This window comes from Brachypodium distachyon, chromosome 4, assembly GCF_000005505.3.
Source record: "Brachypodium distachyon strain Bd21 chromosome 4, Brachypodium_distachyon_v3.0, whole genome shotgun sequence".
Lineage (NCBI taxonomy): Eukaryota > Viridiplantae > Streptophyta > Magnoliopsida > Poales > Poaceae > Brachypodium > Brachypodium distachyon.
Window position 1 is genome coordinate 39642058 of NC_016134.3, and position 129596 is coordinate 39771653.

Below are 129596 nucleotides of genomic sequence, written 5' to 3' on the forward strand. Positions count from 1 at the left end.
AGTGGAAGGAGCTCTACTTCGGTGTGGAACTTCAAGGAGACAAGGTGAGCCTTTGGTGGCGCTCCGGGTGGCACATCAGTCATCAGCCCCCCAGCACCTCTCCGAACGGTGACGAACTCTCCCCCAAGAGAGTGAACATCAGGTTACATCTTCGTTTCTACGAGATTCGGTTATTTCTACCCTTGCTCTTTTCACTTGTGGTTACTTGTTGTGTTTACTTTTGTGATAGCCTTCGTGCTTGAAGTTCTTGCTCATCATATATGGTTGTTCACATAGTTGCATTAGGCTCACTATGCAACTCGTTTGGTATCCATACTTTCATTTCATTTGATAGAAATGAAATGAAATCCAATTTTCGATAGGATTTCATTTGGTTGAATTTGAATTCGGGTTCAAAAATCATGTTTGTCTACCACATGGATTTGCATAGTGAGAAACATTTATACAAAAATGATGCTTTTAGAGAGGAATTGAGTTTAGTTATAGCGTGATTTCATGAAATTTGAGGTGGGCAATTCCGTGCCAACCAAACAAGTTAGTTTGTAGAATTCGAAATGAATTTCAGAATTCTAGGCCAAAATGAAGGGTGCCAAACGAGCTGTTACTGTTTCAAAGAGGCAAATTCTGTAGCCCATGAACTAGCTAATCTGGCAAAATATGAGCCAATTAGATCTTTGTTTAGGTCTCCCCTAGCTAGCATAGTACCGGATGTAACCTTTGTTTCACATCAATAAAGAGGTCTTAAAGCATCTCCACTCGCCCCCCCCCCCCCCATATTGGGGGCCTGCCGCGTCTCAGCTGGGCCCCCGATAATTTTTTCAAAGCAAATTTAAACTAGGCGACATTTCATCAAATTAGGTGACATTTTATAAAGTTCGATGACATTTCATTAAACTTGCGATAATTTACATAATAAAAAAACTAGTTGTCTAGATGGTTAATCCAGCCGCCGCCATCGTCGTCGCCATCACTGTCGAAGTTGAAGCCGAAGTCATCCTCGTTGAAGTCGAGGACGATGACTCCCGGCTCCTGCTTCACCGGCGCTAGTGCAAGCTTCGCCGCTTCCTTCGCCGCCTCATCGGCCAGCCAGGCCTCGACTTCGGCCTCGGAGGCATAGCCGAGGAGGCAGCGCGGCTCCGCCGCCTGCCGCTCCGCCTGCTCCCTGCTGGCCCGCTCGGCGGCGTGCGGACCTGGCGTACTCCTTCGGGTCGGAGTCGCCGCGGTGCTCGATGGCGGTGCTCTCGTCTCCGGAGGAGGCGCCCACTCCTTCGGCTTCGACCGGACGAGACGAAGGAGGCCGTCCGTCGGCGACGCGGCCCGCCGTGCTCGGGCCGAGGAGGAACCCGACTCATCTTTGATGAGCTGGGGCGTGCGCGCCGCTGAGGAGGAAGACGAGGAGCCAAAGCCACCCCCCAGGTAGCGGTGGCGTCCGGCCGGTGGAGGAGGGAGGGCCGCGCCTCCGTCGAGCCGCAGCTGGTTGCCGGTGGCGATGTGCGCGAGGACGTCATCGATGGAGCGCCCTGCCAGAAGGCGTGCCGACCGCCGATGTGGTTCTACACCGTCGGGTATGGCACATCGCGAGCGGCGCACTGGTGCTACGCAGCGAAGAGACCTGCGCTGGCGGTGCCGGTCTCGCGGTCTCCCTCCGCCGACGCCTAATGCGCTGGCGTCAGGGCATGGACGAAATGGTCCCAGATGCTCTCTCGCCGGTGCGCACCCGTCGGCACCGGCGGGATGGGATTACCGCCCCAGCGGAGCTGCCAGCCGTGGGGGAGGCGGCAGTCCGACGGCGAGAGTTAGCCGGTCCGCCGAATCGCCTCGACCTCGTCAAGGCCGAGCTAGCGGCGCTCGTCCTAGTTGCCGGCCATGGCAAGGAGGTTGAGGGAGAGGAGAGAAGGCGAGGGAGGAGATGTCCGAGCTCTCTCGCCGACGCTACCTTTTATAGGCGACGAAGTAACCCGCCGGGGGTGTGAACGCGGCGGGAAGCGGCGCTGGGAATGCGCGGGGCACACCGCGTGGAAGCCGACGAGACAGGGCGGCGGTTTAACCCGGCAACCATCATAACTGGCGTGGGCAGTCGAGGCGAAGCCGGTGGGCGATTAATGGCGAAGCCGGTGAGGGCGATAAATGACGCTGACAAGATGGGCCCACGCCATAAAACGCTTCGTGGCGCCCCGCTCAGCTCCCCGTAGGTTGGGTTCGGCCTGTGGGCGCCGGCTGATTTATTGGGCCGCGCCGTCTAAATTTTGGGAATAGTGGGTCCGGCTGGGTCTGTTTTTGGGCGCCGGCGCCCAAATTTGGTTTGGGGACCTTTAGGGCCGTCGGTTGGAGATGCTCTTAGAGCAAGAATAATAATGAGCGATAAGCTAGCTATAAGAATTTAAATATAATACTAGTACAGTGCCCGTGCATTGCGACGGTCTTCGAATTTCTTTTGGTTTCACATCAAACATAATATATGCAAAAAATTACATGTATTGAAAAAGCAACAACATAATCTTATAACCTAAGTCTCGTTATCATGGAATATATAGATCTGTGCCAAACTACTAATTTTCATAAGAAAATAAGATCAAATTTATTCTGTAAAATTGTCCTTGACGAATAAAAGAGTGATGCCAGTGCTTTTCTCCTATCTGTTCGTTGTGTAGTTTGTGAACCCGACATCGAATTCGACAAATCGGGGAGAAATCTAGATCGGCTGATTGGAATCGGAGTTCGACGATGTCGAAGAATTCGGTAATTATGAGTCAATCATACAGTGTCCATGCGTTGCCACGGCTTCTTAATTGCTTTCGCTTTCACATGTTATCACAATGCACACGAAAATTCACGTTTATGAAAAAAATACATAATTTAATGTTACCTCACATGGCATCTCGCTCAGGAAAAGTGTGGAAGCAACATTCTCGGAATTATTGGAGGCGTAGTTTTGCGAGTCCGTCGGTCCCAGCTCTTTTGACTTGAAGCCTAATGGCCGCCTACTTCTTTTGCTGGAAGACTCCCCGGCCACTTCTCTGAATGCCTCTCGTTGCGGCCACCGAACACCGTTCCGTTAAAAAACCAGCAGAAATGGCGATTGATCCAGCGCAGGAGAAGTGTTCGGTGAAATGACACTAATTCAAGGGTACATATTATGGCATTTCATCAATAGCAAACCATGATTTAGTTCCAAAGCAGAGCTATTTATAGTCCAGAGCAACTTGTATTTGACCTATCGGTACATCTCACTGCTTTTGCATAATCAGTTCCCATGTATTTCTCAACAATGCCTGCTTGATCACCCAAAATGTTCGGTATCTCTTGAACTATTCATGATGATTCACTAAGCACCCATAAAATTTGTTGTTTGATTCAAAACTTGCCAGTACCTTTAGAACGCCATTGAAAGCAGAAGCTCTGATTTTACCAGGTTCTGCCGTGATGCTTCTTTATGCATAGAACATTGAACACAAATTAGTTGAAACTGAGCTAAGTTAAATAAGAAAAATGATAAGTGCATATGGCCTTTGAATTACTAACTAAAATGGCTTGTGGCTTCTTTTGTGCGAGTGCATAGATGTGCACACCTCCTTATGGAGGTGCTCTACTCTTGATGATCTCAATCAGTTAATCCACTTTATCATCTTGTTCTATGGTTGCATATCAATGTATCTTCACCAATACTAAACTGCCACTTCACCAATACTAAACTGCCACTCACAAGATATCCAAGTCATCAATAATTTAATGGTACAGGAATTGAATGGTTGCTAATTTGGGGCTTGGGGCTTGCTAGACTTGGAAATGAAAACCCAGTTGTTAAATCACTTACTCGATTTGCATGCGCAGTGGCAGTGCTTGAACATAATGATTTGGGAGTAGAAACGTCTGCACAGATGGAACATCCAACAGCAAAAATTCAGAAAGCGAGAGTTACTTATGAGTTAGAGAGGGGCTAACTCATGTTCCCAGTATAGGGGATGCTGATCAGCGAGTAGCTTCTGACAATGAAATAGACAGAATGTGTTTAGTTGACTGAAGGTCTTACTCAAGATATATCTGCATTACTTTTGGGTCCAGTAGATACTGTCCCTTTCCTTTGCCAGGGAGAAGTTATCCTATGCGATTAGATTGCCCTTCTGTTTGGGACTTCGCTCCAGCATTTGCCGTGCTTGCCAAATTTCATCAAGATGTATACAGACACTTCCTGATATGTTGAACTATTCAACACCCTTCCTGGATCAAACTTTTTCCCAGGTTGCACATGTCTCATATAGTCGAGCTCGTCAAGAACGTCTTCGGTGCCGCCGCCGCAGCTCCGCCAGCGCGGGGTTGTGGATCTCCAGGGCTCTGGCGTTGCTGGAGCACGGCATGCGCGTAGAGCAGCTCCGTCTTGAGGGCCTCGGTGTTGGGGCCCGGCCGTAGCCTCGTCCTAGCCGGATCTCGCCGGATCTGCGCGGCGAGCGGAGGGGAGGCAGTGGCGCCGGTCGGGGGCGGATCTCGCCGGATCCCATGCGGCGGCGGCTCACGTGAGAGCACCATCAAATTTGGCGAAGTAAGAGAAGTGAGGAGAGATTTGGGTGGCGATTTTGGGGGAGAGCATCGGAAACGCAGGGACGAAGGTGGCTCCTCGATGTTTTTTTTTTCTTTTACACGGACCGTGCATCGGAGGTGGTGTTGTTTTACGGTGCGCGGTTTTCTTGGCGTGAGTGATGGACGAAAGCAAACGACTTTTTTACAGTGCGCGGTCTTTTTTGCGTGAGCGACGGACGAAAACCAACGTATCAAAACGTCAAATTAAATATTAACGTGTTTCATGAGCACGCATGTATATAGCGATTATGATATGTTTATTTTTATGGCCTGTATTTGGTCTCTTTTTCTCTTTTTCACGTGTCTTATCTCTATATTTCTTCTTGTCCTGCTTTCCTATTACTCCTACTCTGTATTTTATTTCTCAAATCTTTTCTCCTAATTTCTCGCTCTTCCTCTGACTATCCTCTCCATCCACCTTGAGTGCAAACTTTTTCTTTTCCCGTCCCGATTCATCCCGCCACCAAACATCACGCCGCCATGCGAGGCCGCTCGCTTGTGCGCACTGCCTCCGCCCGTAGATTCCCGCCGCCCATCCACTCCCGCACGCCGTCTACTCCCACTTGCCGCCAGGTACGCCTGTGCGCCGCCCACACATCGCGTCCGGACACTGGTCGCCGCGCGCCACTGCCCGTCCGGAGGGCCACCGATGGCTCGTGCCGACACGGTGCCTGCTGACTTGCGCGAGGCCACCGCCATCCCGGCCTTAGGCTCATCTCATCGCCGTCCAAGTCCCGCGGGGAGCCACCGGCACGCACGAGCCGGTGGAGGCGGCGGTCGGAGCATGCGACGGAGCTGCGGATCCGTAGCCCCCTTCCGCACACGGACGCCGCCGATGCGCACGAGCTGGTGGAGGCGACAAGAGCGGCGGCGGGCGAGATACGAAAGCCGGTGGCGAGATCCGAATCGGGCAGGGGTGTGTTTTTTTTGGGGGGGGGGGTATGTGTTTTTTCGGTGAAGTGACGTACCGCGACGACTGTACCATCACCACCAACTCCAATGTAATGTATTGGTATAGATTAGGTACTACTCGCTCCATTTCTAAATTCTTGTCGTTGTTTTAGTACAAATTTGAACTAAAACAACGACAAGAATTTAGAAACAGAGGGAGTAATACTTATTTGTGCAAGTTGGAGGGGAGAGAAGAGAAAGCATGCTGTAAACTGCTGAGGTGGACCATTGGAATGCCCATGCCGGCCGAGAAGTAACATAGAATACTAGAATAGTAACATACATGTGATGTCATACATTGTGTCATTTATTAAGTTGTAAACTCATCTTGTTTTGATTTGTGTGATGTTATGGTAACATATCTACTTTTCACAAACCTCTCTCTCCTCATTAATAACATGACACATCATCAAAATTGTTTAGTTGGCACTTTAGTTACCATCTTTGTTATTCTCACTATGATAACTATTGTTCTTGCTCCTATGCGTTAAAAAAAAAGTTAACTACTAGGTTATTTGTGGGACTAAAATGTGGGCCATGTCAACTATTGTTCTTGCTCCTATGCGTTAAAAAAAAAGCTGACGTATTCGGCTATTCCCCTCCTCCATTTTTATCGCCGCCGCCTGCCGACCGGGTCACCACCGCATAGCCTCACCGGCAGCGCGAGGTGCACGTCTGGGCAGCACATCTGGCGTTCGACTACACCTGCCGCCTTATCATCCTGAGGAGTAGCCCGTTCCGATGTTGGCTGTGCGGTGCGGCGGCGGTGTTGGAGCCGGCACCCAGCTGACGGCCCAGAGAACAACGGCAGCTCGGAGCGGACATGACCGCGGCATCGTGCTTTCCGCGGGAACTGGGGTCAGGGAGCTTACTCTTAGGGTTTCTTTCTCGCGGTGCTCTCATCCCCACCGGATCGGTGCTTCATTCCCTTGGCCAGTTGTAAGTACTTCCTTTGGGTAGCTCAGTTCCCCAATTCCACTGTTTATTGTCGTGTATAAACTCTTAAGCCACTGCCTCTGCAGCGTTGCTCCCCTGTTCCTTCTCCTGATACGGAGGAGCGGTGCGTCAGTAACAAGAGAAAGAACGAGGCTTGGGAGGCGTTGAAGGCGGAGATCGCTGACATGTTCCGTCCCCTGCTACGCAACTTAGCTGAGATTTGTTCTCTCAGACGTGCTTACGATCTTGAGGACTATCAGATCGGCATGCTCTTCGGTGCGTTTGAATTGAATAATCCTGGTACATGTTCATAGTCTAATTGCCAAACCTGAGCAGAACCCCTCACACTACTGGATGTCTGTCTATTTGTAGGTGCATTTCTTGGATGCGTTGGCTGTTACCAACTGTGGAAGACCGCGCCTTCTGTTTTTGTTGATACCACACTTGCCTTTGTGTTTTATAAACTTAGTGTTGTATCCTCAGAGCTACATAGACGCCGCGAGTCAAATAGCTTGATCACCCGGCTTAAATTTGGTACCTATTTGTATTCGTTTAACTTGCTTTTCAGTTATACTATAAGCTATTAGCAACAAGATTTATATGATTCACAAAGTAATAAAGGTAGCAGAGGAGATTTTGCAACAAATTAGTTATGTGATGCAATATTCCTGTATGAAATGGTGATTTTTTTGATGAGATGAACAGCTAATACACATTTCTCAAGGAACTGACAATAGCAACATTCTTGTGTTTAGTCATAATTTGAATTCTCAGTTGCCTTCTTTTATGTTTTTGATGGTTTAATCTCATGTTTTCAATAGTCCCTCTTTTTCATTTTTTTGGATCACCTTTCCAATGTAGGGACCATACTTATCATGGTAATGAAGGACATCAAGAAGAACTACGTCCGCCTGGATGTTATTAGGTCAGTATGCATTCTATAACTTTCATGAATCATTTAGTAGTAGAATGCGACAGTTTAATCTGGAATTATGGCACACCTTTTCAAGATGATGGCTTGCAAATTTTAGTAGCAAAAGTGGAAAACTTATCCTCCAGTTCATATACATCAGACATGACATCACAAGTCTTGTTTCTTTAATGAGTTTTTTACATTCAAGAATTTAGATTACTTCTTAAGCTGATATACTAACACTGCAAACTGATAGGAGTTATATTTCAGGAGTTATGGTTGTATATATAGGTCATCCATATATACAACAGTGGCTAATGCTTTTTGAGAACCTTGTGCTGAAAATGTGATCTTTGGTGAGACATTGTAGCCCTAGATTAAAAATCATCCGTAAAAAATTACTGATTGCTTTGTTATTCTCTGTAACTCTCCTTCTTAATATATTGAAAGCAGCGCTGTCTGCCTTTCGTCAAAAAAAATTATCAAGTTCATATCTAAGATGAGAAGAGTAAAGCTTACATAAGAGGCGAGCCATGGAAGAGAGATGGAGATACAGTTTTTCTTGCGCTGATTAGATTTTGCTGTTTGGATGCCACTTTGTTGCGCTGCCCCAGTTTAAGTTTATTCTTGAGAGAATCGTTAGGGACTGAGGTTGTCTTACACTAATTGTTGGGTGAAGTAAATCAAATTGCAGCGGAATTACACTCATTAAACAACAAAGAGAAGTGTGCGGGCTGTTAGTATGAACTATTGAATGCTTTCTTCAATCTGCCTAATGTGCAAATTATGAAGTATTGAATGCTTTCTTCAATCTGTAACAGCATCTTGTGCAGTCATTAAGTCGCCATTCCTTGTTGGTTGGTATCAATCAGATGTGTCTCTACTGGAATTCTTGCCATGCCTAATATTGTAATATATAATGTACTGGATGTTATTTGCACTTTTGCAGTGCCAAGGTCTTGATAAGTGTAATCCTTACACCAGAGGATAGCACTTTCAAGTTTCTAATGTATCTCATGTATTAAATATATGGATATTTATAATCATCAGCTTCCAATGGCCTGCCATGTTTTACAGGAATTCTATTTAGCTCACAGATTCCTGTCATGTATTTCATCTACTGTACCATAATACAAATGTGATATAAGCTTTAGTCAACTATGGGAAGCTCTGATCCTCTGATCTGCCAATTAATTTTAAAACCAATACACCATCGAAAACACTTGTAATAGATGAGGCCTCTTCAGGAATTAAGTACCGTAATAATAGAACTGTCCGTTTATTTGATTGATCGAACAACACTTGAATTTGTATCATGCGCCTTCAGAGATGCTTCATTCAACCACTAATTAGATGTTATTTCATGACACAGGATGCCAGTTCTCTTCCTCTACATATGTGCGTTCCTATTCGATGTTGCTGGCGTGAAGAAGTACGGAAGGCGTTCTCTGATTTCTTTGGTTAATCTGTTGAAAACCAGAGGTGGAATTCAAGAAATTTATAGGATTATGCGGTACCCTGGCTATATATCTCCATATGATGATTCTGCAGACTGGTTACGAGACTCGTCCTGATGTGAATGCATGAGAGTAGAGCTCTTTTCGGTCTTGGATGGGCAGATATTAGATCCAATTCCTTCAGATTTTAAAGGACTTTTGTTCCGTTTCCCTTCCATAGGAATACAAAGGGATTGGGTATTTGGGTGTAGTCCCGTTCCACTTGAGTAATCCCTGTTTTGGGATAGAATATGGGGGGCCCAGTTTGCAGCACCAGGCTTGAGTTTAGAAGTCTTTGTGAACCATGGTTATGCCATATGTGTAGTATCCAACTTCTCTTATATTTTTGTTGATTTTTGTTGTGGTTATTATGTAGTACCTCCGTTCCTAAATGTAAGATGTTCCACTAAGTCAAAGAACAGTTTTTTTTCCGAGTAAGACAGTGAAAGAACAAAACCTTGGTTTTTTTTCCTTTCTTTACTTTTAGCAATCCTGAGCATCTATCTAATTGAATGGCAGAGAGCGAACACCTTTTCCTGATTTCATCAAAAACTCTGAGTCTTACAACCAAAGTCCCATTTTGGTACAGAAAGTCGCATGCTAGCTCTACGTGTGCACCGTCGCCGGGTTGAGTCCCATTCTTTTACCCCCTAATGACGTGTGTACTAATGACGTGTGTACGGTTAATAACCTGACAATGTATGGTTAATAACCTACGAAAATACACGGGTCTTTGTCTTGTTGACTTTGGTCCAGAAAGTTGGGCTGCAACAAGGGAATTGGCCCAGCCGACCAGCATCGCTCGCCTCTTTCGCGATGCATGCAGAACACGCGTTCGCACATCGCCCTCACAGTTTTGACTTTGTGAGATGGATAAAGTCTCACAGACGCCTCGCTGTTAACACGTATGTCACTTATTACTGAACAGTTTTGACTTTGTGAGATGGACAAAGTCATCACAGACGCCTCGCTGTTAACGCGTATGTCACTTATCACTAAAAAGACATATCGCCAGTTAATTAAATCTTGGAAGTCTGTTAGGCTAATTTCACCATAATGAGCCAAACCTCCTGAACTAAGCTTAGTTCACAACAAACTGGAATTCTCCAATCGAAAAGATGGTAAGTCAACAGTTTATAGGGGGAGTGAAGTAGTAGTGTGCTTTTCAACAAGTCGAAGGAAAATGAAATAAAATAAGGAAGAGAAGAATGAACTGGCGAGAGATGGATTTCGTCTGATCGGGGAAGAGCTGAGCGCTGGAAGGGTGCCGGGCCGCGGCCCGCTATGGTTTCCTTTTCTGTGTGCCGATGGGAGCAATTGTACTTGGGATCCACCACAGGTGTACGTACCTGTCTCTATTTTCTCTTCTTAATGTTTTTAGGTGTTGGACTCCTCTTGGAAACGGCTTGGAATCGATCGCCACGTTACGATTTCACAAGTGCGTAATCAAATCCCACGCCCAACTGTCGATCCTCTCCGCCGCATCCACACGAGGGGAAATTCGCTAGCTCTCGCGCACGCAGGCCATGGCGCCGGCCTTCTCGTCGACATCTGGGTTGTCGTCGGCTCTCACGGTCAGGGTCGCCGCCGTGCGCGTTGCCTACTCTCCCCCGCGCGCCGCGCTCAGGGCACGCCTCCCCGCCGCGCCGCCATCGGCACCCCCCCTGATGAGCATAGCCCGATGTTCCCTTAATCCAGGCATACAGACACGTGCTAATTAACTCTGTGCGTGTGCTGTGCTTTCCGTTCGCAGCGCTGCGCCCGTTACGACGGCGAGTTCGTCGTAGCCGCCCGCAAACTAGTGGACGGCCCGGCGCCGGCGACCGCGGCGCTCAAGGCCATGATCGCCGGCCTGTTCCGGCCCCTCTTTGACAACTTCCATCAGCTCCGCTCCCTCAAGACCGTCTTCGACACCGAAGACTACCACATCGGGATGCCCTTCGGTGAATATTAATTTTGTGTATCTGAATCTGTGGATATTAATCTCATCGAGCATGCATGTCATCTAGCTAATCTGGTGTTGTTAATTTGTTCAAAAGGTGCGCTTCTAGCGTGCATCGCATGCCACAAGCTGTGGAAGATGGACCCGTCGACCTTTCTTGACGCTGCCCTCGGCTACGCCTTCTACAGGCTCAGCGTCCTGTCGTCGCAGGTCCGGAGGCAGGGATTCTCCAATGACTTCATCAGCCGGATCAAATTCAGTCAGTCCATCATCAATCCCTCTTGATCTCATGCATGATCCCTGATCGATAAAGTAACGAGACCAGACTATATACTATGAGCACTGACCCGTGATTAACGCTTTCTTGATTTCTCTCCAGTAATTGTCCTCATAATGGCTTTCAAGGATATCGATAAAAAGATCGTCACCCTGGATTGCATCAGGTATGTGGTGTTATGAAAACTTGCCATGCATGCATGGTAGAAATTCACTGCCTAATTGTAACATGTTAATGATTGTTGTATGAAGGCCGTGTGTCTTTGTTGGCTAACATTGGTAACGATTGTTGGCGCAGGGCTCCAGTTTGGTTCCTTTACCTCACAACGTTCGTCTTTGATGTGAAGGGTTTGAAGAAACACGCGAGAAGTATATTCTATCAAAAATATATGAGCAGCTTCAAACCAAGGAAGGCAGACTCTGTGTACGATTGGTCGTACAGTTCAATCGTAGAAAGGAGCCACTCTGGTTTTCTTAACTCCTTCTTTATTTGAATCGTAGAATATGTTATCGAGATGGGTTGTGAGTTCTACAACTTGATCTTAGTCTCGTCTTGATCGTCATCAGTTTATGAAAATATCACTAGTCTTGTTAGTCTATCCTGAAAATTATTGACATTTTCAGTTAACAATTTCTCATTCCATTTCCAGTCTTGCGTTTAGTCATCCAGTCATCGGTTCAGTTTTCTCTTGGACATTCCATCCTTGTTTTCTCGCCTCCTGAAATGTAGGGAAATTCTGTGGGAATTGTATCGTTTGGAGTTCCTGCATTCCAAACCTGAATTGCTTTGCTTTTCTTCTGCCATGTGGGACCCTGCATGCCTTTTATTATAGCAAATACTTCTCTCGTGTTGTTGCTAGTTGAAATCGCTCTCTATGCGAGCTTTGAAATATAAAGTGAATAATGAGATAGAAATGTCACTTGCCGTGGACGCTAATGCTCTTTTTTTGCAAGTTGTGTTTTGCTGCTCTTTTCAGGATACTTGAAAGAAATGAGGGCTCGATGTGAAGACCACCATTTTGTTTGCACATGGCATCTGCCTACGAGGCCCAGAAAATGTAAATGCACAACTGAAATGAAATGAAAGAGAGTTAAAACTTGGCTGAAATGGGTGCGAGTGTGAGGTGCGGACGCATGTTGTGACTGATATAAACAGACACATGTCATGTTTTGTATGGTAGAAAAACTGACTGTTGACAAAGGGAAGAACAGCTAGATGCTAATTAGACTTTCTCACTTGGGAACCATTCCATAAACAGAAATAAATCTGAAACACATCCTGTATGTGAGAGAGAAAGAAAAAAATAACGGTCATCCAGCACAAATCTTGCCGCATAACACTGCTTTATCAGTCAAGGGAACGAGAAATACATTCACCTTAGGGTTTCCACTTTCCACAACATAACGTGCATAACATTGTATCCTGTCGAGACGTTTGTTCTAGAATAGCATTGCCATTCAGTAGAGTAGAAACTGAAAACGACAGACAGATTCATTGCATCTGACAGAAGAACAATCAGTTTACCTAAATGTTTCTACTTGAAGAAGCATGAGACAAGGATAATGAGAAGTCCCTGAAGCTCACTAAGAACTTTGTACACTTTCATGGCGTTATCTGACACTCGGACCAAGAAAAGCATAGTCTTGTATTCTTTCGTCGCAAGGAACCCAACTGCTAGGGCGAAGCAAAGGAGTAGAAGAGATTGAATTGCCTTCCACATCTCATCTGAAATGAAAAAATATTATTAGCAAACATTACAAACAGCACCAATCTCATTACTAGAATTTGAAACCCACCAGTAGACTTAAAATGCCCTGCCCTCTGTAGGACTACACAAAGTAGAGCAACCTTCGTTAGTCTCCTCAGATTGATTGTACACTTGTCCCCTGTCGTAAACAAGAAATTCACAAGACATCATAAGAGATTCCGACATCATAATCAGTGAAATAGTTGGAACAAAATCAGTCAATTGTGTGCATCAAGGTGGCCGGCCCATGGTTGTTCTAGGCTCATAATGGGCATTTGGAAATTTCAAATTTAGGCTAAAAATTGGCAATTGAATAAACTGAGATTTAACTAATTCTTAGTCGACTAAGAGTTTTACAAAACCGATGGGTTGATCTTGGCATTGTTCGACAAAGAATTTGCTAGATCTAAGTTGTTCATGCTAGGCATCAGACCTTGGTCACACGACCAAAAAAGGAAAAACAAAGAAGTACTCCCTCCGTTCCATAATTCTTGTCGAAATATTACATGTATCCAGACACTTTTTAGGAATAGATACATCTATTTTTGGGCAAATTTGAGACAAGAATTATGGAACGGAGAGAGTAATAGATAACCATAGGCCTATAAAAAAGTAAAACAAACCCAAACACAGATACCGGAAAACGATCCGACGACTAGTTCTCATTGGATGCACATTTCTAAGACTAAAGTTGCACATCTTGGAAATGTGCAACTTGAGTCATCTGAGGTTTAACTAATTCTTCTTGAGGGAGGTTTAACTAATTCTTAGTCGGCAAAACATGAAACAGATGGGTTCATCTTGGCGTTAGAGACTAAGAATCTGTTAGATCTAAGTGGATGATCACAAACATCATATCTTGGTTCCATGAACAATAAAAATGATGGGTAATATAAATCAGCGATGCTAGGAGAAGGATTTTCTTCCTGCTGCCATAAAATAAAATGAAAATGAAAAAAAGAAAACAGGCAAAATAATTATAGGCCTAGAAGAAGTAAAACAAAACCCACACTGCCACACATAGATATCCGAGCATGACCAGTGACTAATTCTCAGTTGAATAATTCTTAATTGACTGAGATTTAGCGAAAAATAACAAAATAATGCTATACTATAATTTCTTCTACAAAATGGCACGGATTTTCTGCCATGAACCAATAACAAATTATCCAAACCTTGGAATCACTATAAGATACAAAGATAAAGGAAATCACTCTAACCTTACAAAATTATCTTAACTTTCCTGAACCCCAACAAAGACAGAGAGATACTCCCTCCGTTCCATAAAGATTGGCACGGATTTGCACTAGTCTAGTTCAAATCCATGCCAACCTTTATGGAACGGAGGGAGTAATAAATATTATTCAACTGATGACGAGAGACAACTTATTACACAAATTCGGTGAAGGCTCTCACGGGAACTCAAAAGGAACAGGAGATAAGTGGTATAGTCAGAATACGCATCAGCATTCAGCAAGCATAATAAATCCCTAGTAACAAAACCAGGTTGGAGAATCAACGACAGAGCTGAGAGCAACATGCGTGATCGTCGTACCTGTAGCCGTTGGCGAACTGAGAAGGGCCCTAGCGGCATAACCACAATGGTTGTGGGGCGAGGCGCCGCATCCGAAGGGGTACGCGCAGGGCTTGACGTGCGGATGTGAGTAGTTGCAGACGAAACTCGCGGACGTGCTGCGCACCCGGGCCTTCTCCGACGAAGAGGGGGCGAGTAGGGTACGAAGGTCGTGGAGATGGGGAGCGGAGAAGCGGATGGCAGTGGTGGCCTTCCACGGCGCCGCCGACGAGCGAGCGGCGCCGTGGATGAAGCCGGCGGCCGCCTTAATCGTCGGAGAGAGCTCGTGGGGTGGGATGGTTGTTGTCGATTTTCCTAATTTTTGCCACAAAGGGAGAAAGGAGAGGGCTTGGGGGTATTTATTATACTCCGTATGTTCTCTGATGCTTTTTAGTGGGCCGTATCTCTGATGTAAAGGCCGGGTCGGCACAAAACTAACTTGAATTGACTGGCCCGTGGCCCAACATGTGCCGTGACCCCCCTTTTTTTAGATTTTCTACGTTCTGACCCAACCCAGCATTTTTAGGTTTTTATCCCTCTAAATTCTGGCCCAACCCAGCATTTTTTCTCTGTTGGCCTATCATCTCTTCTCCTTTTGGTCCAGTCCAACCATTTTTTTTTCAATTTTTCTCTAATTCCGCCCAAATGCCAAGCGTAAAATCTCCGAGAAGTGTAAAAGCATCCAAACGTTTTTGTAAATTTTGAGTGAAAGTTGTAGTCGTTTAAGCCAAGCTGCTAACAGGAGTGCTTCGTGATAAGGATCAACGTGATCCAAAAGGGTTTTTAGGCCCAATCTTTCACGGCGATCGACGAACAAGCAGATCAGCAACCGAGCGAAATCAATCTGAAGTAATCTAGATCAAATCCCTTCAATTCCTCACGTTGGAACTGATTAGAATCAACTCCACCGCAGGGCATAACATCAGATCTTCAAGATCAGCAAGCAAACACGACGATATGAGCCCCCAAACATTGGGACTTTTCTGGTATATTCTTAATCTTGAAAATTCAACTCCCCTACAACGACGGCTACCAAAAACTCTTTATAGGGTGAATCTAACCCTAATCGGGTGTGCCAGGGCCCACGCCACAACTACGGCCCAAAGGCTGACTCAAAGTGGTTTTGGACAGGCCCAAAAACCATCAAACAAAAACAAAGTAAAACACTTCAGACTTTAAGGAAATAAAAGACTCGAACAACTCAAATCCTAAATCGAACCAAACTTCAAAACTGGTGGTGTTCTAAAATTGGGCTTCACCTCTTCCTTAGCGGAAACTTCAACGCAAAAAGATCCAAACTTCAGAATATATGGAGTTGGTGAAATAGTAGGGGTAGTCGATATCCTCCCCTCATCATCCCCCCCCCCCCCAACTTGGGAGGAAACCGTCCTCGGTTTCGACTTTGCGTGTTGGATCTTCTTCGTCTTCACAGCAAACGTAGCCACCTTAATATCTTTGTCACACATAGGCTGCAGCACATGACGCTTCCCTTGATGCCACAAACAATAAACATTGGATCTCCCTTGATGCGTGGTACGTTTGTCAAATTGCCACAAACGGCCTAGCAGCACATGACAAGCATACGTAGGCAAAACATCGCAGACCACCGTGTCTTCATAAGTACCCACCGAAAATTTCAGGTGCACCTTATGTGTCACCTTCAGCTTCCCTGAATTGTACAACCACTCAACACAATGTGGGTGTGGGTGTTTCCATGTGGGCAATGAAAGAGAATCCATCAAACTCTTGCTAACAATATTGGTGTAGCTGGCACCATCAATAATCATCTTGCAAGCGGTGTTCTGGACTGTGCATTGGGTTTGAAATATATTCCGGCGCTGTCCTTGTCCTTCTATGCGATCTTCGGGTACACGCTGCACCATCAAGTTAGTGCAATTAGGAGCAGCATCCTCGGGATACACATCAAAGTTATCATGATCTTCTGACTCCACAGTAGATGGCACATTAACCTTGTCATCATCACTAGCAGAAACATAGCCATCTTGTGTAAGCATCACCCTTCTTGTGTTAGGGCAATCACGTCTCATGTGTCCTCGGCCTCCACAAGTAAAACACTCAATGGAAGAGGTGGAGTGTGTACTAGGTGCAGCTTTGGACACTCCAGATTTTAGCGCCTCATTGGGAGAAACATGATTGGAGCGTGACGAAGGTGTCGGCTTAGCACTAGAACCAGCAGCCTCGGTCTGTGCATGACGCCATGAATTTGCAGGAGCTACAGCTTGACGTCGCTTGAATTGTTGCTCGCACGCTCAGCTTGATGCACAAGATCCTGAATATCATAATAGCTAACCATCTCCACACGATCTTGCACCTCAATATTCAGGCCATTAAAGAATCGAGACATTGTCGCCTCCATGTCCTCCCTTGGTCCTGTACAGATCATCAGCACCTCCATCTCTTTGTAGTACTCATCCACAGATTTTGTGCCTTGAGTGAGCTGCTGCAATTTATTGTACATATCTCTCTTGTATTGTTCAGGAACAAAGCGGTGTCGCATGAGGTTTTTCATACCTCTCCACGACGTTGGGCGAGTATGCATACGAAGAGTCTGATTCCATCAAATCAGCACATAACCGGTGAATTCAACCGCCGCAAGTTGAAGTCTCCTTTCCTCACTATAATGATAGGAAGCAAAAATTTGATCCATACGCATCTCCGAAAGCGAATCATGTGCCCCCGTATGGGTTTTGATGATTCATGACAAATTGGTTAAGGGACTAATGTGCAAATTGAGTGTTTCATATGCTTAGTCCCATGGATGAAGAGTTCCAACCGACGTTGGTGATCCCTCAAAATTGAAGATAGAAAGAAGGCTTGAAGCATCAAGGCTTATGGGTAGGTTAAGGATGTTTCCTAGAATTTCTGTGAAGAATTGTCTTCACTTTGAGTATAGGACAAGCCGTACTATTAAGAGGGGTTCCAAGCGGTAAGCTGGTTGTGAAGAATTCATTTTCCTCATGCTCAACTTAGGATAAAAATGGTGTGTCTTCGTTCTGAAGAAAGTTGAGTCTAGGATGCTTCGAGATTCACTGTCTTCATGTGTGAAGAAGAGCTCGAATGTTCCTGGATCAGTTTCTTCAGACTGAACACTTGCTTTGTTTTCAAAAGGAGTTTGAATTCAAAAATGTTTGAAAAAACGTGGTGTTTGCTTTTTGGTCTGACAAGTCAAATATTTGTTACGATGACCGTTGGCACTTGAAGAAAAATGTCTTCGGTGGAAGACAGAGACCGTAGGTGTCTCGAGACCGGTGGTGTCTCAATTCTTCAGTGGGGTCCAACTGTCGGTAACGGCTAGTTTTTCCGGCCCGGCTATATAAGCGGCCGACCCCCTCTACCATTCGGTGGAGATCTCAAAAACGATTTTGTGAAGAAAAATCTTAGAGCTAAGCTGAGCTGAAGAAAATGATTTCTCCCTCCTAGCCGAACGTTGAAGAACTTGTTACTCTTGGTGTTTTGCAGCACCTAGACGGCTAGGCGTCGTTGAAGAGCAATCAAAGTGTGATTTGCCTCAAACAGTCTGTGAAGGCCTGAAGATCGCCTCTGCGAAGAAAGATCTATCACGAGTAACCGGGCGAGACTTTGGTCTTAGCTCAGGAGGATTGGGTGGACTTGTGTGTCCGCGAATCTTATGTGATTCAACCCCCTCAACGGAAACGTAGAATTGTGCCAACAATCTGAACTTCGGGAAACAAATCATCGTGTCTCTGTGTCCGGGTGATACCTTTCCTTACCTATTTATCTTCAGTCTTCATTAACTGTTTGCTTCAGTTTAAACTGTTCTGAACTGTCTTCAGTTACTATTTTTCTTCACTGTATTCCGCTGCTGTAACTCTGCAAAGACTTAGAATTGCTTTCTGTCTTCACTTGTTTCATCATGTTTGAAGAATTTTTTTTAATTTGAAGTAAAATTTGATAATCTTCAATTCACAACCCGCCCCCCCCCCCCCTCTTTTGAAGACATACTCGATCTTTCATTTGGTATCAGAACAAGGCTTCCTTATTCTGGTTTAACCACCTGAGGAAGAAGTATGTCTAAGGAAGGGAAGTTACCTGTTCTTAGCAGTACCAATTATGCTTTTTGGAAGAATAGAATTGACTCACATCATATCTAATGACCCTTGTGCTTGGGAAGCAGTCATAAACGGTTTTGTTATTCCTCAGGGTCCTATCTCTAGATACGATACTCTCTCTCTGAAGAAGTATCAAGCGAACGCCAAAGCCTGTAATATCATCTTCTCCACGGTCAGTGATGCTGAGTTCAACAAGATTAGCAATCTTACTGATGCAAAGAAGATTTGAGATCGTCTCGTTGAAGTCCATGAAGGAACAATCACTGTCAAAGATTCTAGAGCTACTTGCCTCATCAGTCAGTTTGACAGACTTATGTTTGAGCCAAATGAGACTGTTTCTTCACTGTATGATCGCATGAGCACCATTGTGAATGAGCTGAACACTCTTGATGACCACAATATCACCAACTTGATGCAAAACAGAAGTTTTTTTCAAGCACTTCCCATGGAATACACCACTTATCACGGGAGTGCTTCGTGATAAGGATCAACGTGATCCAAAAGGGTTTTTAGGCCCAATCTTTCACGGCGATCAACGAACAAGCAGATCAGCAACTGAGCAAAATCAATTTGAAGTTATCTAGATCAGATGCCTTCAATTCCTCACGTTGGAACTGATTAGAATCAACTCGACCACAGGGCATAACATCGTATCTTCAAGATCAGCAAGCAAACACGACGATATGCGCCCCCAAACATTGGGACTTTTCTGGTCTATTCTTAATCTCGAAAATTCAACTCTCCTACAACGACGGCTACCAAAAACCCTTTATAGCGTGACTCTAACCCTAATCGGGTGGGCCAAGGCCCACGCCACAACTAAGGTCCAAAAGCTGACTCAAAGTGGTTTTGGACAGGCCCAAAAACCATCAAACAAAAACAAAGTAGTAAAACACTTCAGACTTTAAGGAAATAAAAGACTCGAACAACTCAAATCCTAAACCGAACCAAACGTCAAAACTGTTGGTGTTCTAAAATTGAGCTTCACCTCTTCCTTAACGGAAACTTCAACAAAAAAATCCAAACTTCAGAATACATGGAGTTGGCGAAACGGTAGGGATAGTCAACATCCTCTCCTCTTCACTTCGCCCTTAGTTCAGGGCCTGGTGCTGCTATCTCAGTGTGCCTTGCAGTGTGCCCCCACGGGCTGTCCTCCGTGGTCTGCCCCAAGCCCAAGTCAAAGTCATCCCGCTCGCTGCTGTCAGAAGCGCCACTCTGCACCACGCGCGGGCGCAACACGGTCGACAGCGACAGGGATCGCGGCGGCGCCGGTCGGGCGGTGGGCGGGAGACAGACGCGCACAGGGGCAGCGGCACGCGTCGGCGCCGCGCAAACCCGCGCGCCCGCAGCGAGAAGAGACAAGCGTGCGCTTGCGGCGGCGGGCGGCCTCATCTCGTCACGTACGTGCTGCGGTTAGGTTGTGTCGATCCGCTCGATCTGATGATGTTGATGCGTAATTTTGTTGGTCGATCGCGCCAGAAGGAACTCGTATATATACGTACAAAGAGAAGAAGAGACCTGTCCTCCAATTCCGGTCCGAGTCCTATGTATGCTCGGTCACGGCCGTTTGATTGGCCCGTCCCGTCCGCCGGTATCAAATTCATCGATCCAGCGGTCCGCCAACCGTGTGATCTACCGAGTACTCCCTCAGATTATGCAACTTAGTCCTTATTTTCTCTCAGATCATTGCTCGGTCTCCCTCATCTCTCAGATTAAGTTCATAAAATTTGTCGTTGTTTGTACATAATTTCATTCGTTCCATTGAAGGTTCGTAGATTTCTCATTGATATCTCGTTGAAATTTCATAAACATATCATTGAAATCCATGATTTTGTTTTGTACCTATCGAATTTCAAACAAAACTCATTGAAATCTCATTGAAAATTCATAGACACACCATTGAAAGTTCAGACGTGCAGTTAAAATCTCATTAGCACAACTGAAAATCCAAACGTGCAATTAAAGTCCTTGAAATTTCACAGATGGATCATTGAAAATCCAAACGTGCAATTATTTCAGTGAACTTTCATCGACGAGTCGTTTGAAATTTCCTTAGCATCAATCATTCATATTCTTGATCCTTGTGCCAAGGTTGTTACTTCTGCAGCATACCACCTCTTTCTCTTTTTGCTCCACCTCAGCTAAAAGGTAAGAAAGAGACTCTAAGTACTGCTTGGTCCCTTTAGTGGAGATGCTCTACATTATGGAGAGTTGAAACAAAGAGGGGACGTAGACGGCGAAACCAATGTCTTCAAAAGAGTTGTCCGGTGATTTTTTTTTAAAGGAAAGTAGTTTACTGGTTTTGTTATATGTAAGTTTTCTACTTTTAGTTAGACATAAATTGATTTCTCAGCCGTTAGATATGCTTTAAGATTTGAAATAGATGATGAAAAAAGAAAAGTAAAATGAGATCTAGTCCAACGACTCTGATTTGTTAACTTAGATTTAAGTTTTTTCTTAAAAACAGGCAACTTCAATATAGACATGTTTTAGTATATAAATACGTCCACTTTTAGACAAATTCGAGTCAGTTAATATGGGACAGAGGAAGTATCTATGTGCAGCATGGTTTTGCATAATTTATGCTATTTCTTCGGTGAAGCCGATCAAGTCCCAGCTGTACAGACATGCTCTTATGTTTTGGAACCAAGATATTTTTGAACGGTGACAGTATATGTGGGTATTTGAGGTGCTTGCTTTTTTACCGTAAAATTAGGTCGACCTTTTTCTTGCTGTCTTAGAGCAAGATTAATATTTATAGCCTGTTGCTGGCTGTAAGCATTGACATGTCATCTTTAAGTAGTATAATATATAGCATGTATAATAAGTTGGTTATAAGAAAAACTACTTTATTAATAGCAGATCCACATTACAATCTCACAGGGTGCCTAAGAGCACGTGTTGCAGCTAGTTACTAGTTAACAACTCACTTCTCTTCTGTCTCCTCTTCTTTTTCCTCCAACTAAACATCAAAATAATATTTTAATTTTTGTAGCCAGTTTATAACCCACTGTTATTCTTGCTCTTAGCCAAGTCACCGGCACCACCCCTTGGCTCTTTGGTCACAAGAACACTTCCATCGACTGCTCATCAATCAATCAGCAGTCGGAGTTCAGGACTAAAACCATCCCTTTTCACACACTCCGGGTCGATAGGTTCTTGGGAGACCGTTTACCCCCGTAGGGGGCGTAGGTCGATCGTTTCCTTCCATCCTCGGACGATCCTCTTGTCACGTCAGCTAAAGCCTCTCTTCTCTCACAGGGAAAAAAACGAAACTCCAGGCTCCAGCACCCCCCTCTGCTGTACTGTCCGTCTCGGGTCATCTCGAGCAGGTCTCGAGTTCTTCGCCGCGTGGCCACTGCACTCCTAGCTAGGCTCCTATAGCTACCTCTAGCTCCATGTACACAGTACACACGGTATCTCCTCTCCGCTGCGCCTTGCACGGCGGGCCCTACCGTCGGGCTCCAGATCCAGAGGCCGGCGCCGATACAAATCCAGCGGGCGATGCTCTCCACTCTTGAGTCCCCTCACTCCAATCCAGGCACCACTTGACCAAGACTCCGTGAAGAAAATTAAAGACAAGTAGAGCTGCAGGGAGGACCGGATGGATCGGAGGAGCCACTCCCAGTCCCAGTACGTGATGGGCGGCTTCCGCTTGTTCCTCTCGACGGAGCCGCGGCGGCGAGACGCGGTAGACGCGGGCGTCTTCGTCACGGCGAGGGCGGGCGTGCGCGTGTACGTCGGCGTGCGCGTCTGTACGGGGTTCCGGGTCGGCCTGAGCTACAAGCTGACGACGGGCTGGGAGGTTGCCGTGGCGTTGCTCCTGTACGCGCTCTACCCGCTGGCGCTCGCGGCCCTCGTTGAGGCCGCGCTCTTCCTGCCGCGGTACTACTACCCACGCGGGCTGCCGCTGCCGCTGATCGGCGACGAGGAAAGCGCCCTCCTCCTACCGCCGCCGCCGCCGCCGCCTGAGGAGGCCGCGAGGGACGTCGTCGGGCTGGCTCCGTCTCTGTCGCTGTCGGCATGCCATCTCCTCGTGTAGTGATGGTGCGTGTTGTCTACTGTCTTGTCTAGGACTACTAGTAGTATTGTGTTAGCTTTTGTGTGCTTGATCCTGTACGGCACCCTTAACTCTAAGCATCCAATGGTTAGTTAATGGTGTCGTTCTAGATCGTCCTCACTAGTAACGGCGTCGAAGCGGTTCGCGTCCTTTGATTTCTTCACTGTTGAAAACAGTTGTCGTCCTAAGCATTGTGGATCTTTGGTGAGTTCGTACGTTATTAGTCGTTAAGAACCACGCGCACATTCATCTCTGCCTCTACACACTGTACATACCAGCCAGTTTCTAGGTGTAAAATCTCCAACAAGTGTAAGCATCCAAATTGCTATCCAAACTTTTTTCTTTTGTAAATTTGGAGCGAAGTTGCAGTCGTTTAAGCCAAACTGCTCACGCGAGTGCTTCGTGCGTCGTTCATGGCTTCAGGCTGCTGTCTCAGCGCGGAGGCCAGACCCATCGCGAGCCGATTGGCTTCAGGCTGCTGTCTTCCGATTGCAGGAGGGATTTTTTAATAAGACTATGAGCATCCCAAGTTAGATGATCTATTTGGCAAAAATTACACCCTCAAACTTATTTTTTTTTCCGAAAAAAAGATGGGCCTCCGCATCGATAGATGCACCAGGCCATGTTTCTTTCGTTCGGGTTTATAAGGTCTCTGTTGAAATTCGTGTCAAACATTGACCAACAATTATACAAATAATATTTAATATATGTATAAAAAAGTTATACCGTTAATAAGAGCTTTTCAATATAAATCCAACAATATCTCTTTTCTGCCAAAATAATGTCATAGTACTAATGTAATTTTTAATCAAAATTCAGCATTAAATTCCACATAGGCCTTGAAAACCGGGACGGAGGAAGTAACATACGCATGAACAAGCCTAAGTACAAGGCTTTCGTTCTGCAAGACACGTGGTACACGCTTTCATTACACCAGCCCATGTATTTCCATCTAATGTACAAATATTCGCAGGATAAAATTAACTTTGTACTTGTACCAATTGCATCACCGAATTAGACTAAAAGAAACTAATGACCTCCTATTTGTCAAACGGATGTACTTCTATTTTAGGTATCCACATGGATAGTCAGGGGAAAAGGCTCCAAAATATCTATCCGTGTCACAGGAACTTCCTGTCTCACAAAATCAGTTGATAAGCTAGCTCTGGAAACTCACTGTTCCACGTACTGGCAGCACATCGCGGCAGCATATGCAGTATTTCTGAGATGATCATCAGTATGTTAAAAGCTGCTAAGCAGACGAACTGTCTGTCTGTCTGCTACCACCTGTATGGATAACAACATTGGCTTTAGAAGAATAGTCAATAACACATCAAAAACTTTTCATAGCAAAATGAGGACGCCAATATATTATTATAGTATTAAACAGAGGGAAAGAAACAAAACAGAAACAAACATGATTTTTAGTAACTAAATGAGCATGATTTTTTTGAAGTTAAATTGTACGAACTGCGCGACTGCAGTCTGACAGTGTATAGATATATAATTTTTACAAAGTGAGACATCAAAGTGCGACCTTCGAGGATCGAACTCTGGTGGGCTGCCAGCACACCTGGCTAGCTGACCACCCAAGCTATGCTTGGTTCTCCTAAATGAGCATGATGGGATGGCAAGTTTGTTAGTCTGATGTGAACTACTCCTACATGGGTAATTGATCAATCATCTGTTGGCAGCGTGTAAACGCTTATAACACCAGGGTATTGGTACACAAAGGGGGAAGAATCAAGAATAGGTTTTTTTTTTTAAAGTATGCACACAAGTTAGTACCAATACTGGTACTAATGCAGACCAGTGTCACAAAGGCAAACACAAGCTACTCCCTCTTGTTCGGTATACAAGGCTCATCTCCAAAATCCTGAAATTTTGATATATAAGGTTGTTATTTTCTCCCACCAACTCTCATCTCAAACCAACCAATGCATGTCCTGGCATCCTGCTAAGTTTTTTACCAGCCAATGCATGATGGCGAGGGGTAGTGAATATACTCCATCCGTCCCATATTAAGTGACGAAATATTACATGTATCTAGACGTTTTTTGGGAATAGATAGATTCATATTTGGGCAAATTTGAGTCACTTAATATGGGACAGAGGGGGTATGAGATTTACTGCTTGGTCCAACACTTTATTAGGACCTCCTTGGTTATAGTGTTTTTTAAGAGAAGCCTTGTACATTATAGTATACAATCATCCACAGCTTACTAGTTACTCCCTCCTTTCCTAAATGTAAATATAAGAAGTCCTACCTTTGTCCTAAGTCAAACCTCTTACACTTGGTCAAAGTTTAAGAACAGCATTCAAACTTCCTAAATGTAAATGTAAGAAGTCCACTGGATGTAGGATTTTTCTATAAACTTTGTCAAAGTTTAAGAAGTTTGACTTAGGACAAAGCTAGGACTTCTTATCTTTAGGAACGTGGTAGTCGTGCTTAGTAATACACGTGATAGCACGTCATTCAGTAATAAAGGCACTTTCAGTTCTTCAGGGTTTATCATACCAGATTACCAGTACCACGCAGACCATTGTCACAACGGCACTACATAAGCTATTAAAAAAATTAATAAACCATTAAACCTTATTGGCCACTAAGTGACAATGTGACACACAGAAGGTTAGTTGACCCACTACATAAGCCGTATCAAACAATGCAAGAGCTTGCAAAGCTAGTGCTGCTGCAGGTAATGAAGTCCTTGAATAGCACAACATATGTTGATAGAGAACCTTCTAAAAAGTGATCCCTCCATTCTTAAATATAAGATGTTCTAGCTTTGACCTAAGTCAAACTTAAAGTTTGACCAAGTTTATAGAAAAACAATTCTAAATTAGTTTTGTTAAATTCGCAGATACTAGTGCTTTTTCTTTTGACTTAGGACAAAGGTAGAACATCTTATATTTAGTGCTTGTTTGACATCGCAGATACTAGTGCTTTTTCTTTTGACTTAGGACAAAGGTAGAACATCTTATATTTAGGAACAGATGTATTAGTACTGAATTGCAAGCAAATAACCACAGTTCTATTTTCTTGTTTCACAAAACGGAAGGTAGTACAAACTTGCCTTTGCTACATGTTCTTATTTTGTTTCTTCTTAGGATGCTTTGAGGAAGGCTTCTTCGACGAGATAAGGGCTGAAGAAAGTAAAGATTCGACATCCTCCCTTTGCCGCTTCCTTGCTGCAATTTGATGATTTTGACTAGTTACAGTTGGGTTAGTACCCTGGCTTTTCATGACTTCCCGTGTATGGCTACTTGCTTCATCAAAACGTGATGGAACTGAAGGACTCCCAGATCTTGGCTGCTCAGTAAACTTCCTTGCCCCTTTGACCTTACTAGTCATTTTCTTCATAACAGGGATTGTGGGTGAACCAGTACCACTATTCTTATTTGCTGATTCGGTAACTGCATCATGATTAAGTGAGGGATCCTCTTGGCTTGAATTACTGGATCTCGGTTTTTCAGAAAACTTCCTTACTCCTTTAGCCTTTTGTATCAACTTCTGCATATCACAATGTGTTGGTGGACAATCATCAGCTTTCTTGGACACTGATTTCAGAATGGAACCACGTTTTGACGAACCCTTGATGGTTCCCATATCATTGTCTTGGTTGGCAATATTTTCTCCATTATATACTCTCACCTTGGAATTCTTGGGTGCATCTTCCTTAAACAAGGGCTTGTCAGTTCCCATACCAATATTCTCCTTAACAAGCTTATTTTCCCTTTGCCTTCTGACATACGAGCCATCAGGGGGATCCCCTGTTGCCATCCTTTTAGCAAGCTCCAGATGATTAACATTATGCATGGACAAGTTGTTTTCCACGCCTTGCTCTCTCATCACTGAGTCCTGATCAAAATGTTGTTCCATTGAGCCCTTTGAATCCCTCATATCACCATTCTGCACTGCTGGTTTATTTTCTTCGATAGTTCTCATGGTAGAGTCTTGAGCTTTAGGACTCTTTCGATCCCAGCGGGATGCTCTTTTTGCTTGATCATCACGTAAACTTATACCTTCCTTTTCTGTAGCCCTGCCAGCATGTCTCAAATGCTCTTTACGGAGTTGTGCATCAACTGTCCGTGAGTTTGTCATGCTAGCCTTTTCATTTTCCCTCTGCTGCTTAAGGTGACTATTATAGTTGCTGTGAGTAGCACCATGAACTTTTCCAAAGATCAAACCATATGGTCTCTCAACTGAGATAAACATATTCCGTTCTTTGGCATTCTGTACTAAGGAGGCCCAATGTGAGTTGGTTTGCAATGTTCTTGCATTTCCAACAATCCACAGAGAAAACCTGGCACGTGTTAGCGCCACATTCATACGTCTAACATCTGCAACAAACCCAATGCTACGTGCTTCACCGGCGTGATGTCTGTCACCTGAGGAGTTGGAGGCTCTAACAGTTGACAACACCAAGATGTCAACTTCCCGGCCTTGGAATCCATCTACTGTATTGATTTCCATCTCAGCAACAATCTCAGGCCCAAAAAAAGAAGTGAACCTTGAACGCAGCAAGGAGAGCTGACTCCTGTACGGAGTTATGATCCCTATCTTTCTACAGGAGAACTCTGCTGGATATCTGTTCACAAGGCAAGTATAGAGCCTCAGTTACCTGCAAAATAAGATCCCTCGAGTAGACAGTATGAGTAAAGACAATATGTTACCTGTTCTTTAAAAATGACAGTATTTCAAGCGCTGCATCAGCTTCATATTGATTACAGAGTGATTGAGTGGCAGCATTCGTTCCAGAACGCTCACGGCCATCAGCAATATCAAAGAACATGTATGGACCAAGATGATTGTGTTCATGGAACGGAGCTGATTTCTCAGCCATCTGAACACCATCCAGCAGTTTATTTTCATAGAAATGCAAAGATGGGAATCTGCTAATGTTAGGGTGCATACGGTACTGCAGAAAAGGTAAAATAATTGAGGAGATATTAGCATACAATCTGCAGTTGATAGCTCTTCTCACATACAAATTTACTACTCCATCAAGGTCTACATATTGAAAGAAGACACAGGAACTCTCTATAGACATATTTGTTTTGAACGGAAAATGTAGAAGAGGCCCCGACAGTAAACTATTTACAAGACAAGGAAGGAATGAAGTACAACAGAAAGGGGCCAGGAGAGAAAAACTCTTTATGAGCATACTCATAACTTAAGGGAAAAAAGGCAGACCTTTCTACTTCTTTTTAATCTTGCTAATAAGGTTACTGTCATTTTAACATAAAATTGCATAAGGTTGTTCAACTATTGGAATCAGACCAGTTTTAGCACATAAATAAAGAAGCGTAAGCAAAATTCAGGAGCAACGACATAGTTTAATATGTTACTAATAAGGAACATTCAAAAAACTAAACGAATGGTCTCTTTTAGTAGGGGATTAAGCACATTAACACCTTGAGGTGTACTAGTGCACTAGGTCGCAGAGAAACATATCTAAAAGTCGTTCAAAATAATCACGTTAGACAACACAGACCTATCATGCCACAGTTTCAAACTCAAATTCAATCCAGAGCTATCATGCAACAGTTGTGAACAAAAAACTCAAATTCGATCAGGCTATGAATAGTAACGAATGCAATATGAAGCAAAGAATATCATATAGATATTGTTCACAGCCTGATTTGTCTCTTTTGTTTCTTGGACTGAATCGAATTCAGATCCGAAATTTTGTCACATAGTACATGCATGGTGCATGGATGCTGTCAATTTGTTAAAAAAATCAGATATATGAACCTCAAGATGCTAGTACGCCCTAGTGCCAGTGAGATAAAAATGATAGTTATGAATCTATAGAATAGAACAGAAGCACTCCTGAGAACCAAACCATATTAATGTCTAAACATGGCACGATAAGATCTTTGAACAGGAAGGTGCTTAATTTCTATTGAATTTTAACAGTCGTTAACTCCATAGTCACTAAAGAGCGTACAGAGAAAGCATATGCAGGAAATAATATTAACCTGTTTAGTGAGCATAATAACTGGATAGCCAGCTCTTTGTAGGCGTTCAAACATGCTGCACTCATAAAGAAACTTGCTAGCCAACCCAGACATCACAGTAGCAGGTAGCTGCTTTGGATCACCGACCTTCAAAAGGGACATTACCAAGTACAAGTTAGCACCATCATGTTGCTTCAAGGTGCAGTTCTAAAATATTGTATAACCAAAAATATATTAAAAGAGAGCACGTCACCATTATGCACTTAGTTCCTTTCGACTTGAGCAGCTGAAGTGGAATCAAAGTTGCAGGCTCAAGAGCCTATGGAGCAGTAAACCCAAAGAAGCTTAGTGTTTAGCATAATAAATAATAAAAATATAAGATGTAGAGTTAGCTTGAATTGAAAGAGAGCAGTTGGTAGAGTTGGAGACCATACCTGTGCAGCTTCATCGATAACAACAACATCAAACAAACCATGCTCAGAGAAATTCCCATATTTCTTAGCTGAAGCAGTTTCCGAGCAAACTCCATAAATATCACCTCCGCATCCACTGAGTGTTGTCACAACAATTTCTGCTTCCCCAAGAATTGATTTCCTCACCTTGTGTTTAAGGGACTTGTTTTCGTCCGCAATTTTCTTTTCACTTGCATAAGCAGTGGCAAGTTCAGCAGAAACTGCCCTCTTCTGTGTATATAAAATATTGAGCTTTGCACCAATCGCTTCATCAGAAACTTCATCTATCTCATCTTCATCAGGTCCAGAAGAGTCATTTTCTGTTTTATCACGATCCATTAGTTTCCGCCTTGACTCGTAAAATCTAATTCTGTCCACAACCTTCTCCAAACTAGCCCTAAGAGAGCCAGATGATTTGGCATCAGATGAAACTTTGGATTCGTTGTTAGTCTTTAACTCATCTGACAGCCTTTGTTCAACAAGTGTGTCAATAAAGAAAGGCATTGAATTAGGATGAACTGTCTTTGCATTACCAACCCTCACTATGTAAGGTCTATACAGCTTTCCATCAGCATCATATAATCCATCACCGAGTCTTGACACAAGTTCATCAACTGCCGCATTTGACTGCGCACATACGAGAGCCCTTCCTTTTGAAAGGCGTTCTGTCCTAGGGTTTTCTCTCTGGGAATCCTTTATCTGTTGTTTAGCCAGGGCCGCATCCTGCCAAGCTCTAGCTACTGCAGCAGTTTGACTAATTCTTGTTCTTGGTTTAGTAAATTCAGCACTAGCCAGAGGTCCATGTCTCGGTAAATTGTAAGAGCTATCGGCATGTAAAGAAAGTAATGCACTCACAATCGCAACAATAGTCTTGGTTTTGCCGGTACCTGCAGGAAACACAAGCATAAAAGTTCACTTCTCTTAGTGGCTGGACTTGCTAAGAACTGCGGATAAGGATCAGGAAAGGACAAACCTGGAGGGCCCTGAATAAGAGACAGATCACATTTCATTTTAGAGCTTGTTGGTCCAATGGCAATACTTACAGCTTGGAGCTGGCTGTCATTGTATGATGACTTCAATACCTTCCGCATAGGGCGTGCAAGTTTATCAAGATACACTTTTCCAGATTCATGGTTGGTTGCAGTACTTGAAACAGGATTTAAGATTACTGGAAGCACTGGAATATCATTTAATGATGAGAGAGCGCTGAACTCTCGGAGTTGAGGAGTCATGCTCAAAACCCGACTGAAGAACCACTTACTTCTTTCAACAAGAAGTCGTTTTACTTTATTTAAACGCACATTCTCGTTAGAGAGAAAGAACCTTATAACAAAAATTAATGCCTTATTTTTATCAGTCTCACGCCGATCCACCTGAAAAATTATAAACACATTAGGCAAGACGTAAAATGTTAGGTTATTGAAGCATTAAGCATTCATAACCAATAGCAATACCTTTCCAAGTACATGGACTTGCTGTCCAGAACTTTTCAGTGGATCCTTGGTGAACAGTATTAAATCATTCTCTGTACACCCTTTAGATTTGACACACACACTGTTCTCAGCACGACCACGAACAACAAGAAATTCATCAACTCTTTCAACTGAGAGTATAGATATAGAGCCACATGTCATATCTTCTGGAGGGGTTTCTACATAGGCATTCTGCAACTGAGCTTTGAACTCTTCTATAACAAGTGGCTGGAAAATCTCAACATATTGAGCTTGTGAATCAAAGCATACAGGAATTTCTTTTAAAGCAGGTTTCTTTATTATCTCAGAAGAAGATAGCCCAACAACAGCAAAGTAGTCCATTTCCAAGATACTCTTAAACCAGCTGTCCAGTTTAGGAGGGACAAATCGTCGAGAATTAGCATCCGGTCTGCCAGATGCCTGTCTCTTTTCGGCAGGCAACTGAAGTTGCACTACTTGCCTTTTAGGAACTAATATGGCAGACTTTGTTACACGAAGTTGTGGCCTTCTGTAATTGTCAAGTGCATGCTCTAAGGGATCATCTTCATCATCAGATATATCTCTGAAGATTGACTTAAATTTGCCTACATCCGATGACGAATTCGGACGTGATGGTCGAGGAATGGCACTAACAGATGATTTAACCTTGTTTGGTAAAAGGGAAGTATTATTTGTATTCACTGGAATACTTGGCATTTTCCTTCCACCTAATCCTTTTGAGGCAGCAATTGTGCTTCTACTGTCTGTTGATACAGGTTTAGAAGAGGCACTAATATCACTAACTGGTTTACATATCTGCTGTTTTAAAGACACATGTCTATTTTCTGCTGGCATTCTTTGTTTAGAAGGATTAACTGCTTTCAACTGATCTGAAGCAATCAAACTGTCGTTCTCCTTTACTGATGATAAAACCTCCTCGCCAGTGGCATCACCAGTAGGCAAATTTTCTTCGCTGTCTGAAAGGAGAATTATGTGTTCACTGTCAGACCCATGAGAGGGTTTCACAGTCTCGAGATTATCCCCACCAGTATGTCTCTCCCGAACTGTATAATCAATCAGAGAAGGGATACTGGCAATTGATTTTGCAGGTGTTGGCAGACCGTCCACCACTCTCCTTTCAGTTTCTGCGGGAGGCTTCTTGAAGACCGCAAGATTAAGATTTGAAATTCTCCCTTTGAGTTCATCCATATCAATTACATCTGAAAGCAAGATGTAAGAGTTATTGCCAAACATTTTGTGGAACTTCTAAAAGATCACCAGAACTCAATTCAAAAGGATAAAGTTCTAACCATTTGAAAAGGTATCACCAAGATCTTCAATGTGGTGTTGAATGGAGCCACTATGTGAACCTTTTAGTAATTTGAATAAAGATAGCATGCACTGTTTCCAGTGCCTACTGATAACAAGGAGAGATGATTTGCCCCAGTTAATCAAGTGAAAAAGCCATGTAATATCATTAGAGTCCGGAACCATTGTCGTCACACTAAATGGTTGGGTACAATATGAATTGACCCTCTCATAGACAAGGGGAAGCAACTCAAGCACTCGAACACATGATATCTGAAACAAAATTGCAGATATAAAGAGGCAAGAAACAAAAATATGGTGCTGATATTATAAGAAATGGCAGCAGTAGAGATGTACCTGGCATTGTTTGGTATTTATTAGCTCCTCTCCCTTTCTCAAGCACGTGGAAATAAAAGGCCAAAGAGTTACCGAAAGCAGTGTGCTGAACTTCTCCCAAGTGATAATATCAACAGCATGTTCTGGTGGGGTAATTAGTACATTTGAAAATGGTTGACGCAAGAAACCACCTTCAGAAGGTTTTGCTGGCTGTGCAACTGAAGGCTGCTGAGCAATGTCCTCCTTTACTAATTTGCACACCACAAAAAACAAGTGATGAAGACTATGAAAATCTGCTAAAACGGACTGGCTTTCCACCTGGAATTCCAAATAAGGCATATCATGGCTATTTTAAACTTCAACAAAAAAAAAATGAAGAGATTGAAGTGAATAGTTCGGAAAAAGTTAGCATGCCCCATCAATCCTCAAAATTGCACGATGCTATATTCCTTCAGAACTTGGAAAAAATTAAGACAAGTTGAAACATTAAGTAAATGTTACTGTACCATACTAGCCTGTGGTTCAAGCCAAGGTTCCAGTTCCTGCCGCGGCATTAGCCAGACCAGAACCGGACTTCACATACCAGGCACTTTATTTCCAATTAAAATTTTGAACCTTTTAATTTCAAAATTCAAATAGTCTGTAAAGTGTCCATGTCCCCTCCTCCTCAACTGCAATTCATTTAAACTCGTACTTTTCCAGCAAGGAAAGATTACTCGAATTTAGGCTTAGGGAATCAATTGTTGGTTGCTGTTCCGTAACTTAACACCATGTAATTTATTTGTTGTGTCTTGCAAGACTTTGTTCTTGTTGGTAGTTGTGATTTGGACATGTGCATTCGAAGTTGGTGGTTGTTTTGAATTTTTGACAATCATGGTGAATTTAAGCACCAAAACTAGTTGCCAACTTGAAGTTTTAAGAGAGATCTGTACTAGCCTATAAAGACATCTTCCTGATCTATTTAATCAAACTATTAGAATTAGCAAAGATGAAGAATGATGCTTAGGAGAGACCAAAATGTCTGTACGAATCTTCACAGTTGTTACAAGTTTGTTTTAGGTTTCTTTCTGGTTTTGAAATATATGCCCTGGTTTTCAGTTGATAATCAGATTGCTACCATCTGGTAACTCATACTATTCAATTCAACATTTAAATTTGATCGATTTTTGTCTGGCTTATTTTCCTCCCGATGCTACAAGAAACTGGAACCAGCCAGGAAGCAACCAGCGAAAAATCCAACCTCAGCTCATGCTCCAATTCCAAAACTAGTTTCAGACTTATAGATAATATAATGAAGTCAAAATCTTACCAGTTGAACGACATATCTTAGACCCACGAAAACAGCAGACAGTGAAGATGCACTTGAGCACAGAAATTGAAGCCCAGAAGTCAAACCGCGTGCTTGGGATACATGTTCCATGACAGCCCTCCCAGCTTGACGCACATTCTACATCAAGTACAGCAACAAGTTATACACTAATGCTAAATGCTTATATGTATCAGGAACAGTATGGAAGGCCAATGGTAATACTCTTACATCATTGTGATCAACTAGTGCCAAAATCAAGCTTTCTGCCATCATTGATTCCCATGTCCATTGCTTTTGAAGCCCACATTGCTCAATTTGCATGATGAAATGAATTGCAAATCTAAAAGATGTTAATTTCGTATAAGTATGATACACTGGGAAGACTTGAGGTCAAGGTTTGCAATCAGTGAAAGATATGACATGGCAAGATCTTGATATAGTTCAAGAACACAAACTCAGATCATAAGGGATGAAATAGAGATCAATAAAATGGAGCCGACCTTTTAAATATTCTCAATAACAGGGTACCAAATTTTGACACCTTAACAGTATTGATGCAATCCTTCCCACCTCCACCATCATCAGCGCCATTTGGAACTTGCCATGAAAATGTTGGAGAGACTTCACCAGCATGCGACAATAACCAATCATTCACAGGCACTGATGACTCCGTAGCTAACCCAGGCTCCAAGACAGAAATATGAGACAGAGCCCAAAACACTGCTTTCGAAAAAGCTATAGGCAGTTTAGAGGGTTCTAACTGGACCATTACAAGATACCATAACAAAGGGACACATGTCCAATCCTTGCATCCCCGAAACGTCAACTTGCTCAGAACACTGAAATCATTCCAACAACTGCACTCCTTTTCTGCAGTGTCATTTGTGAAAGGCAGTTCATCCTCATCGTCAGCGAACATGACAGAGTTGCTTACATCATCCTTTGTGGCATACTCATACTTCAGTTTAAAGGAAATCAAGGCAGAAGCATCAGAGACTATGAGAATATTGATGAGATCAAATGCAGGTTGACGCAGAGAGCTATGTAAGGATGCATCCTTTAACGAGCATATCAAAGATGGTCCCCTGTTCCACAAAAGCAAGGTCAGGGGATGGCCAGGCGACAATATAAATAAAGCTGACCATAAAATAGGGTATAAATAGTGGAAATCCAGAAGTATGTACAAACAGTAGTCTGCTAGAAATAAGCTTCTCCAATTTTATTAATCAGAAAGCAATGACACTGGAGCATAGTTTTAAAAACCGGACCGTTAATTGAACCGTTCGAGCACTCGGTTCACTGGTTCACCGGTCCGATCGGTGGTTCACCTGTTCAACTGCGGTTCGCTAAGTATAACACAGACAACTTCAGTGTTAGACACAACGATCAAATGGCTTGAGTGGTTACCGTCTTACCGAGACAGTCCACATGACTCTCGTACCTGAGGTACAGGGTTCGATTCCCACCCCTGACATGAATTTTTAGACTAAACAAGGAAGCCCATCAACGTTGCTGTCGAAGCCCATTTAACAAGGCCCAGTTCGGTGGTCGGCCCGTTCTCAGTTTCCGCCGGTTCATGAAAAAATCAGCAGTCCGACTGGAAAAAAACTGATTCACTCCCTGGTACGGACCGGCAGTCTTAAAAGACCGGCCAGACGCTCGGTTCCAGTTTTTCCCGGTTCAACCAGCGGCCCAGTCCGGCACTTAATTTTGTACAGCAATACAGTCAGTATAACTCCATGGTTCTGAATTTCAGACTTCTGGTAGCATGGCAAAATGTCATGTCCAACAGGTTAATTGAAATTGTGAAGGCAGAAGTTTAACTGTACTCCTGTACACAATTTCTTTTTGTTAAAAACAAAATACAACAGTCTAAAACTTAAGGTTCCAGTTTAATCTAGCCAGTCATGGATCTTGGATGATGCAAAGTGTATATTTTAGTGGAAATTTCTGGATGGGTTAGTCCCTTGGACCACACCCTCATAACATAAACGGGGAATAGAACTCAACTCACACATGGGCCTCCATGGGCCTAAAATAGACAATTCTAAACTCTATTCGGACACTAATGCTACTCTTACCTTACACATTAACTAACACCAACACAGTCAGTAAACTAGCGAGATTGGGGTGATTACTACATACAATTTCCTAAATTTGTGGTATCTGAAGCTAAATTATAGAAGAGATTTTCCATGCTGACATCATATTTTCAGAACAATCAGAATTACCAATATGGTCGCTATGTACAACTATTAGTTTGTAATCCCTCGAGGCCTATTGGTGGTGGTAGTACGTGCATCTTCAGGCCTTACTACTTGTTAAATCTGATGCAGACGATTTGGATGATAGGGTATGAATAGTTTATGGCAGAAATGGCAGCATAAAATCTTTTTAGAAGTTTAGTATAATTTCTTTTAGTCCATAGCAATGCATGGGCCTTGTGTTGATTTGGCAGGCCACATGTCTAGGAATTATTTAAAAAGATTAATTGTCACCAGAACTTGACATATTGGAAGCAACGGTTAGCAATGATACAGCAATATAATACTCGGCACAGCAGAAACATACTCAACAGCTAAAGAATCTTACGTACCATCGGTGCATCGCAGAGGGATATATGTTGTGCAATTTACAAAATATTCTACTTCTGCGTCAAGAATTAAGGTATCTACTTCTATTGGGTAACACATGAAGACTTTCCTGAACTATTATAGAAGGTGGAGAACCCTCACCCACACAATAAGCGATCTAATAAGTAGAATATTGTCAGAATAAGCAATGTTTGGTCATTACCACATATGGGCGCATTCAGAGGCTGGGCAAGGAGGGCTCATTGTGTAGCCTCTTTGCACAATAAGAAGAGCAATCTGGAAGGGAGCACACAAAAAATATCAATAGCGTCAGGTAACAGGCAATAATAGTATATAATACATGCACTACCAATAACCAAAAATGTCCAATTAATAAAATTTGAAACTGTTAAGAAAATGTATTTGCTGGCTTGATCTACAATTTTCTTGGTGTGGCTATTCATGATATGGCTTACACTTTAAGGCATTACATCAAAGCCATGTAGCAGCATGACCATATGGAAACCCAATTGTATCCCGGGCTCCAACAAGCCCAGTTTATCAAATACATGTAGAATATTTGAAAAATCGATTAAGAAAGCTTTTCATCTCACAGGAAAGACAAATATAAGGATCTAGAACATATCTACTATTTTCTTAAGAAATTTAACAAATATGTAATGCACATCTATAAGTGGGTTTGCTTGGACTATGCTATTTCTGAATAATATATATGGGTCCGTGCAGCATTTCCACGATATCGTTATGATCAATTAATGGGACTTCGCCGGAAAGTGTTCTTGCCTCTATCATTAGCTCGGGTAGTCCCCGTTTCAGGTGTTTCGGGGAGAAGATGGCTTGATTGAGACGAGACCCATAACTATAGCCAAACCGACACAGGTGAACAAGTAGAGTATACTAGGGCGCGTCGAGAGAACCATGTCGAAGGAACTCGGCAAAATGACCCCGTAACTTCGGGAGAAGGGGTGCTCTCCTATCTTTTGAGAAATGAGCTATGCTCCAAGAATTGACCCCAGAACTACCTTTGCCTGCCTTTTCTTGTAGAATCCATTCCCCCTCTTTACTATATATACATGTGGAATTCTTTCCAAAAGAAAAAATAACTTCAAAATATGATTTTAAAAAATTTGAAAATTTTGGGCTCACTGGAGCCCAGGAGCCATGGAATTGTACAATTGTAAACACACAGCATACAAGCTTTATGCTCTATTTGACTGCCTATTCTGCCATCAATTATAATGTTTCTACTATAATTTCATCTAGGCATGCTACTTTCGAGAAAAATAATCTAGACACTGAAAATAGCACTTTCTTGTATGTTAGAATGCATAGCTGGTATACAGCATTTCAAATTTCATGCAATAGATTTGTATGACAATTGGTATATATATATAAAAAAGGAGGTTAATTTTATTACGAAGTTTCAGAAATAGAAAGAGTGCTTTTCACGATATGTATTTTCTGTATAGGACATCTACAGTGTAAGCTCACCAAAGCACAACTGGGAAGGAATTAAGGTTACTCCTATAACTAATTTAGAAAACAGTAACTTGCCAGCATAGGTCGCATGGCCTGCACAAATTTGAAAAGGACATAAGGTTACTCCTATAACTACTAATCTACCATGGCGCACAAGAAATTGCAGAACTACTTTTTTTCACAGGAAAACTATAGGGGGAGGCCATAGCAGTATACATATACTACATCTGTTGCAAAATGTAAGGTGCGCAGCATCCTACAATTTAAGTTTGGCCAACAATTAGGCCAATATAATGTGTTATGTGACATAAAAGTGATATTATTGGAAAATGCTTTGGAATACGAGTCTGTGATTTTTGTGTCACACAACTCACTTTTGTTACTCTAATGTGGTCAAATCTTGGGATGCGTGCGTGACTTGCATTTTACAACGGATGGCTGCATTATAAGAAAATACTATATGTACAAGGTGAAGGAGCTGCAGATGTACAAAGAACATACAAGCCATGAGCAAGGCTGGGTCTAAACTTTGAAACAGCAAGAGAATCAGCCCAGCCCCTGAGGGTCGCAGACTCTGCAACTCTAAGATGAATAAAAATCTCTTTTCTATCGGGTGCAACCAAGATCTAACACAAGGGCGGAATTGTCGAAGATGCGTGCTTTCCTTTCTTCAAACATGTCAGGAGGCTATAATGATGACATCAACAAACCTAGTTCCATGGAAACAAGATTTTCCATGTCTAAACAAATTTTCTAAACCATCACTTGGTCTCTACTGAAGCCAATCTGATTCCAGCAATTGTAAAACTACTCAAAATGGTTTGAAGCTAGGACTCTAAGAAAGCATGTCCTATGTAGTTCATGTGGAATAGTTCTTTTTATGGTGGATGAATTCGGGTACTGAGCAAATGAAAAATAAAAAATCTCCAAACACATTTCTATTAACCCTTTTGACCGCCTGCTTCATTTTCACTAATTTTCAGACTCACTCACTCCTTTAGGACTTCCAAAAGAGAAGGTTGAATTTACACTCGTCGCTGGGGTAAAATATATTCTCAACCATCAAACAGATATAGTTTGTCTACTCTGCTACTTATTGTGGATGTTGTGTGATCACTCCTTTCTAGCCATTTGTTCGATTTTGTAAATATCAGAACCATGATTTTAGACCAAATGCAATACAATAGTACAAATAGTCAAAACTCTCAACCAAGTGGAAATCGATAGGAACAAATACAAGAAGTTTGTGACAGCATTTACATGGAATTTTGGATAACTAAAGAAGTAAAGAACCATCTAGATAAGCTAACCTTAGTAGCGTTTTTTCTCATCAGAGCACTGAAATTACTACTCCGAGTTACTTGATGGAGAAGAAAATACAGTATGTTCCTCCGTTGCTTTTCATGTTCACCATCTTGTAGCGCTTCAAGTGACTGCATAATGCATATAGGAATCAACTTATCATGGTTCATTAAGGTTCAGAAGATGAGAGGGTTGCTTCATTAAAAAGGAAGACATGCCTGAAGAAATGGGAGGAAAAGATCAAAAATTTCCTTGTGACTTTTTTCATCTCGAGTGTGAAAACACTGACCCAATAATGTGTTCCGCATAACACTAGGTGATAGTGTTGTTCTTAACCAAAGTTTGCAGCCTAAAACAAGAGTGTGTAAGTGCGCAACGGTGGAAGCTCGCCGTATTCATAGGACAAGAGAAACTCAATAAACACACCTACCTAGCATTTCAAATGATGCTTTGAGGCAACTAACAGAACATGACAAATCAGATCCGTCATCACTGACATGGTTAAGTACAATATTCAGGAAGATGGGGTATTTCTCCAAGATCCCATCTTCAAAAGCAGGAGCCTCAAGAAATCCAAGGCTACAAAGACAGTTTATACATTATAAGGTATGATGTTTGTGATATATCAAAGCATAACAAGTCACAAATCCATGTGTTAGACTTACATACAATGATTTAAATCCAAGCCATACATCGGCTCTTTTGAGCTGCACCCTAGGTCTTGAAGATTCTAAAGTAGAGGGAAGAACTTCCGCTTCCAGAAAATCGATATATTTTTGCAGTAAGGGTTGCAATGGTTCCAAGTCAACCGCTTTCCTACAAAATGATTGATGTAACAATTGCATGTGATGGTTTATAGTTATTGTTCAATAAAAGTATAAAACCAACATGCTAAAACCAGACAGGGTCCCAAACCAAAAATGCTTATCCTGAAATGACAAATAGAGCACTTGATCAAAGTTAACTACTTGTGTTGAGTTAAACTCGTGAGGCCAGCTCCTACTACAGATTTCATTAAACTTAAGACTGGTTATAGATTAAATGATTTATAGAATTAATGTTACTAGGCTGTTGAAGGTTGAGTCACAGACAAGAAAGTAGAAATCGATATGAGATTTCTTTCCAGTGTTAATGTGGAAAAGCATGCATTCAAAGACATCCAACAAGATAGCACACACACATTGTATTTTAAAGAATAGAACAAAATAAAATCTAATGATATACCATCTAATACATTATATAAATGTTAATGCCTTTGGTCTTGCCAAGATAAACTGAAAAAATTGGTCGCTCTACCACTTATCTTTACTACTGTGGTAACAACTAATAACCTATAACATGAAACAAATGAGATACTTACGGCCCCACGCATCCCTAGGTTGAAGATTTAACTAATGTAACATGAGTCTTATCACAAAAATTATACCATCTGAATATGTGAACATGCCAAATCATTGTGTTCTCATAGTAGGGTGAGTATATTGTGGTAAAAGTGTATTGTGTTTATACATATTCTTCCCTACACTGTCTACATTTGAATTCATGTCCTGTACAGTACTACCTCCATTCCGGTTTAAGGGGCTTAAGGAGTACAAACTTACATGGATTTCAAGACTGTAAGTGTAAGGTTTAAAAACAACTATGAAAACACTAAGCAGCAGCATCAACCACATGCTTGATAGCTCCTAGCACAGTTTATTACTTTGCCTGGTTAAAACATACATTGCGCAATTGGTAACTTTTATGATCAAAATGAACAGGAGTGGATGGTACTTTACCTTAATTTTCCCATGGATCGGGCCAAGCGAAGCCCAATTGCTCGAGCTTTACAACTTCTGAAGAACAGTAACGCATAAACGCCCTAGATTTGCAAGTTTAAACATGTTGTGAGACACTATATTTTCAGAAATAAGCTAAAAATAATTGCGAGCGTCAGAATGTTTAAACATGTTGTGGAACACTATATTTTCAGAATCCTGGATTACTTGATAATTCGCAATGATAAATGGCGAGCGACAGAATCCTGGATTACTTGATTATTCGAATGATAATTCTTTAGAGTGAGACATTACAAGTAGTGTTATGAGCATAAATAAACGAAACGAGGTAACTTACAGGATATTGCTGATTAGTTGAAAGGCTCACTTCATATGATTCATCAATTGTTTCAATGAACATCTGGAACTGATTAGCCAATGATTGGTCATCTAATAGAATAGGATACATCAAAACCTGCAAATAGAATAGAAAAAGGCAATTTGTCATGGTTGCCATAAAACTTAAGACCCAGATAGGCTGATAGCTATGATTCATATGGATTGTGATTACTATGCTTATAGAAAATCAGCTTAACTGGCAAGCACAGAATTTTCCAAAAAAACGGAAATTGAGCTGCACAGTTACAGGTAAGGAACAATTAAACAATAGCTCTATTCGGCATAAACTAAGAGCAGTTGATGTAATGAGCTTTTGATGCGCATCTTACACAACTCCAGAAACAATTTGGGAGAAAGATATTAGTGAATAAATAGTAGTGTAGGACTGTAGGTGTAACTAGATATTCTCCAATAGTGGCGTGACTATGTCTGGTTATAAACTCATCCTCCATGCTTATATTTGTCAGAAAGAGAGCCCACCAATAAAATAACTTTTGCTTCGCAAGAAAATCAGTGCTGTTATTGTTGCATAAGAGAACTGAAAAAGTATCACATAAGGTGAACATACTTCGAACATTATGCAAACAACTTCTGCACCATGACAGGAAGGATCATATTCCTTAAGCTGAATCTTTGCATTGATCTGTTCAAGATGCTTTGTAACCCTGTCTTCATCAAGATGCCATAATACTTTCAGAAGGGGGTCAACACTACCTGAACGACATTCAGTATCAAAAGATTCCTGTGCCTGGTGGTGTTCACACACACATTGTGTGCAAATACCCAGTTCTTGAGAAACCCGTGACCATATTTTTCTAAGAGGCGAGTTTTCTTGTTCATCAAAGTAACCGTGGAACATTTCTAAAAAAGGTCCCATAATATCAGCATATCCACACCAAATATGCTCTTCTTTTGGCACACTTTCCAGAAAATCAAAACAATGGGAAAACCTGCATGTGATTCGACAAAGGAACTGTCAGATTTTGCTGGAATTATCAGGGCAGCAACTAGCTAGTAAAATTAATGAGGCACTCTTGACTCCAAAAGTAAGGCATGTTACAGGGAGAAGAACAAATTTACCCATTTACACAATTTTTGGTGTTCCAATGCAAGTAAAATCCAGATAAAGACGAAATATCTTTCGGTCATACCTATAGATTATATTAGGTTTCACATAATGTCAAAACTTAAACCAAAGTAACACTCCATATCTTTACGGCTGCAGAAGAAGGCGCTATCACCATTAACTAGAAATTTTTTCTCTGCTTTCTCAATGTAAAAAAAACTACTAATTTTGTTTTCCGGAAACAACATTAGAGGGGTAGAGCAACAAGAACCGTGATACGTGGGAATTGGGATGGAGTTGACAAGTTGAATACCGTCGATGTATGAGTCTTGAGTAAACGAAAACTAAAAACACTTCTGGGTTTGACCACAAGATTGTTTCACCTTTCAGCATGACACACCACTTGAACTTCCATAAGCTCCTAATCCCTTGCCATTGTCTATTATATTTATTTTTCCTTCACCCCTTTCTTCCAGAGCTAATCCCCACTTCTTGTCCTCTATGGCATGACCTGCTGATGCCGCCTTCTTTTTCATACCCCAGTCCCTACATCTATATCCCTATTGCAAAGCCCCAGCTTAATGCATAGCCCTACCTCAACCTCGAGATAAGGAGGAAGAAGAATGGAGATCCATGTCAGACTATGGATGACAGTAAATGGGGATTGGCTCTTGAAGAGAGGGGTGACGGTGGTAGAAAGGATAGATAACAGGAAATGATAGGGAGGTGGCACGAGTGGTGACGTGCAAGTGTTGAGAAATTTTTGTGTTTCTTTAAGACTTCTATGACACTTACCTCTGATTCTTTTTTTATGGCACCAGGACATTTTTCCTATAAAAACCATAAATTAGCGCACATACTATTCCATGGAATACTTTCAGACATTCATTCAAACCATTGAATTTTCAACACCTAACACCTATTTAAATTGGTAAATTTGCGCTGCTAATTTCCTATGCATCTGTGCAACAGTTGACATATAATCATTCCAAAGCTTAATTTTCAATCAACAAGAGAATATTCAAGAAATTCAAAAACTTGCATAATTTATCTTCATAATATATCTTTGGCTCTACAATTCGTGCCCGCTGGTCTACTCTTTTGCACATGGTAAATCTGCTGAACAATGTGCTGTCCAAACTCCAAAGTTCCCATTCCTGTCAACCAAGAATGGTACCAACTCAACCAGTTGTGTGAACAATGGCCTTTCAAATACACGAATTCGACAGTATCGATGCTCGCACTCACATTTCCAGAAATCCTAAAATCTTAAGGAATTCCTCACATTGTCTCAACTCAAGCAGTTGTGTGAAACTCAAGAAGGGGTGAGAGATTGTACAGCATAGGCCCGTAGCTAACTATACTCGCCTTACCTAATCCAGCCAGCCAAAAAAATCCTAGGCTTACGACAATGTAGCTAAGCTGCCTAGTCCTCACCAGAGCAAGCATAACTCCATTAACTCGTTCCGATCAGCGGTATCCTAAACCTGGGCCAACATCACTAAGCCTGCGCGATTCGTTCGTGAAGTGGCGTGAAGCGGAGAGCGATTAGGAAGGAAGTATTCGAAAGTTGTACGGATGTACCACTCCTCCTTGGCCTGGTTGAGGCGGCGATGCTTGACCGCGGATGGCTCGCCGCCGTCGTACGCCTCCTCATCCTCCTGGATCCCGCGCCACCGGTCGAGCAGCAGGCCCCGCCGCGCCGCTGTCATCGCCGAGTGCGGCGGCCGGCGGGGGACGTAATCGGCGACGGGGTACCGGCGGGGGGTTTCGTAGGGTTCCGGTGGCGGCGACAACGCGCGCGCGAGACACGAGACGAAAGGGCGTGATGGGAAAAATCGATAATAAATGGTTGGGAACCCCTAAATGGTTCAGGAGATCTCATGGTTCAGTGGCGAATTTGTACGACCGTCCCGTCCGTTGCAGGTTGCAGCGTCGGGTTACCGTCCGTGTCTCTTCGAGCGACACGATCCAGACTATAATTTGAACTTAATAAATGAAAGTCCATGAAAAATACCAAAAAATATTAAAATGTGTTTGGTTCGTTGTTCACCGAGAGCGTATTTGGCCGACCTCACCGCCCACGAGCTTCTCATCAACCAAACACCGGTCCGGCTCACATGAACATGTGTGGAGCGGTTCCAACCCGACCGAACCCTTAAATCAAACACTTACTTTTTTGAAGACTTCTTTGATTCAAAAAAAATCCTTAGGAAAAATTCTGTTCATTTGAACCATAGGAATATAATCCTTAAGAAAATTTATGTGAATTCTCTTACGCTATATTTTGGAGGAAAATTTCATCCACCAAAACCTCTTTTGTTTTTGTGGTGCATCGGACGCTCTTTGATGTTAATTTATGTAGTTTCTCAATCATATAGAATACAAGAGTATGTGTCATTGTAATCATGTGTTCTAAAAATCATGCGAAGAAATCGGAAGATTTGTGTTCAAGTCGGAGGCATCGAGATTGCTTTGGAATTTGAACATCCATGTTGTAACGGCTTGCAGCAGCTAATTTTATGGTTCAAGCTGTATAAGGCGACGACCCTCTATGCTTTTAGTGGTGATTCTTTTGACACAAAACTTCTAAGTGAGCATGAAGCAATGGAATCCTCCGCATAACCAAACGTGAGTACTTGTGAATTTTGATGGTTGGCATCACCTAGCATGATACGAGTTTGTTTGAAGAGCATCCAAAGTGTGGATTGCTTTGTGAAGGACGAAAATCGCCTCTGAAAAGGAAGATCTACCATGAGTACGTGGATGCAGGAGCGGGCCTAGCTTTAGTCATTGGTATTCAACTGAAATACCAATTATTTTTGTCACAAAACTAGGTACCTCATATAGTATTGATTATTTACATGTAAAAATATGAAGAGAAGTCACAATATCATGACATTCGGCGAATTCAATTCTAAAAACAACTAATAAGCCCGCCTCCTATTTGCTCCTCTATCGGCCCAATGGCCCAATTATCAAGTGAACTTAACCCAAGATACCATAAGTTCCCGTTAATAAAACAAGACTTTAGGATGCCAAGAAACTGAATTTTGTACACTCTGAAATTTTGAATACCAATGTCTTAAAATCCTGGGCCCGCCATTCATTGGACGGGACAACGTGTCTTAACTCAAGGAGAATAGGGACAGGACTTTGTGTCTGGGCATCTTGTGCGACCAAGGCTGCGTTTGGCATTGAGGTGGATTATGATAATCCAGCTTTTTCAACCGGCTTTTGATCACTTTCGTGTTTGGCTAACCATTTTTTGCTGTAGGTGTTGTGTGTATTTTTCAACATCAGATTGCCAAACTAAACTCAAGCAACGAAAACACATAATATGCCAACAGTTTGAGCTTGGGAAACAAATCCCTGTCTCAACTTGTCCCGGTGAAATTTGTTGTTCACCTGTCTTCATATTGTTTATTGCTTCAATCATACCTCGTAGTTTACTTTAGTTTTCCATGCCTTGATATTTGTTTTCTTCACTTCTGTTTGCCTTAGCCTATTTACAACAATTTACCTTTATTTGTTGTTGTAAATTATTTCAATATGTTCTAGTTTACTCTTTTTTAAAAACAATCGCCCTCTTTATTAACGAATAGACACAACTGTTACATCATCAATAAGAAGAGGGAGGATGCCAGGGGGCGGGGTATCAGCCCAAGAACTAGAAGGGGAGAGAATCTGGCCAAACAAGCTAACTCATGCGCCACGGCATTTGCCTCTCGATAACAGTGTTCAAACCGGATATCGTGAAAATCCCCAACCAAATCAAAACAATCTTCTAGGGTAGCTGCCGCCGTTCCGTAGAACCTTTCCCTGCTGGACAGGGCCTCCACGATATTAATATTATCTGATTGAACGATAGCCTTTACACACCCCAGAGAGCGAGCAAGCATCATTCCAGCCCACACCGCCAGCGCTTCGGCTGATTCCGCATCTGTAACAAAATTAAGCTTCTAATTTGCGGCGGCCACAAAATCACCGGCCGAATCTCTGATGATGATCCCTGTCGTTCTAGTGAGAGTATCTTCCAAAAAACTAGCATCAACATTAACTTTCAGATAATCGAGCGGAGGTTTCGACCAGCCCCCCCTCTTTCTCTTTTGCCTTCCCATGAGAAGCCGTGGCAAAGTTTTGGATTAAGCCTTTGATCAAGAACAACGTTCTTGGAACCGCCTGATTCGGTTCATTATGAGTGAACTGGCGGCGTTGCCACCACAAGTACCAGGAGGTCACTGCAATTGTCTCGCGGAAGAGGGAAACAGGCGTCGCCGAGACAAAAGATGAACACAGAAGAGCCTCAAGAACCGCAAACCCCGACCTATCTCTGCCACACGCTTCAGATACTACACTCGAGAAGCCCAGCTCACGCCAAATTTCTGATGCCCTCGGACAAGAAAACAGAAGGTGCTTGATATCCTCAGGCCCAAGCTTGCATCTAGGGCATTAGGGGTTGACATCTAAATGTCTATCCGCAAGAATGGCATGACATGGGATAGCACCATGAAGGGTTTTCCAGATGAAAATCTTAACTTTCGCAGGATCTTGCAACTTCCAGACCCATATTGGGTGTTCAGCCATCGCCCCTTATCCCCCACAATCATAGGCCCGGCGTCCAAACTGGTGATTCCACTCCGCATGATAAGCCGACCGAACCGAAAACCTGTGATCCTTCGTGAGATCCCAAGCAACGAAATCATCCATCCCATTTGCAGCCAGAGGGATGGCCAGAATTCTGTGGGCATCAACAGACCAGAATGTCTGTGTTATGAGTTGTTCATCCCAACTTCCAGACACCGGGTCAATCAGATCAGCCACACTAGACATCAAGTTTTGTCCCCTCCTCGTCACTACCTTCCGAGACCTACAACCCGAAATCCAAGGATCGTCCCGATATAATCGGTCCTTTTCTGTTTGAAGCATCGAAAACTTTCGACTTGTCTTGGCTGAAGTTATAATCAGTCCTTTTCACCATACATGCGAGCCGTTGATTTGGTGATTAGTTGATCACCTTGCGGGTTGTCAGATCTGGAAACATTATCACCAAAATAAACTGCCTCAGTGTCCCATTTGTTTTTTTTCTCTGTGAAAGAATGCCCACAAAATCCTCAAAACATATTGCACTGTAAGCAGCTGCGATTGCAAGCGTTATAATTGCAATTTGCATTTACCTACGTATTGACATTGACGACTAGCATGTGAAAAATTTATAAGTACTAAGCCAGTAAAGATATTTTTGTATCGCCGTGCACGGAGTACAATTCCGGGCCGAAGGCTCGAAGCCGCCGAAGTACCCGGGTCCACTCATCATTGTTCCAGACATCGCCCCGCGGTTCCAGGACCCTAGTATCCCTAGTTCCCTACCCGAAGCCGAAGGCCGAAGGGCGCGGCTGCGAGACATCTTTTGCGCCCGCCCCCTCTGGAGATATTTTTCACCTTTCCAAATTCGGAAGCACAAGCACTCAAAGCAGGACTGGCACAGCGAGGGAAGTGGTGGCACGCACGCCGCCATGGGCTTTCCGGACACACCGAGCGGCGGCGGCGGCGGGAAGCTGTCCCTCGCTAGCGTGGGCTTCGCCGGCGCCGGGGTCGGGGCCGGCGGCAGCGGCGGCGGCTACAAGGAGCTCCTCGTCATGGCCCTGCCCAAGGACGACGGCCTCGACAGCGCCAAGGTCGCCGAGGTCATTGGCGCCGGGCTGCCGGACGTCGGGGAATCTGTGAGGGTAAGGATGCCTCTCCAATCTCCATCCGAGTCTGGGCGATGTTTGGTTACTAGAGCGGCGAACGCGGTAAAATCGTGCCGCGGGGTTGGTCTAATCTGATTAAACGGGCGAACGGTGCTTTCCCCACATACATTGGATGCTTTCGTTTGATCCAGTTTAGGATTTTTGATGCAATGATTCCAAGTATCGTTTGAATTTTTTTTCACATGCCCCATCATACCTGTTTGCTGCAGAACATATGAACTGTATTCAGAGTATGAGACTGCTGTATTCCTGCAGTGAAGACGTGAAGTTGCTACGTTGCGGAATTGTTTCCTTCTTAATTTACTGTCTGCCCTCACCCCCTCCCTCGCCTTAAGCTTACATTCATCTCTTCTTTCAATTATAGCTTATTTTCTCAAGATACGAGACTTTACTATTATTGGTATCATATTGATGTATAGAATCAATATGCACATGCCCTGTTGGCTGTTTTCACATACCAAAATACTCCGTACTACTATTTAACTTGGGTGATACTTACCCACAAAAAAAAAACTTGGGTGATACTATTTGGTATCAGAAAAACTGATCGTGACTGGATATGGGCTAGAAGCGAGAAAGAATATTCAGAAGTCAACAGCCAAGGAAATTTGCCCCTTTCTATACACCTTTTGCATCCATGCTAGTCTGCAGAGTATGAGAATCTTGAGCAGGAAGGAATGTACAATCTTCAAAAGGTGGAATGGAATCTAAAAAGCTACACCAGGCACTATTGTTTAGAACTTCTGTTTTATTTTAATATTTGATTCGTCAACTATTTTTATATGTTTAGATAGATGCCTGGGGAAAAGAATTTTGGTTGTGTTATGGATATTCTTCATGACTGCTTTGGACAAACGCATTCATTTTAACATATGGGGCAACACTTGCTTTTTGACACTTCTGTTTTTCTGTGTCCCTCATCGATGCATCTGGAGGCCTATGTGATCTTTGTGTTTACTTGTTCCAACTACTACATTGGATCGTATCATGTGCTTAAAAAGCTAAAATTAACTTTATCGTGATGTCATTCTTCTTTAAATATCCAGTTATGGACACCTCTGCAGAGTGTGAATTCTAACCACTATCTGTGAACCACAACCTGTGGGCTTCGGTTACTGATAGGTGATAACCTCACGCCAATGAAGCATCCCCACTTCCCAAAATATAAGTCATATAAGTTTTTTTCCTAAGTCAAACTTCTTAAATTTGACCAGGTCTATACAACAAAATATCAGTATCTACAATACCAGATAAATACACTATGAAAACATACTTCATGATGGATATATTGATACTGATTTGGTATTATAGATGTTGATTTTTTTTCCTGTAAACTTAGTCAAACTTATAAAAGTTCAGGACAAATTTATGTCCTTATATTTTGAGGAGGGACTAAATATTATTATTTGGAACCTGTTTAGATATAACAAAACAGAAAGAGTAATAAGATTGAATCTACCCTTATTGTACAGATACTAGAACTTTGACAATGCTGTGGCTACACTTTCTCAAAACTACAAAATTCTCAGCTGAACAGTGTAAAATGGAGAATTTTACTATATCATCTTTATTACAACTGCAGCTATACTATGTCAGAGCACTTGACGAGAGGCTTTCCTCCAGGAAAAACAAGCCTTGTCATCTTATTTTCTGATAAATTTCTTCTGAATTCAGCTGGTCTTGGATTTGTGGGTGATTTGTCTTGAGACCCATTTTTTACAATTCACTGCAGGCATTTTTTCGGAGTAGGGAGGTTAGAGAATTCGCCAGTGGAGCCTTAGCTGGCGCTATGTCCAAAGCTGTTCTTGCTCCACTTGAGACCATCAGGTTGTGGTTTGATTTATTTACTCGTTATGAAGTTGATGTAATTTTAATCCTAATGTACTCAACATTGCATCATGATATATTTTTATTTATTTGCTTTCTGACATGGGGCCAATGCACTTTGGAGATTAGATGTGATGCCAAACTCCAATGCCCCATCTACCTGGCCTTAGCTTGATATAGTTTTACACAATATTCTGTTTTCTCTTTTGTTTTCAAGTTATTGAAGCATTTGAGCATGTTCAAAATATAATTGACCCATGCCCAATAACCTAATTTCAGAATTCGACAGGAAACTGAGTACTAAATCTCAAAACTCAAAAAGATAACATGCAACAACCTTAGCATACAAGCTAAGTTTCTGCAGATCACGACCTTACTGAGGGGCTTTTTAATTTCAGGACAAGAATGGTTGTAGGTGTAGGATCGAGACATATTGGTGGTAGTTTTGTGGAGATCATGGAACAAAATGGGTGGCGAGGGCTTTGGGTGGGTAATACAATCAACATGATCCGCATTATTCCAACTCAGGCAATTGAGCTTGGAACATTCGAGTATGTCAAAAGGAGCATGAAAGGAGCACAGGAGAAATGGAGAGAGGATGGATGCCCGAAAATACAGCTTGGCAATATTAAAATCGAGCTGCCACTCCACCTCTTATCTCCAGTTGCTATTGCTGGTGCAGCTGCTGGAATAGCGGGCACACTGATGTGCCATCCTCTTGAAGTTATTAAGGTAATTGCTGAACTAATTTTCTAATTCCATGTTGAAAGCCCAAGAGTATTTCTCCACCCATATGTTCAGTTACTGAAATTGTACTACTTCCCTTGCAAAAAAGAAAAGAAATTGTACTACTTCCATGTCATATTCTTTATGTTTTATGACAGGATCGCTTGACCGTCGACCGAGTGACTTATCCTAGTATTAGCATTGCCTTTAGCAAGATATGGCGAACTGAAGGTATTGGTGGCCTCTATTCTGGCCTCTGTCCGACACTAATTGGGATGCTTCCTTACAGCACATGCTACTACTTTATGTATGACACAATCAAAACTTCATACTGCCGCCTACATAAGAAGAAATCCTTGAGCCGTCACGAGCTACTAATCATTGGAGCTTTGACAGGTAAAGGATTCAACATGGCCTGCAAGTAACTTCATTCACCACCTTCAGTCACCACAACGCACCTTAAATCCATGATGAATTTGCAGAAGGGGCAGCATTCCAATTGCTGCTCAAACAATATAACTTGGGATTCGAATAAAACACCTACTATTGTGTTCACATTTCACTGTCGGACCTACAGGTCTCACCGCGAGTACAATCAGCTTCCCGCTGGAGGTGGCCAGGAAGCGTCTCATGGTGGGCGCCCTGCAAGGAAAGTGCCCGCCCCACATGATTGCCGCGTTGTCAGAAGTGATCCGGGAGGAGGGCCTCCTGGGGATCTACCGTGGCTGGGGCGCGAGCTGCCTGAAGGTGATGCCGAATTCGGGCATCACCTGGATGTTTTACGAGGCATGGAAGGACATCCTCTTGGATGACAAGGACAAGGACCGTGACTAGTCAGACGATGAGCTACTGGGACAGCCAGCACTAGGGGTTGCCGCAGAATAATGTTCTTTCATGCTTGTGGGCGTGGGAGTTCTGCTCCTTCAGTTTTCGAATCCCACTCCCACCTGCGCTGGGTGGTTTAGATAGGAGGAAGACACTGTCATGTTTCTTTTTCACCCAGTGACCGGAAGCATTTGTTTGCTTCACGTTGCGGTATCAATTTACCCATTTAGGAGGCTTTGGCCAGTTTGATTAACATCACAATTTCTGTTCTTTTTTATAAGATGTTCTAGCATTGTCATAAGTCAACTTAAAGTTTGGCTAAGAAGTTTGACTCAGGACAAACTAGAACATCTCATAAAGGAACGAAGGAAGTAGTTGACATCGACACATGTTTATTGCGTGGCGTTGCTCTAGGCATTCTTGCCGTGCCATGCCTGCCGAGGTTGCACTGTGGTGGTCAAAGGCGCCTGATGAGGCAACGTTGGTATGGCCATGTCAATCTTTGTGAGCCGTTGCGGCAGGGAAGGTGCGGCGGCAACAGCTCTACATTATCAGGTATACTGTAGGGCGGTAAGAACATCGCCCACCAGAATTAAAGCGAACGCTGGGCGAGCTCAAGGCTAGGAGACAAACAGGGTTGCACTGGAAGTTACATCACATATCAGGTAATATGTGCTACTACCACATCACCATTTTCTATGAGCAGTCATCCGGTTATTATCATCCTCCTAGCATAAGTACACCGAAATAGAGGCTACAAAGGACTATCTGTATGATCTGACATAACTATGTGCACCGATGTCCCTTCTTAGGGTTTCTCCACTGGCAGGGTCGGCCTGAGGCGGCCGGCACTCTTTCCGTGAAGAGATTAGCAGTATTCAGTTAGGATCCGGACGTCGAAGCACCTGAAAACGTCGTAAAGGAAAAAAAAATAAAGAAGTTAAATTGTGAGAATGCAACTCCAACTACAAACAAAGCCTCAATGGAAGTTGCCACTCCCTGTTGACATGTGGGTCCAGGGCTCCAGGGCTCCAGGCCCTTGTGTTACCAGCACATGCCAGGATCGTGGAAATTTTCAGTGGCACATAAGGATTTACTCCATGGAAAAAGGCCAGTATGATTGGAGAACGCACCGTCACCTGAAAACTGCTCAATTCGGCTCGCAATATATTTTCCATAGCTGTACTTCTTCAGTTCTTGCAAGTGACATTTTATACGACTGATAAGAGCCTCCCTCTGGTGTTCATTGCATGTTTCAAGTATCTTCTTAACCACATAATTAGCAAATTGGTCCTTCATCATCACCTAAAGAAAGTGCGGGGGTAATCTGTGAATTAATTACTGAATATTTCAGCGAGCAAAAGCTGCATAGCCTAACAACTCAAACAATAAATCATGACAGAAGGAAAACATAATTACTGATATTACTGCAAATGGTAAGACAAACAATGACCACATGACTTTTAAAAGACCACTTCTGGTTTCTCTAAAAAAAATACGTATATGTTTTATGATTAGATACATAGTGGACCTCCTACTGTTGTTGAATTTTTCTAGGAAGTAGGGATGTAAGTGGGATCCCACTTCTACGTCAAATTCCAAATCCACTAATCAAATATAGCGCTCATATTTGACTTGTGAATTTGAAGATGACTTAGAAGCACGGTATAAGTGGGATCACGCTTGCATCCCTACTAGGAAGGTATCTTATTGTTCTTTCCTGATGTTTAGGCATTTACAAAGTTTCAATCAAACTAGATTGTTAGCTATTTGCCTTACAAAAAGCATGGAAAGCCAAGCAAAAAATAGAAGTTAGATTCATCGTACATACCAGCAAATAATTATTTGCCTCAGTTTGCTCCAGAATCTCCTTGATTAAAAGATCCCGCTCTGCAACATCCACATGTTGAAAACACTTCTCTATGACATTAGATGCAAATTTGTCTTGCCTCATGGACACAACCTGCCCAGCCAATTTACTGATAATTTGGCTCCTTTCATTAGATTTTCCTTTCTCCAAAACACACTGCAGAAGAGCCACATTATAATGAAAGTAAGATGCTGCGACAGTTGCGGAACTTGGTATCAGTGATTTAAGTTATACTTGCTTGCATGAAAACAAAATGGAGTGTTTGCTAATAATAAAACAATACAACCGAATACAATGGAACTAGAAAAGCGCCAGAGATCTAAGTATGTGAGCCATATCACATCCTCCATTGAATCATTTTGTGTGCAAACATTTGATTTCATGTGCCACTACAATGAGCAAAGTTGTGAGAGGTAGAGGCCGCAGCCTGTAACAACATTCAACAGAAGGAAAGCAACAGAAAGTTCTGCTAGTAATATATTTTCAAATTTGCAAGATTGACAGCATAACACTTGACAATATCCTGATGACCAATTAATGAAGATTTAGACAAATCATCCACTAAGATAATACCGTCTGCCAAGAAATTTCACCTGCATGACATAGTTTCCATACCGATCTTTTGTGAGGATGCAAGCAGACTGCAAGATTTCATCTATTATACCTTCTGAATCAATGCTGCAATGCTCAAGAGTTCTCTGGCAAGCAGAATAGGAGAAGTTAAACAGTAAACACACAAGAATTAATGATGGCAAAATCAATACAAAACATTGTTACTACTTCACCTGAATAACACGACAACCGTATGGATGCATTGATAGGCGGGCAATCTGTCCCTGAAAAGCAGACACCATAAAGCCTGTATGTTCGGCCGGGACACACTCAATGCACTTCTGTAGAACATGATTTCCATTTTGATCGTAAACACATCGCAGCACATGTCCATCAAGCTCACGAACAAGAGCTATTTTTTGGTCAAGCTCGATTACTTCAAGGGCCTGTGATTTTACAGTGAACCCGGAAGTTAAAACACTAAGAAGTTATATCAGAATAAACACAGAGCCTCTCCTACAGTTTTCGGTCAAAAAATATCAGAATAAACAAATCCAACAGTGAGAGTACCAGAATAAATCAGCACAGCAAGTTGAAATATGATATTGAGGACTTGCGCAAATGAATGAAAGAAAAAACAACACAAAAGCATGCAACCTGACATTGGCTACCGAAAAGATTTAAGATAAATCTACAATGTTTGGCATGTGCTTCTCAGCTTTTAGTTCTAGATGATAGGGATTTTATTTGTAATTACTCAACTATGGGATGATTCTCATTATTCCTTATGTACTCTGCATAGTTGGATGAGAACATTTCACAGTATGGGAATAATTAAAACCAGAGTGAGTTTTGCACTTTTTGCAGGAAATTAGCAAATGTTGCCAGTGCTCAACGAACCCATGTCATCACAAACTTCAGTTCCTTCACAAACTTACACCTTCTGATCCAGCAATAACTAGCCAGAGACACATTGTTCTTTTCAAGATCACATCCCTCTTGATATATTCTCAAAAATAACAAGGCAGAGACATATAGTAGTTTTCGAGGGATAATTATATCATGATGACCATGCAGAAAATGAGAACTTAGCATATGATATCGAAGCTAAAAAGTCATACGCAAGGCGTATTTTCATTGGTTAGAACAAGCCTTTGAATACGAAGCACTCTAGTAATATGTTGTTTTATGATGATATACAAAATCACAATCAAAATGAAGTATTTTGAAATATGGAACTAATGGTATCAATTATATATATTGCAACCAAATGATGTAATTGTTGGTCAAAGTCTGAAACGGTCAAGCGTGCCATATAAAAAGAAATGGAGGTAGTATAACTCAAAGAGGACCACTTACTGAAGACAAAATTCTCCAAACAAACTAGGGGGGGGGGGGGGCAGATAAGACATGATACTATGCTACAAAGTGTGGTGATGAGTGGTGAAATGACCCATCAGAACTGGAATCAAAATATTGTGCCAAAATAAATTTACATCCCCCAAATTAAGTCAAGAATACCTTCTGAAATACTCGGCATCCATACATCTGAAGGCTCATAGGTAAGACACGACCAGCAAAGTTTTTGGCAAGGTCTCTTCTTTGCTCAGGGTTCCCACGTTCAAAGCACTGCAGGTAATATACAATTCACAATTGTTGCTGCTGCTGGTAACAAGGTACAATGATGCAATATGTCTTTTCTTAAAAGGTGCAATCATGCAAGTGCAATGCCATATATAAACAATTTGCCACACATAACACATAAAAAAGAGAGTAATATACCTTTTGGATCACATAATTTCCAAATAAATCAGTCATCATCGACAAAGCATGAGGAAGGATTTCGGAAAACACTAATGCTTTCTCTTCAGTGGTGCAACTATCCAGCTTCTGCTGAATAAATCGACTACCATTTTGGTCATAGCTGTGGTCCAGAACATAGACGCAATTAACACCTCTTTTCACTGGATTATACCCGTCTATACAGCAAAATAAATAATTAACTCCAGAACTGACCTGTAGTCCACTATACGGCCTTTGATGTGAGATAGCTCAACCCTGCGAGTTTTATTTGACTTAACGTCTTCAACAAAAGAGTGTGCATTGCAATCAGATTTCTCCTTCACTTTCAGCCCTTGACTCCTGGCCATAGATTCTGATGAAGACTGGAATCCTATAGCATTATTTCTCATGTCACGAGGGTATGTTCCTGACAAAGGTTGCCCATGAAACACTGAGCTTGCAGGAATATACGGTGAAGTGCTCTGATGATTTCCAACATAGTCTCCTCCTTTTATGGTTGCAGGGGAGCTAGAAACTCCAGTAGTTGGAAACTGAAACCTCTGCCCTGACTGGTGTATAGTTTCTGACAAAACTTTTTGTGAACCAAAAACGTCAGCAGGATTACCTACATAATTAGTACTGGAACTCACTGGATTGCATATAGGGTTGCTGAGGATAATGAATAAGGCTTAGATCAGGAACATACGTTGGCCTAGCAACCCCGGGTTGCTCAAATATCTTAAACGGGTCTGGAAATTCAGTTCCTGCAGCAAAGTTTCTGGTTGAAGGAGAACCACCACTAACGTTTGGAGTAAGAGGAGAATCAAAAGATGCCATGACAGGAAGCTGAGGAGCAAATTTAATCACAAAAGGTGGCAAGAATGAACCATACAAGCCATGTCCACCAATTCCACATGGAGGGGTCAAACCACTAGGTAACTGCAAATTCTGATCATATGTACTCCCAAGATAACTATGTGCATAAAAAGGTGTTGTAACTCCAAGCTGGGGAAACAATTGATTGTCACCAAAATTTAGTTTCATATGCGCATCAGAGAAGTCATCCACAAATGGAACTTGAGAAAGATTGATTCCTAGAGGAATCATTTGGATGGGATCATCATGTAATAGATGTGATGGGCCATTCTGTAATAAGGCATTGTTCTGCCCCTGTTGCATAATATGTTCATTACCTTGCGTATCCAAACTAATCTTCAGGTGCTCCATACTGGAGTCCACACCATTAAGCATGGCACTTACTGCATCACCAGGCTTAATGTCTAATGGATTTCCCTGCTGAGAAGCTTCCATAATAGTATTGTGATCAGAACTGGGAGGAGATGAAGCTATGAGATTGTTGCTACTAATAGGTCTATGTGACTGTTGATTAGTATCTGGTGGAAATCCATTCATATCTAGTGAATTGACAATATCAAGTGGGGAATTCTTCGATGAGTTGATGCCAGAACAGGCAGATCCTCTATCACAAGAATTGGTATTTGACAGAGCACAAGAATTATCATATAAAGCAACCTGTGGAATTTTTTCCTACACAGTAAGCAAATCATTAGTAGATGTTCAAAAAGAGGTATCTGCAGTATTAATCAACAACATACTTCGGAAAAAAGAGGTGATATTCATTAGGGATTTCATCTGCATGCACAGTTGTACACAATACACACAAAAATCCTCATGGAAATAGATAAACCAGTTACTGCATTAGTAAACAACTACTAAGCACAATCAAGAATTCTACTTTCCCTGTCCCAACATCTTTTCAGAAGGCAGATATTTGTTCTTTTGGCAGATAGGTAACTAGACAAGATCGATCAGTCAAACCATTCTGGATTTTACCTGCAAAAAAAATCTGGATTTGCATTTGCTAAAAGCTGTAGTGTTTCGACTTTCGATCTCCAATATAACATGATATATATTATTTCTCTTTTAAGACAAAAGCTCAATTGCTACAGCTTCCTAAAAACTGAAGATTGAAAAAGGAGTTGTACAATGCAGGTGCACCAATATAGTTTTTACACTCCTTTAAAAAAAATATAGTTTTACACTGGTTAATCATAAGTTGGATATTCTTTCCTCTCAACAAAGCTGAATTTCTTGTCAAGTGTGGAGCCATAATGCTTGCAGTGTAAATGTGGATTTTAATACTTAATGGTGCAAAATGAAATATCTTGGGAATATAGTCTTGTAAGTTTGGCTACTTCAATATATAACAAAAGCAGCAGAGCTACAAGTGCTTGATTTACATGACAAACTTACCAACATTAAGCCTACAAGATTTGACCTGTGGCTTCCTATGTTAGATGTGCTTTGGCGATAATCACATCGAGCATCCTCTGCTGAGCTTAAATCTAACCTTGGTGGCCTGTCTTCCTCAGGTCCTTCATTGTGCGTTGATAGGGTAGAACAGTGAGGCGAGGACCTGCCATTGCTTCTGTCATCAAGGGAGAGTGGCCTCCCTTCTCCAGCTTTGCTAAACTGGTTCATCAAGCAGTGGCTCTCTTTCAGAACACCTGGTGTGGGAAGCCTTGGGTTCAAATTCATTTTGGAGTCATAATATTTAAAGTATGCTGGATCAGAACATAGGCGCTCCTCAGACTTTGCACTGCCAGCTACACGGTTCAAGTTCTTCAATCTGGCTTCAACATTCCCACTGCGTTGGCCTATGAGGTGATCAAGATCAGCAAAAGACCCCTCCATGCTAGGAGGAGCACTTCCACAGCGATTCGGGATATCATCCCTCCCACTACCATTAATACTGCAACCGTTCTGTGTGAACGCCAACCCTTCTCCTGAAAATCTTGCTGGCAAAGGGTCATATGAACCCAGGTCCTTGCGTGGTTCTGAGTTCACACCTCCATTTCCCCCAACTGATGGCAGACGATTCCCTGTGGCCATTTTTCTGGACAACAAAATGAGACCGTTCAGTGCTGAATTCTCAACTAAAATCTAGAAGGTAGTTTCTTGGGGGTCCTATATATGCGAAGGCAGACTAAGAAAATGCCAGGAGGAACGCCACGAAAAAACTATTCCCGGTAGGAATTTGACATCAGAACTCCATAACCGCATAATGAAAAAAACAAACAGACACGCTTTCCCACACATTCTGTAATCTAACACTCTTAGCATCGTAAAATTCACCGCCTGACGATACTTGTGCCATGGTGAAGGGAACAGCTCTGTTGAACAACGATGAGTAAACACAGATGCATCGCATTGAGCTGCTGACCTTGCTGACCCCGCCGCGACCTGAGCTCGGAATCCTAGGACCGCCCGCCAAGCCGGCGCCTCCCTCCCCCTTCTAACAACCTTCGCCTCTCGCCGCGAATGCTTTCTCTTTCTCTCTGTCAGCCTCGAAGCTCTCTCCCTCTGTCAGTTCTCTGGCTTTGATGCGTTTTTGCTGGTGCGGAGCCCGAGGGGGAGAAGCCGTCGCTTAAACCCCTCGAACCTGCTTTCTCTCTCCAGAATTAGAGCGGAAATCCCGGTATTGCCCCTGATCGCCTGCTTCGACGTCCGTGCGGGGAGGCGATGTGCGGCCGGGGACAGTCGCAACTACTGCTCCTATATTTGCTTCTTTTTTACGGTGTACTTTATGTGGTAGTATTCGTTTTGATTAAGTAATACATTATATATGTGGCTTCAAAATTTCAATGTAGCAATTCATATATGGGATAGTAGGAAAGGGTATTTCCCGTAAATTCGTCTTTTGGAAACTTCATTATTACGTGTCCGTTTCATTTTCTTATGCTTATCTCTTGCTAGCCTGTAAAGATAACCTTTATGCGTCGATCACACGGGTCACATTTTGTCCGGACTTGACGACCGTTTCTAATACGCAAATGTCTATACACCGTGCACGTGTTTTTGTCACTTCTATCCTCTCGGTGTTCCTTTAGCAATGGATGCATGTCCTACTCAGGTTGTTTGTGCCGTGCCACTTGTTTTTGTTGGCGGTGATCAACCCCATATCTCATCAGCAGAGGCGGAACTAGCAGCATGTGAAAGCCTGGCACAACTGACGAGACCCAAGGCCCAACTGTCAAAGGAGAGAAGGCGCAACTGCTAGATCGGGAAATCTAAGGCCTAGAAAGTCTGGGAATCGAACAGATCGATTGACAGGAGGCATATCGCTAGAAAACAGGGTCGGACTCCTTCGTCTTCAAGGGCACACGCGGATCCAGGGCCAGGGATCCGCAGCAAGAGGCTACAGGAGCTCCGGAAGGCGGCGGCACGAAGCTCGGACATGCTTATTGGATGTATATTCTTTATCACACCTAGTAACATATGCGTGTTTGTGGATGATTGGTAAAATGTCGATCTTAATATATGTATGAAAAGAAGAGATACACATAATAGTTCATCAAGCTATAGAACAAATTGACCGGTGCACAACATGCAACTTGCTGCATGCAAATAGATCAAGAGGCTGATTGTTGTGCTAATTTAACACTTTACTTCAAGACACCTGGCACACATAGTAAAATTTTGACATAATTGCTACTTCCCCCACATCAGTGACAAGTAATTACGGCCTAAGGGAGTAGTAAATTTTTTTGGAACCTTGTGCACCTACCTAGCGATTGCCCTGCAATTATGTACACATATCCTAGTTGGATCACATGACGGACACGCTCAATTACATTGCAGGTCAGTTCAAGCACTTAAGCTATTGCATCACGTAGTTGCTCGATCCATACCGACAAATATAGTTCGAGTTGCAACATATTAAGATACAAATTGTCATAAGATGGCTCGAGAGAAAGTCATTGTGGCGACTAATCAAAACACACAACGGTTATAGCCAATGTGGGTAAACATACTATTGGGCATCATCGCAGAACTCCTGTTTAGGACTTGCCTAAAGGGGATCCATCTCTGCATCAACATGGAGATTGCAGGGTGAGCACTTTTGACACTTAGCAAAACTTACTTTGCAAGTTTATTAGTTTCATTAATTACTTAACATCACTAGTTAATACAAGAAGTCAATGGGTCATTGACAACGGTTGAGTATTGGAATCATCTGAGGCAATATATAGGTGCACATCCATTTTATGTACTCACTCCGTCTCGAAATAAGTGACGTAGATTTGCATAGATTCTTATATAAATCCATGTCACTTATTCCGGTGCGGAGAGAGTACATCTATTGAAGCTCCGTGATACGATGATCATCTCCTAAGTTTATACCATCTACTCTCAAATTTCTAAAACATGAATCAAGGCTAACTCTAGTCATGGCATTGTTGTTAACGGAGTTTTCTCATTCTTTAGAGGTTTAGCCGCAATCATGAAGTTATCCAATCCACCAATCTGGTACGTATCTCAAATATCGTAGGTACACCAAGTAGTTAATCGTATGACACCGAGATATACAAATTTGTCCCCCAAGGATATGTCAAGCTAGAGAAATACTCCCTTCGGCCAGAATTACTTGTCACTGATTTGATTTGGTACCACTTTGTACTCCTTACGTCCCAAATTAACTTCTACAAGCGAACTGAGCCTAACTCAGGTGGTTGGTTCCTTGTGATGGAACCGGTCCAAACAGGTTCAATTTCAAGACTTGGTATGGGTGCTCGCATTTTCCTGAATTTAACTATTGTGTTTCCTTAAAAAAAATTAACTTCTACGAATCCACGTCAGCTAATCAAATCCACATTAGTTAATTTGGGAGACTAATATGTTTTTTTTAGCGAAGGGACACAAGTATGGGTCGGAGGGGGTAATTGATCGGGTATTTTCTGGTTTCTGCTTTTTTTAGCGAATTTTCTGGTTTCTGCTGGCTGAAAATTATGGGTCGTCGCCAGTGGGCCATGGCTGAACCCACAGCCTCCTCTGCGTTGCGGGCCCGGTCTACCCCGTGTAGCGGTGGAAAGTAACGTCCCATACCGCCTACGTGAGAGTTGGGCCGGGTTGATCGCGTCCGGCTCATCAAAACAAGGCCCTTTCGGCTGAAGGGAAAACAATCGAACCCGACCCAATAGTCGCCCCCTCCTCCATTACGGCGAGGACCTCCTAGTCCTCGCTTCCTCCGCCTCGGTCCATCCACCCACGTCGACGACGAGCTCTCTCCTCTCGCGACGCCATCGCCGCGTCGCCGTTCGCCGACTCGCCGCCCCCCGCACGTAGCTAAACCTCCCTCTCTCGGCTCCGATGGCCGAGGAGCTGGTGCTGGACACGGCGATCCGGGACTGGGTCCTAGTCCCGCTCTCCGTCGTTATGGTGCTCATCGGCGTGCTCCGCTACTTCGTCTCGAAGCTCATGCGCTCCCCGCCGTCGTCCTCCCCATCCCCCGACCCCAAGACCGTAAAGGAGGGGTGCGTGCTCTCGCCCTTTCCCTCTCTCCAATTCCCTCCCGATCTGGTTCCCGATTCGCTCGATCTGAGCGATCTGGATCGAGGAACTACCTGGGGCTTGCTTCTTCAGAGAGATTTGATAGTTGGGAGCGGATTTTATGCTGCGCTTTCTGTTGCTTTACTTAGCTGCTGCCTGTCGATATAGCTGATGCGTGAGTTTTGCTTCTTCGCAGGCAGGTGGTCATAAGGGCGAGGAGCCTGAGGACCAGTTCGCAGTTCATCCCGGCCAAGGCCTTCAAGGCTCGCAAGCTTTATTATACCAACGGGGTAATTCCATAGAAGCATCTGTGTTTACTAAAGCCCAGTTTAGGATAGCCTTTAATAGTCAGTGCACAAAAATAGTATTGTGATGGATATCACAAAGTTGTGGAATTGCAGTGTTGACTTGATTATTCTGATTTGAGTTTCACGTGCTGCGGCTCTAACTGGTCGAACATTATCTTTGGGTGTATATCTTTGTGACAATCTTGAGTACGTTGTAGGAAAGCGGATTACTTCATGTTCCTAAAGAGGATGCACAGAAAGCTCAGGCAGCCATGTTTTCAGATCCAAACATGGCCATGGACATGATGAAGAAGAATCTCTCCATGATAGTTCCACAGGTTCAGTGATATGCATATTGATTTGCGTGTATTGTAATTGCTACTGTACCTTACCTTCTATTAACGGATTGTGTCATCTTTTTTGCAGACACTTACATTTGCGTGGGTGAACTTCTTCTTTTCAGGCTTTGTAGCAGGTATGTGCTTTACTTTGTAAAGTACCGTGTTACTTGGTCTTTTCATACGTCATTTCCATGTTCTTACATTTGTGTCATGCTGTTGTAAACTGATAAACTGATAAATACTAAACTCTTTGGAAATATATTGTACAAAATGTTGTTCTCGTTGAAGAAAACTTATAATGTTCATCAAACGTTTTGACAGAAGTGCATGAGTAGATCCACATATGCTTCCGTCTTGCTTAAATTAAGAAAATTGTAACCTATTACCTGGGAAAAGAAACTGTTTACTGGCACATGTGAAGTTGTGCTTGAATGGGAACCTGTTACTGATCATCAATGATAAACTTCGCATATGAATTCTTGAGAAGTATATTTTGTGGTGCCCGTCAACTGGCACAACAATAAATTGGAGACATCATGGTGTCTTCAGGTAGGCTATCAGCTGAAATTGTCTCTTTCTATATGCATTTGGTAAATTGCAGTTCAAAATGTTCAGGTGCATCAGCTTTGATTATGCAATTTTCAGTTTTTCACCATCTTGTAGACTGTTCATAGGTTTTTGTACAATACAGTTCTGAAGAACATCGTTTCCTAAAATTTAGAACTGTATGATAGGATCAAACTGGTTGTTGGATTCACTGTTTGCTGATATATAACCATATGCATTATCATTTTCTGTTGTTCCTTTGATCTTCTGTACACTTCAATGGCACATGCTTAGCCTTGGGCTCACATATCTGCCAATTCCTTTTCAGCCAAAATTCCCTTTCCACTGACTCAACGATTCAGGGGAATGCTGCAAAACGGGATAGACCTGAGTACTGTTGACGTGAGCTATGTTAGCAGCCGTTCATGGTGTGTATAACGTTACTATCTTTTTGTGTCAAGTAAGGAATGATTTAGGTTATACGGCTGCTTGCATGGTCTAAATGCCTTAACAGTTTATTATTGTAATTAGGTACTTCCTCAATTTATTCGGATTGAGGGGTCTTTTCAGTCTGATCCTTGGTGAAGAAAATGGTTAGATATATTACTTGTGCACAAACAATTGTAATATCTGTGGTCCGTCTTAACTGCTGTTTGTTGTCTCGGAGCTTTATGATTTGTCCATGACGTGCAGCTACTGATGATGCGCAAAAGATGATGCAGATGGGTGGTGGAATGGGCTTTAATCCAGCAATGGTACGGCACCCTTCATCATTCTTTAGCAATCGTGATGCTCATCTCCATCTTATTCATATAACACACTTAATTTGCACTGCAAGTAAACTTGTTTTTTAGTGTGTAGTGCGCTTAATTCAATCTCCTCATAAATCAGATCAATTTAATTTGAACAAGAGCGGTAGAGCTTGAAGAACCTTGTATGAGTGGTGTTTGAATTGAATTCACGGTTGAATATATTGTAAAGATGAATGTTATATCACAGACATGGTGATTGCTGTTAATTAGAGACCTCTGATGGATTGTCATTCAGCTTGCCTGGCTTTCCAAATTTGATTGAATAGTACTTCACTTCAGGTTTCATTTGCTTTTCAAGAATAATCTGTCAATGCTAATAATGTTTTCCTCTGGTTCTGTTGTGAAATTCATTCAATCTAGGAAAATTACTGTTTGGTTTTGCCCTTATGTCCTTCTCTTGCCTAAGTATCGCAGTCTTCTTGATGTTTTACTGTGTTTCATTTTCTTTTTGTTAGTTTCACTGGGTGCCTATATCTATGCATGTTTCAGTGATTTATTGTACTGTACATACTCGACTAGCACAGAAAGAACTCACCAATTTATTTGGCCGTTTCCAGAGTTTGGGCGCAGAGAAAGACAGCCTTGATATCATCCAGCATGACTGGGCTTTACCAAAGATGGAGCATCATGCGGAAGAGGTCTTGAGGAAACTATTGAAGAAATGACCTGAATAACACCTCTGCTGCTGCAAAGCGCCACCACCTCTTCCAAGTTTTGTTTTTAGTTTGTTGACTGATCAGACAGTTATACATATGTAATTGGATTATTTATTTATGAGCGCTACTGATTACGAAACCGCAAGTTCTCTTGGACCACAAACACTTTGTACTCAGGTAGAAAAGCATGTATCTCGTAACACGTTTCTCCATAACGTATGAGCTGCTTTAGGTAATCATGTAGTAGCTTGTGCCACAGATTAAAACTGTCGTTCTCTCTAAAGAAAGATAATGGTTTCCAAGGTTAACTGTCAAACCTGTAATGGTATAAATTCAGTACGATCAAGTAGTACATATGTACATACTATGTAAAATATTCTGGTATTTTCTCACACCATGCTGCATTAGTCTACACTTACACACATCACCACCAGGAAACACGACTCACATGACTGGGTAGCTGGCGAGCATGGCGATGCCGCAGAGGCCGGTGGGCACGCCGGCGTCGCGCTGCATGAGCATGTAGCCGGCCTCGCCCCACTCGGGCCCCCACGAGTTCTTGACGATCCAGTACTTCTCCGCCTTGTCGGTCTCGCCGTAGCCCACCACGGTGACGCCGTGGTTGATCTGGGCGGTGCAGGGGCCCGAGAACACCCCGCCGGCGTAGAGCTGGAACAGAAACCCGCCGGCGTCCACGGCCACCGACACCGGCTGCACCGCCGCCACCTTTAGCAGTTCCGCCTCGCTATTGACGGTCACGTTGACGTAGCCCGTGATGCTCACACTGCTCTCGTTCAGCTTGGCCGTCTGGCACGCGCCGTTGATGCCCTTGTACGGGTAGCTGGCCTCCGTGGTGAGGCCGTGGTTGGCCATGACGAACTCGAAGGCCCAGCTCATGAACCCGCCGGCGCAGCCCACGGCCTCGGCGTCGCAGTCCACCAGCTCCTGCTCCGACAGCGACACCAGCTTCCCGTTCTTGATCTGGTTCAGGCCCTCCATGGCCGCCACCGCCGAGAACGCCCAGCATGAACCTGCAGGTTTCCACGATCATTTCCACCATTTTTTTCAGAGTTATATCTAGCTAGTATGCAGGTTCTTAGGTAGCAAATGCAAAATCATACACACCGCAGCTCCCTTGGTTCTTCACTTCCACCACTGCCCCTTTCTTCCTCCAATCCACGTCTTTCGGCAGATCAGTACTATTATCATTACCCTCTTCAGCCATTTTCACCTGTGTGCAATCACACCAAGACCAATACATTTGTGTCAGATCGATCCAGACACAAATTAGCATACATGCATGGTCTGATCGAGAGAGGAAACGAATCACTGACAGGTAATTCCAAGGCGTTCGAAGCGTGCCGGGCTCTTCTTCTTCTGTCCGGATCAGCCCCGAGGCCTCCGAGCATCTTGGCTCTGAACTCCTCGTTCGTCAGGTCCGCAAACTTGTTGTCGGTCAGCGTGTAGCCATGGCCACCGGAGTTGAACTCCTCGATGAGCGCTAAGTTTTCCTTGTACACCTCGAACCTTCTCTGCTTCTCGCCGCCGTTGGCGTACGCGCGGCCGTGCTTGCCCATCCACTGTTCGAACCGCATCCTCATCGCTGGATCGTCGGCGGCAGCGTTGCTCGCGGCAGCTGCGCACGCCGAGACGAGCAGCAGGAGAAGCAAGGGCGGCCTGGCCATTGCTGGACCTTAATTGGGTTCTTTCGGAGAACTGTGGTCAGCAATGGTGCACTGAGGTGGCTAGCTAGACAGGAGTGACCAGGCCGTTATGGGATGTTTATAATTTTAATTTTGTTTTGTGCTCGATGTTTAGTCTGGTCATTAGCATTCGATGTGTGTGATTTGGAGGTGGTCTGTTGTGCACGCATGCACAACTGCATGTGATCTGTGCTGGGAAGTGCGATAGACCGGGCACGAGGCTTATTACAGCTATACTAGCACATTCTTCGTCTGACATCCCAGAAAGATCACATTCATCGTCTCGACCGATCTTCCGGGCATGTAGTTCCACTCTCCGTGTCTTCAACTAACTCTCCCTTGCGGCGCCAGCAGTAAACTGAAGGAAATGCTTTCAGCAAAACTCCGAAGTTCACACCATTGAAGCATCGATCATGAATACGAATTCATTTCATTTGATCAAAATGAAATGAAATCCAATTTTTGATAAGATTTCATTTGGTTGAATTTGAATTCTGGATTGAAAAATCATGTTTGTCTATCACATGGAATTGAAGAGTGAGAGACAATTCTAGAGAAAAGATGATTTTTAGAGAGGAATTGAGACTAGTTATAGTGATTTCATGGAATTTGAGATTGAATTTCTGTGGCTAATTCCGTGCCAACCAAACAAGTTGTTTTTGAAATTTCAAAATGAATTTTACAATTTTATGTCCAAATGATGAGTGCCAAACGAGCTGGAAGCATGATGAATTCATGGAAAGTCCTCAAAATGCATGTCAACTGTTCATCTAAGTGCGGTAATTATTACTTATGTGGGCGCATGAAATTATCCTCGCTTCCATGCACTGGGAAATTGGTGCGCGATCAGCATTCTTATTCCGCACAATGGCGAACCTCGCAGAAAAAGATATAACTAGAACTAATAGTAACCAATATTCATAACTTCAACTAAACAACCATAGCTAAACAGACTACTGAAATACGACAAAGGTGTTCACGGTCATGGCTGTTCAAAATTATAAGATGTTCTGGTTTTGTCCCAAGTCAGAAAAATAAATTTTGACCAAGCTTATAGAAAAATCAACAAAAAAATGGGCCAAGTTTATAGAATGACAATTCAAATCACCAGACCTTGGCTTCTAGTGAGTGTGCAACTGTGCACTATACAATGAACCGAAGCAAACTGAACATTTTTTTTTACAGCTTGTTTGGCACCCATCATTTCGGATTAGAATTGTGGAATTCATTTTCAATTCTAGAAACTAACTTGTTTGGTTGGCAACGGAATTGACCACATGAATTCAATGAATCACAATACACTAACCTCAATTCCTCCCTACAAGCCATCATTTCTCTGGAATTGTCTCTAACTCTACAAATCCATGTGGTAGACAAACATGATTTTTGAATCCGGAATTCAAATTCAACCAAATGAAATCCTACCAAAAATTAGATTTCATTTCATTTGGACCAAATGATCCAAATGAAATGAAATGAGGGGTGCCAAACAAGCTGTTAGGGAAATGAACAATTTTTAAGAACTTACAAGAACATGGACTTTTGCAATCAAACAATACATACAGGTCATCCATTGGAACTGCCACCCTTTGGCATCCAGATTTTCACTTTGGGATGTATAGCATCTACTTTAATACTGTACACAGTACACAACAACAAGAACAACAACTGTGTGCTAATATCCAAGCCATGAAGAAGGTACTGCCTGAAACCTAGACTTTGCACTAGTTAGAGCATCATGGTAATCTGCCCGGCTGAAGCAGTCAGGGAAGTCGGTGAACAGCTTGTCAAATACCCTCCATAGTACTTTATATGATCTTGAATACGGGAATGGAAGGAAAAACTGCAAGTAAAGGATGAAACACTAATTTCAGCCAGTACTGTGTTGTGCATACCAGCATGTCAGAAAGTCAATCTCAAGGTATCCAAATTTGGCATTGTTAACTATTCTACTAGAATATTGAAAAAAATGAATATCACCGTGCATTTGAGTAGGTTTTAAAATGCAACCAGATTGTTTCATCCATTGAGCATTTTTTGGGAGTATCAATTGGATAGGAAGGAAGTGATGTCATCCCTATTCTCTTGGAGCAGTCATTTTCGAAAAACAAAAACTCTCTAGGCACAGTGAGGATACTTCTTTTTCCTGTTCCGAGAATATGAGTAAAAATAGAAAACGACTCTTACTTCTCCTTCTTGCGCAAGGTGTTTTAACAGCATGAAAGTTTGCTGGTTTTCCTCCAAGTTGTCAATCACTGCAAGCCAGATCTTGGAAGCAAGTTCATGGGCCTTTTCTCCTGTCCTACCACAAGCAATGAACTGATCTGCACAGAAGTCAGAAGATTAGGAGGCAATGCTGATTCGACGTGAACATATACATGGATACCACTAGTCCACTACCAGCAATCGTTGACATGAAGCATACATGAACCTTATCGTATATTAACATTTCATTAAACAAGTATTGCACACTTTACCAAGCTTTCCACTGGATGCAGCAGCGAATTTCAAGTGATGTTTCTGTTCTACCATTAGAGGATGCATAATCTTCAAACAACCCAGTTGCTAACGAGTTGGTTAATATATAGCTTGCCAATTAATTTTCTTGAAAATCTGCCTAGATTTGTATTGACTAGAGCAAAAATACCTCCTATGATCACAAACAATCCATCAAGAACCTCAATGTGCCATGCAACTAAAATGAATCATTACTTCTCATTAACAAGCCTATATTCTCCAATATTTATTCTTAATAATGCAAGATACATACTAACACCACAATCTCCTCTACTTGACATGGTTTTGTAGCACACTGCCATTTTGTTTTAACTTTGAAAAATGATTTTGATCATGATCACCCAACACTAAAAATATGCTGGTATTGAAGCTAGTAAAAAAATTCCATGCTTGGACTGTCAGGACTGACATGTTGTGACACAAAAAACTCACCAATGATGGTGCCATGAAGTATGCTCGAAGGAGGAACAGCAAGGCGCTCAAGCTGTTGTTTCAAATAGAGATAAGTGTGACCAACAAGCTCATCGATCTCCCCGCCAGATGGTACAAGGTTCTCGCAGACATACAATGCTTGGAATCTCCTAAAAATGATCCATATTTTTAGTTGGATGCTAGACCCAAAGGGGAGCTACACCCCCAGAGCTTTCAGATGGTAGGTATAGCAGAAGCAAGTTCTTTCTGGTTCTTCATATGGGTTAAATTCAGAGCGAACCCAACGTAAATCTAACAAGAATGCCGTTTACAAGATGCAGGAATGTAAGACTAAGGATATAAGGCATATAATTAGATAGGTGACACTTCTAGCTGTTTCTAAAATTTGTCTATGTCTTTTAAATAAGTTAATACAGATTAAGATTAAAGGAATCAAGCATGCCACAGATAGGGTAGGAATTTGCAATATTTTTCGACAACATCCTATATTGGAGAAGAATGAACAATAACAGATTACAAAACTCACCTCCTAGCAGAACCTCTGGGAATTGGTCCAGGCCAGCGTTTTCGGAAACCAACTGATGGCCAGTTCCTTGCAATAGCGGTTTGCCACAAGTATTCTCCTTGAAATAAGCTTGCCCAATGCTTGCTGACACATGATATTTGAACCCACTCACAGATTGGTAACCGAGTGAATATTTCTACAAGGAGATGTTCAGGGAGACTACCAATTGGTCCATCACTTCTGTCTGTCATAAGGCTATCAGAGAAAGAACAAAGGGTAAGTGCATCATCAGGAATATAACAACATATTGCTCTTCGAAACAGCAGAATGATCTCATAGACCTGAACAGTGAGATTGTGATAACTGCCCACGAAAGTGCATAAACAAACACTGGAAATAAAGTTCTGCTTCTCAGTAAGAATCCATTGAGTGCTAAATTACAATAGCACACAAGTATACAAACTACTAAAGATGATCGAATCAGAGAAACAGATTCCCCAGAGAGCAAAGAAACTGTTGACTTGTAGAGTCTATTATTTGATACAAAAATGGGACGTTTCGGATAAACGGTATACAGAAGAATATGCAATTTCTTGTGAATCTCCTTTGCTAAAAGCCTTCCTAAGTTCCTAACAATTGAAAATAGAAATGCCCTCTGTAGTAGACGTTCCATATCCATGCCATGGGGAAAAACGATCTTCAGCTCTTGTGGAACCTTTAAACAAAATTAGCTTACAAAATGAAGTGTACAATTCGCCTGTCAAATCTATGCTTAAGTAGCCCAGAAACGGGTCCCTGTTATATTGCAGAAAGGAACTCCCCTTTATCATCAACACAGTGATCGAATGGTGGTTGTGTAGTGTGTACTATAAATACTGTACAGTTACACGGACGCATAAAATGAACACATCCGAGCAAAAGGAATCTTATGCGCCATCAATCGATCGAAGCATCAAATTGACCAAATTCGAAAGGATTCATGTTGTTCATACACAAATGAGCAAAAAATTGATCAAGAATTACCTAGCCCCATGATGAAGTGGAGAGCACATGTTGCATGGAACCAACCGAGCGAACGAAACGTCCGACCAACTATCAAGAACATCAATAACTTACCTTAGACACAAACACAAATTGACACAAATCAAATCAACTCTCATAAGAAGATTCACTCCCAAATCGGCACGAAATGATGAGAGCATCCTAATCGAAGGGCAGCACACCAGAAACTATGCAATAAACCTAACTTGAACAAGACTGCTGGAAGCAACAAATCGTACACACAAAATTAACAAGAACTGGGTATTAATCCGGGTACCTGGACCGGGAGGAGGAGCCTCGCCGCCCGAGCCTCTGGACCCCGGAGAGGAACGGGCGGACGGACAGAGGCCGTCCGGGTCGGGTGGAGGAGGAAGAAAAGAGGAGCAAGACATCGACGGCTCAGCTTTAGGCTGGGGACGCGTAGCTCACCATCTCGTCACGGATTCCCCGTGGCTAGTTTGCCTACCCAGCCCAAATCTTGTGCGGTCCGTGGCCCATTCACCGACTAACATCTGAGCTGCGTATAGCTGGGCCGAAAACCACTCGAAAACCAGGGGGCTTTGGTTTGGTGGGCTGTTGTAATTGGGCTTGCTGAACCGTCGGACCGTAGTACCTCGCCGTCGAGCAACACCGGCGCCGGCCGGCCCGCGCCACCGTGGAGTTCCTCGGCGCTGCTCAGATCTTTACCGCTGATTGCCAGCTATAAAGAGACGGGATCCTCGGGGGCCCACCAAGCAGTGACTCAAATTCCGACACACGCGGCAGGCGCATCGGCACGTGCCCCGCACCCCGTCTGTCCGCTCCCCGCCAGCCAGCGCCCGGCGGCACACCCACGTGCTCCCTTAAAAACGATCTGGTCTTGCTGGCTCCGAGGAGCGAAGCTACGACTACGAGCCAGAGCCTAGGAGACGAGCACTCCCGTCATCTCTCTTCAAACTTCTCCTTCCCAGTAGATTCCGATCTGCGGGATGCGGATCCCTAGGCTACTCGCGTCGGCGGCGGCGCTGCTGCTGCTGCTCTTCGTCGCTGGGGCGGCGGCGCAGGAGGCGGTGGTGGTGGGGGACGTGGAGCCGGAGGAGATCGCGGCGAAGGCGAGGGCCAAGGAGGAGCTGGTGCTCGCGGCCGAGCTGGAGCAGCTCAGGGCGAAGCTCTCCGCCCTAGGTGCGTGCGTACATGGCTCCCTCCGCTCGATTCGGTTCGGGGTGGGTGAGGGCGTGGTTTTGCTGGGTTCTATGGGGTTTGGGATACTGCTGCTGTTTCGTTGGTTTTGCTGGGTTCTATGGGGTTTGCTAGGGTTTTGGAGGCGATTTGATCTGACGAACTAGGCCCTTTTGTGATTTGTCAAGCTAGGGGACGGATTTGGTGATTGGGAACAGATTAGTGGCGGTGGGTGGTTCATGTTAAGGCTTTGGTGCTGAATCGGAATCCATAGTTGGAGGGCAAGCGCTGTTCCTACTGTCCCACATATTGCCTGCTTAATTAGAGGAAATGTGCCTGTCAGTATACTCCTGAATCAGTGCCATTTTGGAGGAGAACTGAAACTCGCCGCCTTGCCGAGGAACCAATGCCTCTTGCTTGCACTACAATTAAAATGCATGAACAAATTTCTAGCGCTAAGGACCCTATTGCTTTGATTTTTTAAGAGGTTCGCCACGGGCATGTCTTCGGCACTCAATAAAGCGATTTTTGTGTGTCAGGTCACTTGAGAAGTTGTGTTTGAGTCAAATCAATTTCTAGTCATCTCAAAATGTATTTGTGCCACTTGATCCTTCGTGAAAGAATGGAACTATTGTTCACCCTGCAGAGTCGAGCATTACATCACAGACCCAGGAGTTGAAGAGCAAGGATGATGGCATTGAGACACTGGAAAAGGTTATTGGGGAGAAGTCACAGAACATTGCTACTCTACAGAGTGAGATAGCCTCCCTCCAGGTGATCTATTACCGTAGACAACACTTTTAGCATTTTTGCACTGTTAAACAAAATATGCTCATTTACGGCTGCCTATATAGTCAAAGGGATCTATAGCTGCAAACGAGCAGGCAGGCAAGGCCAATGCCCGGGCTATTGAGCTTGAGAAACAGGTACTGGGTACACAGAACAGCATGAACTTGAGTGCAACAATTAGGACCATGGTTTCTGAACTTGCCTCTTCCAGATTGAGGAGCTCAAGAAGGACATCGCGGCCCAAAATAACAAAAAGGCCACTATGGAGGCTAGGGCTACTGATGCAGAGAAGAAGGTGCAAGATCTGAATGCTAAGCTGGAGAGAGTAAGCATGCTACTGCGGTAGTCTCTTGTGTTAAAACTGCTATTGCACAACTTTTGTTTTTCTTTATAGTAACAACTCTTGAACGAGCTACCATTTGCTCAACACTTGATATACTCCTGTGGTGTTTTCACTGATTAAGTGGTCACGTTTGCTGCTTCTGCAATTGTGGCTTGTTGAATTATTTATGGTTAAAATGGAGATCAATGCTTTTTCACAGTAGGTTAACAATGCTTCATGCTGCTCTTTTCTTTCTTTTTTTGCATGTGATTCCGAATACTGGTTGTTGCAGATAATTGCAATTTACCATTTTCATGGTAATTTAAAATTGTAATTATGTAAACATAACCCCTCTGTCCGGAAGTGACTCAGATTTGTCTAGATTCGTATGTATCTAGACGTGTTTTCGTGTATAGATACATGCGAATCTAGACAAATCCGAGCCACTTATTTCCGGACGGAGGAAGTACTATACAAAATTAACAAAATCATAAGATGGAGTGCTACTGTGTAAGTTCTTTTTTGTCAAAAGAGATGTTTACAAGGAGGAACTCAACAAGAATCTGAAGCACGATTTGGCATCTGATGATGCTATTGGAGAGAACAAAATGTTTTGGACAACAGTGAGATTATCCGTAGTCTGATATAACAGGCTGCATGCTATGTCATCACAACATAATCTTAGTGATTGCTTAGCCTCATGCTCTATTGGACTACATTATAATTATGAAACCAAAACTGGGATAAGGCTCAGCTTTACTGCAAGATTTTCTGTGGAAACAGGGTATATCCCCTGAATCCTATTTTCCACTCGGCAAATTCTGATACTCCCTCCGTCCAACAAAAGTTGTCTCAAGTTTGTCAAAATTTGGATGTATCTAGACATGACTTAGTGTATAGATGCATTCACATTTAGTCAAAGTTGAGACATCCTTTGTTGGACGGAGGGAGTACTTAAGTTTATACGATTTTTAATTTTTTTTTAATAGCTTCAAAAGACAAGTGGTGAGCAAAAGCGTAGAATCAAGAAGACTGAACATGCTCTTAAAGTTGCAGAGGTTTGTGATATATGTAACTACTGTGATACATTTTTCTGATGCAGTTCCGCTATGCGATCTTCTAAATCCTTGTTTCCATGTTTCTAGGAGGAGCTTTTGAGGGTCCAGTTAGAAGCAACAACTAAATCAGAACAGCTTGGAGAGGTAAATTTACATTCTATAGTTTAGACTGGACTAACTATTTGCTTCTCAATCTTGGTGCAGCATGGCAATGATCTTTTTGACAACACATTTCAAATGCAACTTAGTTGCCAGCACAACCTGGTGTAGTTTTGATGAAGTTGTACATAATGATAACATACTACCTTCTTATCACTGAACCTGAGCACGATGACTACTGTGCACATATTTGTTTTCTTACACATGTTGGGAGAACTGAATAATGATGATGGGTGGCTATGCCTGTTGTGGGTGTATTCATCCATCCATAATTACATGCTTAATGCTTTGAACCTCACCTAGCACCCTTCCTTGTTATTATTGTAACTAACATCGTTCTGATTGTTACTCTTTGACAGGTTCATGGAGCCTGGTTGCCACCTTGGTTAGCGACACATGCAGCTCGCTCTGTGGTACAAGTGGACCTAAGATCTATAGCTCCTCTTTGTTTACTTTCTTGCAACACACTTATCATGTTATCATGTTATCATGTAGGAGTTGATGTCAAATCGATGGAATGAACATGGGAAACCTGCTCTCAACAGTTTTTTGCAGAAGGTTCCTCCTTGCTCTTTTTGAAATGGGATAAGAAGTATCCCAAGCTGAACACGTTATTTCTTCATTGTTTATTTATAACCTGTCAATTAAATCATTACAGGCATCAGAAAAATCAGTGCAGGCAAAGGAATGGGCCAAGCCCCATATAGAAACTGCTAAGGCGGTAATGTTCTTAATTGTTCCTGGAATTGTAGCTCAGGAAATTTGTAGATGCATAAAGTTTGTTTGAAATATGTGTGTTTATGGCCAATTCTTAGTATATGCAGATATCATGTAAAGCATCTTCTTGTGAGTTTTTGGCATCTATTCTCATTTTCACTAACAGTGGCATTTTTATTCTTGAAGAAATCTATTCCTGTTATTAAAGAGAAGTGGGCTATTGCAAAGACAAATGCAGAACCTTATCTGCAAATGGTCTCTGCAAAATCAGTAGAGATTTATCAAGCATCAAGGGATGCTATCTCACCTCATGTTGTGAAAGTACATGAGTTTGCTGATCCCTATTTCCAGGTACACTAGATCCTGCTTGCAGCAATTTGAAGGAAATCATGTTTATTTATGCTTAGGTCTCAGTTTTTTTATTGTGTTGTAGTGAACTGCTGTTAAATCATTGATCTGTGTCATTTGAATGGATTTTCAGGAAGCCAAGAAATTGTCCAAACCTTATATTGATCAAGTTGCTAAGGCCAGTAAACCACATGTTGACAAACTTAGAACCACCCTGAAGCCTTACACTGAAAAAGCAGGCCATGCATATGAAACGCTTCTTGAGACAGCTACTTTATATCATAAGCAGGTATTTCAAATCTTAAGTACTCCAACTTTTCAGTTCCAGATAAATATTAATGCTTGGTTCTTTCGGACATTTTTATGCTTGTGTTATCATTATTCTATTGCTTTTGAGTTATTGAACTCTGGGCTGAATTTGTACGGTAGTTTTTAGGTGATCTTATTTCATATATAAATATATTCCTTCATCACTCCATCTGTAACGTCCGTTGTTTTTTCTCCACTGAAATAGCACACTGTACCAGCATTTTGCAGCCCTCTAATGGACTATTTATGCGAGTAAATAGAATGTAGATCTTCAATTAATCTAATGGACTATTTAGCTCTATAAATTCCCAGTTGGATATTTAAGGCAATTTAACTGACTCGCCAGAAGTTCTTGGACATAACTCCCTCTCCCTCTCCAGTAGTTAGTGCGAGAGCACACACCCTAACCGTGTGCAGTTCTTGGATGCCATGAACAATGAAGCTAGGTCATGGTTCTCGGCTGGAGCCTCTGGGCTGCAACTCGCCTGCAAGTGGTATTATGGCCTAGTCTATGCTTGTAATTGACCATTTTCTCTATAATCCATCGAGACATGTGTTTTCTAAAAAAATGCAGTGTTTCTTTCTTCGTCTTAAGTAATTGGTTGGGTCAAATACTGTCTTGAACCTCAAACTTATTATGTATATCTGACTAGGTTGCGCATGTATTAAACTTATTACGATGAGACATTATATTTGTCTCTGCTAGGAGCAACTGTTGTACACTGGCCTCATTATTCACAGCATAGATCAGAGATCTAAGCAGTTTTCCTTTTCAGGCTCAAGCAACTATCTTGGATTACATGCACCAACATGAATTTTTAAAACAATATGCGACAGGAGAGTTGGTGTGGTTTCTGGTAAAGACTAATTGAGCCATCAATTATAACATGTGCTTCTAGTGAATAAAATAAACTTATCTTAAATATCTCATCTCTCTTGATAGGCTTTTGCTTGGCTGCTTATGCCCGTATATGTTTTCTACATAGTCGTAACAGAAATCTTCTGGTTAGTGTATCTTCAAACGTTTCAGCTAATGGTTGCTTTACATGGCCTTAGGTGAATTGACTTTACTTGTTGTTTGATTTCAATTCTTTCATTTTTCATGCAGCACAAGGAAGCAGAAGAAATCCCCACGGAATGATAAGGCCAACCATGGCCATCGGAGACACAAGCGTCGTCATGCTGACAAATAGACCATGGATGACAACATTTTTTAGTCTGTGGTTTGCCACACTGGAGTTAAAAAAGGTACTACTGCTTTGTCCACATGTTAGCAGTGAAACCAGATCCATGTCCTATGCTATATAGATGTTGATGGTATCAGTATGTGATTCAGTAATCAGACATGTTTGTCAGTAACCGGACCTTCAAACAAACGTTTATTGACATACTATTTTGATTCTGTACTACGCAGATATTGAAGTACGAAGATGTAAGCGCAGATGAGTTTGTTGGATTGTCATGCAAATTGAGGAGATTGATCCTGGGTCATCACTAAACCTTATTGTGAATTATACTCAAACATAACTGTTTTTTTTAGCAAATGTAGTGGTTGTGTGCGCGTTGTTGAGTGGGGAATTACGAGTAAAGCTGTGGGGTATTCGTTTAATTGGTCACTTATTGTAGTATTGTCAATTCCTTTGTTTGAGCTTTGTCCGATCCATCCTTACGGCTTCCGACCGCGTGAACCGTGTGACTGTTGTTACTGAGAAGTTTCAAGCGTCGCTGAGTTTTGTACTCCATCTGCTATCCGGCCACTTATCTATCAGTAAGCTCTCGACACGTTGATACGATCTACTGCATCCTGCTAAAAATACTCCTACGGAGTACAAGGGAGCACATGCACGGCTGAGTAAATGACGGAGCTCCGTAAATGACATGAACACACTTCACATTGTTATTATATGTGAGCTCAGTAAACCTGTGTACATGCAATTAGTTCAAACAAAACAGTCTAATTTCTACAAGGCAGACTAATTAAAAGGGCGAACAGCCAATAAATTAAGAAGAGAGAACTTTAGCTAATGATACAACAAAGGAACTAGATTAAGACCCTCCAAATTGCCTTCTCCTATGTAGTTCAACATTGCTTGGCCTCCCCAAGCTAAGCTTTCAACACCTATACGTTTAGTAACTACCAGGCCAGCACTTCTCCACCAGCTGGTCCACATCCAAATTCTGGTACCTAATGCTAGTACCTCCCATAGTCGTACCTGCGCCGAAACCTCCATCTCCTCCGTTCGGTGGGATAACATAGTTGCCAAGTCCTGGGGCCATATGCTCAGCTGGGGTCACCTGGTAACCTTGGTTAGTAGCATTTGTTTGGTTCATCGACATCGCATGGAGAGCATGTTGTGGTGGCATTCCCGTGGCCGGCGATGGAGCTCCAAGGTTGAGGTTAAGATTGGAAAGTGTGAATGATGCGGAGGGGTTCATGTACCCGGGGTGTGGTTGGATGTGTGGGTGCAACCCTGGCGTGCCCCTAGCAAAACGTGACAGTTCTACTAAGTCGGCGGGGGTCATGTAAGGGTGATGCCCACGGGCGAATAGGTCATGTTGCATTAGAGCAGGAAGAAGCTGCGGGACCATGTCTAGTGTGTATGGGTGGTGAGGTCGCGTGTGAGCGTTGTTGGGAGGGTATTTCTTGACGCCCGGAGTCTTGGCAAATATGCGACATACAACCCATTCATCCTGTCATAAGATGGTGCAATATTTGATTAGATCATGTAAGGATTATTGATTCTCCTGGCTTCTATAATTAGCGTAAACAAATCTATTTATATTGCCATGGTAGATATCACTTATAGGAAAAGTCAGAAAAAACATGCATCTATATACTATCTTCTAAACAAATTAGTTAAAATTAAAGAGTTGGTAGTATACCTTGTTCGATTTAGAGCCAGGCTTTGAATGGAGTCGATACTCATGCATGACCCAATTCGATTTTTCACCTCTTGGAGCTCTTCCCTTGTAGAAAACTAGAGTTTTCTTCATCCCGGCTAGCTCCTGTGTTGATGGTGGTTGTCCCGTGAATATTTCCTTATCTTTGCCTGTCGTCTTCCAGTAACCGGCATTAGTTGCACGGTTTGTGCGCACGCCCGTCGGGTATTTCCGGTCCCTCAGACTAAAGAAATACCACTCCTTTTCTCCCATTTTTGCCTTCTCTGTGATTCAATTAATAGAGAGGATACACATAATTGTTAAGGTGGTTTATATTTATTAATACGGATAAATAACAACTCAAAGATGCATTCAGAAAACCCAATCCAAATGAAGATGTTTGGTCATTAGGTGTTTACACACACAAAAGGAAAGATTATCCAAATTATTAAGTTTTTGCTATTAATTACCAATTTCTAATTATAAATTGCAAATGATGAATAAATATAATCAGAGACTATTAGTTGAGCTAGGTGAGTAAAGACACATGATATGATGCCTAGAAAATAAGAATTGAGGTTTTCATTTACCATCGGCCACAGGCTTTTCGCCCCTCATGGATGGCGGTTTAGCCTGCAAACTGTTGCTCCTGACGACCTAGTGGTTTCTTTTTGTGTTGAGATATAATTCTTTACTTTTGTTATTTTTCTTCGGTTGTGTGCATCGTTTGGAAGCCAGGGGTTGTCTTTTGTAGTTTATCAGCTTGATGTGATGATGAGTTCAATAAAGCTTTCTTTATTAAGAAAAGCAGGCACACACTATTGCAGAATAATGAAGGTAAAAAACATGAAGAGAAGAAGAAGAAGAAGAATATGCAGAGAGAAACATAAAAAGAAAAGGAAGACAAAAGGACACATGGGAATCGATGATATCTTCAGGATATACGTATAGCTACTAGTAACTGCAAGGCACTAGCAAGGACTTCTTTACAGAATATATGTATAAGCAAGGACTAAACGGCAGCAAAAGGAACCATTAAAAGTTCCTAGAATTTACCAAGACGTTTTCACAGTTTCACACACGTAGTAGTTTGAGACTTGGCTTTTGAAAAACATGGGCCGATGCGCGTACCAAATTTGGACAAAATTGTGATGCGTGATGCAGAAATATACCTTCTTCAACCCATTTTTCTTTATGCACACAAGTCACGCACACATATTCTCTATGGTAGGAAGAAGAAGCTAATTAAAGAGGCAGCAACAAAAGAAATTAGTATAGCTCAAATTTCACAAATTACTGAAGATTGATCATGCAAACATGCATTCATGCGTTGACGCGCGCGTGAAACTAGCTACTTACCCGGGAGATCCCATGGCTCGCACTTGTTGAGGTCGACCTCGGTGATGGCCCTGGCCGTGAAGCTGCCGTCGGCGATCTTCCCCCGCAGGTAGTAGGTGACCAGCTCCTCGTCCGTCGGGTGGAACCTGAACCCCGGCGGCAAGCTCTCCTCCTTCTTCTTCGAATCATCTTGCTTCTTCTTCGACACCAACCCTCCTCCTCCTCCTCCTGATCCTTCCATATAGCTAGCTAGTTACCTAGTTTCGACCGATCGATCGATCTCAAGTTCTCAACCAACACAACTCCCCCGGGCCAGCTTAATTACAAGCTTGCAATTAAGCAACACAAGAAGTACCCTAACCCTAGCTAGCTAGCTAGCTCGATCGGCTGTGCCGCAAAAGAACACCGGCCAGCAGGTGGTCGATGTTTAGTTAGTTTCTTGTTGCCACACTCGGAGGGGGCCAGAAATTAAGGATCGATGATCGAGAAGAGAAGACACACATGCATATGCATGCACACACGGCAGCTGTGCTAACTCTAGTTTGCCAGATCGAGGAAGTCTGAGAGAATTACTTAGCTTGTGGGTTTTGAACTGGCCGGGCGGGTGTTTCGCCGTGTAGACGGGCAAAGAGATATAAGGAGCGGAAGAAATCAGAGAAATGTGCTGGTGACGCTCGTACCAACCCGGGGGCGTGAGTGACAAGCTAAGCTATAGGGATCGTTCAGTCGACTATGATTTTTTGCAAGTTGCACTCGTGCAACGCGGCTCTGCAGAGTCACAGCTTGACAGCTTCCTCTCCCTATATTTCTCGAGCTGTACTGGGCAGCGCGGGTCGTCGTCGTCGCAACAGTACCAGAGCTAGTAGGGGTGTAGCTATATAGCTAGCTTGTGCTCGATCGAGTTGTTAATTTTGATTGATGGATTGATTTGATTTTGATAATGAAATCGACCGATCGGTGCATGCATGCACACTCGCGCGTGCAGCGTCAGTGATTCAGTGCAGTGTGCTTAAGTGTGCATATGGTCTCTTCTTTTTTGCGAAATAAGAGAATTAATCAGTTAACCAACAGAGACGACTTGTCCACGATACCGAACAGATCAAAGAATTAAAAATTTTATTTTCTATGAGCACCCACACGCAACAAATAAACTGAAGGTAAAAAAAACGTAAGTGATCGTTCGATACTAAACTAAACAACTGTTGTTGAACGCTGGCCGGCGTGTGGTAGTGAAAAAAAAAACAATCGTCTCAACCCCACGAGATATAGTAGCAAACAAGACACGTGCTGGTGGGCCCAAGCTCGAGGAGGCACGTCGGATATGATGGGCCCACCGCCCCTTTGACCCGGCCGGGGGCGAGAATCGGCAGCAGCGAAGCCGTGGCGCCGGGTCTGGGTCTCCTCTAACCCAACCAACTGCCAGGATAATGAGGAGCAAAACAGTAGCACTTCTGCACTTGGATGTAAGATCGAGTGGCGACGAGCTCTAATCAATGCCTAAAGTGCCAAAAAACGCATTTTATCCAAACAAATCAATAAGCATGCATTTTCTGAAAGAAAAAGACCGGATAAGTGTATATAACAAGTTTCTTTACCATATGATGCTAGCTAGCTAATTGTTCAGATATGTGTTAGTAACACTTAACTAGCCTCTTTTTAGTTACTCTAAACAGAAATTAGGTGCAGGGATTTTTTTTTTCTGAGTGCTGCCTTGCACTGAAGTCCATATTGAGCCATGTCTTGTGAATATCGACAATGACAGCATGTTGCAATCTTGACCAAAGGGACAGGAGGACAGCAGATTATGAGCTGTGGCCCAAGCATATGTTCAAATTAATCTGACTCTTGCTCGTCACTCAGAAGTCACAGCAGCTCAAATTATTCCCTAGAAAACTGTTCTTCTTTAATTAATATTCTTGCCTAAATCTAGGGCTCTTGTTCATGTTGACCGACAATTCAAACTGTCATGTTAGTTGTCTCTTGCCACTGGTCATTTTTGTCATGTTTGGAGCCTTTCTTTCGGTGTATTCTTTATTTTACAGAGAGGCACTGCTGATAGTTAATTTAAGTAGAGGTAGGTATCTGCCATGGATTTAGTCTAGCTTAACTCACACATACTGTTCTCTGGGTCATGTTCTTCAGGTTTTTTGCCTGATCTCTGTAATGTTGAACACCACTTTCCCCCCTTCGTAATATATTTCGGCCAACAGGCCCTTCCAACTCACACATACTGATTTTTGTTCTGTCTTTTTTTTTACTGAATTCATTTTTGACAAGATTGGAACTATTGAATCATTTCCTTTCTTTTTTTGATCTCTTATAATTTAAACATTTGATTGTTTAAACTCTGGAATCACGAAAATATGAGGTGATTTGAGAGTAGCCGAAGTTCTTGATAAGATTGATTGTTTGCAGGGTAAGGTTTGGAACTGATGGGTGAAAGGTGAGTTCAGGAAATGATGGTTCAGAAGGATGGTGCAGTGCCTTGAGGAGGATTATGGACACTTATGGTGGTAGCTGATGTCTGATTGACAAGAGTCGGTCGTTTTCTTCTGTGTCAAAATTTCCTCTCTTAGGCTTCTGGTTTTGCTTAATTCCACAAGTTTAATGGTGGCTTCTTGTGGGTTAATAATCCACTCTTCCGCTGTTCTATGCTCCAACCGGTGGCTTGCAATTTGCTTCTGCTCCGAAATGGACAAATGGTCCATCGATACACTTGTTTGCGACTAGAATAAGGGAGAAATCACATCCTTGTACAAGCATGGAGCAATCCAAGTGGGAGATTTTTTGCATGTCCGAATGCAGAAACGCGGGGAGCTCTCAGCTCTATCCCATTGGTAAAATAAGCCATGTGTCACTAGTGGCATAACCACCGTCTGCTTGAACAAAGTCGTCCTGGCATAGTCATTGAGTGTCACAATTAATTTCTTCATCTAAAAATACTACTCCCTCCATTTCATAATTCATGTCTCAATTTTGCCTAAAAATGGATGTATCTATTCCTAAAAATCGTCTAAATACATGTAATATTTCGACAAAAATTATGGAATGGAGGGAGTACTACATACTGTTTACTCGATAATGCACTCCCTCCATTCCATAATTCTTGCCGTGGTTTTAATTCAAATTTGAACTAAAACAATGACAATAATTATGGAATAGAGGGAGTAGAATGCTATCTGAATTCTTCGGGTGTTTTGCTTTGATCTAGTCCATGCTAAAATCAACAATGGAATTTGGAGAACACGTTGGAATATCCATACAATATCTGTACGTGTTGAGTTACAATACTAAGGGTCTGTTTGGATTATCTATTATATAGATGCTTAAAAAGAGAGAAAAGAGCAAGCGTCCACACAAATGTCACACCCTCCAATGGGAAGTGTGATTTGGGGTGCTTAGATAACCAAAAACACTAATAGTTCACCTAAACACCAGACTCTAGGTTAAGCGTCGACACGACCTTTTGGGTTGGAAACAAACTTCGAACAAGCTACATGGCTAGGATTTTAGCCTTAGATCCATTTTTAAGAGTCTCGTTGGAGAAGGCCTTACATGTTTGAGTCGAACATATGTAATTCGGACCTAATATGTAAAGGCATGATCCTTAGATGTATGAGCAGACATGTGTACGGAGTTGTTGAAGCAAAGTCAATGAGTACCGTATGTCAGAGCCTTGGAAAGTACAATGTTGTGTATTTTGTGGTGATCTTTGAAAATCAAAATGCAGATGATAAAATATAGAAGAAGGCGGAGTGCCATGCCGGTGGGCATGTGGAAAAGACTATCCAAAAATTATGAAAAAATTACAAATTTGACTTAGTTTAACTAATTGCAACATAGGGTGTGTTTGGTTGCTTGCACCCGCCATGCATTTTCTTGTTTGTTTGGTTTCCTGGGCCGCATTAGGCACTTTGCAGCCCATATGCAAAAAGTTGCCTCCTAGCAGGATCTGGGATACGTCATCCTCCGCTGGCCACCACCTGCTGGTGTTTCTCCTCCCTCGATCTCCTCCCTCTCGTCCAGGAGCAGGCTGCGCTATCTCCTCCCCCCTGTGGCCCTGTCTCTCTCTTTCCCGACGGTTGGCGGCATCCCTCCCTCTCCTTCCTCGGCGCGACGACACCGGCTGTCCTGTATGCGATGTTGAGTGTGGCCTTGGCGGTGGCGGGTTAATTCGATCTACTATGGCGACTGATTGAGATGTTGGCTCAATTTCTTGCTGCAGCGAAGAACATCGGTCTCTTCGGTTAAAAACCGAAACCGAACTAAATTGTTCGGTTGACCGGAGCGTCGGTTACTTGTTTTCCAAAAGACCGATCGGTCATGAATCTCAGGAAACCGAGTTTCTTCAAAACCCGATGAACCGAACCGGTCTAACCGAATGCCCACCGGCTGTGGCCCGTACACATGGACATGGTCAGCAACTCAGCATCCATACTCGGTCCGGCTGGGCCAACTCGCGCACACGCGCACCTCCGGCCGGACCAAGCCGCACCGTAGCCCGTAGCTCGACCGCGGAGCCGGCGGCGGCGGTCGGGTGGAGCAGCTCGCCTTTGAACGCAGCCGCTGCCTGCCCACAGGAGCGGCCCCGCGATCTGCCGCGCCCCTCGAGAGCGACTCCTGGAAGGTGCGTGGCTGTTGCTGCTTCTATCGTTCGTAGTGTTCAGGTCGCATGCTTTTCTCTTTCATCAAATAAAGGAAGAAGGGTAGCGCCTTCGATACGACTGATGATTGTTATCCGCTGCGTCATTTGAAGATTTGTAGAACAGCGATGGGGAAAATCTGCACAGTGATGCTGTCTGTAATGTAGGACTCAGCGAAATGGACAGTTTTACATGGCACTCAGATTGCTAAAAGTTGTTTAGTTAGAAAATTGTGGGAAGCACAAAAACATAAGTCTGGTTAAGCAATTGTTTTGAACAACATCCTGTGACTGTGATGCCATTGCTAACACAATTGTCGATAGCGGAAAGTTCGTATCTGTCAAACCAACCATTTGACATTAGTTAGCTTGGCTTCAGTGAGTCATCCATTACTTGTGAAGCACTTCGCTTGCCGGAAGAAAGTGCACGAAAGCTTTCTAGCAGTCTCGATCTTTTGCTCGCAAATTTCTTACAACGTTCATTGTACGGATAGGATATCTTTCTTTGAAATTGCTTACCTAAAAGGAGACCAGGATGTTACATTTTTGTTTGACTACTTTGCATGATAGTAATGTTTGTGATGCTGGTTCAAACTTTAATATAGCAAAATCTTGACAGTATTAAATCATTGATGGATGAATTTTGTCAGCATTTCATTTAAATTGTTTTAGAAGGTCTCTTACGGCAGGTTCAATAAGCATGTAAATTTTAGATTATTTCTATCTTGTTCAACATTATGTGTTTGTCTTGTTACCAAGTTATTTAAAACTTCTATTATGCTGGAGATTATTGTACCTTTTCTTTTACCTGATCATGGGAAGTTCGGGATAGTTGTGTACAAGAAAATAAGTTTAATTAACATACTAGGGATGCAGTGGTATCAAAATGGATCCAGTATTTGTTGCTAGTTATGAAAACAAGCTAATGACTCGTGAAAGGTAGCTTCTACCTTCCTCATCTAATCTATATTTGTCTGCAAGACTTCTAACAGGTTGCATACTTAAAAGATCATGTTCACATTGCCGTATCCATATTCATCAGCACTGTCTTTTTAGAGTTACGTATGAACAATGACACTGAAAAATATTATAGCGTGAAGCTTCATGTATAATACTTTTACTTAATCCGATGTGATGCTGTCATGAAGAAGGAAATTTTGGTTTCTCGATGGTAAACATGAAATATCATGATAGGCAAATGAAAACGTGATCATCATATTTCTTATCTTGGTCTTGTCAACAACAGAGTACCTGACAGGTGGAGTTGTAGGGGTGTCATTTGTATGTGCCGGCACGTTGCTTGTCTCCAATTCTTCCAGCCTCCTACATCATTTTCACTTCTTTTCCTCTAACGACAGCATTTGCAAATTATAGTCTAGCTCACATTTTTCTGGTGCATAGTACATTAAAGAGAACATCTTTCTTCAAGATCCAAGTTCGGGCATGTGGAGCTAGTTCCAGCCAGTCCATGGTTTTATCGTTCATTTAATCAATGACTAGTTCCTCTGTCAACTGATAAGATTAAATTTTAGGTTTTGCTTGCTAATTTTCATATAATACCAGGTTGAGCGATCCTATGTCTCAGAACATGTCCCGTAAAAGTTTAGATAATGTTTCTAGAAATTCATCGGTTGTGGGCTATCGCTCATGAATATTTGCTTCCAATATATTGTGCAGTTTGTTGAAGGAAAGACAACGCTAAAATTGAAAATACTTAAATCTAATAGAAACTGTGATTAAGCTTACTGCCCTTTAGGACAAGCAAAAATAATCATACCAAAGTTAGTATGTTTCCTTGAAGGTGACAATTTTATAGTGGTTGTCGTACTCCCTTTTTATTTTGATCATGTTGGTGATCTAATAATTGATTGGCTAACTAAATCACTATTCTATCTTCATCTTCATGATTAATGCTTGCTAACTAATTATGGACGGTTGGTTTTTCCGAAGGCAATAGTTTGGCTTGTGTAGACAGTGAGTTACAGGGGTACAATAAGATTCGGTTCCTAATAAGGTAAACATACCAATGCTTCTTCTATTGGTGGAATTAGTTTCTTTTATGCATTATGGATTAATACTACTGCCAATGAAGTAACAACCAGTGTTCTTTCCCTGATAACTTAATGCTTATGTTGGTTTAACTGTATACTACAAGAAATCAGTTAGGTTAACAAGAGGTTTGTGGATTGAATTTTTCACCACAAACTGATATGGTGCTCTGGATGTTGCTGGAGAGCAGAGTTTCTTCTTCTAGGTTCTATGTGCAAGTATTTTTGTTCAGACACATTTTTTATCAAACACAATTTTAATATGATTTTGGAACCAAGAAAGGAGATTAAGTTGCTGGATAAGAACCATGATCCCAGTTTCAGACAACAAATGCTCATCCTGTGATAATTCACCTATCATCTTGTGCTGCTGTCTAATTTGGGTACCTTTGATTCTGCAGTAGGTTCGTTCTAGTTAGGGCTTGGCAAAATTATGTAGGTTTGATATGATACCTTTCCCTCAAGAAGAACCTTGTGATTGATTCCTTCTATGTCATGTGTGCATTTGTTGATTGTTATTATATAAAGAAACTAGAGCCATCCTCTGTGCTGCACTTCTGCCGAGGTTCACATCATTAACTAACTTCGTATTTGTGGCAGAGGCCTGTCTTTTTTATGTCCACCGTTTGCTCTTATAATGTGTGGGATAAGTTATGTTTATTGTGAAAGGGCTTTATTTGATGGAAATGAAATTTACTTCTGAAACACCTAGCGTTATGAAATTAAATGGCAGTCATGTTTGTAACTACATCATTATTAAGTCAAGTCTGTAAGAAATTGTTACAGTGAAATACAAGTAGGAAAGGCCTTTTGTTGTTAGTGACGGAGCTTGAACCAAAATGTTAATAATTGTAAAATATAATTATATTTTTTATAACTTGCTTTTGATTGATATATAAGTAAAAAAATACTTAACAACGAGTTTTGCAGTTAGGAGGCGCCCTGGCCCTAATTAAGCTCCTCCCCTGTTGATTGTGCTATTTGAAGTTGAACAGAACAATCCTACTACGCCTACGTCATTGATGGATGAGAGAGATTGACCCGTAACTACTCTTGGTGACTGATTGATAGAATTGCATCAATACCAAACTGAGTCTTACTGATAAAGTTATCAAATTATTCAACACCATCACCGAAACAACGACGAAACCAAAGTAGCCGTTCACATCAAAGTTGTTTGTAAGAAACTTAGGCACGCAATCGCTTGTTGTCAGCATCCTTGCCCCATTTCGAAGATTTGTTAGCTAAGCATTCATGCACTCACACCCAACCTAACAGGAATATATAATTGCATATTTTACTTTGGCCATTCACTTGGAGATTTGAAATGTGGAGTATCTGGATTTCTTGTAGATGAGTGCATTCGCAGGAGTAGCTTTCATGGTCATAGAAGATAGACGTTGAACTTCCATTCTATCCTTATGTATTGTGCCTTTTTTTTGTGTCCTTTCACTTTCCTTTTAATCATTAGAGGAAATACATGAACTATTTTGTTTTCACATCTGACTAGTAGCAAGTTAGAGATTGCTTACTCGATATATCCATGGATATTAGTAGCAACATAAGTATGTACTCTCTTTGTGTAGTACTCGTAACAATACTGCAGTTCAGTAATGTTGGGAGACAGAACTCAAAAATATTTGTTGTTCAATGGCACATAAACGGAAATGTAGCAACGGATGTTTTGTGGGATTCTGGGAGATAGATGGAGAGTAGATGGGAAGGAAGAAGAGACTAAAGAAATGCTTCCATTTATTATTCTGGGAGATAGAATGCTATGCGTTCAGTGCCTAATAAATAATTGTTCTGGCATGCAGCTTTTTATTGTCCGAATTAGGCATACAGGCTGATTATGGATAACTGGATCTCTTCAGGCATAGTGAATCATGAACCGAATTAATAAAAAATATTGTTTTTTTCGGTTAGTACTAGTTCGTATCTGCTATCCGTTTTTCAGTTGCACTAATGCAGGAACGTCTTAGAGACAGGTTCTCCACAATCTGTTGACTAGATGTAGCAGAAATTTAATATCTTCACTTGGACGTGCAGAAATTTCTCTCTACCTAACATGCATTTAAATTTTGAATACTCACCACTAAGATTTCTAGGAAAAGGATGAAGGGATGCAGAACTCAGCTTTTATCTCAAAAGCATTATCCATTTTTTTTTTGTCAAAGTTGGAGAAAAATTAGGCATCGTCGGGTATTTTCTCAATTCATGACAACAATTTTTCAAAGTCATGAGAGGAAAAGTTAGGAGATGGAAAGTTTCTGGTTTACTGCTTTGTTTAAGATGCATAATGGCTGTATTTGGATGATATTTTTTTTTCTTCTAACAGAGAAGAACTGAATCCAAAGGTTTCCGCGGATGCAAGGCGCGTCAGAAATCAGATTTAGCGCAGCATTCTGCTCTCTCATGGTTTCAGAGAAGCTAGTACCCACATGGGTTTTCAGTCTGGACACATATTCTGTAGTTGTGGCAAGAAATCTCTACTTTACTTGCTGGTTGTTTCACTTTTAGGTGTTCTTAGGTAAGAAAAACATGCCAATACAGATATATGATGTTTGTTAGATAACAGCGACACAAATGTCATCGCTGTCTGTTAGGGAACAATATCAATTGGTGCACTACAAACAAGAAAGCTATTGCTTGTTCAGTTCCTGTCTCTTATTCTTTTCTTTCGCCCCATTCCGTTCTCACTCTGTTCATTCTTGGACAAAGCTTAACCTGAATGTGTTCTTTCATCTTTTCTGCAGGAAAACATATCTGCACCAACCATGACAAGACCAACGGGGGCAGTGTTCTAAAAGGCGGCAGTGACAATATTCTCCGGCGATCAGTGCCAGATTCCAGAGTGTTTCCAAATTATATCTACGAGCTTGCTATTCTTCCATATGGCAGAGATTCCTTCTGTACTTGACACTTTTTTTGTCAGTGTTTTACTGTTTGTACATGTTTCTGACAACTCGTGTTGAATTGTAAGTGTATTTTACTGACAATTTTTATGGCGTCTTACTCCCTATCAGAGGTAAAAATTGTTTTGCGCAAAACTGTAATTGATCAAATGGAAAAAAAAATAGTAAAAATTTATACTTCCTCCGTGCAACAAAGGATGTCTCGACTTTGACTAAATTTGAATGCATCTATACACTGAATCATGTTTAAATTTAGTTTTTTCGGCGAATTTCATTTGGATAGCCCAAAACCGATGCCCGCAGAGAGAAATGCCTCATTTCGGCCCAATATTCGTGCAACCATTTGGATAGGCCCAGCCCGGGAGGGGAAACCGGAAAACACACACTGAAATCCCCAACCTAAAACCCTTCTTCCAGACGACCTCACCCCGGAGAAAGCGAAGGCGAAGGCGGCGAGGGTGAAGAAAGCATCATGGTGGTGCGGATCCGGCTCGCGCGGTTCGGCTGCCGGAACCGGCCGTTCTACCGGGTGATGGCCGCTGACAGCCGCTCCCCGCGCGACGGCAAGCACCTCGAGGTCCTCGGCTACTACAACCCGCTCCCCGGTGAGAGTCCCCCCTCCCGCCCCCACCTCAAAGTCCCGCTCGATCTGTTCGAGTAGCTCGTTATACCCGATTATTGATTTCGACGAATCGGCTCCGCTAGCTCTGGTCGTACGTGCGAAGGATTTGTGATGCGATTTTGTGCGTGCGTAGGAGCTTTAGTGATACCCGAAGATTAGCTGATGAGGAAATGTGTGCCTTCTATTGCTGTTTGCAGGGAAGGATGGTGGCAAGAGAATGGGGCTGAAATTCGACCGAGTCAAGTGAGTTCTGCTTGCTGTTGGTTTACATTTCAGAGGTCATTGCTCAATTTTGTTACCTTTTGGAGAAAAAATCGCGTAATACAGCTTTGGCTGCACCTAGTACAGAAGTACCATTGCTTTATTGTTTATTCATCCCTGAAATGTTAAGCTTTGATGGAGGGTTGTGCATTTTAGATGTTAAATCTAAATAAATGGGGGGTGATTTAGTCTTATGGGCCTTGCCATCTCATGCTGAGGCAGTACCTTGTATCATTGGGGTCTTGGGGATGTTGAGAAGGTAAAGAAAAAGAAAACAAGTGAAGCTGCACTATGCTAGTTGATTATGTTGCAAATTAGCAAGTATCATTCGCTCATTCTACCCTCACTGCCTTCCTCGGGGAAAAATAAAATACAGATGTGACCATGTAATGAATAAATTCGGGCATTTCGAGCCGTGAGATGTGCTTGATTGCATCTATAGCAGAGCTAATGAGCATCTGCTACCAATATGCTAGGCATTTTTTACTGCCTGCCCTAGAAGACTACATAACACCATACAAGTGATACCATACAACTATACTTCTATTGTAGGTACTGGCTGTCTGTTGGGGCTCAGCCATCAGATCCTGTGCAGCGCATCCTCTTCCGTGCTGGGGTTCTACCTCCACCTCCATTGCTAGCTATGGGCCGGAAGGGTGGACCTCGTGATAGGAACCCCATTCATCCGATGACTGGGCGTCCCTTGAATCTGGAGGGTGTCACAATTGTTGATGATCCCAATGCTACTGAAGGGGATGCTGAAGAATCTACAGAACCTACGTTGGAGGCGTGATTGATTTTCTGTTATGCCATATAGATTGGTGCTGCAAGACAAAAGAACTTGTTTGTTGTGCTTCTGATAAGATTATGAGCGACATTTTAGTTATGTAACTCTCCACTGTCTGCCTTTCTAGAAATGCTGCACCATGAGTTCTACTCTGTTGTCTCCTAATATGCTTCCTTTTGAATGGATTATGCATGGTATAAATTGCACCTTCAATGAGTTCCTGTGAGTTGTTAATGGATGCTCAGTTTCACAAATAATCGTTCTGTAAAGCACACAACAACAATTTGGGAAGAATCAACATATGCTTGACAATTCCAATATGTGATCCAATCAGATCTTATGCTTTATCTGATCTAGTTGCAAAGGCCATATATTGCTTGATCATGGAGCTAAAGAAGGTGCACTTTTTTACCATCCGTATGGATACGTGTGATGTTTGCTCGTGTTGGATGTTTTCTTGTGTGGTTCCTTGTAGGTCTTTACTGCCATAACGGGTTTGTATTCCGACTCCAACACGTGAAATTAAAGAGCACAGAGGAGATGTTTATTTTAGATGACAGGGGTGATGTTCAGAACTGAATAAAACAAACTAGATATACCATTAGACAAAACAGTATCTCCCTTGGTAAAAACAAGACAGCACTCAAAATACTCCTTTGGCATAACATTGACAAATAATATTAAGAAGAAAAGACGCCAAGTTACCTGAATGAAATGTTTGGTATTCCTCCGTGCAACAGAAGATGTCTCAAGTTTGTAAAAATTTAGATGTATCTAAACATGACTTAGTGGATAGATGCATTCAAATTTGGACAAAGTTGAGACATTTTTTGTTGGACGGAGGGAGTACAAAAAGAAGAGATCAAAGTGTACCTCACTGAATTACAGTGGACAGGTAGGAAGTTCACATCATTTTCATGCTGTTATCCTGACAGTTGCTAATGATATAGCTCAGCACAATTTCCTGTTCCTGCATTCGACCGAGACAAATGTGCTCTGCCTGTCCAACTGCTGGAACAGGCTATACAGATCAAAGACTAGTTAAGACTTGAGACTCACAAAACAGAGCATGTTTGACCAGGAATCAAGGTATTTCTTTTCTTGTTTGGGGCTAACGCCACCATGTCACCATCACAAGCCTGCATCGTCCCAAAAGGCATTTCTTCATCCCTAGGCCACCCCACCCACGCAAACATGCCAAACCAAGCTCACCAAGTCAAGCCTTCTCTGCCTGGTTTGAAGCTCTGCAACACTCCCCCCCCCCTCCCCTCTCTCTCATATTTAAATCCTGGAGCTTCGTCTCAAATGTGTTCTTCTCTCTTCCGATCAACATCACGTCGGGCCCAGAGCCATCTCACCATGGGACAGCCAAGCCGCCATTACCACTGCAACAAGCTCAGGCTCGGAGTCGTGGTGCTGCTGGCGTGGGCGCCATGGCTGCCGGTGTCGGCGGGCACGACGACGTTCACCATCTCCAACTACTGCCCCTACACGATCTGGCCTGGCACGCTGGCGGGCTCCGGGACGCCGCAGCTGTCCACGACGGGGTTCGAGCTCGGGCCGGGCCAGACGGCCCGGCTCGCGGCGCCCGCGGGGTGGTCGGGCCGGATGTGGGCGCGCACCGGGTGCGTGTTCGACGCGTCCGGCGCCGGTACGTGCCAGACGGGCGACTGCGGCGGTCGGGTCGACTGCCGCGGCGCCGGCGCCACCCCGCCCGCCACGCTGTTCGAGGTCACGCTGGCCAAGGCCGCCGTCGGCGCCGGAGCCGGGACCCAGGACTTCTACGACGTGAGCCTCGTCGACGGGTACAACCTCCCCGTCGTAGCCATCCCGCGCGCGGCCCAAGCCCAAGCCCAGGCTTGCAACGCCACCGGCTGCATGGCCGACCTCAACCGCTGTAAGCGCTTTGCTCTGTTCTCAGTCACCGGCTTCCAGGCCATGCGCCGCCAATGCCATTGCCATTGCCATTGCCGGCTCTGATCATTTGATGGATATCTATCAATGTCAGCGTGCCCGAAGGAGCTGCAGGTGGAGTGCGGGGCCGGGGCGATCGCGTGCAGGAGCGCGTGCGAGGCGTTCGGGGAGGAGAGGTACTGCTGCAGCGGCGCCTACGACACGCCGGGGGCCTGCAAGCCGACGGCCTACTCGTCCATCTTCAAGGCGGCGTGCCCGCGCGCCTACAGCTACGCCTACGACGACAGCACCAGCACCTTCACCTGCAACGCCGCCGACTACACCGTCGCCTTCTGCCTCCCGACCTCCGGGTCAGTTTGTTTCTTACATTGTTTCTTCCTACACGTCTGTACTTGTGTTACTCAAGCTGTCAAAACAAAACAAAAAAATGTGTTACTCAATGCGCTTGCTTCCTGAATCCTGACTCGATTTCTTGTTGCAGGATAAAGGAATCTGAGGCTGTGTTCCTCGGCGCACAGATCGACAGCGGCGGCCACGGGACCGGCGGCCAAGGCGATGCGCCGCCGGCGTTCGGCAACGGTGGCGCGGGTGCGTATAAACCACCGGTTTACGGCAGCAGCAACAACGATGACGGCGATGGAGGTGCTTATAGTTATAGGCCGCCGGTTTACAACTACGGCCGCGGAGGCGATCGTGTACCGCCGGCGATGGCGGCCTCGTCGGCGATCACGAGACACGTTGTCCGGCCATGGCTTCCACTCCTGCTGCTCGTCTTCTCTTTCTGACCGCGCTCGATCTGTCGCCCTGCTGCGACTTGTGCTTGCATGTTTCGAGTACGTGCGGCCCCGGAGCGATCAAGAATCGGGAGCTCACCTTGATTAGTTAGATGCTAGGCTCCAATATTCGTTAAGATCGCGTCCATTTTATGCTGATCGATCGATCGTTGAAGTAAAATTGGCAATTGACAGTGCAGATGCTAATTAAGTCAGATTTCAGGCTAACTCTTCAGATAATGCATATGCTCTAAGTCATGGTATAACTACCAGAAAGTTGCAAAAAAAAAATTAAAAAATGTTGAGGGCATTCATACATGACAAACCGAGAAACGAAAAGGATAAATCGAGATGTGAACAGTACCAAATTAGAATGCGTTGGGAATAGCATTTTCTGCTACTATCCACAGTTCAATTTGTCTTTTTTTTTGTTCCTTCATGCATGTACTGAATTTTGAAATTGAAATTTGTAGCATCATAGATGTAACTTGTACCGATCTACTTAATATGTGGCTTAGTTTCAAAAACAAAAACTTAATATGGCCGCGGTGCAGCTTGTCTCCTTCCATCTTTTGGCCTTGATTTTTCGATCAAAGGCTTTTAAGGCCTGCCCGGCTTTATTAGAAAGCCTAAGAGGTTCTGCTAAGGTTACCAGCGATACAAGTCATACACCATCCAGATCCAACAAGACCAACAGCTAATATTCAAGGAAACTACTGACAAAACCATGATCTTTTGGCCTTGATACTGATGGCCGCACTGGAGAGTGGAGATAATGCACACCGCCACACGCTATATATGATTCTCTTTGGGCCAAAATGATCGACAAAGGTTAAAACTCGTAAGCACGCCAGAGAGTCAGAAGAATACACTGCGCAGGTGCCACACAAGACACAACACTATTAATGTCCAGAAAACTCACAGATCAACCAAAGCCACAAATAGAAGTCTAAAAGTTGTACGACAATGCATTGATCATGCATCAATCGAAATACCGGACATCATGTCGCTTGGATCATTTTCATAATCCATATCATCTTAGTAGGTCTTGGCATTCCCCATCGGGTTGCCCTCGAACCGGGAGATCCTGAAGTGCTGGAGCTCCACTCCGGCCTCCGACGCGGTCCGAGCCTCGCCGTCCAATGCCATCTCTGCGAGTATCCTGCCGATAGCCGGGCCCATCTTAAACCCGTGCCCGGAGAACCCAGCGCCAACCACCACGTCCTTCCCGAACTCCTCCCCGCCAAGGAAATCGATCACGAAGTCATCGTCGGGGGTCATGGAGTACATGCACGGCTGCCGGAGCACCGGCCCGCCGGCGGTGTCCACGCATTCCGGCATCACCTCGTCGATCCACTGCGCCACGGGGCCCACCAGCCCTCCTTCGCCTTCGCCCGTGGCGGCGGCCCAGTCCCTCCGGTCCGGGTCACACTGTGGCCCTCCGTGCATGCAAATCTTGATCAGGCCCGGGTACTCCATCGACGGCGTGCTGTAGATGTGCGTGTCACCGTAGCCGGCGAACGTTGGGAAGCCGGCCTCCGCCGCGAGCTCGTGCTCGTGGCCTGGCTTCACCTTCCAGTAGCAGATGAGTGTGTGGAGAGGCTGCACCGGCAGGTCCATGCTGTCGCCGGTGACCGATTTCACCAGCTTGCGCGTCCACGCGCCCACCGTGATGATACACTTGCCGCCGTGGAACTCCTCGCCGCTTGATGTCCGAACCACGATCACTTCTTCTCCTTATATATATAGAAAGAAGAATTTATTTTCATGAGTTAGCAGAATTAATATATCGAGGAAATTATTGGTTGGAGGTGAGATGAAGGACACGAGGTAACCCGTCACTCACCTTGGTTCTTGGCGATGTCGACCACCTCGACCCCGTCCCTGACGACGGCGCCCATCCTGACAGCGAGCGCCTGGAACATGGCCACGGCTTTGGTGGCCTTGATGACCCCGCCGAGCTCGCTCTTCGCGGCCGTCCATCCGTCGGGCACCCTGAAGGCGTCCGCCCACGCCGGCCGCTCCCTCGCCGCGTCCGCGCCCGGGATCTCGGTAGCGGCCCCGTTGGCGATGGCCGCGAGGAGCGCGGGCTGGTGGCGCGGGCCCAGATCCAGGTGCGTCGTGGGCGTGAGGACGCGGTAGCCGGCGTCGCGCTGGGCTTCGTCCCAGAGGCGGTGGGAGAGGCGCACCATGGGCGGGTAGTAGGCCTCCGCGTAGGTGACCCTGCTGGCGCGTGACTCGCCGTGCGAGGAGCCCCGGTGGTGGAGGAGGTCGAAGCGGTCCAGGAGGAGCACGCGCGCGCCGCGGGACGCCGCCGCGTGCGCCGCGCAGCTGCCCATGATCCCCGCGCCCACCACGATCACGTCGTACCGCCGGGAGGACCCGGACGCCGGCGCAGCCATGGGCGATGTGCGTGCGTCTGTTAGAGATTTATGGTTGGGGATCAGAGATAGGATAGAAGGCACTGGAGGCATATTATATCTCCGGAACCTGTTAGAGATTTATGGTTGAAAATCTCGGTTAAACTGATTCTATTTTATCTCAAATCCCAGATATATTACATCTCTAACAGAACCTACATTGGAGTCGTGATCTTTTTTTTTGACCAAAGACAGCAACGCTGCTTTCAATATATTAAGAGAAGAGTTACAGAAATAAAAGAGCAATCCAAAATAGCTTACACGACGATCATCGTCACAACAACAACAACGCACACATGCATCGCTAGAGGAGCACTCCTAATGCAATCGAAAGGCCAAGACATTGCAACATACACAAACTTCTACGCCAACTTAGCTTTCATCACCACGGCTAACGGAGCAACAGGCCAACGAGTGTAGCAGGCATGGTCGAAGGACCTCACACCGCCGAGACCATAGTCGAAGGTCGATGTGAAGTCGAGACCTCACCGCACACGAACCTTGACCACCGTAGGACAACCCCGAGGATTGCGAATAGAAGCTGGTCATTCACGCCGTCGAAAGGCACCGATCAGCCGAGGCAACACCAGGAACGCGAAGCTCTTCACGAAGCACGAACATAAGATCGACGACAACCGAAGAGGAAGAGGAAAGGCCGCTCCCGATCATCCACCAACGCCACCCCACCTGCAAGGAGTCGACAGATCCAAGACAACGTCTCCATGGAGATTACGACACAAACGTGATGCCGCTGCCCGGTCCACAGGACCTTGGATTTTCACCCGGATCTGAGAGAGAGGCCACCACAATGCCTCCAAGGAGGGCTACGGCACCCGCAGGTATCGTCATTGCCGGAACCGGCGAAGGCCGGTCCGAGATTTCTCCCGGCCTCTCCCATCCATGCAGGGACAATAACGTGGACAAGGAGAAAAAGAGTGGAGGCGGCCTAAGCTGCAGACCACCCATACGACGAAGGGAGCTACCGGACCACCGAGGGGGAGCGCCACCCCCGAGCCCTAGACCTGCCAGCGTTGAGCCTGCCGCCGAGAAGCCCCAACCGCCCCAGATCTAGACAAGAAGTCACAAATCCTGGCGGTTGCAGTAGAACCCGGCCAATCGCCGCCTTCCACCGGGCACCAAAGCCCCCACGACGGCGCGCAGCGCCCTCGCTTCTCCGGCACGCCGGCCAGGCCGCTGTTGCGCTGAAGGCTGCCTCTGGCCGTGAAGAAGACCGTCGCGACCATCCCCGACCACCACCTTTGGAGGCAGCCGGGGGCCGCCGCCACCACGGCGAGGAGGAGGACGGAGAGGAGAGAGCCGGCGGTGGCTAGGTCTGGAACCCCCTGAGTCGCCTCTAAGGAGGCATGATTAATTTTCTGTTCTATCATATAGAATAGGGCTGCAAGACAAAAAAAAAAGAAGTTCTTTTTTGCGCTTCTGATGAGATTAACTCTCTTTTGTTTGCCTTTCTAGAAATGCTGCAGCATGAGTCCTACTACGTTGTCTCCTAATGTGGTCGCATTATGCATATTATAAATTGCATCTTCAGTGAGTTCAGCTTGACAGATAATCATTCTGTAAAGCACACACTAACAATATGTGGAGAACCAACATATACCTGACAATTCCAATGTGATCATTCCTTCTGTTTCATCCAATCAGATCCGATGCTTTTTTTTTCCTGATCTGGTTACAAGGCATCCTCTGTGTCCAAGGGACGCTTTCTCCTGCTACCTTCACATTCTCGCTACCTAGGAGCTTGGGAAGAAGCACAACATGCACACAGATTTTTCCGAACATTTCAGCTCTTCCTGTGGTGATCATCTCTCGCATTAAGGATCAAGCCTGCAGCTGGATCCTCACCGAGGCCAAAGACCTCGCCGGTCTAGCTAGTACCCAAGAATCATCTTATCCCTTCGTTGGGTCGTGTGTTTTGTTGCTCTCCTGTGTTGTGCCTATGCTTTACCTAGTCAAAGCTTGTAATAACTATTTAAAAAAAGAATGATCTTTGGCTTGCCCTTTTCTCTTTCTTGAACGATTAATATGGTATGGAGAGAGTAGAAACATTAATCTAAGCGCGCAAAATATTTCCGGAAAATAAAAGAATCTCATGAAGCTAGGGATAGCCATACATCATCCTCTATTGGGTGGGCACAACCCCACATGGAAGGATTTGGATTCTTTTCTTTACATTCTAAAATTCAGAAAATTCCAAAGCTTGCATGATACTTAGTAGTTTAGTGAGATACCAATTTATAAGGTGAAACTTTTGTCGTCTTCGAACATGTTATAGATCCACATAAACTTGTACGTACTACTAACACATGGCATGGGTGTCCGTGGATTTTTGTCGTAATTATTTGAGTAAATTTCAAGGAACTACACTCCTTGAGGCAGCCTTCTCACAGAACCACATTTTTTGAAAAATTTCTCGCAGAATCACACTTCTTCCGCCTAATCTTCTTAGTTACCCAAAACCGATGTTTAAGCGCATTTGACATTTTTTCTTACATGTGGGGCCCACTGTCAGGTCCATCCCATTTATGCATTTACCCCCGTATATTTTCACATTTAGAGCCTGTTTGGGAGGGCTCCACTTCACAGCTTCAGCAGTGGAGCAGGTGAAGTCGTCCCAAACACTCTAAACTTCACCACATAGCTGAAGAGAAGCCATATAACTCTCTAGTTCATTTTACTGGAGCCAAGAAAGAGGTGATTCACCTGCTCCACTTCACCTAAAGTTGAAATAATTTACCCACCAATGCCATTAGTGAACCGAACCGTTATCTTTCTATCCCCACGCCTGACTCCTCGTCTACCCCAACGCCCAATCCCCATCCATCCCCATCCATCGACAGAAAGAGGCGGAGACGGGCAAAACCAAGGCGGCTCATCTGCAGCCCTAGCAGAGCCGGCCGCGCTGCTCCCGCCGGAATCCTTCTCCGGCAACCTCCCGCCCTCGTTCTCCCGCGACCTCCCGCCCACGTTCTCCTGCGATCCCGCTTCAATCTCGTTCGCCCTCGAGCCCGCCCTTCAAGTGATTCGCCGCCGCCAAGGGGATTCGCCGCCACGGAGAAGGTAACAACTTCGTCGTCCCCCTCCTAACAGCTAAGCTAAGTTGCCATTCCCACATCTAGGACCCTGACCGGAGCTAGCTATTCCCTTTTTTTTGTGACAAACAGAAGCCGCGTCCTCTCTGATTTCGCCTCTGAACTCAGCCTTCCTCTCCATTAACAGTAACCGAATGTGCTACCTAATTTTGCAGAACATTACCACAGTTCACAGCTGAAGTAATCTAGTCCATCGATGATCCATAATGGAAAGAAACCAAAAAAAAGACAGCAAACAAAGAAAATGACAGTGTGGAGCTGGTATGTGTGCCAAACGCTTTTTTGAGGTGAAGTGGAGTTAGGGTGGAACGGAGTTTAGAGGTGAAGTGATGCCCCTTCTTCCTCAAAGGTCCTTGCGATGAGAAACTTGCCATTCCTCTCCCTCAGGTGGATTCACGTCTTGCCAAACTTGGTGTGCAGTGGGTGCTCTCGTTTATGTTTCATGGCACAGAGATCCACGGCACACAGGTGGTGTGGCGTGGAGGCACACCATCTCGAAGCCGTAGGTGCCGGCGGGCTGCAGTGAAGTTTGGACATGGGCGCGGCAGCTCCCGCAGGGTCAACATCGGTGGGAAAGCCTCCTTCTTCCTGGCTGGTTCATCTGCGGCTTCAAATGCGATTCGGCGGAGTTCTTTATCACCAGATTCACGAACCGCCTCTCCCGCACCTCCTGGACCCCGCACGCACCTGAGCCATTGCCGCGCGTCTCGTCTTCCTGGGCTCCGGTAGAAGGCTGCCAAGCTCGATTCCGCAACTCTCGCGCCTCCACGCCCTCGCCGACCTGCCTACAAGGACCGCATCGACTCCCTGAGGCTGGATCCGCCCGAGCCCGACGCGACCCCAAGCTCCCCCGCGACAAGCAGCTCCTCCGGCCGCCGCACCTGGCCATCGATGGGTTTATCCAGCACCAGATCTGCCCCGCCGCCACCATCATCCTCCTCCCGGTGCCGGCACGCACGCGGCGAGCTCCCTCACGCGCCTTCCCGTGCCTCGGGGTGCCGCGACGCCATCATCTTCCTCAAGCCCGACGACCACTGCCGTCGCTAGCTTCTTCGTTGGACTGCTTCTCCGTCACCGCGCGTGCCTCCAGCAGGAACCCGCATCCGGTTTGGAGGAGGAGGAGATGAAGGGGAGCAGGGGCAGCCGGAGAAGAGGAAGAAGAAGGGGAGAAACCAAATGTGAAAATATGCGGGGCGCTCAATGCATAAATGGGATGGGCCTTACAGTGGGCCCCAACTGTAAGGAAAAATGCCAAATGCGTTTAAACATCGGTTTTGAGTAAACTGAGAAAATTAGGCGGAAGAAGTATGGTGGTGCGAGAATTTTTTTTGAAAAGTATGGTTTCGTGAGAAGACTGCCTCGTTGGAATTTACTTTAATTATTCGGTTGACTTGTGAGTATTTACAGCAAGAAACACACTACTCCGTTAACCAATGCAAACAGAATGATTACAACTTGTCCAAAGTGACCATGCCACCAAGCTAGTACTACTACCAAGCTAGAGGCTCGTTCGTTGATAAGCCAATTTGGACGGCCTAGGGACCGGACACGTGAACCTCGTCCGATCGGTTCACTTGACAAGGCCAAGTCCAGGTCAAGTCATGAACGGTGCCCAGTACTGCACGAGTCCGGCCAACGTACAGTACTCCATCTCTATCAGCATCGATCCGTGCAGTCCGGACTGCTCTACCTGCAGTGCCAACAACCCAGATGGCCAGATCGGTCATCGGTAGCTATCTCATCAGATATTTTGGTGCTCGCAGGGACAGACAAGAAAGGCTGCAGGAGATATGTATGGGGATGGGGTGGAAAGACGGTACCGCCACATCAGCTATGACAAGGACGATGCGCCATGCATGCATGCGTGGACCAGATTGGGATCGAGTGATCAAGTAGTGCCCACATGTGTGTGTATATGTTTGTTTGTACACGTCGTATATCTTCTTTCGTTTCTACGAGATCGAAAGACGACGCCTAATGGGACAAGACGCGATACGTATACGCTTGGGATCAGCTAACAACGACGAACATGGCGGACTCACGCATGGGTCATACTGTACATAGCTGTCTGGAATGCATGAATATTCCTCGCGAAACCTCGACGCGTCTCCGTCTAATATATGGCCGCAATGCAGCTTGTCTCCTTCCGGCCTTAATCCGGCCTTGATATCGATGGCACTGGAGAGTGGAGAGGGAGGGCAAAATGCACACGCTACGATTCTCTTTGGGCCAAAATGACCGGCACATGTAAATTAAACTCGTAATCACCAAGTGGCCCGAGACTCGGAAGAATACAAAGAGCATATGCCGCACTTCATTATTATCAATGTCCCAAACTCACGAAAACGTAATAAGCCACAAATAGAAGTTGTACAACAAAATTAATGCATCATGCACGAATCGAAGTGCCGCGTGCAATGTACACGGTGAGGACATCATGCAAACTTGGATCATTACCATATCATCGATCGATCAGAAGCTCTTGGCGTTCCCCATCGGGTTGCCCTCGAACCGGGAGATCCTGAAGTGCTGGAGCTCCACGCCGGCCTCCGCCGCCGTCCGCGCCTCCCCGTCCAACGCCATCTCTACGAGTATCTTGCCGACAGCCGGGCCCATCTTAAACCCGTGCCCGGAGAAACCGGCACCCACCACCACGTCCTTCCCGAATTCCTCCCCGCCCAGGAAATCAATCACAAAGTCCTCGTCGGGGGTAACAGAGTACATGCACGGCTGCCGGAGCACCGGCCCGCCGGCGGTGTCCACGCAGCCCGGCATCACCTCATCGATCCACCGGGCCACGGGGCCCACCAGCCCGCCTTCTTCGCCTTCGCCGGTGGCGGCGGCCCAGTCTCGACGGTCCGGGTCGCAGGGCGGCCCGCCGTGCATGGCGATCTTGATCAGGCCCGGGTACTCCATCGACGGCGTGCTGTAGATGTACGGGTCGCCGTAGCTGGCGAACGTCGGGAAGCCGGCCTCCACGGAGAGCTCGCGCTCGTGGCCTGGCTTCACCTTCCAGTAGCAGATGAGCGTGTGCTGAGGCTGCACCGGCAGGTCCGTGACGCCGCCGGAGACTGATTTCACCAGCTTGCGCGTCCACGCGCCCACCGTGATGATGCACTTGCCTCCGTGGAACTCCTCGCCGCTTGTTGTCCTAACCATGATCGTTTCTTCTCCTTGAAAAAAAAAGGAAGATTTTGATTTTCATGAGCTAACTAATATTAGAATTTAAATACGGAGTATATGTGATTTTAGTATTATATCAAAGATCCATTTTTTTTAACGAGAGCATGAAAGATTCCATGCACATTATTGGTGACACGAATCTTCTAAATTTGTAAGCTACCACTTGTATGCGAGGTCCCATTATAATGTAGTCACTGCATGTGATGTGACAAATGGGGGTATATGAAAACAATAGGTATGGTTCTTCCATGATTAGGACTACCATTTTGGACACTCAAAGGTACGTACGGCTCCAATTAAAAGTGCAAGAATTCGGCAATATTGAAAGAGGCACTTGCATGTAAGGACGTAGAATTGACCGAACCACGATGCGACGTGACAGTCATACTCAGCACATAGAGACAAATTTCATCTGTACTATATTCCATACGGGTAAAAAAAATCCTCGATCCATCGTAAAATTTGCACGAATGGCAGACCAGAAAATTCGTCTCTGTAATCAAAAGGTTGAGCACAAAGCAAACTGGTCCATGGAAGAGCTTATATGGTGGCTTGCATGGTGCTGATCTGCCAGCGTGGCTGTCGTCGCATGCAGAATGCGTGCAAGGAAATTAGTCGGCCGTAGTGACTCACCTTGCTTCCTGGTGATGTCGACGACCTCCAGCCTGTCCCTGACGACGGCGCCCATCCTGACGGCGAGCGACTGGAACATGGCCACGGCCTTGGTGGCCTTCATGACCCCGCCGAGCTCGCTCCGGGCCGCCGTCCACCCGTCGGGCACCCGGAACGCGCCGGCCCACGCGGGCCGCTCCGCGTCCGCGCCCGGGCCCAGGAGGAGCTCGGTGGCGGCCCCGTTGGCGACGGCGGCGAGGAGGGCCGGCTGGGTGCGCGGGCCCAGGTCGAGGTGCGGCGTGGGGGTGAGCACGCGGTAGCCGGCGTCGCGCTGGGCCTCGTCCCAGAGGACGCGGGAGAGGCGCACCATGGGCGGGTATTGGGCCTGCGGGTAGGTGGCCCGGATGGTGCGCGACTCGCCGTGGGAGGAGCCCCGGTGGTGGAGCAGGTCGAAGCGGTCCAGGAGCAGCACGCGCGCGCCGCGGGACGCCGCCGCGTGCGCCGCGCAGCTGCCCATGATCCCCGCGCCCACCACGATCACGTCGTAGGACCGCCGGGAGGACTCGGACGCCGGCGCTGCCATGGGCGGTGTCTGTTCCTGCTCTGCACGACGAGGCTGGTGCTGCTGTTGGGAGCGAAGGGTGCGTTGAGGCAGAGGAGAGGGAGGAGCCGAGGGCAGGCAGGCAGGTCTCTGTATTTGAAGACAAGATGCGCGTTGGCAGTTTGCCCACACATTTGTCGCTGAACATTCGCTCTTTAATCTTCCGGAGCGAATGTTCTGTTGTCCATCAAACGACTGTGGTTGAGATTTGCCTTATGGAGTAACAATTTTAGGTCTTTAGGGTGGCAATTTTAGTGTCATAGTTAAGTCCTTGTTTCAGAATCGTTGTTCTTCAGGGCCTCATGCCACTTTAACTTCAACGGAACATCAAGCCATCCAGATTGAAATAGCGAGGCAATCCAACGATGCTACTGCCTTGTCGTACAGATGTCGTATGAAAAGCATCGGGTGTGTGGTTGCTGCCGAGATGATTTCTTTAAAGTGCAGCTTGTCGTTCATCAGTGTGCGTAGATGATTTCTTGAGTGATTTCTTTAGACTGGAGCCGAAGCGACTCATAATAACGTTTCCTGTGCTTCATGTGTTTCCAAAATTACGTAAAAAGACAGTAGGTTTGTCAAAATTTGCAAAAACATTATGCAAAATGGACGTTTTTAAATTGCATAGAAGGACAGCATCAAGATTCAGGACTCCAGAGCAACATACATGAACGTCATATATATATTCGCTATGTAACTCTCAGTCAACAAGACTTCCAGGGGCTACCTTGTTTTTTTCTTTCTTTGTTTGGGACCTGGTGTCTTCCAGTTTTCTCTTTGTTGTGTGGGTGTCTTGTACCTGGTCTTCGTATGATATGAATGGTACATGTATGCTTTCAAAAAAAACAAGACTTCTAGGCTAAGATACCAATGTAAATACAGTATAATGCAGGTTTCAGCCAGAAGCCCAGAAGGCCAGAACACACTAAAGCATCTATTTCGTCCAAGTAACTGTGTGGTTTTCAGACTTTAGGTGATTCCACAGCCGTTTAGGACTGAGAAGAGCTCGTGTTCCAGAAATTTATGGAACTACTAGACAGAATCTGCATACACATTCAGAAACAATGGACATTCCTTCATTCAGTACTCCGTATATCACATTGGAAGAGTTAATTAGTAAATCAATGAAATTAGTAAAGTGAAACAAGAAAAGTTTTTCAGGCAAAACAAAATCAAATTTACAGGTGCATAGCAGGATGTGCTATTTGGCACAATACGTTTGATCTATAAGCTCAGAGATACATTTGATCCAATAGAACTATAGAATCTCCCGCAAAAAATAAAAAATAATAGAATAAGACATGTTGCTAATTTGACGGTGTCGTGCATTTCCCGCCCCAAACAGAACAGAGTTCCCTGGTTTACACAAAATGCTAGGTACAGTTTTTCACGACATAATGAGATGGCATGGCTCTGCAGCGAACCAAGGCTAATAACTGGCCAACCTGTCTAGTAGCCATATCTGCACCTAATTTCTTAAGAACAGCTGCAAGCTAAGCACAACATGGCACGCCTCCTGGTAGCTTGCAGCAAGGAGCCAAGAACTGCTCAAAGCTCAGAAACGAACCTTCAGGTGACGACGATCTAAACCAGCAGGCATGTCTGCAAGCACAACAAAGATCAGAAACAACACAATCTCTTTATTCTGTCCTAAACTTTAGAGAAGTTAACCCTGTTCATGTGCAAGCTGTTTGAAAGTTATTCATCCTTCGCAGGGTTCAGACCTTCATTTTTTTGAAGAGGAAAATGTACACCATCTGTTTTTTTCATGTGATATTGCTCAGATTCTGTGGGCAGGGGTTTCAGATATGTTCCACAGGTATTGGGCTCTGGGTCAGAAATAAGCAATTCTCTTTACTTAACATGCTGTGCTCAGTTTTGTTGTGGACTACGTGGAAATTCCAAAACGACTTAAACTTTCACTCTGTGACCTGGTCTGGTACGCAGGTTCTGTGGAGAAGGCTGCATCTTGCATTCCGAAGCTGGAGACCTCTGTGCCCAAGCGCAAAAAAGGCAGGAGATGGATCGGTTGACTCTACTTTTTTTTTTTGCGGGTGCTTGACTCTACTTCTAGAAAGCAAGGTTATGGAGAGGCCAAGACTAGGCTGGTGATGAAGTGAAGGAAATCTATGCCGTTGATCTCGCTTATGGATACCAAGCAGCCAGGTGTTAACCCTGGGTTTATCTGCACCCATCAGAAGATTGGGGTAGTGCTTATTTTGCTGTTTCCCCTGAAATTGCTCCTGATATTGCTCACTTTACCAAACTGGAGCAGGCATGTTTTTATTTTGGTGGCATTAGCCTGTAGTTATGCTGGAGCTTACACTGTCGAACACTGTCGTTCCGCTTGTCTGATGATGAATGGAACAGGGGATGTGCCCTTTTCCTCTAAAAAGATCACAAACAACACAATCATGACGCCCTCCCTGCAACATAATCAGGGGAACCAAGCAAACTAGTTAAGTCCTACATCAAGCAACCATCGATCTAGGGGAACCAATAAACAAGAAGAAAGAAGAGAGTGGAAACAGAGACACTTACACCAGGGATGCAAGGAGCTTAATAGGCGATCTGAACGACCCGCCTGCCCAGTCCGCCATTACATACTACATGGGGTTTCGGTGGCCACCGGCAGACAGATGGTGAACTGATGAACTCACAAACCGACAGACATATCTATCAAAAAGAATCATTACATGAAAAAAGGATGCACACTGGCAGAAAGACAATGCAGCTGGGCAGTAGCCACTACATTGCCGGACCTGGATTCAGTGAAGTTGCAAACTCTGCACCGGGAGACATAGTTGGATCTAGATTGAAGGGCAGATGGGAAGCTCTAAGTCTCGCGGTGAAGTTGCTCTACAACTTCACTGAATCTCTGCCGTATCTTATCACACCATCTCTATGAATAACACGAGCATCTCTAGGCAATTCGCATAGTATATCACTAGAACGATAACAAAGGAAATGATGTAACCTAGTATGCACAGCTAAGGGCCAGGCTTTACCAGTACAGTTTACGACATACTATTACACCTTTGCATCAGAATGCTAGTAAAATCATAGAGGCATTTAAGCAAACATTTAAAGAGCAATCAGCATTCACCTCATCAGATTGTCGTGAAGACGTTCTGGAGGCATGGAGCGGGGTGGGGAGGTAAGGCGCGCACAGAGAGTCTCCCGTATGAGCGGCATCCCAGATCAGCAGGACCACGAAGCCACCCGCTCCCGTAACTTCGCCATCGCTTGCTGCTCCGCCCCCATCGGAATTGATTTCTTCCGCCTACCCAATATACGCAATCCTCACGGCGGGGGCCGCGAAGGGCTGACTTGCCGGTGGCGGCAGTCGTCGGCGAGGCGTCGCACGGGGGCGGTTGCGGGGTGGAGGGATAGCCGGCATGGAAGCGCTGGAGGACGCGGGCTCACCGGCTCAGACTGGAGAACACGACGCGGCGTGGTGGACGCATGGGCGGCGGCGGAGCGGACGAGATATGGAATTCTATACGATGCCCTAACTTGCCCGCACGGTCCTGCCACAGTGTCGGCGGAGGCGGCAGTATGCGCGCCGGTGGTCGTGGGCGGGGCGCGATTGTGGAGGGCCGGGATCGCCGGCTCGCCACGCTGCATCCGGATGGCGGCTGAGAGAAATAACCACGACCACGACGGTAGCACCCCTGAATAAAAAGTTTTCAAAAAAATTGAAATAAATTGAGTGGGTTCACAAGATATGTGTCTGTCACCTTGCAAAGTTTCAAACCCAAATTCATTATATGTGTAGAGAAATAAAAAAGACAAATGTTGATGTAAATAGGTCGCAAAAAGACAAAAACACAAAAGACAAATCTCCTGACACTATTCATGCTTGTATTTGTCGTTTTTGTTTCTCTGCGCATATAATGAATTTGGGTTTGAAACTTTGTAAGATGGTAGACACATATCTTATGAACCCACTCAATTTATTTTGAAATTTTTGAAAACTTTTTAGGAGCACGGTAACACATAAAGGGTTGGAAGCACATGAAATTCTCTCGTAACCATCACACACGCACAGAATTAAAAAATTGAATATTTTTATTTGTTTTTCACATGTCTTACACAGACCTGGTCTGGGCCCAAATATCAATTATCATCTTTCAAAACCTTTGCATGTTTCATCATTCCATTTCGCGGCCTCTTTTTCTCTTTTCTACTTTACACCTCACAGGCGAAGCCGAGCAGCAGTAGACGTGGGTCACTCCGGCAGGATTGTTGGGCACCGGACTACGCTGGCCACTCCGACGATATGGACCGACTGAAGCGGCTCACCGGCGTGAGTCAAGCACATTATTGTATGAAGTGGAGGGATCTCCGTTCCTTTTTCTTTGCGGGGAAGAGGGTTCCCCATTCCGAATGGGTCCTTGCTTCGGCCGATGCAGTCTTCTTCTCTCTCATCATCGCTGTCGAGGTCATTGGTCGACGGCTAGGGTTCCGAAGGGGCCGGAGCAGAGCAGAAAAAGGGAGGACCGCGGATGAGGAAGAACAGAGAAGCAGAGGGGATTTTACAAGTTTACCCGTGTAAAGGCTACATGATAGGTGGGCTTAGGTTTACATGTCGTTGATACGGTCATGTCACCTGGTCAGACGCGGAGATACACACTTAAAATCTGTAGTGAACAACTTAAAAAAACCTCAAACGTGCATTTTCAAAGTTTAAGGACTACTTGACACCTTTTAAGATAGAATTACGAACCGCAATGTATTTACTCTTAGTATTAAGAGCTCAGAGAATCCACAAGTCGATCAATGAATTAACTTAATCGGAGACGTCATCTATTAAGTAGTGCATGCATGCATCCTTTGCCCAGGACAATCGGCAGAACCCTATGGTGTGTAACAGGGATGTAAGACTCGATCTCTGTTCACATGATTACATATGGTCCAGTGTCCATATGACCAAAAGAGACCGGCAAACCTAAATAATATAACATCTACAACTATAACTATGTAGAGGCTGACAATATGCTTCGGATGAGGAGAGTGCCCTTTCCCAATCTTCGCAAAATCTTTGCTGACCGATAGTGTGCACACACGGTTGGAAGAGCAACTTGCAAATTGCAATCTTCCTTCATATTGTCGGCCATAACAAGAGTTTTAAACTTTTTAGAGTGATTGACAACACAAATCAGGAGATCCATGAAGATAATTAGTCAAAATTTCAAGGAATAAACTGCTTGCAGCTAGTAAGATCAGAAATTGAATGATCAAACGATCAAGCTACAAACCACGGAGACACCTTTGAAGATGAGAGTGGACCCAAGATGGTATCCGTATTTCAAGTGTCCCCAAGCATGATATGTTCCAAAGATACGACGCCCTCCATTCCTTAAAAAGGGTGTATTTTGTTTTTTTTACCGAGTCTCTGACCAAGAACTACTTCGTCAAGTGTGATTTATGTGATACAAATCATAAGCTTGAATTGGAATGCAATGATATCAAATTTATTTCACAAAAAAGGTATATTAATAGACTAATTCTTGATCAAAGGAAACAATGAATTGGAATGCAATGATACCAAATTTAATAGGGAGTATCTATGTTCCTAAATATAAGATGATCTAGTTTTGTCTAAATCAAATTTCATCGAGTTTGATTAAGTTTATGGAAAAACCTATTAATACTACAATATCAAATAGGGAGTGTTTTTTTCTCAATCAACTTAGAAATAGGTATTTCTCACTCAACAATCCTAACCATCCGATCAAGATTTTCTCATCACTTATGCTTGGATGAATCTTGTATGGATCTCAATGATTGAATCAGACGGTTGTAAGAATCAACTTAGAAATAGTTATTTCTCAGTCGCCTTAGAAATAGCAAAAAAACCTTAAAGATTTACAGCATGACGAATTCAATAAAAATAATTTAGAGCTACGCATGTTGGTAGATTCTTCTATAAACTCGATCGATCGATCAAATTTTAAGAAGTTTGACTTATGACAAAGTTGAAACATACTTCCTCTGTCCCATATTAAGTGTCGAAATATTACATGTATTTAGATACTTTTTAGATATAGATGCATCCATATTTGGACAAATTTGAGGCACTTAATATGTGACGGATGGAGTATTATATTTTTTAGAAAACAGAGGGAGTAACATTCATTTCATATTGTCATATTATTGCGTGGTGCAATTGATGGTAGTCATGTTACCGTTAGAGTACCAAGAAATTAGTCGTTACTGTCTTCGGGGATAGAAAGAACTAGACCATCCATAATGTGCTTGATGTTGTCAACTTAATTTGATCTCAAGTTCACGTATACCTTATCTTAGCTGGTTGGCTGATAATTACAAAGCTGACGTTAGTCTGTAATAAATGATAATCGTAAAAAAAAATCTACATTTCCAGCTGTCGACAGAGCGGGCTCATTTTCAGAATCCCGCCCAACGGCGTTGTTAAAAAGGCGAGAGGCCCCACATCGCCGGGATCCCCATAACCTTTCCCACCACCCCAACCGCCACGGCGCCAAGGAAAACCAGAGCAGCCAAAATTCCCACCGTCTCCACCCTCGCACCACCGCATCCATCATCCCCGCACCACCGCCTCTCACCTCACCTTGCGGAGCATGGCGCGTGGTCCCCTAGCCCGCCACCGAGACCCTAGAGCCAGAGGGGTTCGTGTCCTTGATTCGGTCGAGGGTACGCGCGAGTTCGTCCGCGCATGCGGCGAACGGCGCGGCGTCGCCGTTCAGGTCAGGGCAGCCGACGGGGTGTCGGCGGCCAGAGCTATCAGCTGGGGCTTGCTGAACAATCGCCGCCAAGCCTACCGATGGGAAATCGGCAACTACTACCTCCTGAAGGCAGCCGCGGACCTGGAGCCTCCGATCGCTGAAGCGCGGCAAGCTACTGGACGGGTCCTCGCTCGCCTGCTCGAACACATCGTTCTCCACGACGGGCTCCTACAGCTCGACGCCCTCGCGCATGGGGATGCGCTCGGAAGCGGCGCCTTCGCGAGTTCGGAGGGGAGCACTGGAGCCCCGGCGAGCACGGGAGCGGCACCTTCGCGTTCGGCAGCGAGCACGGAAGCCGCGGTGGCGCGAGCGGGAGCGATGCCTTCCCCTACGGCGACGAGCACGGGAACCACGGCGGTGCGCGGGGGAGCGGTACCTTCGCGTACGGCGGCCGAGCGCACGGCTTCGCACACGGGAGAGGAGGCCCATCGCATGGCTTCGCAGTTCGAGCACGGGAACGGTGGCCGAGCAAACGCGACGGGGGGCGGCTGGAACCAGGAGGTCCGCCGCGACCTCAAGCTCATGCAGACCGTCAACTGTACCATCCGTGCCACGGGCTGTCGCCCAATCAGCCAGGGTGCGATCAAGCTCTCGAATCACATCAGGAAGGTAAGCGGTCAAGTCTTCAGATTCGTCAACACCGCCATAGAGGTTTCGGTGATGCCCGTCAGTAGCACTAAGGAGAGCCTGGAGCGGGAGGCACGGCTGAACGCACTGCAGCAACGGCGCCTAGAGCTGGTTCAGGTTCTGGAGCGTCTCCTTAGTCATATCACTGACTTCCCCATTAGATACGCACCTAGGACTTCATATACGAGATTGATTGCGTTTGCGTGTGCATAATGATAGCCGGAATAGTATTGAGTATTGAGATCTTTTGCTCATGCAGCTGTGCTCTGCACCCTCTGTAGTAGACAGCGAACTGCTTAGCATTTTCTCCTGTTTTCTGAAACTGAAACCTTAACACTCATTCCGTTGATTCCTTAATGGAACTGGGCGCCGTCGAGGACGTTTGGAAAACAATATACAGTGCTTTTGGACTATTCTGTGTTGCAGTGATATTGTTTCTTCTAAATGTTCAATGTCGTTGGACTTAAACTTGGATGTGATTATATTTGTGAGTCCAATTTTCTGTAGAATCCAGGGCTATCGATTATTCTTAGTTTCCTACATGACTTGCAGAATTCCAGTACTGAGTGCTTGAGGTTGTTACATCTTCGGTATTGTTTCGATAATGTTTCCTGCATATCACTTCATAAAATGATACTCCCTCCGATCCTAAATTGTTGTCGAAATATTACATGTATCTAGACATTTTTTAAGAATAGATACATCCATATTTGGACAAATTTGAGTCAAGAATTTAGAATCAGAGGGAGTAGTTTTTTGTTTCATGTGTGAAAAGTTGATAAAATGCCAGAAGAGATTATGAGTTTGGTTACAGTGGATTGCTCGTGTAGTTATTGATTTAATCAAAGTAAAGCCGTGGAGCTGGTACTGTAGATTACCTAATCAGTTTGATTTTTACCGATAATTAGTAGGACTATATAAACTTGTCTTGTTCTATGCAGTACGTTCTGTTGGTGGATGCTACATTGTTTTTTCATGTTGGTATCTTAGGATTATGAGCCTCCTTTTTTGAGGTGCTGTACAGTGCTACAAGGAGAAAGTAAATACTCCCTCCGTCTCAAAATAAGTGACGTGGATTTGTATAGATTCTTATAATCCACGTCAGTTATTTAGGGACGGAGGGAGTATATGGAATATACAAACCCCTTAAAGACAGAAGTGGGAAATGCCAGCAGCAAGCATATTGTGTTATTTTGAAGGTAGAGGGGGTTTAGGCATTTTGTCCAGAAAAACTTCGCCATGTTTCTCAACTAAATTTGCTGCTTCACATGCTTTGTTTTTCTTACACATATTAAGAGTGTGTTTTACCTGTGTGATTATGTGAGGCTAACAAATAGTACTAATAGTGAAGATGATAACATGATCATTGTGGATAATGCATATATGGCCCAAGATGCTGAGGTAAAGACTAGCAGATAGATCATAACTGATGAGAGTAAGTTTTGGTAACATGATCTTAAAGTGTTCTGTGTGTCATAATAATTCTTTTTTATTCAAATTTTCATGTTTGTACATATGTCATTCTCTTCTTAACTTCCATCTGAAGTATAGCCAGAATAATTCAAAATTCTATTAGGTTCGTCCATCTAAAGCGGATGGTTGCATTGTTGCTTCTAATGGTATCTTCATTTCGAATACGCCCTTGTTATTTCTATTGTTTTTAAAATAACCACTATAAAGATGGAAATTGCATAAGAGGAAGTTGTATAACTTTAACCTGGGAAGTTCAAGTTGTTCATGAGAGCCTCATGTGCCTATGCATACAAATACTTGTTCGATGCATGATAAAATGAGCAAAGCATGTCAAATTTTAATTTATTCAGATGTATGGACATAGATTTTGGATAGACCTTTGTTTGTCAAGGATCAGTGGAAAGGACATGAAGGAGGCGGTTTGGAATAAGGAATCTCTGTCCTCCTACCACCGGGAGGCGTGGGGAAGATGGTGTGGTCCTCGCGGAGACGGCGATAGACGGATGATGTCGCTTCGTCATCGAGTTGGTCTTTCGGGATCTGATGCCCTCGAATTCGTCTGTCAAGACGGAATCAACGGAGTGCCAGCATCGATTCCTATTGGTCCATTGGGACGGCGAGGTTAGGGTTTATTTCCGTGCGCGCGTGCCGGCGAAACCTGGCGTTAGGTTTTTCATGTCGATTCAAGGTTTGACAACGGCGACTGCAGTTCCGGTACGCTAGTGCTTAGGGGCATGTGCACGAGGAATTCCCGATTGTCATAGACAGGATTAAGCTGCATCCGATAGGGGAACGGAGACAACAATGTGGCATCGACTCGTTATGGCGACGCTAGTGGTCACTGTTGCTCACGCGGGAAATGCTCCGGCGAAATCGCACCACCGGACAGCTGATGAAAGTTATCGGACCAAAAAAAAAATCGAAATCTCAATTAACTGCCCATCACCACGGCCTAAAAGATTGGACATGTGCCTCATTCAACTCGGATTATTCTTCCCCAACGTTGACCAACAACAATTCCAGCCGGATCTCGAAAATTATACTGGCTGTAGCTGGGTTGGGACCAACAAGCCAACAAGGCACAAGGCACGCTCATTTTTGTGCTTCGCTGCACCTCCATCCTGATTCGACATGGACGGCTACCACTGATCCACCGGCGTACGGGTATATCCTCGATCTTGTACGTGTAGGCCGCAGGCCATAGCCTTACTCCCTACGTTTTGCTCCTACTAGCAGGATTGAATCAGTCAGCAGCAAACACCAAATCCTTCCGCACACGAGGAGCCGTCTGCCGAAGCAGTTCAAGGCGTGGATGCCTCGCCGCCTGCTGACGGGCACCTGAGACCTCGACTTAAGATGGTCCCATTAGGCCGGTGGTGCATATCTGATGAAACTGCGTCGATATGGAGTGGCCTTCTCTGGCTATCTCTGCAGTCTGCACTGCTTGTAAGTTGTAACTGGTGCAGTCACGATTCCCGACTCCGTCTCCCTCAGCCGTGCCTGCCGTAAATACCCAACGGGCTGCTTGCTGGTTTTATAGGAAGAAGAAAAATTGGTTTACTGGGTTACATACGGTTCTGAACCGGAACGCCCGTGCCTAGTGGAAATTGGGAGATTACAGGCCTGGGCTGAGAAGAGAGACTAGCAGGGCAATTGAACTGATGTCCAAGTTGTCGCGACACGGGTGGACCGCGCCAGACAGAACCTGATTGCACAAATTGCTGGAACAAGCCGAAAACATACAATATGAGGCTACAGATTAGGGAGTCCAGTCCTACAAACAAATTAAAGCAAATGAGATATCAACGATGTTTATATTGAATGCTCCTAAGATCCACGGTAGCAACCTGGGAAACTGAAAGGAGAAACGATTGCCATGGACTTACCGCTAACTGCATACAGCTTAAAATGACTACTTTTGCCAGTTACATAAAATAGGAACTACTCCGTAGCAATTAGCAATTCATGAAGGGGAGATTATTGTCAAGAGAGGTGGAGGGCGCCAGAGATGAGTGTGGGTAAGATCAGGTCAAGTCATCCAAGTAAGCCAAGGCAGCCAATTGTTCGGACATATCCAGTGTTGGGAATAATGGTAAGGTGTTGCTGCAGCAAAAGGCGGCTACCATATCCACTGTGGAATGGACATGGATATCCGATAGTGACATGATCAGCTGAATAGCTCAAATTTGAATTAAATACCAAGAATTACAATTCTTCCAAACAATCCTTCAGTTTCAACGAACCCAGACAACTTCTGAAGCATTTCAGGTCATGTCTAGTTTTCAAGGAAGATCCGCATGCAAATGTTACTGCTAATCAAACAACATTTTCCATGACAAATGGTTGTCCATCTTCAAGGGAAGATGTTTTTAACAATTCTTACAAGGAAATGCAAGTGATCAACATGCATAAAGTGATCATTTGAGTACCAGTACTGGATTATCATTCTCACTAATGTAATAGGGTGTAATAGGATAGATCAATAATGCAAGTATTTCCTATCATTGGTTGGTTAAGTTCACCAAAAATAAAACATAATGCTGTACAGATTAGATGGCTTCATATCACCCTCAAGCTTGCCTACTGTCATATAATCCATGGGAAGTGTCTGGTATTAGGCATGTAACAGAGAGGAAAAGACATGCGTAAACCAGAGTTGACCTTAGCCCCCGCCCCCCACGCCCCCAATCACGATCTCACTCTTTATAGTAATTAGGTCAACATGTTTACAGCATAACTATGGTTTTCGGCTAAGAAAAGCATAACTGTCCTTGCTTGACCTGGAAAGTGAGTCATTAGTCTAGTAATTCGTGCATCAAATGAGAATGAAGAAACAATGCATGATCAATCTGAAAGCACACAAAAGTCTTTTCTTGCTTTTCCGACATTATCTTTGAGGATTCAACCATTTCATGCAAAAAGATTCTACAGGCTATTGTTAGCAGCAGGGCATACAAGATAACAAGAGTGTATAAGGGCACGGTTTGTTTTGTTTGCGCTGATTCGCAACACATGTAGAAGTCACTTGCTCACAAGTCTAGCAACAATAGGCATGAATTACCACTGATATGTCAGGGAAGTTAGAAAGGACATACGGAGCATCTACAGTTTCAAGTTTTGTTGCACTTATCAGCTATCTTAATTAAGCTGTTTTTCAATAGCAGCTTCTTGAACGTATTCTGCAAAGATGTATAGAAAGTTTTGAACGGAAATAAGAACCTATGAGATGCGTATATTTAAAGTTCCCCCAATTGAAGCCATCAGTCTTGTCATTTCATAAGCAGCAATCTTGAAAGGAAACTGTGGGCATGTCAGGATATTTACCACTAATTGTTTACAATCGACAATGGTCATTTGGCCATTAAGATAGAACAACAACAAGAATGTAACAACCTCATACATTCAGTACTGGAAGTTTGCAAGTTATGCAAAACTAGAAATAATCTATGTCCCCAGGTTTTAACAGAAAATAGGACTCACAATCATGGCCCGATTCAAATTTTAACTTGTGTACTTTTACATGCAAACTGGACAATCGTTTCTGTCAACTTCTTTGAAAACGTAACAGGTTGTTGTCAGATTTTACCTTTCAAGGAACCTCCTGGAGCCTGAAGCTAAGGCTTCTTGCTTTTCATTTCTGCATCAAATAAAATGTTTTCTCGAACACAAAGACAGATAAAATACTATAGATATTTTAAGATACTAATTAATCTCAAATTAACTGCATATAGGTACTTGGGATTGGGATTATAGCCAATTCTCAACTAGTGCGCCAAGTCCCAACCAACAATAAAACCAAGGGAATACATGCGTATAGCAATCTGAATCAGAATTCTGTCTGGTGAACATATTGCCACTTACTATGCAAGAAAACAATATGAAAATGTACAGTTGTCAAGAGACATTGTTCAACAAATTGTACCACAAAGCACAAAACTACATAACTGCTTCTGGTAATCAATCAGCGTAGGATAATCCACTAACGAAATTATCCAGAAACGAAGAACAGTCATCCGCATAAGATGTCTAGCGAAATCCCCTAAAGAAACTTCGACAAATGAAAGCAATCGTACCTAAGGCAAGGGAATCAGATCACAAAACTTCCCAAAAATGTCATCCGCATAAGAAACAAAGCTAGTGCGGAAACGAGATGCGCCGGGCGCATAGCCTATCGATATGGCTGAGGAGGTCCTGCAGATTGCGAACAACCCATCTGCGACGGCGCAGGGTAGACTCCAAGCTAGAGTTGCGGTTCATCTGCCCAGAGAACTCCTGGAGATTGTCGCACACCCTGTTGATGTGCTTGGCGAGCGCCACTGCATCCCTCTTTATGCACCGGCACCTCGTCGAGCGGCACGACGCCTCGGCGTCGCGCAGGAACTGGAGGTCCATGTTTAAGTCCACAGGATCGAGGTCACCTCCCAGCGCCAGGCCTCGCAGGGCGCCACCTCCCAGCATGCGACCTCGGAGCGCGCCACCGTGGGAGAGGCCTCTGCCCAACGCGCCGCCGCGCCCGAGTCCGCCGAGGAAACCACTGCCCTCCTCGGTGTGTGCGTGCTCGACGCCCCGGCCTCCGAGCGCGCCACCGCGGGAGAGACCTCTGCCGAACGCGCCGCCGCGCGCGAATCCGCCGAGGAAACCGCTGTCCTCCGCGGTGTGTGGGTGCCCGACGCCACGGCCTCCGAGCGCGCCACCGCGGGAGAGACCTCTGCCGAACGCGCCACCGCGCGCGAGTCCGCCGAGGAAACCGCTGTCCTCCGCGGTGTGTGGGTGCTCGACGCCCCGGCCTCCGAGCGCTCCACCGCGGGAGAGGAAGCCTCTACCGAGCGCGTCCCCGCGCGCGAGTCCGCCGAGGTCGCCGCTGCGCTCCGCGGTGCGCCGGTGCTCGACGACGAGGCCTCCTTGCCCGTAGCCGATGCGGTGGCCTCCGATAGGGAGGACTCCGTGGCCGCGCGCGCGCCCGTGCAGCCGACGCTCGCCGACGTGCGCCTGAGGGCCACCTCCGCGAGCGAGTCTCCTCAGAGCCGCCAGAAAATCGTGGCTCGAAAGGCGCGCGATCAAATCGTCGGTGGCGTGCCGTGCACGGGCCAGCGGGTCCCGGAGCTCTTCTGCAGCCCTCAGCAGACGGTAGTTCCCCACTCTCCAATCCAGGCCCTCCTTGTAGGGGCGTAGCAGGCCAAACATCGCGCTCGCGTCTCTGATCCCCTGCGCAGCCCGAACGTGAACCTTGACAGCAGGGTCGTTCCGACGAGCGCGCACGAATCGTACCGTGGACTCGTGGGAGACAAGGAACTCGGGGGCGGGTAGCGCTATGCGAGTGCGGGAGCGGGAGACGGGGCGAGGAGCTCGCCCCATGGCGAGAGCGCGGTGCTGCGGGTGAGGAGGAGTTCGGCCTTCGGCGAGGGCGATGCTGCGAGGGAGAGGCGGCTGAAGAGCTGGAGATGGATAGGGAACCGGCGATGCGAGAGGCGGTTAACTCCCGGTGGGTATTTAAATAGAGCCAGTCCCAGCCCGGCGATGTGGGGTCGGCGATGTTGCTTTAGGCGGGATGCCGAAATTGGGAGGAGGATTTAGTGAAGTTCTTCAAGTCACCGAGAGACTTGAGCCCTTTATCAGCCCTCCAAACCAGATCCAAGGGGCGAGATGGAACCAAAGCAAAAACGCCCGATGACTTGCTGCTTTCGGAGGAGTCCATTCGGCGGAGAGAAAAAACTGGGGCGGAGCTTTTGCTTTTCTAAATTTCTCAATGTGTAGGTTTACATACTGTAATCGTATTTGTAAGTTGCAACGATGCCCCAGCGGTGGCCGGTGCAAAGATGGAACATGTATACCTTAAGTCCAGGTGATACCTTGTGAGCGATCTTGCTCGTAGTGTTTAGTAATGGAATTGTTTTTCATCAACACAAAAGGGCGTGAACGAGGGGGGAAATTCGCCACGGCGTGATCTGCCGCAAAGCTCCGCTCGCCGCGCCACACGGTCAAGGGAAGCAGCTCGCGGGGGTGGGATCTGCTTACCGCGTCACGCCACGGAGCAGAGCTCAGGCGGAGCGAGTGGGCGGCGAGCATGTCCGCGCGCAGGAGGAGGACGAAATGGCGCTACGGAGGAGGAGAAGAAAGAAAGGCTGCGGCAGGAGGAGTAGTCAGGCACGCCGGAGCCGCGGTGGATGAGAAGACAGGAACGCGTCTGTACCTGGTTGCTCTGCTCCATCTCCGTGGAGAAGACAGACAGTGAACGGAACTGCAACCAAACCTGCTTAAATCAGTTACACTCGCAGCATGAGCATCTGAGGGCATGTACAATGACTGATAAGATTATCTTATCTTAGTGTTTCACGTCATTTAGAAAAGACAACAAAACATGTTGTACAATGCATTATCTCTTAATGCTATATCTTAAAATTAATGATTAGATGAATAAAATTAACTAAATAAATGCTAAGAAAAGGTGAAATCTAGTACAATGGGAAAATTGTCTTATCTTTGCCTTATCATTCTTGTGAAGAGATCATCTCTTAATTAAGAGAAGACTTGTGCCTTTTTTTCGTTTCTATCTCTTCCACATCAGATTTTATCCTATGTGACACCGTTAAGACAAGGCTGACGTCACTCCATTGTACACGCCCTTTATGGTGCTAACGAGGCGCTTACGAAAAATAAACTGATTTTTGCTTAAGCACCCGTGTCTATTTGTATAGGATAAGTGTCAATTTCAAATAAGCAATGCTGCTTAACGATAAGCACTGTTGCTCAAGGATAAGTAGGTTTAATTTTATAAGCACCACCTTAACCAACTTGCAATGTACATGCTGTTAAGGTGAGTTTGGCATTAAGGTGTATTATGATAATCCATCTTTACAACCAACTCTTGCCTATTTTTCTGTTTTGGTAAATAACTTTTTCCTACTTCCGTGTGTATTTTTCCACATCAAATTATAAAATAAATTCATCGCAGCACAAATCAGCAATGTAAAATTGAGCCTTAGAGTTCAGTGTTGATTGCTACCGCAATTTTGAGTGTTTTGCATATGCAATAGGTCCACAGTCCATTCATGTGGTTTATGACAAAATTGTTGTAAACCCGTCATTTCAGTATGCTTTGAAGCTAGATTGTGAGGGTCCTGCTGGTTATTTACTACTCCGATCAACATGGTACACAAGCAAACAATCTAGATCATACAACCGGGCATGACAGCCAAAGCAATAAATATGACATGACATGATAGCCAAAGCAATAAACAATATAGAGCGTCGATCATCATCTAAAGTATAACGTCGAGACTTAGGAGAGGGTTATTCATTTTTCTTTGGGTAGGACCTTTGGATATTTGAAAACCCTCAAACCAAAATCACACAATAAACCAACCTATGCACACATCTAATGGTAATGGGATTGTCCCAAACCATATACATGGAATTTGTGGTCTAACTATTTTCCCACACTTTAAACTAAAGCTAGAAATAGCTACTAAGTAGAAATAAACATGCTAATACAAATTACTATGCACGGTAGCAACATATAATACCTTCGGAAAATCATAATAACCCACAATGAGCTAACCCCGCTGGAATTAAATTTTTATGAACTACCAAAATGTTTCTACACATTTTATAATTGTGGAAAAATGCATTATTAAGCTTATATAAATCGTATTTTTCGGAGTTTTCTACAAAAAGTTATTACTCCCTCCGTTCCATAAATCTTGTCTCAAATTTGTCAAAAAAATGGATGTATCTATTCCCAAAAAGCATCTAGATACATGTAAGATTTCGACAAAAATTATGAAATGGAGCGAGTAACATTTTAATCCAGTGGCAGATTCTTTGTAAATAGCAGTTTTCCATTTTCCAAACTAAAATGAGGGCACAGAGACTGACAGGTTGGGTCCATCGTCATATTTTTATTACTAAAGCGAAAGAGGGAATTTATTATGAGTAAATTACAAGAAACCATCACATTAGTGGCTAGCGTTTCACATCGGTACCAGTTTATATTTTAGTTGCAAAAAATCACCGGATTAAATTAACCCATCGAACGCTAGCATCTAAACCCGTTTCTGACAGGCCAACGTGGCGTCCAACGTGGCAGTCCACCGTGGCACATCTCTCTGTTCCAATCTAAAAGCTGAGACCCGTTAAAAAAAAGCTAAGGCCGATGGGCTGTAGCCGGCCATGGCCGCACGGCGAGCAGCGGCGCAAGTAGCGGAGGCGCGCGGCGGGCGTGTGGGGCAACGGCGCTCGGAGCAGCGGGGGCAAGCGGAGGCGCGCCGGAACAGCGGCGTGCGGCGGGCACGCGGGCGGAGATTGCGGCGGCCGGCGTGGTTCTGTTTGCGGGGCGTCCTGTGCTCGTGCTAGAGGAGGAAGACCAGCCACGCTCGTTCGTGGCAGACGGAGCCGGAGTTGGTGGCAGCGTCGACATTGGCATCGACGTGGTCCGTGATGCGCCAGATGCGGAGGACTCGTCGAGCTGGACCACCTCGATGCGGTTGACGACCTGCTCGAGCAGGCCGGCGAGGACGAGGCGGTCTCCAGTTCATGCCGTATGTGTGCCACGCTGAAAGGTCGAGCTAGCAAGACACGCTGGCCTGACAGTGGGCCATACCTGTCAAGAACGGGCTTATATGCTAGCAAACGAAGGGTTATGTTAATCTGGTGGTTTTTTGCAACTAAAACGTAAACTGATACCGATGTGAAACCATAGTTTAATGTGGTGGTTTTTTGTAATTTACTCATTTAGTATTAAAGGAAAGAGTGAAATCGGTTGCTCCAGTGGGCCGGCCTAGTCGGCCCATGGGCTTGGCCTAGTTGGCATTTTTATTTTTCTTCATTTGTTTCCTTTTTTCTTAACAGGTGGGCTGAGTGTGGAGTGGGCCGGCTCGACTGGGCTGTGCGGGGCTCGGCCCGCCAAGGACGAGGCAGGGGTCGGCTGGAACGCGCCTGGCGCTCGGGGCGTGGCCATGCCGCTCGCGGCGCGACACGGCGCGCACTCGAGGCGGACAGGGGCGGCGCGACGTGTTCGACGGCGGCGGCTCACCGGGAAGCGGTGGCGCACGGGACTACGGCTAAGCGGGGGAGAGAAAAAGGGGAAGAAGGGCAGTTCACGTGGAGGGGCTCGAGAGAAGTCGATCGGCACGCGCAGTGACGGAGATGCAGTCCGGCGGGGAAGAGCTCGACGGCGGCGTCGCCGGACTCGGAGAAGACGGAGGCGGGTCCAGCACGTCGGGGCATCGGGCGGCAGTACGAGAGGCCCTGCACGTGCGCGCTGGCATGGCGAGGCGGAAGAAGTCGACGGCGGCGCAGATCCGGCGCTGGAGTCGTCCCGCGACGGCGAGGTGGCGTGGACAGCGGAGGCGCTCGACGCGGGAGCACTCGGGGCGTCATGAGGCGCCGTCGAGCGTGCCGGCGGCTTCAACGCGACGTAGCTGTGCTCTCGGAAACGGTTGTGATGCGCAGGGGGCACCGGAGCAGCGGTGGCGGCCCACGGCGGCGGGCTGTCGGAGGCGAGGATGACGGCGCGGGGCGTCCAGGCGCTCGCGCTGGAGGGTGCGGGGCGGCTTGGCTCGGTCGCGAAGGGGAGGAGCGGGTGCGGGGAACGGCTAGAGCGGCGAGGCTACCGCGCCGGAGCTCATGGCGCAGTACGTGGGGGACTGGGGGGGGGATAGAGGAGGAGACGGGAGCTTCGGGGTTCGGGCTAGGGCCCAGGGGATGAGCAGGGACTGGGATCGGCTAGATGCCAGAGGGAGGTCACCGCGTGCCCTGACCCCTTGAATCCATATCCACCGTCTAATTCCATCCGACGGCTAGCAGACGCACGATTCAGCTCAAGCCCACCGGCCAGCACGAGCGAAAGTGCGGAATCCGCGGAAGGACTGGGACACGAAAAACCTTGGCGGGCTTCTGGACTGCGCGGCCGCCCGCCCGTCGCGGGAGAGCCCCTCGCTCCTCCGCCCCGCTCCGACGTCCCCTCCGCCGTCCGCCCCTTGCTCCCCCGCCACTGCTCCGACGGCCTCCTCCACCCCGCCTCGCCCCGCGCTGCCTCTCTCCGCTCCGACGACGACGACCAGTCCCCTCCAATCGCAGTGGCCGTGGCCTTCGACGAGAGTACCTCGCGACGCCCGCAGGGCCGTCTCCAGGAACTGGAGACCTCGAACGAAATTGAAAATTTTGTTCTAAAATTGGGGGGCTTCATGTAACTAAATCATAGCTTCATGTATTTGTATAACTTCACGATTATAATATGTCTTATTTCGCACAACATCTAAAATTATAGCAGAAACGGAATGGTAATATACTAGTATTGGAGCAATAAATTGATCTCATTTCCTCTGAAAAGCATCATCCGTCTAGTGTTTTTTGAAATGAAATCTCCAATTATATCTTCATAACAGCTTCATTTTCAAGTGCTATTGTCACCGATCCACTAAATCTTTCTTGCATCAGAGTTGAGTGAAATAAAAATTTAACAAATTCTAGAAAAGCTTCTTTTCGCAGAAGCAACGGTCACCGGAATGGTTAACAAAATTCTGTATGCAATCATAGGTCCTGTTTGTTTGGTCTTCTGCTTCCGCTTTTGATGCTTCTAGCAATCTCAAAAGCACTTCTCCCGTTTACACATGAAGCTGAGAAGCACCTCCGGACGTGCTTCTCAGCTAGAAGCACCAAAAGCACGTCCAGAGATGCTTCTCAGCTTCATGTGTAAACATGAGAAGTGCTTTTGAGATTGCTAAAAGCACCAAAAGCTGAAGCTGAAGCCCAAACAAACAGGGCCATAGTGTTATGATATAAGGGCAGCTTTTTTAGAAAAATTAGAATATCAAGAGGATCCACAGATTCTTTCAGCAGATCTTGGAGGAAAAAATTGAAAACAAAAATAGAAGAGTTAAGCAACGCCAGGAGATCACAGATTAGCGTAGCATTGCAGGCTGTAGCAAGCCAACGTCTAGCGAGGGCAGAGCCGTAGAGGGATTAGGGGACTGGAAGACAACAGGCCACGGACTAAGCAGGGCACCAAGTAATCAATTGAATCGATCAACGCAGGGCAGGACCTGGACGAGCGGCAGGGGGCAGCCTGGTAGGGCGATTGCGATCTCGATATCCTCGGGAGGAGCCGTGGAGGCAGGGGCCAGCGAGTCGAAGTCGAGGCGATGGAGTAGGAGTCGAGCAGTTGCTCGTCAGTGCTGTTTTTTTTCCTGATTAATACCATAACTACCTGTAAATTTGGAGGCCCTGAGCGGTCGTGCACCTCGCGCATGACCTTCGACGGGCCTGGACGCCCGCCAAGAGCACAACTTCCGCTTGGCGGACCGCGCCTAGCTTATGTTTCTATTGTGCACACGTACTATATCAAAAAATAGAATTCAAGTTGGCACATATCGTGGAGACGTGCAACGTGCATGCTCACCGGACCGTACCTGGAATTTTGAGGCCACTGTGCAAAATCTAAAATAAGACCCTAAATTGATTTTTTAAGAAAAATTAAATTATTTCATAAGATATCTATGAAGGGCATTGTTTTGAGCGTGAGACACAGCGTCCAACGGATCCTTGTCCGTGCAATGGAAAGAATCAGACCGTACGGGCTTTGTTCTGTTGTCCTCCATGCTAGGTGGGCTGAGCACGGTGTGGGCTTTTTTCTTTTTCTTTTCTCCTGCTGGCTGCACGGGCCTTTCCTATTGTATTTGCAGTAACATGAACGGTAATTAACAGCCAATTAGTACTAATTGAGTAAACTTTGGAGGCCCTAAAAAATGGGGGCCCTGTGCCATCGTCCATTCCCTGCCACTATACGGGCCTGATGCTCACTTCAATATGAGGACAAGGCATCATTTGAACAAGCATTTGCCATTTGCCGATGTGAGGTGCGAAATGCATAAGCAAACTTGGTTAGATAGTACCTTATATTTATAAGGTAAAAGAACAATGAGCTGAATATTTTATACTTGTATGAGAGATTGTTGACATTGATTTTGACCAAATAAATAAAAGCGTGGAAAATGCATCGGAAATCATAATAAACTAATTCAGGCAACATTTTGTTATAGAAAATAACTGTAGTGAATATCGTTCTAAATAACCAAGACGATGATCGACGGAGGTATACATATACACATCAGATGCAAATATTTAATCATCGACAAATATTAGCCCATGACATAGTGTGAGTCAAAAGTACTTCCTCACCCATGTAAATCTTCATAGCGATTATTATGTAGGGTCAGAAAATATAATTACCCTATTAAACAATAATCGGGCGACTTAATTTCAGGAAAAATTATACTCCGTACGTGCAATTTTCCCATACGATGGAGAAAAGTGCACTTGCATTGCATGTGTGCAAGTGTGAGTTCATTCTTTCCATGATCAAACAAAATGTTTAAATAATCATCGTGGCTCATTAGGAAGTCACGTAAAACTTCTTAAGAAAATCCCGCGCCAAGCCATACGATTAGTTGCTAATGTAATATTAACCTCCGTTCCATATTAATTGACTCAAATTTAAGACGTCTAGATACATGTAATAGAAAGTCACTTAATATGAGACGGAGGGAGTAAAAGATTAATTAAACCATTCAGTGACAGGGCTTGTACGCATAAAAAAGAGCTGAGCGTGCACATACCAGGCTACGCTCAATTCGCTCGATGCCTCTTCAAGTCGGACCGTAGAGCATGCGGTTAGAGACTAATTAAAAATCGACTAGTCCCTCCAATCTCTATGTGCGGGCGGTTTCCGCGCGCTCTCAGCGCTCCGGGGTTCGCAGGCGGGTGTTTTTCCCTTGTTCTGGATGTGTGACATCAAGTTCCTTCTAGCCCATGTAATGATTTGTGCCAGCTCGGATTTAGGGACCCATGCGTCATCGAGTTCCTGGGTTTGGTTCCGCGTCTGTCATGGGTGTGTGTGCGCGGTGCCACTTTCATGGTTTTAGTTATTCGAACGGTTCGGCCTAACGAGGGGGGGTGGGGCAGTGTTTGTGTGGCGGTTCTCGTGCGTACGTGGCATGTGTTGGTCGGTTGCTGTGGTTGGTTCGTGCGGCACCTGTCGGGCATTTGGCGTGTCTTTATTGCTTTCCTTAATTGCATTTCGCTTTTCTTTTCTTTTGTTCCCTTTCTTCCGTGAGGGGTTCGTCTGTTTGGGGGGTGTTGCTACCGCCGCCGGTTGCTCCTTTGACGGGTGCGGTGGTTCTCCTAACTCGGTTCGTCTCGCTGTTGGTGGTGGCGTTTGTTGTTTCTGTTTCTCCGGACGTTCACCGTCTGGCGATGATTATTTCATGCTCGCTTATGGTTGCTACGATGTGATCTGTATTGCTTTGGTTTAGTTCCGTTTCCATTGCACGCGGATCTGATGTGAATGTTTTGGTTTAGGGAGGGATTGCGCGATTTGGTCGTGTGGTGGGCTGCTGTTGTGTTGTTGCTTGCTGGTTGTTTTTACGCTGATTTGCCAGGTATGTGATCCTTTATTCTTCTGGTTGTTTATCTCGCTATGTTGTTATTAGTGTTGATCCGTGGTATGTGTCTTGGCTGTCCTGGTAGATCTATTGTCTGAATGTGTATGTGCTTTTGGCGAGTAATTTTGGGATATGTTTGATGTCGATGGATAGCGTTCCTTCTTCGAGGGGCGCTGCTCGCCTCTGTCCTGGTCGTGTTGTCGTGTCTTTGGCTTCAACGCGTGGGTGTAGTGTTGGTTCTGGTGGTGTTTCCTGTTTGCGGTCTCGCTGTCGTTCAGAGTGCGTTCTTGCTTCTTCGACAGGGCTGAGTGGCGGGGTCGGCGGAGTGTTGTTTTTGGTGAGACTTCTCGAGGTGGTGCTCATCGTCGTTCCAGGCGAGCGGTTGCGTCGGTGGATTCATCGGCTTCTTCCGACGCTGATCTTGGTGGCTGTTCTCGTCGTGGTTTTAAGCGTTCTGGTACGGTGTTTAGGTTGGGCTTTGTCTGTGTTTGGTGTGTTGATTTGGTTTGTATTCCTTTACTAGGATGTCTGATTTGTGTATCTGTAGGTGCCGATTTCACGCGCGCTCATGTAGATGCTGTACACGCGCATTTTGTGGCCATGCCTGCTCCTTCTCCGCTTTTGTCCAGCCCTCGTCCGCTTGGTATTGGGTTATTGTTTTTGTTTGCCTATGATATGTTATTGCTTGTGTTTGGTGATTTACAGACTTAACTGTGCTTAATGTTTCAAACTTTTTTGGCTATGTGTTGGTTTTGTCTGTTGACGTGGGTTCTGGTAGTTATGTCGTCTGCTCAATCTGGATCTGTGGTCGGCTCGTCCCCGATTCCACCGGCCCGTACCATTGGTACCACGCTTTTTGTTCTGCTCTGCTTGTGATTGTGTAAATTGTGGTTTGGTTTGGTGGTTAGTTTGTCTCCTTACTTGTTTTCGGTTATACTAGGTCGTTTATTTTTACCTTGTGCTCGGGCTGCTTTTACACGTGAGACACGCAGGAAAAGGCGTGTCGCCAGGCGTCCTTGGTTATTTGGTTAGGCCTTTTTTTTAATTATTATCGTTATTTTTTTTTATTTTTTTATTCTTTTGGTTCCTGCGTGCTGTTTCCAGTGACAGTGTGTTTTTGTGAGTGTTTAGGGTTACCTCCTCGCTGTATTCCTACCAACCGGTTTCCCAGGTCGTCCAAGGATTACGTTTGTTATTTGAAAGGTAGTTTCTGATGCTTCGTTGTGTTTTATCTGCTGTCTTGTTGTTGTCTGGGTGTGGTTGTGTTTGATTTATGTGGTTATAAGCGTTATTTGCATAGCATTAGCACCGCTATTGGTCTGGGGTGGAGGGGGGGGTGAGGTACTATGTTAGGTATTGCATTAGAGGGGTGCGGTTTGTCTTTTTTGAGTTTCTTGGTGGTGGACCCTGTTGATTTTTTTTCATGCACATTTGGTGGTGTATAGGTTTTTTTTTTTGTTTTTAGATGCATTCATGGGTGTTTTTTTTCTTCTGATAAGAGGTTACAGTTTAATTGCCCGTGTCCCCATCTGTGAGACTTCATAATGCATTTTTGTTGGTTGGTAGATGAATTGATTTGACGACTAAATTTTACACTTTTCCCATGCCCTCAGTTGGTTACCATGGTAGATCTTACCACGGCAGCCTTGATTATATGTGCCTTTTTTGTGGCGCTTTGTTTTGGTGTTCTAAGAGGATAGAGCGTGGTTCTGCGGTGTCCCAAGGTACACTCGTGTACAATTTGTGTCGTAGGGGAGGCCGGATATCATTGCCTCGATATGCTGATTGGCCGTCGCCGTTGCGGGAGCTTGCTACTTTTAGTGGTGATCGTCGTTCGAAGGAGTTTATGCGGCTGATTCGGTCCTATAATTCGCTATTCGCGTTCACCTCTTTGGGGGCTGACATAGACAAGAGCATTAACACTGGTGACGGTCCATATGTTTTCCGTATATATGGTGTTGTTTGTCATCGGATTGGTTCTTTGGTGCCATCTGATGGAATGCCCCCTCGGTTTGCTCAGATGTATGTGTATGATACTGTCAATGAGTTGTCTCATCATTTAAACGTTTTTGAAGCGCTTGTGGGTAGCCGTGATTGTGCTGATCCGGATATTGTTAGTTCTTTGCTGCAAATGCTGAACGATCATAATGTTTTAGTCAGGACCTTTAGAGTGGCGTCTCAACGTTTTCATTCGCCCTTCTGTTCTGATCTGGCTATTTGCATTGTTGGTTCCGATTCTGCTGATCCTAATGTTTATAGTCCTCCCATGGCTCCTGAGCTTGCCGCTCTTATTGTTGGTGATTTTGCTGGTGATAGGTGTAAGTTTGATATTGTTGTGCAGCTTCAGGAAGGGCCCTTAAAGCATGTGTCTTCTTTGCACCCTGCTCTAATGGCTTTGCAGTATCCACTCCTTTTTCCTTACGGGGATAAGGGATTTTACAAGGGTATTAAATTTGTTCCTGTTGGTGTTAAGCCTGTAGTGGGCAGAAGTGTTGTTAGCATGCTTGAGTATTATTGCTATCGGTGTCATTATAGGCCTGGACAACCGAACCATTTTACTTCTGTGGCCGTCTTTCTGATCAGGCTAAAGTGGATGCTTACGCATGCATAGAGTTTGACAGGCTTTCTTATATCAATAGGAATCAAAATAAGCTCAGGGGTGAGACTTATCAGGGTTTGTCTGATGCAGTTGGTCAGGGGGCCTCGACTGGGAAGAACGTTGATGTGCGCATCCTTCTTCTAGCGAGTTTTATAGGTTCACGATGTTATTTGGCTCAAAATTACCAAGATGCTATGGCTATTTGCAGAGCTTATGGTCCACCTGATTTGTTTGTTACCTTTACGTGTAATCCTAAATGGGATGAGGTTGCTTTGGCTCTTTCGTTTGAGCCTGGGCAAGTTCATTCAGATAGGGCATATATATGTGCCAGGGTGTTTAAGATGAAGCTTGACGAGTTATGTGCTGCTGCTTTTGGACCCACTAGGCCGGTAAGGACGCTGGCATTATGTTTTATTTTTTGCTTTTGGTGTGATTGTGCTGTCGTGTTGTTTACGGTGTACTGAGTTTGATGACTTTTTTTTATTTTTTGTTTTCTATTGTAGTTCTCTATACCGTTGAGTTTTAGAAAAGGGGTTTGCCTCATGCTCATATGCTTGTGTGGTTGGATGTAAAGTCTAATTTGGATTCTGATGGTGGTGGTGATATCTCGGCTGATTTTATAGATACCATCGTGTCTGCTGAATTGCCTGACATCAATGTTGATCCTCTTGCTTATGCATTAGTAGACGAGTTTATGGTCCATGGGCCTTGTGGACAGCTCAATCTTGGATGTCCTTGTATGAAGGATGGTGTTTGTTCTAAGAAGTATCCTAAGAGTTTTGGTGGGTTTCCAGTTTATAGGCGTCGTGATGACGGGCGTTTTGTCATGAAGGGTGCTAGCCGTTTAAATAACAGGTGGGTTGTGCCTCATAATGTTGCTTTGCTTAAGAAGTATCAGGCGCATATTAACGTGGAGTGGTGCAATAAGACGAATTTGGTTAAGTACCTGTTTAAATATATTAACAAGGGTTCGGACCGAACTAAGATTAAGGTGCAAGCCTCCTGCTCTACTGGGGCTTGTGAGTCCTCGTGCATTGGGATTGATGAGGTGGAAGAGTATATTAGTTGTAGGTACCTTTCGTCTTGCGAGGCTATATGGAGGCTTTTTTCTTTTGATGTTCATGTTCGATTTCCTTCTGTCGAGAGACTTGAGATTCATTTGCCTGGCATGAATAGAGTCACCTATAAGGAGGATGATAGTTTGAGTGACGTTGTTGGTAG

At 44.5% G+C, this 129596-nt stretch overlaps 14 protein-coding genes, 2 long non-coding RNA genes and 1 pseudogene across 26 annotated transcripts; 7 read left to right on the forward strand and 10 right to left on the reverse strand.

The window, feature by feature from the left end:
* Positions 1–2683: 2683 nt before the first annotated feature.
* On the reverse strand, positions 2684–4799 carry LOC104584702. Of its 2 annotated transcripts, XR_732637.3 has the most exons (3): positions 4031–4709; positions 3815–3870; positions 2684–3429 (listed from the first exon to the last, which is right to left on the reverse strand). It is a non-coding gene; the product is annotated as an uncharacterized LOC104584702 (long non-coding RNA). The 2 variants fall into 2 exon arrangements; XR_732636.3 differs by having other exon boundaries at positions 2684–3870; positions 4031–4799.
* Positions 4800–6091: 1292 nt separating this feature from the next.
* Positions 6092–9309, forward strand: LOC100833007. Of its 3 annotated transcripts, XM_010240012.3 has the most exons (6): positions 6092–6465; positions 6549–6738; positions 6835–6996; positions 7324–7387; positions 7646–7731; positions 8748–8886. In XM_010240012.3, the coding sequence occupies exons 1-5, from the start codon at positions 6268–6270 to the stop codon at positions 7701–7703; spliced, it is 672 nt and encodes a 223-aa protein (XP_010238314.1). In that variant the 5' UTR covers positions 6092–6267; the 3' UTR covers positions 7704–7731; positions 8748–8886. The 3 variants fall into 3 exon arrangements, with proteins under 3 accessions (XP_010238314.1, XP_024318598.1, XP_003578357.1); XM_024462830.1 differs by lacking the exons at positions 7646–7731; positions 8748–8886 and adding an exon at positions 8197–8534 and having other exon boundaries at positions 6093–6465; XM_003578309.4 differs by lacking the exon at positions 7646–7731 and having other exon boundaries at positions 6096–6465; positions 8748–9309.
* Positions 9310–10074: 765 nt separating this feature from the next.
* LOC112272332 lies at positions 10075–12197 on the forward strand. The gene is made up of 4 exons (XM_024462831.1): positions 10075–10814; positions 10911–11072; positions 11193–11256; positions 11388–12197. The coding sequence occupies exons 1-4, from the start codon at positions 10712–10714 to the stop codon at positions 11581–11583; spliced, it is 525 nt and encodes a 174-aa protein (XP_024318599.1). The 5' UTR covers positions 10075–10711; the 3' UTR covers positions 11584–12197.
* An 11178-nt stretch (positions 12198–23375) lies between these two features.
* Positions 23376–43832, reverse strand: LOC100835663. Of its 3 annotated transcripts, none has more exons than XM_010241111.3 (22): positions 43563–43832; positions 41481–41862; positions 40872–40988; positions 40535–40617; positions 39426–39572; positions 39187–39335; positions 38975–39105; positions 38765–38887; positions 36178–36251; positions 33882–34466; positions 33610–33721; positions 33382–33519; positions 32094–32390; positions 31739–32009; positions 30432–31648; positions 29951–30350; positions 28960–29864; positions 28779–28844; positions 28547–28672; positions 27239–27483; positions 25639–27153; positions 23376–23848 (listed from the first exon to the last, which is right to left on the reverse strand). In XM_010241111.3, exons 1-21 carry the CDS (start codon positions 43688–43690, stop codon positions 25644–25646), a joined length of 7206 nt encoding a protein of 2401 aa, XP_010239413.1. In that variant the 5' UTR covers positions 43691–43832; the 3' UTR covers positions 23376–23848; positions 25639–25643. The 3 variants fall into 3 exon arrangements, with proteins under 3 accessions (XP_010239413.1, XP_014758453.1, XP_014758454.1); XM_014902967.2 differs by having other exon boundaries at positions 41627–41862; positions 43563–43699; XM_014902968.2 differs by lacking the exons at positions 40872–40988; positions 41481–41862; positions 43563–43832 and having other exon boundaries at positions 39422–39572.
* A 3522-nt stretch (positions 43833–47354) lies between these two features.
* LOC100833324 (probable mitochondrial adenine nucleotide transporter BTL1) lies at positions 47355–51496 on the forward strand. Its single transcript, XM_003578310.4, has 5 exons — positions 47355–47707; positions 49464–49558; positions 49957–50290; positions 50443–50680; positions 50862–51496. Exons 1-5 carry the CDS (start codon positions 47495–47497, stop codon positions 51116–51118), a joined length of 1137 nt encoding a protein of 378 aa, XP_003578358.1. The 5' UTR covers positions 47355–47494; the 3' UTR covers positions 51119–51496.
* Positions 51497–51798: 302 nt separating this feature from the next.
* Positions 51799–58659, reverse strand: LOC100835970 (annotated as a pseudogene).
* A 2636-nt stretch (positions 58660–61295) lies between these two features.
* On the forward strand, positions 61296–64614 carry LOC100833630 (ER membrane protein complex subunit 3). Its single transcript, XM_003578311.4, has 8 exons — positions 61296–61648; positions 61861–61954; positions 62170–62289; positions 62378–62426; positions 63167–63266; positions 63370–63431; positions 63532–63593; positions 64208–64614. Exons 1-8 carry the CDS (start codon positions 61485–61487, stop codon positions 64313–64315), a joined length of 759 nt encoding a protein of 252 aa, XP_003578359.1. The 5' UTR covers positions 61296–61484; the 3' UTR covers positions 64316–64614.
* Positions 64611–66538, reverse strand: LOC100836282 (ervatamin-B). Its single transcript, XM_010240013.3, has 3 exons — positions 65641–66538; positions 65432–65537; positions 64611–65337 (listed from the first exon to the last, which is right to left on the reverse strand). Exons 1-3 carry the CDS (start codon positions 65989–65991, stop codon positions 64751–64753), a joined length of 1044 nt encoding a protein of 347 aa, XP_010238315.1. The 5' UTR covers positions 65992–66538; the 3' UTR covers positions 64611–64750.
* A 968-nt stretch (positions 66539–67506) lies between these two features.
* LOC104584703 lies at positions 67507–70917 on the reverse strand. 2 transcript variants are annotated; one of them, XM_010240014.3, is made up of 6 exons: positions 70782–70917; positions 70487–70555; positions 69485–69718; positions 68959–69107; positions 68197–68333; positions 67507–67852 (listed from the first exon to the last, which is right to left on the reverse strand). In XM_010240014.3, exons 2-6 carry the CDS (start codon positions 70513–70515, stop codon positions 67685–67687), a joined length of 717 nt encoding a protein of 238 aa, XP_010238316.1. In that variant the 5' UTR covers positions 70516–70555; positions 70782–70917; the 3' UTR covers positions 67507–67684. The 2 variants fall into 2 exon arrangements, with proteins under 2 accessions (XP_010238316.1, XP_024318970.1); XM_024463202.1 differs by having other exon boundaries at positions 70487–70574; positions 70782–70911.
* Positions 70918–71267: 350 nt separating this feature from the next.
* On the forward strand, positions 71268–77093 carry LOC100833941. Of its 2 annotated transcripts, XM_003578312.4 has the most exons (15): positions 71268–71665; positions 72309–72436; positions 72517–72588; positions 72663–72776; positions 73763–73831; positions 73919–73975; positions 74350–74403; positions 74486–74548; positions 74649–74711; positions 74894–75058; positions 75189–75344; positions 76141–76221; positions 76308–76369; positions 76473–76612; positions 76779–77093. In XM_003578312.4, the coding sequence occupies exons 1-14, from the start codon at positions 71473–71475 to the stop codon at positions 76555–76557; spliced, it is 1362 nt and encodes a 453-aa protein (XP_003578360.1). In that variant the 5' UTR covers positions 71268–71472; the 3' UTR covers positions 76558–76612; positions 76779–77093. The 2 variants fall into 2 exon arrangements, with proteins under 2 accessions (XP_003578360.1, XP_010238319.1); XM_010240017.3 differs by lacking the exons at positions 76141–76221; positions 76308–76369.
* Positions 77094–77238: 145 nt separating this feature from the next.
* On the reverse strand, positions 77239–80272 carry LOC100836586 (NAC domain-containing protein 92). Its single transcript, XM_010240018.3, has 3 exons — positions 79604–80272; positions 78248–78528; positions 77239–78055 (listed from the first exon to the last, which is right to left on the reverse strand). The coding sequence occupies exons 1-3, from the start codon at positions 79821–79823 to the stop codon at positions 77492–77494; spliced, it is 1065 nt and encodes a 354-aa protein (XP_010238320.1). The 5' UTR covers positions 79824–80272; the 3' UTR covers positions 77239–77491.
* A 9293-nt stretch (positions 80273–89565) lies between these two features.
* On the forward strand, positions 89566–91111 carry LOC100834253 (30S ribosomal protein S16-2, chloroplastic/mitochondrial). The gene is made up of 3 exons (XM_003578313.4): positions 89566–89792; positions 90007–90052; positions 90623–91111. Exons 1-3 carry the CDS (start codon positions 89660–89662, stop codon positions 90861–90863), a joined length of 420 nt encoding a protein of 139 aa, XP_003578361.1. The 5' UTR covers positions 89566–89659; the 3' UTR covers positions 90864–91111.
* Positions 91112–92155: 1044 nt separating this feature from the next.
* On the forward strand, positions 92156–94461 carry LOC100837206 (thaumatin-like protein 1b). The gene is made up of 3 exons (XM_010241112.3): positions 92156–92754; positions 92866–93121; positions 93253–94461. Exons 1-3 carry the CDS (start codon positions 92163–92165, stop codon positions 93554–93556), a joined length of 1152 nt encoding a protein of 383 aa, XP_010239414.2. The 5' UTR covers positions 92156–92162; the 3' UTR covers positions 93557–94461.
* Positions 94318–96003, reverse strand: LOC100834553 (probable sarcosine oxidase). Of its 2 annotated transcripts, none has more exons than XM_010240019.3 (2): positions 95391–96003; positions 94318–95274 (listed from the first exon to the last, which is right to left on the reverse strand). In XM_010240019.3, exons 1-2 carry the CDS (start codon positions 95944–95946, stop codon positions 94583–94585), a joined length of 1248 nt encoding a protein of 415 aa, XP_010238321.3. In that variant the 5' UTR covers positions 95947–96003; the 3' UTR covers positions 94318–94582. The 2 variants fall into 2 exon arrangements, with proteins under 2 accessions (XP_010238321.3, XP_003578362.3); XM_003578314.4 differs by having other exon boundaries at positions 94318–95280.
* A 5360-nt stretch (positions 96004–101363) lies between these two features.
* LOC100834853 (probable sarcosine oxidase) lies at positions 101364–103656 on the reverse strand. Its single transcript, XM_003578315.4, has 2 exons — positions 102891–103656; positions 101364–102247 (listed from the first exon to the last, which is right to left on the reverse strand). Exons 1-2 carry the CDS (start codon positions 103450–103452, stop codon positions 101547–101549), a joined length of 1263 nt encoding a protein of 420 aa, XP_003578363.1. The 5' UTR covers positions 103453–103656; the 3' UTR covers positions 101364–101546.
* A 941-nt stretch (positions 103657–104597) lies between these two features.
* LOC106866629 lies at positions 104598–107124 on the reverse strand. 3 transcript variants are annotated; one of them, XR_001407571.2, is made up of 4 exons: positions 106574–107124; positions 106009–106114; positions 105792–105893; positions 104598–105069 (listed from the first exon to the last, which is right to left on the reverse strand). It is a non-coding gene; the product is annotated as an uncharacterized LOC106866629 (long non-coding RNA). The 3 variants fall into 3 exon arrangements; XR_001407570.2 differs by having other exon boundaries at positions 106009–106143; XR_001407569.2 differs by lacking the exon at positions 106574–107124 and having other exon boundaries at positions 106009–106567.
* A 9347-nt stretch (positions 107125–116471) lies between these two features.
* Positions 116472–117692, reverse strand: LOC112268693 (keratin, type II cytoskeletal 2 epidermal-like). Its single transcript, XM_024454647.1, has one exon. It carries the CDS (start codon positions 117690–117692, stop codon positions 116472–116474), a length of 1221 nt encoding a protein of 406 aa, XP_024310415.1.
* Positions 117693–129596: the final 11904 nt, after the last annotated feature.

What these genes read in the sequence shown, in the direction of transcription:
- LOC100833630 (XM_003578311.4), top strand. Translation starts at nt 61,485, where the DNA reads ATGGCCGAGGAGCTGGTGCTGGACACGGCGATCCGGGACTGGGTCCTA. An exon ending in TCTCCATGATAGTTCCACAG is followed by an intron (nt 62,290 to 62,377) that starts GTTCAGTGATAT and finishes TCTTTTTTGCAG; the next exon opens with ACACTTACATTTGCGTGGGT. An exon ending in CTTTTCAGGCTTTGTAGCAG is followed by an intron (nt 62,427 to 63,166) that starts GTATGTGCTTTA and finishes ATTCCTTTTCAG; the next exon opens with CCAAAATTCCCTTTCCACTG.
- LOC100836282 (XM_010240013.3), bottom strand. Translation starts at nt 65,991, where the DNA reads ATGGCCAGGCCGCCCTTGCTTCTCCTGCTGCTCGTCTCGGCGTGCGCA. An exon ending in CGAACGCCTTGGAATTACCT is followed by an intron (nt 65,538 to 65,640) that starts GTCAGTGATTCG and finishes GATTGCACACAG; the next exon opens with GTGAAAATGGCTGAAGAGGG. An exon ending in GAAGAACCAAGGGAGCTGCG is followed by an intron (nt 65,338 to 65,431) that starts GTGTGTATGATT and finishes GGAAACCTGCAG; the next exon opens with GTTCATGCTGGGCGTTCTCG.
- LOC100837206 (XM_010241112.3), top strand. Translation starts at nt 92,163, where the DNA reads ATGTGTTCTTCTCTCTTCCGATCAACATCACGTCGGGCCCAGAGCCAT. An exon ending in CATGGCCGACCTCAACCGCT is followed by an intron (nt 92,755 to 92,865) that starts GTAAGCGCTTTG and finishes TATCAATGTCAG; the next exon opens with CGTGCCCGAAGGAGCTGCAG. An exon ending in TTCTGCCTCCCGACCTCCGG is followed by an intron (nt 93,122 to 93,252) that starts GTCAGTTTGTTT and finishes TTCTTGTTGCAG; the next exon opens with GATAAAGGAATCTGAGGCTG.
- LOC100833007 (XM_003578309.4), top strand. Translation starts at nt 6,268, where the DNA reads ATGTTGGCTGTGCGGTGCGGCGGCGGTGTTGGAGCCGGCACCCAGCTG. An exon ending in TCAGATCGGCATGCTCTTCG is followed by an intron (nt 6,739 to 6,834) that starts GTGCGTTTGAAT and finishes GTCTATTTGTAG; the next exon opens with GTGCATTTCTTGGATGCGTT. An exon ending in GATCACCCGGCTTAAATTTG is followed by an intron (nt 6,997 to 7,323) that starts GTACCTATTTGT and finishes TTTCCAATGTAG; the next exon opens with GGACCATACTTATCATGGTA.
- LOC100834853 (XM_003578315.4), bottom strand. Translation starts at nt 103,452, where the DNA reads ATGGCAGCGCCGGCGTCCGAGTCCTCCCGGCGGTCCTACGACGTGATC. An exon ending in CGACATCACCAGGAAGCAAG is followed by an intron (nt 102,248 to 102,890) that starts GTGAGTCACTAC and finishes TTTTTTTTCAAG; the next exon opens with GAGAAGAAACGATCATGGTT.
- LOC100833941 (XM_003578312.4), top strand. Translation starts at nt 71,473, where the DNA reads ATGCGGATCCCTAGGCTACTCGCGTCGGCGGCGGCGCTGCTGCTGCTG. An exon ending in CTATTGAGCTTGAGAAACAG is followed by an intron (nt 72,589 to 72,662) that starts GTACTGGGTACA and finishes TGCCTCTTCCAG; the next exon opens with ATTGAGGAGCTCAAGAAGGA. An exon ending in CTACTTTATATCATAAGCAG is followed by an intron (nt 75,345 to 76,140) that starts GTATTTCAAATC and finishes TTTCCTTTTCAG; the next exon opens with GCTCAAGCAACTATCTTGGA.
- LOC112272332 (XM_024462831.1), top strand. Translation starts at nt 10,712, where the DNA reads ATGATCGCCGGCCTGTTCCGGCCCCTCTTTGACAACTTCCATCAGCTC. An exon ending in CCACATCGGGATGCCCTTCG is followed by an intron (nt 10,815 to 10,910) that starts GTGAATATTAAT and finishes TTTGTTCAAAAG; the next exon opens with GTGCGCTTCTAGCGTGCATC. An exon ending in CATCAGCCGGATCAAATTCA is followed by an intron (nt 11,073 to 11,192) that starts GTCAGTCCATCA and finishes ATTTCTCTCCAG; the next exon opens with TAATTGTCCTCATAATGGCT.
- LOC100834553 (XM_003578314.4), bottom strand. Translation starts at nt 95,946, where the DNA reads ATGGCTGCGCCGGCGTCCGGGTCCTCCCGGCGGTACGACGTGATCGTG. An exon ending in CGACATCGCCAAGAACCAAG is followed by an intron (nt 95,281 to 95,390) that starts GTGAGTGACGGG and finishes TATATATATAAG; the next exon opens with GAGAAGAAGTGATCGTGGTT.
- LOC100836586 (XM_010240018.3), bottom strand. Translation starts at nt 79,823, where the DNA reads ATGGAAGGATCAGGAGGAGGAGGAGGAGGGTTGGTGTCGAAGAAGAAG. An exon ending in CGAGCCATGGGATCTCCCGG is followed by an intron (nt 78,529 to 79,603) that starts GTAAGTAGCTAG and finishes ATTGAATCACAG; the next exon opens with AGAAGGCAAAAATGGGAGAA. An exon ending in CTGGCTCTAAATCGAACAAG is followed by an intron (nt 78,056 to 78,247) that starts GTATACTACCAA and finishes ATCTTATGACAG; the next exon opens with GATGAATGGGTTGTATGTCG.
- LOC104584703 (XM_024463202.1), bottom strand. Translation starts at nt 70,896, where the DNA reads ATGTCTTGCTCCTCTTTTCTTCCTCCTCCACCCGACCCGGACGGCCTC. An exon ending in CCCAGAGGTTCTGCTAGGAG is followed by an intron (nt 69,108 to 69,484) that starts GTGAGTTTTGTA and finishes GATCATTTTTAG; the next exon opens with GAGATTCCAAGCATTGTATG. An exon ending in ACTTCATGGCACCATCATTG is followed by an intron (nt 68,334 to 68,958) that starts GTGAGTTTTTTG and finishes ACTTCTGTGCAG; the next exon opens with ATCAGTTCATTGCTTGTGGT.
- LOC100835663 (XM_010241111.3), bottom strand. Translation starts at nt 43,690, where the DNA reads ATGACAGCGGCGCGGCGGGGCCTGCTGCTCGACCGGTGGCGCGGGATC. An exon ending in TGGCTTGGATTTAAATCATT is followed by an intron (nt 39,336 to 39,425) that starts GTATGTAAGTCT and finishes CTGTCTTTGTAG; the next exon opens with CCTTGGATTTCTTGAGGCTC. An exon ending in AAGGAACTAAGTGCATAATG is followed by an intron (nt 28,673 to 28,778) that starts GTGACGTGCTCT and finishes TCCCTTTTGAAG; the next exon opens with GTCGGTGATCCAAAGCAGCT.
- LOC112268693 (XM_024454647.1), bottom strand. Translation starts at nt 117,692, where the DNA reads ATGGGGCGAGCTCCTCGCCCCGTCTCCCGCTCCCGCACTCGCATAGCG.
- LOC100833324 (XM_003578310.4), top strand. Translation starts at nt 47,495, where the DNA reads ATGGGCTTTCCGGACACACCGAGCGGCGGCGGCGGCGGGAAGCTGTCC. An exon ending in ACGTCGGGGAATCTGTGAGG is followed by an intron (nt 47,708 to 49,463) that starts GTAAGGATGCCT and finishes AATTCACTGCAG; the next exon opens with GCATTTTTTCGGAGTAGGGA. An exon ending in GCTCCACTTGAGACCATCAG is followed by an intron (nt 49,559 to 49,956) that starts GTTGTGGTTTGA and finishes TTTTAATTTCAG; the next exon opens with GACAAGAATGGTTGTAGGTG.
- LOC100834253 (XM_003578313.4), top strand. Translation starts at nt 89,660, where the DNA reads ATGGTGGTGCGGATCCGGCTCGCGCGGTTCGGCTGCCGGAACCGGCCG. An exon ending in CTACTACAACCCGCTCCCCG is followed by an intron (nt 89,793 to 90,006) that starts GTGAGAGTCCCC and finishes TGCTGTTTGCAG; the next exon opens with GGAAGGATGGTGGCAAGAGA. An exon ending in CTGAAATTCGACCGAGTCAA is followed by an intron (nt 90,053 to 90,622) that starts GTGAGTTCTGCT and finishes CTTCTATTGTAG; the next exon opens with GTACTGGCTGTCTGTTGGGG.